General features: G+C 42.5%; 10 protein-coding genes and 1 long non-coding RNA gene across 12 annotated transcripts; 8 read left to right on the plus strand and 3 right to left on the minus strand.

The window, feature by feature from the left end:
- Positions 1-272: 272 nt before the first annotated feature.
- LOC108122884 (uncharacterized) lies at positions 273-84,504 on the minus strand. Its single transcript, XM_043213984.2, has 5 exons — positions 84,352-84,504; positions 84,197-84,283; positions 66,377-66,415; positions 51,931-52,260; positions 273-319 (listed from the first exon to the last, which is right to left on the minus strand). The coding sequence occupies exons 2-5, from the start codon at positions 84,213-84,215 to the stop codon at positions 273-275; spliced, it is 435 nt and encodes a 144-aa protein (XP_043069919.2). The 5' UTR covers positions 84,216-84,283; positions 84,352-84,504.
- Positions 20,934-22,692, plus strand: LOC122322319 (uncharacterized). Its single transcript, XR_006246523.2, has 5 exons — positions 20,934-21,800; positions 21,868-21,978; positions 22,033-22,204; positions 22,265-22,346; positions 22,448-22,692. It is a non-coding gene; the product is annotated as an uncharacterized lncRNA (long non-coding RNA).
- Trxr2 (Thioredoxin reductase 2) lies at positions 31,964-33,736 on the minus strand. The gene has a single exon (XM_017237717.3). It carries the CDS (start codon positions 33,626-33,628, stop codon positions 32,081-32,083), a length of 1,548 nt encoding a protein of 515 aa, XP_017093206.2. The 5' UTR covers positions 33,629-33,736; the 3' UTR covers positions 31,964-32,080.
- Positions 74,804-75,833, plus strand: ND-B14.5AL (NADH dehydrogenase (ubiquinone) B14.5 A subunit-like). Its single transcript, XM_017237718.3, has one exon. The coding sequence runs from the start codon at positions 74,887-74,889 to the stop codon at positions 75,262-75,264; it is 378 nt and encodes a 125-aa protein (XP_017093207.2). The 5' UTR covers positions 74,804-74,886; the 3' UTR covers positions 75,265-75,833.
- Positions 84,505-99,425: 14,921 nt separating the features above from the next.
- On the plus strand, positions 99,426-106,929 carry LOC108122883 (uncharacterized). Of its 2 annotated transcripts, XM_070280446.1 has the most exons (3): positions 106,198-106,278; positions 106,356-106,421; positions 106,474-106,929. In XM_070280446.1, exons 2-3 carry the CDS (start codon positions 106,362-106,364, stop codon positions 106,927-106,929), a joined length of 516 nt encoding a protein of 171 aa, XP_070136547.1. In that variant the 5' UTR covers positions 106,198-106,278; positions 106,356-106,361. The 2 variants fall into 2 exon arrangements, 1 of the variants encoding a protein (XP_070136547.1); XR_011442955.1 differs by lacking the exons at positions 106,198-106,278; positions 106,356-106,421 and adding an exon at positions 99,426-99,551 and having other exon boundaries at positions 106,474-106,605.
- A 163-nt stretch (positions 106,930-107,092) lies between these two features.
- Positions 107,093-107,640, plus strand: LOC108122901 (uncharacterized). Its single transcript, XM_043213986.1, has 2 exons — positions 107,093-107,110; positions 107,188-107,640. Exons 1-2 carry the CDS (start codon positions 107,093-107,095, stop codon positions 107,638-107,640), a joined length of 471 nt encoding a protein of 156 aa, XP_043069921.1.
- Positions 107,641-107,837: 197 nt separating this feature from the next.
- LOC108122882 (uncharacterized) lies at positions 107,838-108,418 on the plus strand. Its single transcript, XM_017237710.2, has 2 exons — positions 107,838-107,888; positions 107,942-108,418. The coding sequence occupies exons 1-2, from the start codon at positions 107,838-107,840 to the stop codon at positions 108,416-108,418; spliced, it is 528 nt and encodes a 175-aa protein (XP_017093199.1).
- A 178-nt stretch (positions 108,419-108,596) lies between these two features.
- LOC108122880 (uncharacterized) lies at positions 108,597-109,193 on the plus strand. Its single transcript, XM_017237709.2, has 2 exons — positions 108,597-108,668; positions 108,723-109,193. The coding sequence occupies exons 1-2, from the start codon at positions 108,597-108,599 to the stop codon at positions 109,191-109,193; spliced, it is 543 nt and encodes a 180-aa protein (XP_017093198.2).
- A 111-nt stretch (positions 109,194-109,304) lies between these two features.
- Positions 109,305-109,967, plus strand: LOC108122879 (uncharacterized). Its single transcript, XM_017237708.3, has 2 exons — positions 109,305-109,388; positions 109,445-109,967. The coding sequence occupies exons 1-2, from the start codon at positions 109,305-109,307 to the stop codon at positions 109,916-109,918; spliced, it is 558 nt and encodes a 185-aa protein (XP_017093197.2). The 3' UTR covers positions 109,919-109,967.
- A 72-nt stretch (positions 109,968-110,039) lies between these two features.
- Positions 110,040-110,632, plus strand: LOC108122878 (uncharacterized). The gene is made up of 2 exons (XM_017237707.2): positions 110,040-110,105; positions 110,159-110,632. Exons 1-2 carry the CDS (start codon positions 110,040-110,042, stop codon positions 110,630-110,632), a joined length of 540 nt encoding a protein of 179 aa, XP_017093196.2.
- A 1,572-nt stretch (positions 110,633-112,204) lies between these two features.
- LOC108122877 (uncharacterized) lies at positions 112,205-112,877 on the minus strand. Its single transcript, XM_017237706.3, has 3 exons — positions 112,806-112,877; positions 112,422-112,745; positions 112,205-112,363 (listed from the first exon to the last, which is right to left on the minus strand). Exons 1-3 carry the CDS (start codon positions 112,875-112,877, stop codon positions 112,205-112,207), a joined length of 555 nt encoding a protein of 184 aa, XP_017093195.1.
- Between the last annotated feature and the right edge of the window lie 31,012 nt (positions 112,878-143,889).

The raw sequence follows: 143,889 nt of genomic DNA on the forward strand, positions 1-143,889 counted from the left end.
ACGCCTCACAGTTGGCCTCAGTTTTGGACGGTTTCAATCGGAATAGAACTCCCCTGCACACCAAAACACGTCGAAAACTAAGGACCATTGTGGGCAATACTCTATATTACGATTCTTACAAGATTGATTTCAAAACACTTTATTTGTACACTAAGTTTATTTTGTGTTTGCTAAGGAATGGTCAAAATAATAAGGATGATGAACTCATGCAAAAATATTTATACAAACATATGAAAGGCATTTCCCTTTATAAAATAGCGAATCTTTTGAAGCTACTTTACCGTCAAACAATTTAGGCACTCGTATCGGATGAACTCACCTGCAAAGGAACAAATGTAATTGTTAACTTCAAGTATTGAATGGCATTACAGGAGTCTCGATACAGAGTAGAAAGAAAAACACACTTATATATAAATATATAAAATAATTTTTTTTTCGTCATTGGATCAATGTTGATCCTATTTTGTAACGAGGAATAAACTACAGTACGAGGAGTACACTTTTCCTCATATCCCCCACATGTTTAGTTTACCAATTTCTGATTTTTGACTTTAATTTACCTATTTAGCTAGTTGTTTAAGTGACTCATTAATTTGCTTGCATCCAGGGATAATTAAGCATACCGCAGCTGCGAGGTAATTCTAATTCCTGCCCTTCAAGCGGATTAATTAATTAAAAACAGTTTTCCCGCTTCAGATCCATCCGAGTGCGGTTTTCTGGTCGAGGCCAGCACTTTACAGTGTCGTGCCAGTGGCTCACAGCACTTAAAAAGCCGCACAGCACTTCTATCCGGACCGAAACCCCGTGACCTCTCCATCTGGCAACCCCTCTACCCAGGCATAGGACTCAATTAAAACTCGAATTGGAATAAACAAATACAAGTGCACGGCTCGGAAGCACAAAATGCGTACCTCGCCTGAAATATGCACGTGGAAAACCGCACAAGAGCCACTCTCCGGTTAAGTTGACCGTATTGAATGGGTTCGGCTGGCAGACCCTTCGATTGAGAAAAGGGCGAGTGGGTGGCTTCGTTACTGGCGCTCGGCGCACACTCATATTTTTAGGGCTTGTAATAATCACTCGAAGTGTGTGTCGTAGAGGATGTGTGCACACGCACAGGCTCTAATTAAACAAACATTTTGTAATTATCGTTTAACAGTAAAATGACGACACGTGATCTTGGGTGCAGGGGAGGCTGGTGGCTGGGGGTTTGGGGAGCCACTTAAGTGCCAAAGCAATTTAAATCCGAGCCCGAAACGCCAAAACGAACCTGGTAGGCAGGTGGAGGTCACAGGCTGGGTAAAAGAGGAGGAAAGGTCGCCCGGAATGGAAATGATGGCTCTGTACGCGGGTATGCGGCCGTGTGGGCAAATATGTGCCCAACATATTTTCCAAAAATAAACATTGCCCCGGGCTATAGACCGATGGAGTACAAACAACTCTCTCTCCCCGGAGTTCCCAGCAACCCAGAAGCATCACGCAAGCCTCACCTTTGCCTGCGACCTGAGCCCTCAATTTTTCTTTATTCGGCTCCTGGAGAACTATTGGGTCAAATATGCAATTTCCCACCACGCTTTGGGAGGAGACAGCCGTTTGTGTATTTTAAATGTGTTTGTTGATTTATTAACTGCATTTTATTTACTTTATTTGAGCCGAGGGCTACGGGTTGGTTTTCAGCTTCCGTTGGAAGACACCCCCAGCCTCATTTACCAAACGGAAGAATAATAACAAGCCTCATAATAGTAGAAAAGACGATACATTATTCATCAAATACTTATTTACATATCTATTGAACATCCACCAGGTTCAGCCTGTCTTAAAGACGGCTCCCAATATTGTTTTATTTCTCAGTAATTAATAGAAGGGACGGCCTGCGAAAAGCCTCGGACGGTGATTCAACGGTGATTCAACTGCATAACTACACATTATCCAAAATTGTAGCCGAAACTAATTAACGTCTTCTGTCCATTGCAGTCGCCAGTAACTTTGAAGTCATCAAGGAGAGTAAAAATTATTAATAAGTTCGCTGGCGCGGACCTAAAACTCGTCGCCCATTTAGTAGTTTATTGCACTTACTGTTTGGGCCCACTCCGGCTATCTGGGAACTTTGGAGCGGCACTATAACTTTACAGTTATAGCTTTTCGGGTGCAACTATTTTTCGTGTAAAACTTTTAATGGAATTCAGCGAAGCCTGACAGAGCACCGCCGACCCACACCTCGGAGTTCGATGGGAAAAAGGCGGAAGAGCCTCAAAATATAGACACCAATTTGTGATGCGAGGCGGGAGAAGGCCGGGAGTGCGGGAGCCTGAGGGAAAGTCCTAGCAAAATGAGCGGAAATGAATGGTTTTAAATAACAGCAAATTATGAGTTAAGTTTCCCGAAGTAGAAGAACAAGTAATTGGGCGAGTAGTTGGAGAAAAGTTTTTGGTTGTATTGCTTAATAAATATTTTTTGATGATGTTCCCAAATGCACTCGAAACTGGAAGGGCGGAGCAATGGCTCTGCTGTTGGATACCCGCTACTTATTTAGCGGCTAATTTATAATTTTCCTGCATTAGGGTAAGAACAGTGCACTAACCCATCTTCACCCTGTGCTTGCCAAAAACTGTGTTCACACAGCTTAGTTTAATTACTTAGGAACATTTTAGAGTCCCCTACGAATGGTTCAAGAAGTGGGCCAAGGAGAAGGTTGTAGAAACCCTGCATTGTGGCTCTGCCAAGGAAAAAATGTCATTTGTCAAACACAAACAGCTCCGAGGATAAACATCAACGGAAGTAATGCAGCCACAAAATATATAAAACAATTCGCAGGAGAAGACGTCGACTAAACTCCGTCAGGGAACACAACAAACAGTGGAGCTAATTATCATCAGCCAGGAGAGATCTGCGACTTTTTCAGGGCGGCCTCAGCTATCAGAAGGGCTAGGAGTGCCCAGTAGGAGTATTAATGAATAGCAAGCCACTTTGAAGGGTCCAAACAATTCCGAAAATCTATGTACAGTGTTTGAGCAAATGCTGAGTAATTTTCCCAAAAACTGACGATGAAGATAACGATGCTGGTTTTGCGCCGCCCATGGGGACTGCACTGGCGGGGCCGATGAAGGCGCATTTGGATCTGCAGCCAACGGCAGCGGCTATTAATCATCTTTAAACAAAGGTTAAGACTGCCAAAGCAACAACTCCGGCATCAGCAAAACATAAACATCAGGTTAACCCTTCCGAGAACGCTGAACTATTGGTAACTTGAAACGGAGTCAGCACAGTGGGTAGAGTGCGGATATAGTGGAAAGACTACCCAATTATGTGGATTATGTGGAGCTATACTAAACATAGCTTTTAATCCGCTCAGGTTTTCTTCTAGGATAGACTTTGAGCTCGATTAAAAACGCTTTAATACATTTAGGCGAAATAATCGATACCAGGACCCCACCAAGGTGCACCAGGACCCCACTTCCACAGTGCCGCACAGCCACATGGCGGGGCATGGTGGTCGCCACATGCCCGGGGCACAACAAGTGCAGTCAACAATGACAGACGAGCAAATGGCCCGAGGAACGGTGGTCTGCCGCCTTGCATGGGCCGAGTGCATCGCTGCTGATGCGGTGCTGTTGCTTCTGGGGCGATGCTCCGTTGATATATGTCGCTTGGTTGCTTGTTTGTTTGACTCTTGTTGGGCGGAGGGGGAAGGTTGCCAGGGACTGGAGGCTGGGGCTGGTTGCGTCCATGTTTCTTGTCCTTGTCGTCGTCGTCATTGTTTGTCGCATTGTCAAGAAGATGCATGTAGTTTGTCTTGCCAAAAGTGCATATCTCCCGCTGCCCCTCATACCTCAGCAGCCCAGCAACCCAACAGCCCGGCCGCCTCATTGCCTCCCAATCCGTTCGACTCCTTTGGGGCGCCGCATTAAATCAGCAATTGGAACAACATCACTCATGACACGTTTTGGTTGGGCTGATGTCTCGAGTCGAACGGCCCGGGCGGGGAAAGTGGTGATTTCCGGCCGGAGGACGCCCACTTTGTGTGTGCGCTTGGGTTGCTAAGCTTCCAGCCCCGCCCTGCCCACCCGTCCTCCTCACAACACGCAGGATAGGTGGCCCCCCAAAGTGCATTTAGTTGCAAGCATTTATTGTTTGCGGTCAAATGTGCCGTCCGGTGTCTTTCGGAGTTGCAGCCTGGTCGTTGACCCCTTTGCTGTGACTCTGGGCGCTTGTGTGCATTTGTAGGAAACATGTTGCAGTGACATAATTTCATAATTAATTTGGCTTTCTGTGGTCCAGGGGTCCGGTGATTGTCTTTGCCCGACTTTGTTGGGGTTCCAACTGGGCCCTGCAATGGAGTCACAAAGGTCGCAGTTGAGAAAACTAGGCAAGAAGCAACCAATTCTTCTGAAGCTCATAAATATCTCCTGGCATCCACGGCCAATTAAAATTTTACTTAGTTCTGAGAGTGCCTTCCGTCAGCCACCATACATACATATATGCACCTAGGATGGGGAAGATGCTATACGAGTGCACCCAGAGCTCATTAGTATCCGTGAGTTATGTCAAACTTCTTTATGCGAAATGTCAAAGACAAGGAGCGATTTATTCCGATGGGGGAACTAGCAAACTTCACATAATATTTCCCCATCCGAGGGGCAGGTTGCGGCTGACTGGCAAATAAATTTTATGCGCAACTCAAAGTGGCACTGTAATCGTTTCATTTAATGGGAATCACGTGTGAGCCTTGAGTTCTGCAGACGGAGAGATTCGGAAAGTCTAAAATTGTGCTCTTTCAGAGCCAATCGGAACCGTAAAGGCAGCTCATTAACGTCGAATGACATCTAGTCAGAGGAGCACAGCGCTCCTCTGTCCCAGCCACTCGATGCTCGCCCCAAGAAGCACGCATGCTACAGATTTACCGATTATTTAGCTGTAGCTAGACGCCGAGTAAATCATAAGCCTGGCAGGCCGTACCCCTCCTCTATAGCTGCATAATTTATGTGTTTCGCTTTAAAGTGTCACAAGTCTAGGGAGAGCTCGACTGTTTTTCAATTAGGGCGGCACAAATGCAAATTTATGCAAATCTTTTGCCAAAAACTAACCAACATCCGTATGGAACCTGGACATGGCGCGTACAGTTGCCAACAGCGGTTGCAAGAGCCAGGGCAGCGACGGAGCGGGCGGTTGGGCATGCGACGCCATTTTGTGTCATTGTTTCTTGCATAATTTGCACCACGAAGGAGCCGAGAGGCAGGAGCGGAAGCGGCAGCGGAAGCGGAAGCCAAGGAAGATGACTGGATGGCAAACTACCATTACACTTTCCACGGGCTCTAGGCAGTGGACCTCAATTGCCACCGTTAAATTAATAAAACGTGAAATTTCCCATTTTAATATTTATGAGTTTTGAGATTCGCCTGCCAACATTTTTCAGAATGAAACGGACACTTTCGTGCTGCGAAGGCAACCCGCTCCTAATTCAAAAACAAGTCGAGTTCCCCGCCTATATATAGGCTTTATTAGACAGATTTTAATCATCATGGCAGTGATGGAATAAGAATGGTAAAAACACTCACACTTTAGTACACGCACATAAGCAGGCATACCACAAGGAGAAAAGAAAGAAATTCCAAGCTCGATCCATTTGAATTCATATCGATCCACTGCTCCGGCTGTGAAAGGAAGACAAACACTATTTCCAGAAACCTAAAAAAATGTCTTGCTTGCGTACCCTTTTTGGCCACCGCTTTCCATCTTACTCCAACATCCCTACTCGTTTGGCTTTCTTTCGGCCAGGCCAAGAAGTAATGTGCAACTAAAGGATTGAAAGTAAACGTGCGAAAATAAAAAGTCACTTCCCCGTCAGTGGGCGTAGCACTGGCAATAGCCAGACTGGCTCTTCGGACAAATGCAAGGAATGCATGCAACAGGGGCGATGAGAAGCCTGCAGGGGATAGAACAAGATGCTGGTCCCGGTGCCTGGTCCCAGTGACTAGCCGTTCAGTCAAACTGATTCGTCCTCTCCAGCTCTAGCTTCAGCTCCACCGGCCTCCTCCCTCCTCCGCCGGCGTTATGTTTAATTGAATGGGATTTCATTACGTACCGCCCCATTCCACCCAGAATCGCGCAGCTCCGGCCTTTATCGTTGGACAGTCGACTCGCCTGCACTCGAGAATTCGCAGCCTCGGACCAGCGGAAATTGAGGCATTATTGTGATTCACTGATTTTGCTCTTTCCCCAGCTCAGACGCTGAAGTGGGCCACACTGGACGGGACTGGACGGGTGAATGGGTAGACGGAGAGGAGGCCACTCCATGGGAATGGTGAGTAGAGTTGGCTGCCTTGTTGATTTTGGCATTTCAATGGGTTTTTGTGTGTTGCCGATTCGATCACGTTATTAAGTGCACACACGCATACAAAGCGGAAGGCGGACGACGACGAGAACCCATGGCAGTCCACACCCCCTGGCACTGGTGGCCACCCACCACCCACGACCAGTAGCCGCCCACCTACCGCCCGAACCGAGGGCATTCAGTTTGCAATTCAATCTCTTTGTCATGTCCTTCTATGAGGTGCGAAACTAATTTGCGCTGAAATTAGTTTTCTTTCTCTCGGCACAGAATTGCGCTGCAACCCCGAAAATTGCTGCTGCACCCATGCCGGCGAATGCTGGATTCGCACATTTTTCCCGCCAGCACCGTTTTAATGAGCCGCACATGTCCGGCGAGTGCCACCGGCTTGTTAAGCATATGCGGGGGCAGTGGCTTGAGCGTGATTAGAGGATGGTGATTAGAGATATGGCTCTGGGGAGTGGGCGGGGTGAGTGCTGAAGATTAAGGAACCATCCCGATCCTCAGTCTCGTACCTGAAACCTGGACAAGTTGGGCTTGTCAATTTTCTTGTCATACACAATTTATGGTACGCCACCAGGCGAGTCCTGTCTTACCCAACACACTCTTCCTGAACAGCCTGCTCCGTGGAAATTTACACGCCCGCAGAGGAAACCCAAGAAGCCCACCACAGACTCAGAGACAAACTTAGACTGCGGGTTCCCTGGCACATCTCCTGCCGAAGACAAAGAAATCGGAGGCAACTGAGCACACTTAAGTGAAGCGCGTAATCCGAGCCACACAACAAATGCCACAGCTCGGGCATCCGGGCGGAGGAGGCACACCAGGGCAGGATAGCTCCAGAAGCTAGGAAAACGTTAAGGAGCAAAAAGGATCAACGAAGCTTTGCACGTTGGATGAAACAAATACACACAAGCTTATCCAGAACGAGAAGCATTTCCTTCCTCGAATGACCAACCAAGCGACGCATCCTGGCATGAGCCGGGTTATGTCACCCGAAGGGGAGAACTTCTTTGGCAACGCATGTGACAACGTTAAACTGAAAATCATTGCACGGTCACGTGTCAATCTTTAATGGCCAGCAGTCCCCACCCCGTCTCTTCTTGGCTCGGACTTTGGGGTTGGCAGACCCTGGAAGCCATTTGACTTGGCAGTCGTCTCTGGCTTCCTGCAGACACCAGCCTGCAGATGGACAAAACCAACAGGACTCACCAGGACTACCCCGGCGGCCATGGCGGCAGCTGGGAGGAGTACGGCGTTTACCTGTGCTTAGCTGAGCCCGGAAATATTGCAGCTGATATGTGAAAACTTTTGTGGCATCCGACGTGCGAGGAAGCGACGTCGAAACTTTAAAATGAAAGACAATAGTCGGGACTATTTTCCGAAAACAAGTGCCAGAAATCAATTTGGGATACTTTTTGGTTATTTGTGATAGTGTGTGCATATTTTTCAGTTTTTTTTCTTTATTCAAAGTACTTCTTTTGCCTAATTAAGGCAGTCAGTATAGAGGTAGGTGCTTTTATGCATCGTCCTAACCAGGGTAGACATAAACAGCTAAGTCTGTCAACTATCTGCTTAAAATATAGCGGTTATATAATACTTTAGCCGCTTTATTATACTTTAGTTATATAAGTTAAGAAAAATCAAAAATCTGAATGACCAAACCATTTTTATGTATGAATTTTTTCGTCTGCATCATAAATTCAAGTTCAAGTTGCAAAATTTAAATCCACTCGCCCGGCTGATCAGGATAGGAAAAAGCCTTAGAAAAAGTAAGATTTACTTTAAGAACCAAGAAAATATTCTGAAGAATAGCATTCCCTTACAAAAAAAAAGTTATCTTGAAAAGAAAGCAGTTGTCCTTATAAGAAGATTGTATTAATCAATGCCATTTAAAACAACTTTCCCCAGCCTGGGGCAGCCGAAAAGGAGAACAAGCAATTATCTCTCAACTAATAAAGCTCCAGAGTCCTGTCAAAGCTGTCCGAAAGGGATGAGCACTTAATTTCAATTGCTGCAATTAAGAGCAGCCCACATGAGTGGTTAGCTCCCATAAATATGCCTTAAAGAGTTCAACCCGAGCCCTGAAAAAAGGCCACCCAACCTGCAGCCCCACTCACGTGTCTAATTAAGCAGCCAAGCGGCGGGGAGGTCAAAGGTGGCACACATGTTACAGGCAAAGCTCGCCCACCAACTTTTCCGGATGACCTTTTTTTCTAAGCCACTAGCCCGACAGGCATGGCTCTCAGGGCCATGGCCGCAAGGGCCAGACTGGGAGCGGTCACAGCTAGTCGCAGACGGCCACGCCCCCTGCCCCGAACCCCTTTCCAGCGCTTGGGAGACCCTCGCCGTGGCCGGGCAGTCTGCTCCTGCTGAGCGAATCATTCAACCCTTAAATTGGTACGCAATGTCAGCGATGAATTATCTGCAACCTGCTAAACAAGCGCCGCAAAGAGCCGGCAGCCTTTGAGCCATTTACATAACGTGGCTGCCAGAGGGGACGGAAGGCGGAGGGGCAGGGAGAGAGGGAGCGGGAATGTCCGCAGGGCTTCCATCCTGCCGAGTTGTTCTCGCAGAACTCTTGTCAAATGTCGGATGGTGTCAAAGCAGCTCGCGATGTGGCCATAAATCACCAGACAGCCCTGCCAGGACGGGAAAGTTTAAAGCGCCAGGAGAAGCGCCGGAGCTTTAAGGTTCAGTTAACTTGAAAGTGGCAACTTAAAGCCTTCCAGAGATCCCATATCGATTAGATGGCGATGCACATGGCCAGATATCCTCCCGTTTTAATTCACTGATTTCGGCTACGGCCTCGCCTCATCTGGGAGAACTTTGCTGAATTTAACTTCTGGCCCCGGCCCTCGGAGCCCAGCCCGGCCTGTGTGTTTTTGGTATTGGAGCAGTTGTGGCGTCGGCCTCAACTCAAGTGTAAAATTAAAACTCGAGCAATGAAAAATCATCAACGTCAGCCCTCCAACACCCACCCGTGCCTGTCCCGGCGGGCCGTTTGCCGGGGAATATAAAAAATATATAAAGAACAGTGACAAAAATGTTTCTTAGGAAGATGCGGAGTTGAAGCTGCTGACAATGCGTCTGGGATGGGGGGCATTTTCTTTTTTTTTCTTCTTCAGTTTTTCTGTTTTTTGTTGAGAACAAGGACAGCAACGACAAAATATGAGCAGAAAAAACGACAACTGATCAAAGGCAACCCACAAGCTGCGGGCTCACCCCCCGGGCTTCCATTCTACTGTCCTGCCTTCCTGCCACGCCTTCCCACGCCTTGATGGATTACGGGGACTTGAACGGAGCGACGATGACAATGTCAATGCCGACATTGAAACCGGAAAATTGCTGCGGGTATTTTGCCAATTTTATCTATTCCCCGCATTTGCAGATCCACACGCAGCTCAGATTCCCCACGCCCCACTCCCCAGTCCAAAGTCCTCATTCCCCACTCATGACTCTAGACTCCCACTACCCATTTCCAATTTCACATTTATTGATCATTTTTTAGGTCTGGCGGGGCAGTCGCCCGAGAAATCCATACCTAATTGAGACGATTAGTGGGCCGAGTCCGCAGAAAGTGCTGGGTCAGGAAACCTTTGACAGGATAGCGTCGGGCCATTTATAACTAAATGGCGTCCTGCGGGGCGTTCCTTGGCAGGCGCAAGATATCGCTGGAAATCAAATACCAGTACACTTCAGCCTGTCATTGATGTATGGCGCGTCATCACAAAATATTAACTGTTCATTGTCAGTTGCCGGCTGCCAGTTGCTTTCTTACATGCCGCCTGTCAACGCTTCCTGCTTCCGGTGGCGCTCGGTCAGTAAAAACTTGAGAAATTGCGCTAACAAAATTGAATTCCTGTCGTCGTCTCTCCGTTTTTTATTTGCTTGGCCAGCAGACAGCCGATAAACATCGACAAGCGGCTTTTTGATCAGAGTGCAATTTAATGAAACATTAAGCCTGGCCAGCTCCCAGATATGGTGGGGATACGTGTCGGACTGGGACTGATGAGTGGGGATGTCAAGGCCCGTGCTGTGGCCAGGACCCGCTCGATGCCGACTTCCACTTGGCCAACTACTTAGCCAACTCTGTCAGGCGTGGACAAGCTCCAAATGCAAAGCATTTCCCTTGAGCCAATTCCATCCAAAACTTAAATAATTCCCTCCTCGCAGAGATTCCACTTTCTTAGCACGACCAGAATGAAAATGTCAATTACTCAAAATCCGCGACTTTCGCCGAGGCAAACGGCAGAAAAATGTGCGAAAACTAAAGCGAAGCGGAAGACTCAAAGTTTCGGGGCCGTAGCTGCTGCCGTTGCCTTTGCCTTTGCCGAGGATATTACAAAATCCATTAAAATTCTATTTCCTGCCATCAACTGCCCAAAGTTAAATAAAGGCGTCCAGAGCCGCGGAGCGAGTCGGTTGGAGGTTGGAAAGTGGAATCTGAAAGAAATGTTAAAGATGGGACTGAAAACCGAAATAACAATAATAAACGACAAACAGCCAGCCAGCGAGCAAACAAGCGGTAAAAGTTTTCCCTTTTCCCGTTTTTTGGCTATTGACAAAACGGAATCGGTCTCGGAACGAGGAGGCCTAGATGGAAGGACGGCAGGATGGCAGACTAGCAGGACGGCTGGATGGCAGGGAGGTCCTTGAGCTGCGCTTAAGCCACTTGGCGATGCAGTCGAACGAGCCCTGACTGCATCTTAAGCAATAGGGCCAAAACTAATAAGCCCATGGAGTGGTCTGCCCCGCCCTCCGCGGCGCATTAAAAAGGTATAAAGTGCAACTAATAAAGTTGCAAGTGGTCGTCGACATCATCATCCGAGTTTCACTGCAGTTGGGTTCAAAATTCGAGTTCAGGACTCGGGATCGACTAGGAGGGTCCAGCTGCATGTTAATCCTTCAAGCAAATCCCCACCCAGCCGACGGTGTTGTTGTTGTGTCATATTGCCAAGCCAAGCATCAATAAATGTTCTACAACCCAGAACAGCCGCCTCTGAGGGGTTGCGGGTTGGGCTTGGGGCTGGCTAGCAAATAACGCATAGTTTAGAATATAATGAGTGAAGCTTAACTTTGCTAAAATGAGCTGGCAAGCACGAGCTCTTAACCCTCATCCGACACATTTGCCGTTGTTTGCAGTTTACTCGACTACCCGCCCACAATTCCCATTGGCAGCATGCGTTTGCTTTTTTCATACGAGAGCCCGCTGGATTGATGTTTTAATTTTCGCGGATTTTTGAGCGTAATTAAAAAATGTTCGAGCTGGTGGGGGCAGAATTATTGCCAACCATTCCGGAGTTCACTGGATGTATGAAGCGCCTCATAATGAGGCGGCTAAATCGTTTTCCAACCCAATAACTTTGCCAGCAAGCCAGCAGCCCCCGAAATCCGCCCACAAATTCAATTTTCCACAAAATGCTAAAGCGATCGGTCTACTTCACAGCCTTTGCTATAAAAATGTAGAATGATTGGTTCCTACTCTAGATTAAGTTATTCACCAATAGTACCCTAATTGGAAATAAAGGGTTCTCCATAAGGAGAAGAGTTTTACGTCCTGCTAGCGGCTCCCATTAAGCAATTCTCAATATTCACCAGCATAAGCACACATATGTACTACTCAATATGAATGCCCGGCTTATCCCCAATCGCCCTCGTTGCTTCTGCTCTTATTGTTTTACTGCGATGGTAAAGAAAGGATGTTGAAATGAATTAAAAACATGCGCCATCTGCAATTTGTTACGACAATGAGCATCGCGGAGGAGCAGAAACGGGAGAGTCGGTTGCAAGATTGCATTTCCCATTCCAGCGAAGCCGTATTTTCTGGCTTCAGTGGCGTTTCTTCGTCTGAGCCAAGACTATAAAAACTGCAATAATGTTGGATTACGTGTGGAAATTACTTAAAAAGATTTTCAATTGTTCTCGCAGGCAGCTCTGCAACGGGTGCTGTTTATTTTCGGCTGCCCAAGACGGCAAGAATAATGAACTTTGGCTGCGACAAACTACAAATTTATGGCAGGCTGAGGGAGACTGCCCGGAGACAGACCAGACAAAGTTCTGACACCGTTGCTGGAAAATTTGGGGACAGCAAGGCAGACAGGATCCTCGCCAATCAGGTTGCTAAGTGAGTTATTCCCATCCGAAAAATTCAAAGAGTTCACACGTACATACCTCATTTTAATTTTAAACCAGTGACACGACTCCTTAATAATAAATCACACATTTGTCAGTTCAGGACTTAAACTCTAACCGCTTGTTAAGTTTGAATAGCAATTAGGAGAAAGTTCTCATAAAATTTAAACAGCTTATGTATTTAATTATAAATAAGCTTTAAGGGTTCCCAATTTAAAAAATGCATGTCACACATGTTTCGTAGAGGCAGTTTAACTAAATCATTGTTAGGTTAAATGTCAAGTGTCTTAAATCAAGTGTTGTCATGTACCAATTAAACAATTGATTGAAATTAATAAAAACACATATACTTTACTTACTTAAGGAACATACTGATTTACAACAAAGTGTTTTCCTTCCCACACTACACACCTCTATTTTCGACAGGTGACCAGGTGGGGATTTTTCAAACCAAACACATGTGGAGTACAATGAACCTCGAGACAGCCAAAAGGCACACCATTTTTCACAACAGTCGACGGGGCCCAACACCTGATCTAAGGATCTCAAGCTCCCAAGGCCCTTCACAGCCGCTTGTCAGCCTGTCGCTCTGCGTAATTTGTCGCCGAAGAAATAAGGAAGATTTAAATGGCTTCCGGTTACTCCATACCCGCTCTTCGCTTAATCCCACCACGGAGTGGTAGAAAATGCATAAAGTGCCAGTCGCATCCCACTTTCGTCTAAGCGTTTTAATTAATTATCCAAGTCGCAGCCGCTCCTGCCTCGCGCGCTGTCCGTGTTCCGAGGAGTCCCGAGGTGTCTCTAGGCCCCTAATTAGTTGTTGCTATATGGCTCTATTTCTTCAAACAAATTCGCTTTCAGCAGACAGATTTGTCAAGACTCGCGATTGCTGCTGGGGTCGGAGCTAGCAGAGACATGGCCAGTCGGGTAATGCGAGACAAATGCGGCAAATTAGCTCAAATTAGGTTTTAATTGTAAAAAATGTAATGTCTCGTACGCGCGAGACAGGTGTGGCTTCCCTCCTGTTGCAGAGTGTTTTGTGATTGCGTAACAAGTGTTTGTTTTCGAAAAGCGTTTAGTGTGGAGGTCGTGTGGCTTCCGGAAGTGGTGGAAATAAGTCTGGAGCTGACCTGGAAAACACACACGTGCCCACTCAGATAAGCAAATATAATCAAGCCGCCCTCGAAGATCTCTGTTTGCTCGGGCCTCTGGTTGCTCGGGCGAGTCTTTTCACAAACATGTTTTCAGCTGAGACGGAACTACAACCTCATCAGTCAAATTTTTAATAATTGATGCCAACAAATCGGGTTTCTTAAAATTTGAACATTCGAGCGCAGGCCTTCAATTTTGAAATCGCCTGGGACCTTTTCGCTACCTTAATGAGCTGCAAGCAGACCTTTGGAACTGCTCAGCGCCTTCAAATTAATGCGGAACAAGGCTCTGGGGAGCTCGTGTCCTTGCCAATCAGTTTTAATTGGAAGGACGCTTAATTAGTAAAACTTACTTTGCCCAATTTCCCGTTTCGGTGCTTTCAGCGCCTATTTTGTGATTTATTTTCCCAACTGCACATTTGCTTTCGTAAATGCAAAATGCAAAAAGGTCTTGGCAGAAAGAAAAATGTTTGAATTTAGGCCATCAAACTCTCACTTATCGAAGAAATCCTTTTATTTTAAGAAAGTTGAAGTTTTGTTTAGTTTGAGTGTAAAACGCTTGAAACTCATGAGTAAAATAAAAAGTACTAATGATTGAAGGTTACTAAATAATATAAATAGAGGCCAGATAAAAGGGGTACATTAAAAGTAGTGGCTCATATGCATTGTGTTCAAAAAAATTATTATGGCAAAGTACGTTCTAGGCAACTGGCAGTATTCCAGAATGTTAATGTTGTATTATTCCACATGAAAAATTTTTAAATTGAGAGTCTGAATATAAATTTTTTTAAGTTTTGAAAACTATACGAAAACCATTTCATAAAAATCATAAATCAAGACTGATTCATTAATATGTAAATCCACTATATCTAACATATCCACATATAAAATATAAAATATAAAATACATTCAATATTAAATCTTGAAAGAATCAATTCTTTAATATTAAAGATTTAGTTCGCTTTACTACGTTAATTTTGGATTGTATTTGCAACGGTTTTGAAACAGTTTTGGACATTTTATAAAGCTTTTGTGCTTTGAGCATTACAATTTCCTTGGATACCTGCCAGATTATAAAATTCCCCATTGTAAAAAGCAAATATGGACGTCGATCCCTCAACATCAATCCACTGCGCGGTCATAAAGTATTAATGGACAATTACGGAATTATTAACAAAGCGTTAGTTGGCGTCGCGATGCGACCTACTTTCACAGAATTCCCGCATTGCAGAAGCGCTGAAGGGCGAAGATGTGAAAACTGCAGGAAAAGATACAAATTGCGCATTTTCCAGGCGCCATTGCAATGTTTAAGCGCGAGCGGTGGACGTGGAGGGCAGCGGCGAAGGCCAACACCCGAGCGCAGAATGCTAGGACGTGCTAAATAGACAAAAAGAAAGTTGCAATCAGAGCAAAACTGGAAGATGCCGGCCGAGCGGGGCGGGGCAGTCGGTAAATTCGTTTATCATGCCGCCTGTCTATCATTTGGTCAATCAGTGGCAGGGCCAGCCCTCACACCGCGTCCAGCGCCCCACCAGCTCCGGGGATCTTCGCCATGTTGGATGTAGTTCCTTTAAACGGCGCGGCGAACCAGAGAAGGGGTGGACTGCAGATGATTTGGTGGCATGGCGCGTGCCCAGCAAAACGCTGTCATTTGCCAAGAGCAGATGGAAAATCGTCGGGATACGAGTCGCTCTCTGTGACTTGAACTTCTTTTGGATCTCGCCTTCCTTTTGCCTTTTGGCCATAAACTTTGCTTACGTGACAACCTTAGTTTATATTCTGGCGAGCTACAGCGTCAGGAGGCAGGATTTTTTGCTGCAACACGAAGGATGAGTTAGAAAAGCCCAGCTGCCGGAGCAGAAAGAAGTCTTAAAATTTGAGCGGGAGCCTGTGTATATAAACCTATAAATTTTGAAGGCTGTGCCAGTTGTGGGGCCTTTTACTCCTTCGAAAGTGAGGATCTACATGTGATTATTTTGAATCTTTGGTTTATATTAGTTTTTTAAACCTATTTGACCAGTTAGTTGTCTATATTTTTTTGTACATGTATACCTGATGAATCCTTCGAAAATTAAACTTCAATATATTATTTCTGGGCTATATTCGAGTCTTCCGCATCGTCGTTTTCTGATGAAGTCTTTCACTATACTTTTCTTCCCACAATCTGTCCCTGACTGTCCCAGGAACCATTTAACTTCTCCCTGCCCAGGGTGTTCAATGTCGCATTAGCATGACATGGACCACATATCCTTGCCACCCTGAGCCCCTTCTCTGACGGGACCCATCTGCCATCCTGCGGAGGAGGAAAGAACTGCTCGGAATGTAGGTGAACGGGCAGAAACGCTTATATAACCTAGATTTGTTGTGACATAAAATTATTACGAAAAATGGTTATTACCCCGTTTACGTTTGAGTGAACGCATTTGTACGTGTTGACAATTTGTTAGCTTAGATAATGTTGCAAACAGCTGCGTAGGGAGGGGCTGAGCCATCGTCTTGCTATGTGTGCCTTTAATGTTTGCCTTTGCAGTGCCTCCATCCTCTTGCCTTGCCAATTCCGGAACGTTTTATTTTCGGAAAGATTTTTGAAAGGGTTAGACTCTCCTCCCACACACCCAGACACACTCAGCGGGAGTGACACGCTCTGTGCGTGTCACCGGGCTGTCATTCTGCCAGCCCGCCCCTCATGGCAAGGCCACCTCTGGCCCACCCTCGCCGGCAGTCCGGCATGTCGGAATTTTAAAATGCCTTTGTCGCCCTGCGTTCGCATGGAAATTGTCAAAGTTTTAAAGCCGCTCGAGCCTCCTTCCCCTTCGGGCAGCTGTTTCCAGCTCCCTGCCAATCCTCCACCTCAACCCCCGATTACTGCAGCCAATCCCGATCCTCATTCGAATCCGAATCCTGCCAAATCCAACTCCTGAGCGCCAATTTTATCGTCACGCGGATTGGCACAATCAGTGGTATTTGCCTTTGACCAAAGCTGAGCTTCATTGTTTAAAATTCCTTGGGCGCAGTCTGACCTTCCATCTCCCTTTCGATATTGGCAGCATTTGACCAATATTTTCCTTGTTTCGGTGGGGAGTTTCCTTTTTTAAATAAATTTGATTATGATTTCACAGCTGGTGGGCTAGCTTTGGATTAGAGGAAGGCATTAACCGAACTGCAATATAGACAACCACGTTGTAAAGTCAAAATTTTAAAGGAATTGATTCTAAAAGACGGTCGCTTTATGATTTGAAAATTCCACTTGACTTGGTTGTATGCTATCATTAAAGTCTTAGAGATGAAAGTATAACAAGAAAGGAAAGCTAACTTCGAACGGAACTGGATATATATCGCAAACATCGTATATAGTTGGCCGATCCTTATAAGAATATCATAAAAAACAAGAAAGGAAAGCTCGGGCGCAGCTGAAGTTGATATACCCTTGCAGTTAAAACCGGATAAAACCGGATGTATATCGCAAAAATCGGATGTAGGCAGCCGATCATTATGAGGATATCATAATATAACCAATTTATTACAATACAAAATCTAAAAATAGATCCCAAGCTTCTATCTTCAAAATACCAAAATTCCGTACGTTCCGGTATATGGCAGCTATAAGATATAGTCGGCCAATCGGTATGACATTTTGGTAGGTCGGATCAACTGACTAAAAATAGAATTTGTACGAAGTTCCAACTTTACATCTTTAAAAACACGAAAGTTGGGTCATTACCGATCGTTCAGCTATTTTGCAGCTATAGGATTTAGTCGCCTGATCCTTATAAAATTTGGTGGATCGTATTATTTTGTCAAAAACAGCACTCATGCAAAATCCCAACTCTTGAACTCTAAAAACAACTACATATTTGCAACTACTACAGCGTGGCACACTATTGGACAAATTTATAATACCCTCCACAAGTGTATAAAAAGTATTTTTATAAATTAACCGAAAGCAAAGATTATACAGTACATAGATGGGACATCTCATACAAAGAAAAATTTTCTATGGCGGGTTCCAGCAGTGGAACCCGCTGGAACGAGCGGGTTCCATTGCGCGACAAGTTAAGTTTGAGAAATTTTTCGCGAGACAACGAATGAGGAATAGCCGAGTGGTAGAGTGCTTGGCTGGTGTGCAAAGTAAAATGAGTTCAAACCAGGCTCGGGACATCCATTTTTTTTTAATTTTAAATCTATTTATATTATTGTTTTATTATTTTAATGTGTTTTCCTAAATTTATAATCCAATAAAAAAAAATACAAAATTGTAAAATCACCTTAACATCGTCTCAGTTCGTAGTGGAACCCGCTGTAAAAATGTCTATAAGTGCGGGTTCTACGGCACTTTGGCAGGCCGCGTCGTGGAACCCGCTCTCAAATGTTTTCATTTTTTCCGTCGTGGAACCCGCTGTAATAATGAAAACATTTGAGAGCGGGTTCCACGACAAACGGCTGGCAGATGAGAAAGGGAGAGAGAGAATTCTATTTTTAGATCGTAACATCTTTGGAACGATGAAAGTTTGAAACGTTGTAATCGAACCAATGTAAGAGTAAAGAGATCAGAAATATCTTTTACTATCCTTACTCGTCAGCTCTGTTTTTGGTATGGATTCTAGCGCCTCCTCTAATACCAATTTTAAGTATCATAAAATCAACTTCGAGGGTAGCCTAGATGGATAGTGCGCGATCCTTTTTCATGGGGTCCTGGGTTCGACTTCATTAGCGGGCGGTTGTTTCGATTTTGATAAAGTTTTAGTTTTATGATTCTTTTTATATTTACTTTTATTTTTATATTTTTTTTTTTTTACTTTTAATTTTTACGTTATTATTATTATTTTTAATTGCATTCTAAAACAATTAAAGTAAAAATAAGTGACGGACGTGTCTGATGACAAAATGCCGGAAGGACTCCCTTGAAATTTTATTAGCCGGACATAATGAAGAATTAAACAATTTTACAATTGTAAAATTAAAGAAAAATATTACAATTAAAGAAAAAAAAATAATAATAATTATAAAAGAAAGAAAAAGTTCAAAGTCCTTACGAGGATTTGAACACAGAAAAATTACACATAGAGTAGCTACTCTTTGCATTACGCTACCATCCTGCCTCGATCTGCGGCGATCAAAAATACTATTTGTTCTACAAACTACCACATCGGCGCATCGGAAACAGAAACGAGAAATTGAAATTGAAATTTGGAAGCCAAAACATTTTTACTCCGTCGTGCGAGCAGTCACACATACACACATAGGTTCACATTTTTGTTGACGGATACATGGAAAGAGTTCTAAAAATAGAATCGTGTGCATGTGCGTTCCCCCTCACCAACAAGCTCGACGCAAAAAGTTGACCGTTTTGGGCCCTGATGTCCCATCTATGTACTTTATAATCTTTGCCGAAAGTAAGGTAAGTCCTTAACTTAGACAGAGGCTTGTGGAGCAATCTTTTGGCGGTCCAGCATTTATTATTTAGATACTTCTCGTGAGATCGATGTCGAAAATCACTTTTGATTTGATTACTACAAATTTGGTTTCCCTTATTCAAAAGTCATATTTTTTGGTGATTAACTTAATATTTGACTTTATTTCACCCAATTTTTAGCGAGCTTCTTGGCTTAGAGGAAATTTTTTCAGGGCCCAGACAGGCTGTATAAAACCTCCAATGTTCTATTAGGTTCATTTATCCCCGGACTTACTGTAAGGTTTGTGGGATGTGGGCAGGGCGAACTAGATGCTCTGCGATGGGAGCCCTGAACCGGCTGAAGAAGAGAATTGCAGTCGCAGGATTGAGAAAGGTGAATCATAGCGATGCTCCAAACGAAGACATTCAAGGAGCAGTGCCCCAGAAGCGGGGGGTTAATACTTGCCAGATGTAGTTGCATGTGGAAGAGGAGCAGTAGAAGGAGGGAGTGCCTGTCTATCCCATGTATGTGTGCGCGGTTGGAAAAGCTGCAAATGCGCTTTCAGTTGATTAAATTAAATCGCTAAAGCTGCTGCAGGCTATGAAAAATGCATCCGAGAAAACCTGCGGAGAAACGACGGCCCTTCCACATGCTCGTCGCTATCATCCCATTTGGGACGGAGTGACTGGGGCCACTGTACTCGGCGCGATGGCGACAAAAGAAGACAGGACGAATACCACAAAGTATTTACTTATTTCTCTTAGCTTCTCATTCCCGGATAAGACATTAGGGGCGGGGTAGCTCAGGCAGATCCACCTGTATCCCAATTGTCCCTCACACCCAGACACATTATTGCTACTCGCTGAACTTCCGCTCCTGCTGATGCTATGGCTTTATTTTAAGAATATTTCCTGCTCCCGAAATGAGAATCCGCAACTGCTAGGATCCGTTTGTCAGGCAAACGGAAAAAAATACGACAAAGTTCCTGGTTCTAGGATTAGACGTTTTTGCCATTGGAGGTAATTCACAGAAGATTTGTCTAGAATTTCAATTAGATTGGTGCTTTAATATAAATCTTTGTATTTGGCCACAAACTTTAGAATAAATAACAGGAAACTTTTGAAAGAGTCAACATTTTATCACAAATTAATTTAATGTACTCACATAACAACAAGAATATGACGGCTACTCATCTCTTCTATCCGTACATTAAATAAATTTGAAAGGTAATGAAATAAGTTTATACCTTGGACTCTAAGCAAAAAAATATTTGCATACTTTTGGTTCTAGGGGAAAAAATTGCTTGAGTGTCAATTCTCTAGGAAGGGAGATCAAAATTTCTATAACTCCTCTATTTATCGGCCGATTTGGCTAAATTTTGTTTTCCAGATGTAAATTAACTGTAGAAAAAGTTCAAAAAGACAACAGAAGTTTGTTAAAAATATCTTCCTGTACTGACGGTGCAGAAATATTCAATTTAAACCTAAGATCCACGCGCTCATACGGACAGACGGACATGGCTATATCGACTCGGTTGTTGATGCTGATCAAGAATATACATATATACCTTATGGTGACGGAGATGATGCCTTCTCTATGTTACATACCCACATTTACACAAAATCCAATATACGCTTGTACTCTACAAGTACAGGGTATAAAAATTTACAAATTATTACCAATAGAAACTGAAAAAATCCTCACTATACCCCTAGCTTTGTTTATTTTTTGTGATTGACCGACTATAAATAGTAAAGATCCATATATAAGAAGTTTTAAGTGCGCAGAATAACTTACGTTTTTAAAGAGAATTGAGAGATAAAGGTTCTTCAATAGGGAGATAAAAAATTAAAGATAGATGATGTCAGATTAAAAGAAGAGGCAAGCGAGACGATGCGATACAGTCCATTGTAGTTCAAACTACACTCAAAATAAAATTTACCCTTAAATTTAGAAATTCGCCATAAAACTTAATTGTTTCTAAATACAAGAAAAAATTTCTAGTTTCTAGAAAAAATTTTCTGAAAACAAGAAAAATTTCTTAAATCAAAGAAGTTTTTCTCAAATATAGAAATAGTCGCCATAAACTGAAATCGCCCTAAAATCAAGAAAACTTTTCTATAATTAAGGCAAATTATGACTTATTTTCAGGAAATATTTTCTTAATAATAGAAAGGCTCACCATAAAATTTACTAACCCTAAAAAATAGAAAACTGTTTCTACAATATAGAAATCCTTTTCTTAAAAAGATACTAACCCTAAAAAATAGAAAACTGTTTCTACAATATAGAAATTCCTTTCTAAAAAAGATACTAACCCTACAAAATAGAAAACTGTTTCTATAATATAGAAATTCCTTTCTAAAAATGCACAGTGTTACCCTTTAATTTAGGTAACCCTAGAAAATATAAATATTTTTTTTAATATATAATTTTTTTTATATTTTATCTCTGTCCGTGGTCGGCACCCAATACATTGATATGATTTTAACGCATTAGTATTAGTATAGCAGAAAGTAGGCTCTGAGCATGACGCGTCATGACGTTTCACACACTTATACTGTGTGTGTGGCAGAGCACGGGCAGATAAATGCATACTGATCTATATTATATTTTATGTATAAAGTTTTAACATGTTAAATACAAAAAATCATGTTAAGAAATAATGTAACGATATTTAAACTATCTCTAAGATGTTGACATTACAAGTTTATTAAAAAGTTTATTTAAAAAGTGCTAATTGATTCCTTGCTGAAAAAGATAAACTGAGAAGCCTTTTCTTTTTTTTCGCTGGTAAGTTACTAAAAACGTTACTAATTTCATAAGAAATTTAATTTAATTACTAATTAAATTAATCTAGAGCTAATTGTGGAAAGACATGATAGATCTTAACATCGGAAAAAAGCCAGAAGGTCTGCTGCATATGGCAAAATTTATCATTTGAAGGCTAAGGAGAAAAAGTTATCAACTGGTAAATTACGCCCCACTTCAAAGGTTAAAAATAATTTCCCAAATACATTTTCAGGTAATATGGCTGATGTTCAATAGTGAAGAGGTGAAGCTTAGCCTTGCAAACGCAAAATTTGATCTTACTTTTGAGTGGCGCAAAAGTTTCTTTTTCTAGGACGATACAAGTGTAGCTACACTTAGCTTAGGAGGAATTGCCCATTCTTAAGCAGAATTGTGAAGACAAATTGGTAATATTTTTTATACATTAATTTTGTTTTATTTAATGCATTTATTGAATTAATTCTTAGATTGTGGCAATTTTTTCTCTCATTTCGTTAAAAGGAAGTCCAGAGTTTTATCTTACTAAAACATTCCCTCAACAAAGCGAAGGTAATAATTACACTACCTTAAAAGATGTTTTAAAACATTCACGATTAAATAGTATATTAATATATTTATATCGCAATATTAATTGACGTTATTTTCCACAGATAAAAAGGACGCAAATGATTCACGCTATTCTAGTCCCCACCAAAAGGGGAAAACATGGTGATACTGGAAATTTATTAGTCAAGTATACAATTCAAGATTCGAGGGTCAAATTTATTATATACCATAAATAAAGTGTTATGTGAAAGTAAGAACTGAAGAGAGCTATCAAAGAAAACAAATGTAAATGTAAAAATAATGTAAAAATATGTAAATGTATGATGTAATATGTAATGTAAAATGTAGAAATAAAATTTCTAGAATTTAGAAAAGGTCACCTTTAATTTAAGAAATATTTGTATATATTGTAGAAAGGTATCTTAATTTTAGGGCGCCTTGCCCTGGGGCTTAGAAAAAATCGCCATGAAATCAAGACATTTTTTCCTTAGTTTTAGAAAAGTTTTTTCTAAAACCTAGAAAAACAAACCCTTAATTTAAGAAATTTTTTTCTATTTTTTAGAAATTTTTTTCTTATTTTTAGGGAAATTGGCCTTAGATTTTAGAAAGGAAACGCCATTAATTTTAGAAAAATTTACCCTAAATTTAAGAATTTTTTTCTATTTTTTAGAAATTTTTTTCTTATTTTTAGGGCAATTTTCCTTATATTTTAGAAAGGAAATGCCATTAATTTTAGAAAAATTTACCCTAAATTTTATGGTGCGGTGCCGTTGAAGACAAAAATAGGGCGAATTTCTAAATCTTAGGGTTAATTTTTTTTTGAGTGTATACATATATCTACAACTACGATGGCTAATACATAAAGGACTGGGAGAGTTAGAAAGATGGAAACTCTGCTAAGATGAACTAAGAGCAACTAAAAAGAAATTCTTTTGTACAGATTTAATGCGGTCTTAATGGTATAAGATCATGTTTATGGAGTTCCCACTATGGGTTTATATTAGGCATTGCTCTCTCTCTCCCTCTATGAAGCATTGCTCACCTCACCCCTGATACGAAATAGTTGGATTAATGATCCTCTTTACACCACATTTCCGGTATAATTGCGTATCCAGCACAGATTCAGAGGCTAGTTAAGATATGGTATGCCTTCTAAGATGCCTCTGCGACATATGACCCTTGCATTATTTGCAAAAAATTGTCCCAACCCTTAAGTGAATAAGCTAAGTTCTAAAAGCCTTATCAAAAATAAAACATCTCAACGTGAAACGGTGTCGATACTAAAAGGTAACGCCGTAGTACGATAAAATAGAATCTATAGGCTACTTTGCCACCGTCACCTACAAAAGTTTCCTGAATGGCCCACTGTGCGGCACTCTCCCTTCTCATAATGAATAATCATAAAAATTGCATAAATTATGTGCCAGCACCGTCTTACTTAACGCCTGCCTGCGGCGGCACCAGAGGACAAAAATGGCGCAGGACAGGACTACGGCTAGGAGGAGCAGGAAAGAGTGGAGGGAAGTGTGGCCAGGAGACAGGCGGCACAAATGAAATGCAGAAATGTAAATCTAAAATAATTTACGCGTCTTTGTTGACTGCAGTTGCCGTGGCCATAAAAACCTGCCACCCTGCTCGATGTCTCGCCCAGCAAAGCAAAGCCGGCACTCACCTTCCCCTTCCGGCAGAGTCCTGTTGGTCCTGCTGCTCTTTGTTGTTTCCATTTTGTAGCCATGAAACTGTTGCTACACAAAATGGCGCCACCGTTGGTAGCTTGGCTCTTCGCTGGTGGCTGTTGGCTGTTGGCTCTAACTCTGCTGGACGGCCTGGGTGGTGAGGGGACGGCTAGGCGCTCTGGCCTGCATTTGCATTTATGGCATGGAATAATCCATTATCAGGCATTTTGCAGGTTGCCTTGGCAAGTAATGCAGCAGCGTGCTAAACCGGCAAGGAAGGCGAAACGGCAAGGATTGGATCAGGTCCAGGCTTGAGGTGGAGTCGTTGAGCCTTTAAAAGTGGCTCGAGGCTGCAGATTAATTCGCCCTCAGCTCGATTCTGAGCGGGGATTAAGATGTTTAAAGTGTGCAGGAAGAAAGGATAGAATGGAACGTCGAATAAATAATCGAATAAGGCAAGCCAACTTTCATAACTTGGAAGCCATATATACTAAGATGGATGTGTAGCCATCCTTATATACTGGAAAGGAACTCCTGCTCCTTGGCTTTGACTTGGAGTATCACTATCCCTTGCATCTCCAGCATTACTAATCAGCCTTACATATTTGTGCAAAACATATTGTTAGTCCGAAACCAAAATTAGATTAAAATGGCTAAAGCTGACTTTACTTAATAAGAAAAAAATTTCAACAGAAATAAAGTTGAACTTTTGAACTGAGTCCATTAATCAAATAATCGCTTAATTAATAACTTTAATTTACATCAGAAAGCGACAAGTAAGAAAAAACTTCCAACTCGCGCTAAAAAAGGGAGTGCAGCGTGGAGCACCGGTGGGACATGCGGTCTAACGAATGGTGCGTCAATTAAAACTTTAATTAATTTGCAATTCAAACAATTCCGACACAGAAAGCGAAAACGAGGTTGCTTGGGTAAAAAGAGGCGAATACACAGCAGAATGCAGTCAGGCAAACCAAACAAATATTAGCTTACTTATTATTGGTTTACTTGTGACAACATTTCATTTCTAATAGTCAATACTAGAAAATACTTGGGCAAGACGATTCAACGACTTATCTCAAATATGTCTTGGGAATGGAGGTGGCAGTATTGCTTACTTTGGCGTATTTTTTAAATCACTTATAATCTTTTACTTTCAAATAAAGTTCCAATGCAAAATCTTTTATAAAAGTTGAAAAATACCTTTCTACGTATATTGGATACCCAAGCGAACACCGGGGGAGTGAAGCAAATCCTATGAGACGTCCTCGTAATTATTTTAATTGTTTAATGTCATGCGGTCACGCGTACAGTGGGGAGGTGTGGTGAGTGCAAGGACAATGGCAGGGCGAAAAATCTGTCATTGGACAGTGAGGGGCACTTCGCCGTGAGTTTGGTTGATTGCGTTAAATGATTAATGAATCAGGGGGTGGTCCACAATATTGCACCTAAAAGCCCCAACTCAAAGGTACGAAGACTAGTCCTAGACAGAAGCATTGCGACTTCCCCATGTGCTGAAGGAGATGCCCGCTGAATTATTTTCCAGCCTAAAAATTTCTGACCACAAACATATTGAGTTGTCATTAATTAGGCAGAATTCAGACAGAGGCAATAACTGTGAATATGGTTTTGGAACCTATGTGTTCCTTTTTTTACAAAATTTTCTTACAGCGAACAAAATTTATTTTTGCATAGAGCTTCATGCTTTTAGAATCAAATTAATTACCCAGGGTTCGGTGGATAAAAACTACAGCATTTTTAAATCCAAGGGAACCTTCCCACAAATATACGAATCCTAAATGGATGGGTGGGCCAGGAAGGTACATGCGTCGGCATGTCCTTGACTAGCTTTTGGTGGCCTCGGCGTCCTTCTTCCACTCCGCTGTCAATCATGCAAAAACTGCAACCGCCACATAACCGTGGGTTTATAATAGTTAGCCAGCGGGACGCAGTGGGGGACTGACGGGCGTAGGGGCATAGGGGAGTGGCTGTTGCCTAGTTTCGGCAAAAGCTTTTCAAACTTTTTAATTATGCAGCAAACAGAAAACTTTGCGGTAATTTCGTTGCAACAGTTGGCCAGGACTACAGGACGCCAGCCTTCGACGTCAGGGAGCGTCAACGTCAGCAGCAGCATCAGCGGCAGGCGCAGGGACTAATTGACTTAGACCAGGGCGGGGTGGGCGGAGGGCTGTGGTTGCGGGCCTGGGATAGGAAGTAGGGGTGGTACCTTCGTGCCTTTCGGTAGTAATAATTCGCCGACAATTTTAAAGTGCATCAATCACAATTACTGACCGGCCTGTCTTCATACAAGTCTCCAAGCTAAACTTGGGGCATTAGAAGGAAAGTGGAATTGTGGGCAATCGTGTCAAGCTTTGAAGTGTTTTGTAACTGCCAATTGAAAATGCCAACTTGTGCAGATGAATTTCGAATCAATACCGTTTGCTACGTTATCCGCTTTATGGGATTGCAGATGATTATCTAACATCCCAACAGTTCTTCTTTCGGGACAGACACTTTCATAGTGCTTTAAGACCCGTAAAGGAATTTAGTCTTTTCCGGCCATAGCTCTTTTCCTAGTCAGAAGAAAAGGTCTCGAAAGCAACACACTCACTCAAAGAAATACTAGGATGGCATCACACACATGCAGCATGAATCTAAGCCGATTTAATAAAAGGCATAAAGAATATCTATTTTGCCAAATGAAAAATATTAAATCGGCACAAAGTCCACATCAGCAGGAAAAAGGACAAGGAAAGGGACTCACACACAAACCCGCAAGCACACCATCAAGTTGATTGGAAAAGTTTCCGACTCTGGCCGGCAGAGGATAAAGAAGCCATAAATGACGTGGCCCAAAATGAGCGTAACCAGATTCCTCAGGAAACAGGAGGATATATCGGGGGGCTCCCATAAAATGACGAGGAAAGCCAAATCAAAGGCTAACTGGCCGCCCAAGCATGATTAAAAACCTGAACTCCAGGACCCTTTCGGAAGATAAAGGGTCTCCAGGGAAGCCCCTTTCGAGATGAGTGAATGAGCATTTGAACGTTCCAGATTATCTACTTGCATGGAAGTGATGACCAAATATTATTTAAGATTAAACTGGTTCCTCACCTACCAATTAATTTTTTTTAATTATCCTTATACATAATTCAGGATTTTGCTAAATAAAAATATTTTATTTGTGTATTGTAGATTTTATTATACCGATGGTTCCCCAAAAATATCGCAGTGATTTACAAAAAAAATCCAGATAATCAAATGAAGAAATTATATCTTAAACTTAAATGTTTTAAAATCCAAGGTTCATTCTCAAGTTTATGTAGATTTGGTTGTTTGAAAGTAAGGAACGATTTTGCATATGCGACTTACGAATTTTGAGGTACAAGAATTTAACTTTAGTTCTTGATTCGTCCCACGGATATACCATTTTGGCACATACCTTTCCACAAATTTGGCAACAAAATTGCAGCACCATGAAACATGTAAAAAGCATTTAAACTTTTCCTGCAAATGTAAGAGAACACCTGTGTGGAGAAACTCACGCTTCCGTTGTCGGTTTTTTTTATTTCGGCAGGAGAGGGAATTAAAAAGAATGAAACGAGCTTCCGACTGATCCCTCACTTTATACACGTATTCGTGAAGACTTTCCCAGCCCAGTTTACAATTCAAAAAAGATCTAACCAAGCCATTAAAAAAACCAATCCATATAAATATTCTGAAGAGATTATAAAATAATCTCTGCCAAAAGTAGTTAAAATTTTAATATGAACCAGTCCCGAAGCGACAAAATACGTTTTTCTGTAAATAAGGTCCTTTGTACTATTACATTTTTTTTAATGTGGGATATACTTAGTTTAAATACTATTATTATTACTAACTTAACCTGAAAAAAAATATATAATAACATGAAGTATCCAGCCAAGAGTTTGTTCTCCTATGGAGCTTATTTACTAGTATTCGGCAATGCCCAAGGCAACTATCCTCTTGAAAGCATATTGTGGTTTCCGTATAGTCTAGAAACCATACTAAAAAGGTGCTTAGTAGACAAAAAAATAACGTGGACATCAGAAGATCCCTTGGCTTAAAGGACTTATAAATGGGCAAAAGTGCCATTTTGGACTAAAAATATAATATTTTACCCAGTAATTGGGTGTTTTCTTCTTTCGCAGATTCTTGTAGAGAGGAAATATTTTAAAATTAGCCAGTACTTTTAAACGATTTTAGATGAGTTAATGCGGTAAAATGTATTCTTAAAGAATATAATGAAGGAGCTTTTTGAGATGGAATGGGGTAGTATTTTTTTAAATGTCTTGTAGAATGTTGCAAAACCAACTTAGAAAATATCCAAGCCATCAAATCGGTCCTTAACCGATTGAAAGTATGTTTACAGGTCCAGATCCAGACGGAGTGGAATCCCTTTTGCCATTGGGAACAAAGGAAGGAATCCCAAATTAATTAATGAAATTTGTTTTTTAAGTAAAACCAACATGGTCAGCAAACAAGAATCGGCAAACACACCCAAGCCCGGCAGGCCTGCAGGTTAAAAAAATATTCGGATTCATAAGGAATCTGGAGAAAGAAGTTGCGTGTGCCATGTGCACGTGTGTGGTCAGTCTAACCACTTCCTTTCTTGGCGAACATCACGAACTGGTCGAAGGCAACCCAAACAGCAAATACTCCAGCAAACGAAATTAAATATTTGTAAATGGAATGAAACATTTTGTTGAGTTGTTGAATAGCAGAAGGGGCCAAAGAGAAGCTGAAAAGAATTGAACACTTTGGACAATAAATTAAGTTCTTGCTGCGAAAACATTTCCAACAGAATATAGTATTCGGATAAATAAATGGAAAAAGTTATTGTTATTGTAAACTTGGCAGGATGTTTGTAAAAGACTAAGCTTGTAAATTCTAATATTGTCTTTCTTTATCAGAAAGGCGCCCAGAACCCCAGCAGTTAGCCCAAAATGCCCCTTCATTAGTCGCTAATTGTCCAATTGTAACCCAGTCGTGGGGCAGGGGCTCCTTATTTGCACATCGGGGAGCTTCGCCCCGAGCCCAAAGCCAACACCTTTTTGATGTCAGTTTCTGGGCAAAACGCGGCTATTCGCCGCTGAATCCAACTAATTAGAAGGAAATTTAATTAATATTTGATGTATTATTTGACCTTTTGTCTGATTACCATGACGCCTAAAATAAAACCCCAATCACCAAAAGACAAGTCCTCAGACTCCAGGGCTCTCGACATTTGCCTGACAACAGACAGACAGATAACTTTTTAGGATTTTTCCAAAAGGAGGCTCCATTTAGCTGAGAGGAGCCCCTTTAATAAACTTGTCGCCATGCCGGTACCACCACAAAAGAAACAGGCTTCCTGTCGGGTTTGGCATGGAACTTACACAAAATATATACACGAATAATGTGATGGTAAGGTGAGACGAGGCACAAAAGTTTATTTTTATGTTTATTGGCAAAACTTTTTCATTTTTTACAACTTTTAACAAAGTTTTTTCCGTAACTCTCAGACCCATAGTCCTCACACTCGCTTCTTACAGTTGTTGTCTAGGCCCGCTGGTCATTTTAAAGTTTAAATTATACCACGGGTAGAGGGTTCGGGCTGAGTGCCTAGAATCCAACAATTGTCAGCACATTAGGGCCACCAACAGGACACTGCCCACTGTCAGGGGCAGGGGAAGAGAGGAGGACGACGATACCTTACCGGGAATTAAACTTTTATCGCATCAATTCCTGTTGCCTTGGAAAAGTTTTATTGTTGGATATTAATTCATTTATTTAAATTGGTCCAAGAGTCCGAGATAATGCAAATAAACGCGGTAATATTCACTCGAATGGGACCCACTTACCTGTAATGAAAAGAATGTAGGAAAACCAATGAAATTATTTGGAAAACTTTTTCCATATATAACTTATCATCAATGGAACAAGAACCCCTACTTCAAAACGTGCCGAATAACAATTTCAGTGACAGTTTTACTGAAACGTTGAGATTATTTGTCAACATCTCTAATTTTTTAACTAGTCCGTCGAACTAGAACTATTCCGATATATTTTTGATTTTATAGGATGCATTTCTTTGCATTCATCAACCTTATTTTATACAACGGCCTGGCTTATCGGACATCAAGCGCGATATTGGGGGTAAACAGTGAGAACATTTATGTGAGGAGAGTTTTTAACTCCACTCAGTTTTATTAGAGATAGTTATGTGTATTAAATGTTACAGGTTCTGATATCTTATATTTTAAAATTAGGATAATTTCTCCTGCTGCTTTCCGTCGTTTTTTCTTTGCTGTTGCTGCTTCCTCGGTGCTGCCCTCTCGACGCTTTTACTTCTAAGTTGCCATACTGCTGATCTTCATACTGCTGCCATACTGCTGATTTTTAACACTGATGCCATACTGCTGATTTTATACTGCTGCTGTTACATCTTCCACTCTCTTACATTTATTACCGTCACCTAATCCAGTCCATCTATCCAGCTCCCAATAACGAGTTCAGTCTTTGGCTCCTCATTTGCAATAATTTTGTCTTTGAGCGTTTGGTACTTTCCTTCGGATACCTCTTGTGGGTCCTGTGGGCCAGCGATTTGAAGACGGTCCATAACGACACTCTGGCCTTCTTCAGTGTGTTCAGGAACGCAGTGCACTTGGTGGCGACCGGCACCATCTTAAATTGCATCTGAGCTGCCTGTGGGAGGAGTGCCTGCCGCAGAGGCAGTTGACGGCCAAGGTTCTTAAGAAATCTAAAAAGGCGGAGGTCATCAGAGTTATTTGCGATGAAGCCGTTCTTTGAACAGGAAGAAAAGTCTCGGATGGGAACGGCCCGTTTTAACTGGGTCGCCATTAGTCAAGGACTTAACCTTCCCGCAGCTTCAAATACTGGCTCGTTGGCTCAACTAATAAATATGCCAGAAAACCCCAGACACACACACTAAGCACGTAAACATGCGTCCATTGCTCCCACCCACACCTCCACAAACCCGCTCCCCAGGACATGTACAAATGAATCGCAGCTGAGGGCCACCCAAGCAACGGGGAAATAAAACCATTAAATATTTGCGGTTAAACGCACCAAAACAAACCGCAAAAGTAAATCATATCCAGAGCAGACATCGGACATGGCCAAGAATCCAAGGAAAGGAATTTTCTCGCTTTCTCTTGCTTCTCGCCTTTCACTCGCCGCGTACGGCCAAAAATATTAGATTAGAAATTAGGATAGCCATAGGCATGGACTTGGACTTTGGCTTGGAGTGGAAATGGGCCTGGGACTGGGACTAAGACTGGGAGTGGGAGTAGCATCGGACTAGAATGCCATTCACAAGGAAAAGGGATGGTTGAACAGGAAGCCAGCTACCAACGGACTGCCAAAATTCCAAATGGTCCATGGCCGAAGAGCATAAATCATTGGAGCTGACATTTTACCATTTCCTTGGATATCTACACATACACAAAGGTTCGGCCTCGGAGAGTAAAGTTTTTCAGTGGGCTAACGAAATTTGCGTAAAATATTTGTCGATTTCTTCATGGACTTGCGAGGCAAGCCTCTTGACGAGAGAGGTCCGTGTGATCTATTAGTTTCCTACAACTAGTTCCCACCGGAAGAAATATACGACACAGTCTAGTCCAGTGCAAAAACTGAGCTTCATAAATCATTTAGCAATGAATACAAAAAAGGCAGCATTGCCTGCCAAAGCTAAAGTGGGTCATCAGATCTCATTCGGTAAGCAGTTGAATTTAAAGTACCCGAAATACTGCGATTGGGTTATTATGTTTATATGTAGATTTCAATTAATCTGCAACAATTTTACTGAACTAAATTAATTTAACTATTGAGATGCTCTTCAAAGAAAACTCAATGATCTAATCGAACAATCTACAATTGGTACTCCTTACTTTCCTCCTTAGCAAAAAACAACTAATTCAACAATATCTGAGTAAGTCAGAAAAAAGATTCCAATTAGACTTTATGTAGGACAAAAATGTAAACTGGGATAAACAAAAATCACTTTGATTTATTTTACACAGCAAAATAACCTAAAAACTTCTAACTGCAACAAGAGGCAGGAGTGGGGTCACGCCCCGATCGCTTGGTGATGGAGAGGCGAGTGAACTCTTCGGCGGTGGTGGGGTGGATCCCAACGGTATTCAGTAGAGTCTTCACAGTCAGGCCGGACTTGAGGGCCGCGGCAAAACCCTGAATGACTTCGCCGGCTACAGGACCCATGTAGTGTAGTCCCAGGATCTTTTGGTCTCCGGCGATTTCGGCAACGGCCTTCAGGTAGCAGAAGCGAACACTCTTCTGAGGTATGAAAAACTCAGTGGGTTTGTAGTAGCCGTGAAAAACCTCAATGTTGTCGGCGCCGTGCTTGTTGATGGCCATCTCCTCCGACATGCCGACGCAAGCGTACTCCACTGGAGTAAAGACTGTGGTGGCCACGTCCGCGTAGTCCATGAGCTGCGTGGATCCAGCAAAGAGCCGTCGTGCCAGGAGTCGTCCGGCCAAGATGGCCACTGGAGTAAGCTCCGGCCGCCCGTGAACGATATCGCCCACAGCAAAGATGTGCGGCACATTCGTGGCCTCAGATCGGTCTACCACAATTTTGTCGTTCTGGGTCTCAACGCCAGCCGCCTCGAGGTTGAGATCTTCTATTAAGCCTCGACGTCCGATAGCCCATAGAACAGTATCAAATACGTCGCTGCCGTCTGTTTGGGTGGTGGTGTTCCGGAACCGCACCAGCAGCCGCCCGTCCGACTGCCGCTCCACGGAACTTGGGATAGTAGTCTCTAAAAACGGGATGCCACGCTCCGACATCATGGCGGCTAGTAGCTCGGACATTTGACGGTCAAAGCCGCGGAGTACGATCGAGCGCACCATTACCGTGGGGTCGTAGCCCAGCCCTTTCAGAAAACAAGCGCATTCTAGCCCCACATAGCCAGCACCCACAACCAAGGTACGGCCCGGCTCGCGGTCATAGCTGAAGATGTCGTCGCTGGTTATACCGAACTCGGTAGCCCCGGGGATGGACGGATAACGGGGACGCCCACCCACTGCCACCACCACGTTCTTGGCGGTTACTCTGCTCTTAGCCGTGCCGGACCTGGGGAAATACTCGATGGTGTGCGCGTCGATGAACGTTCCCATGGAGTTGACGTACTCCACCTTTTTGTCGCGCAGATCCACTCTGGTCACCCAGTTTACAGACTTGATATGGTTTTGCACAGAGCGCACCAACTTACGCCAGTCCGGCCTGATATCTTTGTCGTTCACGTTCCAGCCGTAGGCCACTGCTTCGTGCACCGCCTCGCCCAGCAGTGAGGCCTGGTGCATCAGCTTTTTGGGGATGCAGCCCACGTTCACGCATGTGCCTCCCAGACCCCACTTGGTCCCTACGGGCGTGGGCTTCACATAGTCGAAGCAGAGCACACGGGCACCGCAGTCGACGGCTTCCTTGGCGCAGGCCAATCCCGCCGAGCCACCGCCGAGCACCACCAGATCGTAATCGAAGGGCGACTTGGAGCTCGCCAGTCGGCATTGGTGGAACATCGAGAAGATCGCATATCTTCGGCTGGGTCCGGATTTTCGCAGCAGCATTTCGCGTCCTCACTAAGAGATCAGTTCACAGGGTTTGGTCGAAATTAGTGACAGTCAGACTTACAGTCCAGCTGTCAGGTTGTCAGAATGAGAGAAAGTTTAAAAATGAAATGTGAGCCTCATATATTAAAACAAAACTTACGAGCGTTTATGCGTCGCCGAATTTACGAGTTAACTTTAAACCTAAAATATTATAAACCTAAAACAAAAAAAAAGAACCTTGCAGTTAAGATCGGATATATTGAATATCACAAATATAGAATATATTTTGTTCAGCTTTTATATCTTTAAAAACACGAAAGTTGGGTCATTTCCGATCTTTCAGTTGTATTGCAGCCGAAAGAAGGGGTCCGTCCGGGTAGACGGACAGGCAGACGGTTGGATGGACATGCTAATATTAACACGGGAGGTGATTCTGATCAAGAATATATATACTTTAAAGGGTCGGAGATGTCTCCTTCACTGCGTTGCACACTTTTTTATAATGATTGCTAAAGACGAGATACTCGCCTATATGGTACCCAATAAACGATTTTTCTCAAGAAAACGACTCTATAAACGATAGAAACAAACTTGTTGTGCACAGGTATTAGGAGTCTAAGTGCAATATCTTAGGTCTTAACAGTCTTCGATATCCACGTGTTGATAGAGACGGATAAGGCGTGATCGACTCCGCTGTTTATAGTAGCAACTTAATACTGATCAAAAATTCTCTTAGGTCGCTGATGATAGGTCGGACTAATACAATATTCCCTTGTACTCTACGATTGCTTGAAATAAAAAAATTTATTAATGTTAGCTTCCTGTTTTTATAAATCTTACTCCAACATTCACTTGTCTTTCCCTGACTATTCTTGCACTTCTCGTCCCTTTGTAATTTTATTTTCATTGGTGCCTTTTTGGGAGCACCACTGCCATGAAACTGTTCCACTAAAAGTTATACATTTTTTTTTTTTGAGGGCCAGTGTAGGTGAGTCAGAATCGAGATAAAGGCGATGCCTTGGGAAGAGCTCCCGCTTCAAAAGTCTTGCCCATAACTTTTCGATTAGCTTTGCCAACTCATTTAACAAATGGTCTGGTTGACAGAAAGAAAATATAACAAATTTACCGGAGAAATCGCAGCTGATGGTGGAATGTTTTTATTGCAACACCTTGGAATCATAAATTATGACCTTACCACCTTGGCACCCAGTTGCAGTTGCACCAGTGGCCGGGCTGGCAAAAGTTTTGGCCATCCGAAAGTTCTTCTGTAAGTTAAAGCACCCGCGGGTAATTCGATATAGCATAAAATTTTGCACTTAAACTATTTCATCCTCTAGCTGCATCGCGGCTCCACTCTCCGCTGGCCTGGCATTCGCAACTGCAACGTTGTTATTATTGTTCTACGGTTTTTCGGATGACCTACTTGGGGGAAAGGCGGAGAAAGTCTTGATCTGCAGGAGAGCGCCGTGGCATAAAGTTTTTTCCAATGGCACGTCTCACTGTCTGGACCAGGTCGTTGCTCACTGTGGGCGTTGGGTGACATGCTGATTTTGTGCTTTCGAGTGGAATCGCCAAACGAATGGTCTTGCTGCAGCTAGGGAGTCGGAGAAAGTCAATTTGGATGGACCGGCCCTAGCCAGGACAGCACATCACTTCGGCCACAAAGGTCCACACAAATTGTTTGCGAAATTGCGCAATCAGCGCAGGCACAAAAACAAAAGCTGCTCGACTCGACTGCCGCTTGCCCTTGGCCACTCCCCACTCGATTTTCGCCGCTCCCCGTTGTCCCTGCGGACCAAAGTAAATTAAAAATCTCATTTAAATTAATCCCCATTGAGGGCTCTTGCGACTCCACGTCCTCTCCTCGCGTCCTTTCGCAGCCGCACACATCCCTCTGCCCTCCCCTGCCACTGCGCCGCTGTCGCTCTCATCAACGCATTACAAACAATTCCACTTTAGGCACGCAGCCACACCAACTTGTGGTTGCCTGGCGGGCGGGTCGGAGAGGTGGAAGGAGGCAGCCAGCTCACACACACCTGCGCAATCAGACCCACCTTCGATAACAAGAGAGAAGCTTTTGTCTTGTTTAGCAATTTAGAATTTTTAAATCCTATTAAATTTAACAATCACTGCTTGATTTGTTTGCCAGAAGGACTGCAGGAAAGGACTCGGGCGCAGAATCGATCCTGGGCACGTTCCACATACAGCCCAAGTCAAAGGGCTTTCAATGATTCAATAGTTTAATTTCAAATTTCCATGCAAATAAACAAATATCCATTAGAGACGCATTCGAAGATGGGCAGGGCAGGAGGGTCAGAACGAGCATGGCGGGAAGGACGAGCAGGATGAACAGGAATGGCTTTCTGTTTAGTTTAGTTATTAAATGTATCCATTTCCATTTACCAAATTACGTCGCAATTGTTGAGCATCTGTCTTCCGTCTGTCAGTCCTGTTTGTCGATTCCCATTGTTGAGCCCCTTTAAGTGGTCTACCCAGATCTTACTTTACCGAGTATCTGCATTTGCCACTGCATCTGCATTTGTATCTGTTTCTGTATCTGTATCTTCGGCCCCAGTTGCAGGAATCTGTACATGTGGTACTGTTTGCGTGGGCCTGAATGCGTAATTACGGAAAAGTTGATAATGTGTTGATTATTTGAGGTATTTCTGTAATTTTCAAGTTCTTCCTGCGCTTTTGTTCCTCAAGTTTAATTGCAATTATTTAATTACATTTACAACTCTAATTTGGGTATGTGCCCATTGTGCTTTGCGGTAAGCTGTCGTAAATCATCTCACGTCAAAAGAATATCAATCGGAAATCAAAAGGCTCGAAGAAATACTTTCATCATCAATGGACACAACTATTAAAATTGAGTAGTTGTGTCGTCACATTGGTCATTGAAAAATAATCTATGAAATATTTTTAGATAGCGTAAGCTATATATAAATAATAGACGTACTAATAGACAAATACTCTTGCAGTTAAATGACTGTTTCTATCGGTGTGGGCAGCATTCCACGTGGGTCAAGAGCCGCATTCCTCCTAAGGCACTCCTAACTACTTACGTATGCGCTCGAGTAGTCTACTAATTTTAGCCGATGAGTTTAAAATTTTTGTGAATAAATAATACACCTATCGAGTATTATTATCAACAAATTGGAACTAACGGAAAAATTGAGGCAATCAGGCTAACAATTTGTCAAGATTCACACTTTACTTCTAAATACGCGTTGATAAAAGCCAAAAAGAAACACATACTCGTGCCGTGTAAGAATATTTTGTATTGTATACCTACATATATTACAGTTTTTCGTAACCAAAATCGATAAGACGTCCAGATTTTTTTTTTTGATTTGATGTAGTAGAGCTTTAATAGTAGAGGTATAATATGAACATCGTAACTTCTTTATAGGCAATAAAGGCACTCGCGATCGGTCGGTTATATGGAATCTAAAAATATAGTCGACCAATCTCTGCCCGATGTGCCAAGTCTGATGTCGATAGCTTTGAAACTGAAAGACTAGTTCATGTAAAAAAAGGCCGAGGGCTATGTTTATATCGTTTAAGTTTTTTTGAATATTTGAATAAATTCAAATACATTACCATTTGGGAAAAATCAATCTATTTATAATTGATAGATTTTACGTTTATTCGGATCGCAAAATTGTACCAAACTTTCAAGATTTCAAGATGAAGACTGCATCTTGTTGTCATCTCTAGCACAATCCCGAATTTATTTTGGTTTCTTTTTTGATCCAACGGCAAGACTCACCGGCCTCCGACAGACAAGGCAAACAGACATTGGACAACGGACAGAGAACATTGGACAAAGGACAAGAGACAGATGGGAAAGTATTTTCATTGTCTTGTTTGCCAACGTTGACAGTCGGGAGTCGCATATTTGACATTGGAGTGGTGTGCGCTCCGATAGCGTGCCAGCCAAAATATCAGAAATGGCTGGCAACTCTGGCCAACCGGCCGGCGAGCCTGCCAGGACACACGCACACACGCTGACTGCGACACATAATTGCGAATGTTTACTTTGCGCTTTTGTGTATGCGTAGAGTTGCCTTGGTTTTTCCGTAGTTTTTCCTTTTTTTGCGGCAAGCAGCGTATGTGCAACGTGTGGCAAATACAATGGAAACACTTGAGCTCCTAGGGCAGACCTATCATTTATGCACAATCGTTGCCAACTTTGCTTACAACAAATGAAAGAGTCGCGACTTTCGGCTGTCTTTCCACTTGTCTGCTCAGTTTGCTTAGTTCTTGGTTGGCAGTCTGAAAAAGATTTTCCCACAACCCCTCATGCAATGCACTATGGGTAACATGTTTTAAAATTTTAAAGCTAAACACTTTTTCTTTTTTGTGAAGAAAATTCATGTAAAGTAATGTAATATTAATATTTTTCTTACTGATAGCCTATTGAACAAATTTTTGTGGAAAATAATTGAAACTAACAGTAAAACCTGATTTTATATAATAGTGTCATAAACTATAGCAAACAAAATTTAGAGGAACAATATGTGGTTTTTTGGATCTTTGAAAGATAAACCCGAAAATTTCAGGTCTAGAATTAAGTGTGGATTAGTTAAAATTAATAGGTCCAAAGTATTTTACTTTTAGCCCACAGTGCATTGCAGTGCAATGAGTTCAACAATGTATTCACAAAGCATTCCAACAGAAAGAGATAAAAGAATTTCGCCTTTTAAGCATTTTTAAATTGAATTAAAAACTCCACCAAGCAATTTAAAGTTGCTAAAAATGGGAAGTTTAAGGATAGAAAGAAATACTTTTATGGTGAAAGTCAGTCATATGCTTTGGGGTAAAATTATAAATAAGAGTTTAACCACCATATAAGTACTAATTGTGGAATGTTTCTTTTGCAATAAATGCTATTACTGAAAATTTTTGCAAACGGTGGGCTTATATAGTCATTTGTATATTCTTAAGTGTTACCTACATAAATTAGTTAAGTTAACCTAAAGAAAACGATTAGTTAACGGAAAAAAACATAAGAAACAAAGCTCCAAACTGTCAGTTATTTAAATTCAAAATTTGTTTTACCTATTGACTTATTTGCTAAGCACGCTTTTCAAATCACATATCCAAGCTATACAAACAAAGGACATGACTTAAAAGATCCCAACTATGATCTAATATATTAATCAGAAAATTAACAGAGAATATATGTAGCTCGGGTCAAAAAGTTACTTTACGTTAGCTCTGGGTACTAAAAGTTTTTTTTACTAAAAGTTACAAGTGTTCCTTAGGTGGTATTTGGTGTTGTTTTAGTTAGAAGGGTTTATCTACTCTAAATTTGATCAAATAATCCGATCTAAATATGCGACGACTACAAAAGACTTTCACTTCAATACAATAAAACATTCTGTTACAGCTCTAACATCTTTGCACCAAAAAAATCTTTCTCCGGTGTTTAAATATACCTCATATCGATAGTAATAACATGATATCGATATCGATAGCAATGATATTATATCGATGTAAGTATTGATTCAAAACACTATATTCTTAATTCAACGTATTTGCAACACTGCGTTTTAATTATCCATTTTGTGCACCATAACTGTTTCTTATTTAAATAGCTTGTGAATCAAAACGTTCAGTTTTAGGTAGCCATGTACATACGTAATACATATTATGTATATTCTAGTCAAAAAAAAACAGGCGCTCAGCCCAAAAAGGTATTTAAGTGAAGCACTCGAATGTCATTTTTGTGGTCTATTTTGTAAGGAGCCTGGCTACAATGATTATCTAACTCCGTTATCGAATTCGCTTTTTGTTTGGTTAAATGAACTGGTTGGGCGTTTTCAAGCGAAAAATTTGCTATTGTCGTTGCGTTTATTAATTAATTTGGCTGACTGTTTGTCCGTTTGTATGTGCGGGTAATGAAATATTTGCACATGAATGAAGTTGAATAGTTTCTTGCTGTTTTGGCTGCAGTTGTGAATAATTTGCGATTGCCATGGCGCCGCCCGTCCCACCATGCTGCTCGGGGTTGGGCAGGATTTGTTTTTTAGGCCGACTGCGCATTGCATTGCGGTGTGCTGGGCTCTGCATAATTAAGGAGCCAGCCCGAAGACAGAGCTAAAGTTGCTAATTGAATGTCCTGTCTGGCCCTGAACCGGGCTGGCTCGCCTATCGAACGCCAGCAGCCTATTAAGTCACATTGTTGTCATCTCCAGACAATGATCGCTGTTGTCATGTCATCAAAACTTGCACCACACACATTCCAAAAATCTTTGCTCGGCTTGCTTCATTTTTTGGCTGATGGCAGCGACCACAAAAAATAGTTTCCACAGAGTCTAAAAAGTTTTTCCTGGAATCTGTCGCCTCCTGCCTTCTGCCCCTTGATCCTGTCCCTCGCGCCTGTCCCCTTGCCCACCGCTTCCGCCTGCTGCCATGCGAACAGCAAACAAGCCTTTGTTACACGAGAAGCCCTAGACACATGGTAAACATGTCAAATTGACGGCATGTGAAGTGAAAGCGTCGGCAGCCGGTCCCGATGACAAAAGGCCCGATGGTCGGCCACGCCCCACCCCCTGCTCCGGGTTTTTGTAACCCATTTTCGCCGCTGCCGCCCCCCATTCCGGGTGTGAATTATTAAAAGTCGCAACACAAAAGCTTAAATTAGCAGCCGGGCTCGAGACTGGGGCTGCTAACTTATTTCACTTTCAGCCGGTGTCCTCGTCCGAGTCCTGGCGCTCCGCCACGGCCCCCTATCACCATCAAAATCCTCATCATCTCCGCCGTGATTATCGCTTTCGCTCGCAGCGCCCCTCGACGCCCCATGTCCTTTCACTTGTCACTCATTCGCATAAACAGTTAATTATGCATAATATGCATTTTGCTGTCATGTCGTGCAATTTTTACCCCTTTGGTCCCAGCACTTTTGTTGCCCGCCATGGCCATCCACTTTTGTTGCAGCTTGCTGTTGCTGCTTTTGCTGCTGTTTGTGCTGTCGCTCGTCGCGGTAATGTTTTTAAATGCGCTCGTTTGTGTGGGTGCTGCTGCTGCTGCTGCTGCCGAGCGTCAGGATCGGGATGTGTGCTCGCAATTACTGTGTTTGTGTGCTTTGCGGTGGGTTGGTTAATTGACAGCCGGTAATTTTATGTGCGGGGCATTGGGGCAGGACGATAGTTGAAGGAGTTGCGACTTAATTAGAAGCGAGCAGCGAACAAAGGGCTGCGGCAATGCGATTAGTAGGGCCGATAATCGAACCGCCTCCACCGTATTACCCGGAGCGGAAGATCTGGCGCACAGCTCTGTGATGCCTGTGCGTCAGAATTTCCCGCAAAAAAGACATCTGAAATTTTCGATTTCCACTGGGTGGGGCTCATCGATTGTATTAGCATAAAATTCACTTTGCCATTCCAGATACTGGCAATTTTAGCAATCGCTGCGAACAACAGCCACTACACTCTCTCGAATGGTGCTGGTCAGGTCCAGACACACGCGGAACAAGGAAGGGTGCCGGACACACCCCGTCGGGGAACTGTCGAGTGTAACGAGTAAGCTAATAAGGAAAAGGAAACGCATAAAAAACGATACGATTGAATTTAAATGCCCGGCCACTTGAGACAAAGCCCGGGTCGTCGAGACTACTGGCACAAGTCTGTTTCCTGGTCTTCCCCGTCCGAGCCATCCGGCAAATATGCATTTTGGAGGGCTCCGAGTAGGCAGGGTGGCAGGGCTGGTATTTCCATATCCAGGTTCCGGTCGGTTGGGTCCGGCGGACATTACGTGAAAGTAGGTAGTTAATATGCGTGCCACATGCCTTGACGGTTCTGCGGATAGCCCACGGTAGGATATGGACTAGGCTAGGCTGCCCGTCCAAGGAATGTCCTCCACAAAGTTTCTTCCGCTGCAACTCAATGAGTCAACCCCAATTAGAAGAACGTCAAAGTAAACATGTACTCGCATATTAAGCGGTCGCCACTTCCACTTTCAACGGGCTGGGCGGCCAATCAAGAACGGGCCCAAGCCAAGGTCCTTCCTTCCCAGCCGGCGCCTTTCGGGCTATTCATTAAGTGTCGGAAAGTTTTGCCTTTTGGACATCGCTCGGCATGTTCAGTTTCGGAGCTCTATTTTTTTTCAATTTGCATACATCGAGAGGCGAAGTTTCCGCTTCCATGAAAAGCCAATGAAAGCCAAAGAAGAGATGCTTGAATAGCTCCCACATGGAACTCAGTTCAACCTTGGCACGACAATGCCGGGGATAGAGTGCCTGGGTGTGTGCTGTGAGCTGGCTTGCTGGTGTCCATTGTAGGAATGACTGAAGAGACATTGAATTAAATTTATTTCAAAACGCCATGCAAAGTCTCCGAAACTAAACTTTTCCTGCCGTCCACACACTTTCACCGTTTCCAGCCCGATTCTCCCTTTGGCCAAAAGCAAAAGTTGGACCTTGGGTTAGAGGTTTGGTCAGGACTCATCCTTCCGCTAATCCTGCATGAATATTTGGATATTCTACGCTTCTCTTCTTTGACATTTTTTAACGACGCTTGCTTACTTTTCAGTTGTGTGAACTAAATTAAGTTGACTATTTTAATTGGATTTCGGAGACATTTTAATTTTGACGAAAGCGTGCTTGCCAAGAAACCACCAAAGCTGTTTCTCCAGCACAAACGCTGCACATACGACATAAAAAAGGGCCCTCCTTAGTTTGCCTTAATGAGCCTAGTTTTTTAGCGGAATGTCTTTCTTCCAGCAATCCGTGGGTGAAACCTATGAGATAAGGCGAACAAGCTTCAGACAAGTTAAGGACTGACTATCAAACAGCATTGAGAATTCACTGGAGGATGAACCTCAAGTACCAGGGCCAGGATTGAGCCGAAGGAGGAAATAAAATAATACATTTATATATATGTTGCATAATTTGGAGCTTTTTCCGACTTAGTACCTTTCCTCGCACTCTCACATACGCCCGCCTGCGGGCAGATCCTGGAGATCCTTTTGCGTCAACTTAACAGGGTAGAAAATATCCAAGGCAACAATAAGAACAATAGTTCCTTTGGGAGCAAAAGGCAAATGGAGCTTACCCACTCCGCCACCCAGACACACGCATGCAAATCCTTTTGCCTGGCGGCAGCTGCGCTTTTCTCCTCCTGTTGCTGGCTATTCCTTCAGTTCTACCTTTTTGTGCCTTGTGCCGTGGCGTTTTATTTTATTTCCTCGACGCCTTTTGTAAGCGTCTCCTGGCCACGCCTTAGCGCCTGCTTTTTAAATTTTTTATTCCTTCCATCGCATACGCACACACATGTGTGCCCGCCCCACAAAGGGGAAGGGATAACATTTTTACATATTTTCTCTACATTTAAAAAAATAATTTTGCGCCCCCTCCTTGTCTTTACCTCGCTTTTCCCGCCAACTTGAAACGGAATTCAAATGTATTTTTAAATGCGGAGGATGCGGCGAGCTCACTCCTGCACCCCTGCCCCGGGGTGGACGGTTCTATTAGGAGGAAGGAGGCCTTGCCAGTCAGACGACAAGGCCCAGACAAAGAACGGCAAATGGCAGAGGGAAGAAGAGACAATCACTAAAGCAACATCTCTTTCGTGGTTGTGGCCGTTTTCGCCTTTGCCTGGCGAAGGATGACTAAAGCTATAGCCGTCCTAGAGCTTTTCCTTTTCCCTATGCAAATCGTATGTGCCTGCCCAGGATCCCCCATCTCTGGCCGAGGCTTAGGCGTGCATATGAATATATCTTCATGAATGCTGTGTAAATGTAATCGCGCTCAAGCAGAGTGATATAAAAAAGGGTTACCCATGGGTTGCAATCAATTTTTGTGCTCGGACCGGTGCTTGTATCATTAAACAGGGCGGATGAGTAATATGCTTTTTCCAATGATTCTGCAGACATACATGCATACGTTAGATACATATTCTACTGGAAAATATACCCATTTAGGTGGTCAATAAGAACCTAAAATTTCAGCTTTTCTAACCCTCTATAAAACTTGGTATAGGTATTGAATGAGTTTGGTAAATGAGTTAAAAAGAAAATAACCTAAATTCAATTGTTTCTTTAGGTGCAACATGTGAAGTTAAGTTTTAAAGATTTAATAAGATTTTACATCTTGGAATAGTTTTTATTAGCTAGGAGTTATTCAGATACACATCGCTCACCTTTGGGACAGTCAATTTCATTGTACATTTATTGGGGGTTGAGTTGAAAACGTTGAGGCTCTATCGATTTTACTTTCGAAGGTTTAATTGATAATTACTTTAGTGGCGTTGATAATTAATAGCCTGCTGCCGGCGCACTTAAAAGTTGATTAGTTTTGGGTGTTTGGCGTTTATCGATTCGCTGGTTCGGTATGCATTTGCTGGCAATTATCCGGCAATGGATGCCATCCACGCATCTTTGTTTACCGCTCCGACAGGCCAGCTCCCATAAATATGCCAATCGCTCCGCAGGAAGAGAGCGGACCACTCGAATTTTGGCTGTTATTCGCGTTGCGCCGTCGGCTGTTTGGCACAACACTAGTGTTGTTTTAGTTTTCAAGTATTTGGCCGCCAAGCAGTGTCAGATTCTGCGGCTGTTTAACTGCCTACTCCTCGCTGCCAGAGGCGTAATGATGTGTTCTGGAAACTCAATTGGCTCACGGGCGCTGTGCGTCGATTTAATTTACACTGATTGTTTAGTTATATAGCTGCAAAGGGTTCTTGCCTTTTCGATGGGAGCACATTGTTCGGGTAATGGACTACCAGTCGAGGATGCGGAGCCCACTACACAACTTGTTGGCTTGCGGGGACTCCACTCATCAGCTGTGCCACTTGGCCAGACCAGCGGGCTCCTGACGCCACATGCTGGATAACTTGTTACACACACTTGCACTCTCGCACTGGCCGATTTTGGCGCCAAAAATATGATAATTGCCTTGTTTCACACTTCACGACAGCTGAGGAACTCGAGTAGGCCTGGCGAGTCAGCACAGGTCCTCAAAGTCATCGCAGTGTCCTGGCTTGAAAGGCTGGCCAAACTGGAGTTTAGTTCGACGGCCAAGCAGAAAACAAAAATTAACGCAAATTGCATACACACGACCCGACGAGCCAGCGACTACGGCGGAGCAGGTCCTGATTGTGCGGATGCGGATGCCGATTCCGGTGCAAATGCCGATGGCAATGGCGATGGCGATGGCGATGGCGATGTCGTTGTCGGCGCTGATGTCGAAGTCGATGGCTAAGGCAGTGAGCGGCAGCAACAGAAACTCATTGTTGCGCTTGCCACATTGAATGCGTTGCGTTTTACGGCGGCGTTAGCCAGATGCGACGATGCGACTACCGGCCGCATCGTCAGCTCCAGCGTTCAGTTCACGCCGCAGATACACGCACACCAGCGCATTGCACCCACACACAGTCACGAGCGAGCGGGACAATGGCGGTGTCGTCGGGAGATGAGCAACAGTCCTCGCCGAGGCAGGGAGCGCCAGGACGAACGACCTTAACTTCCGCGTTCTGTTCTCGTCGGCTTGGCGGGCTCTCGTCGGCGCTCTCCACTCGAGTTCGGCCAGCAGGCGAGTCGGCCGGATGCTTTGCCACAATAAATGTTATGCAAGCACGAAATAGCGGCGCAGCGCCTAGAAGTATGCAGCCCGAGTATAACAGCCTTCGGCCTGGCGTCTGCGTCGCAGCAGCCGCAAGGAGCGGAGTCTCTCTCAGGGGGAAGAACTCCTCTTCAAAGCTTTCGGGAAGCTCTGGAGCTCTAGGGAAGCTCTTACCCCTCTAGTTGCTTGTGGGATAGGAGAACAGCACTGTTGCCTAACAGCGACCGAAAGCTGTTGAGCTGTTGGTGAAACTTGGAAGCTTCCGGTGGAGTCGCCAATTACAACAATGTAATGAAATGCAGCTATATACTACAGCTTCTTTACAGGGAACATTTCATTACAAGATTAGTTAAACCTTAATTTTTGCTTAATATGCAAAGTTTAGTGGCTCTCGACATATATGTACAATTTTTTGTTTCAAAATATTATACTTTTATTTTACTACTACTGTTGGTACCCATAGTGAGAATGAGAGGGCACTATGTTAGGCCAGTAACGGCATTTGTAACTTAACACAAAGCTCTAAGGACCATAACATACTGCCCAGGGGCAGTTACATTATCTACTACCCCTGATGGCAAGGAGAAAAGGCAACTTGACGAAACTTTCTCCTTTGAGCGCGGGTGAAGGGGTAGTTTCAGATAACAAGAGAGTACAAAACCAGAGAACGGGGCAGGGAGAACGGAGCTGTTATCCTTCTTGGGGTAGAACTGTGAGCATTGATTTTCAAAACGAACCGCGTTATGTTGACTTTTGAAGTTAATTCAGACATAAATCATGGGGAGAGGGAGTCTGTGCTCTGACATACACTAAAATGTAACCATTTAGCCACCATAAATTACTAGTACATCTGTTAATAAACTGCAATAGCTAAGGTACAAAATGCTATCAGGCTCCCGACTTTAGGGACTCTAGCTTTTCAACAACACCAGCTCGAGCTGAGCTTTAGCCGAGGGGTCTACTAGAACTATCGCATTCCGCCCGTTTTATAACCGAAACTTGCACCATAAACTGCACTATAACGAAACGGGCTCTGAACTATGTACATTTGATTCTTTTTAGCGGAGCGTCTAGAGCAAAAGTCTGGGGAGGTGGTGATGGGGCACCGCTGCTTACCTGAGTACCACATTGGGTCAAATCCATCCTCCTTGCACACTTAGCACATTTCTTTCTTCGGAGACTTAATTTCCTAGCTTCGCCTTCGCCCAACACTTTTATGGTATTCATGACCCTTGGAGTTCCCGCTCGACTGGGCTGCGCGCCTCTCCACATTTTCGCAGGTTGCCGCCGTGTGAGCAGCTCACGTATAAATATTTTACGACGTCCTTCAGTCATTTACTTTTATTGCAATATTTGCTCACTCAACGTTTATGATGATCATTTTAAGCCATTTTTATGGCCAGATGCTGCTCTGGCTGCTCTGCATGAATCACAGCCAGGACTGAGGACTGGAGGTAAGGACATGTGAGTGCCCTGTGCCCTGAGTGCTTTGCCGGAGGGAAGACCGCCAACGCTGCTAAATATTGGCTTACCTCCGGCCCTTCCCCAGGTTGCTGGCGCCACTAGGCTACTTGGTTGCTCTTTATATAAATGGCTCATTAAATGCTGGCATCGTTTTCACCAGTCGAGGGTCAAAGCGCAAATTGGCCAGGTGTGCTTCTGTGCCCCGAGATGCGTGGAAGGGCGGGTTTCCCTTTTGTTGCATGCTTAAAGTATATCAGCCGTAAGGATTCTAATTTGGTCACAACACTATCTGGCAACTTCTCGCATCGTTTGAGCTGCTGGCCACGTAATGAGCGACAACTTTCGCACTTGCACGTGCCCTGTCGGGTCGTAACTATGTCAACTTTTTCGACGGGGCTACTGGCCAAGACCCGGCTCTAGGAAGACCCGAAAACTGAGCTCAAGTTTTCGATTACTGCCTGAGCATCTCATCCCTGCGAAGGGGCAAGGTGGGCGGCAAAAAGTGCACTTCATTTGACTTAAATCGATACGAAGTCAGCTTGAATTTCATTTGCAAAGTGAAGTGACTGAAGAGTGGATTGAAGCACAGACCCAGTTATAAGTTATAATGGCCTGACCACAACTTCCCACTTGACAATGACCAAAAGACATGCTCAAGTGCTTCAGCAGCAGCAGCAGTTAAAAGCAAAATTTTGTCGTCTCAATGGAGATTGAAAACCCACTTTGTGCAGGTGCACCTCTTCGCCCTCACTCGATCAAGGCCCGCCCCTTTGTCCCGAGCTTGGTGTACTTGAGTTCGCCAAATTACAGTTGCAGTTGCACAACATCCAAGGCATTCACTTAGGCGCACTCAAGCACTTAGGCTAAAGTCACTTTCGGGTTATCAATAACCATCTGGGGCTGGCCAGCACACCGCCACTTTCGGAGCGGCAACTTTTACATGGCCGCCCATTCGGCGGGCACTTTGGCAGCAGCGCCTACGAGGCGCCTGCAGTTTTTGTCTATTACCTTCAGTGCATCAAACTGTCATTTTGTTGGGCGGCGGCGGCATGTGCGCCACGCTCCAGCGAACTTTGCAAAAACGCCGCAGAAGTAACACACGATTGGAAATGGCTGCGGTTGAGCGGGAAAGCCCGCAAACTTTGCGAAAGTTTAGCACAAAGAAATCGGGTTTTGTTTCTAATTCAATTTTTCAAGAAACTTTGACCCGGCAGTCGTTCTCGAGGAAAGAGCGTTTCGATTGTCCACAACAACACGAAATTCCGGGGCGAATACCGACGAAACGTTTATCCAATTTTAATCAATTGAACATTTTCGAAAAATTAAGCAAAGTCTGCAGTTTGGTGTACTCCCAAATGCAAAATTCGCCCTTGCCGAGCCCCTGACGCCGCCGTTCCCTGGGCAGGACAACAAGCCAACAACAGTTGCAATTGCAGTCACAGGTCCTTCGGACCCGGACGGAAAATTGTTCTGAACACAGTCCATTGCACACATCGGCAATGACAATGACAAGTACATGGGCATAATAAAGTCTTAGAATTTATTTTTATGTGCATATAATGGAGGGCTGCAACCCCACGCACAATCACACATGGAACTCCCCCAGAGACGCGTTCCATCTGACAATACGGAACATTTTATGAGGCCTGAGGAAACACAGTCTGCAACTGAAAACAAGCACCAGGTCTAGGCCGAGATACCCGGTCTAACACATCGCCCGGACTTCACCTCGTGACCAATTCGGATTGACCATGGCATAGTCCGCATCGAATTTTCGAATTTTGCCAATATTTGCGTAGTCATTTGGAGATAATCCTAATTGAGAATCTCGGCGTTGAACTTGGGGGTTGCCGTTTGTTGACTTGGCAGTGGTGACCCTGGCTGTGCCCTCCCACTCGGATCTGTCTCGTTGATGTAGCGGAAGCGGGGGATAACTGCAAATAAAACTAGAGTACACTAAGAAAATCAGAAACTTTGACAGTCTCTGCCTGTCCGATGCTTAATTCAAGAGATGGCTCTTGAATCTTCTGTCTTCAATGGCCTCCGCCTCCGCCTCTTCTGTCAAATGAAAATCAAATAAAGACGAGGCTTGACCGCTTCCACCCCATCTTCCTGCCATCCGCCACAAATTAATAGAAGCCTTCAATACGGGGCCAAAGAAAACATAAATAAACTTTTTGTTTTGGATTTTGTAAAATGACCATTTCCATCAAGTCTCAGCCTTCAACCCCCACAGTCACGGCTCTGCATTATCGCTGGTAAGAAAATATTTACTCAGGCGAAGGGTTCGAGGGCCACGGCCCAGACTGACAAGTGTTGGCCGACCCGAACGATTCGGGAAGCCGAGTTCGGGATGTCGGATCTAAAAAGGATTACTTATCGCATATTTTGACATAAGTTAAGTTCATCAGTGAAATACGAGAGTCAATTGTTCCGTTCAGTTCTGACCGGCCGGGGCATGTGGGGCGGGGGCGTAAGCCAATGTCAGACGGGCGGACGATGGGTCGGTTGTGATAAGCCGAATGTCCATCCCGATCCACCCCGGCTGTTCCATTGTTTTAGGCCCCCTTCTGACCGGCGTTATTTGCATTTGGCTTTGTTTGTGTTTGCAGTGAAATCAAAACACTACGAACAGAAAAAGCCCGAGAGCCAGGACGAATGTAAAATTGGCAAATACCTATTGAACAATTGACAGTTTAGGGGCGGTTCCGTCCAGAGCCCGGCAATTGACGGGCAGCATTCTGGACATATGCGAAAGGGACTGTCCTTTCTTTGATTACGTGCAATTTGGGCGTTCAATAATGCCAAGATTTTGCAAGAGCCGAAAAGGATTTATTGCCGTCCTTATTATTGGATCTCCAGTCTAATTTTTATAGTCAATAAACAAAAATCCATAGATGGTGTCCAGAAGTCCCCTTTAAAGCCGGAGTTCAGAAGGCTAGGCATTCATTCTGTGCGACCATATTGTATCTTCCATCCAGACCTTTAAAGCACTTAAATTGCGCTTACTCCCTGATCTATGCTGATATCCTTGGGCGGAAACAGCCCGCCCCGAGCCCCATTCAAGTCGAGACAAAACAAAACAGAGCCGGCACCGAGCAAACAACTCCGGCCTTACTCTTGAGGCGTCTTCCCCTACGCGGAGGACACAACATGGATGGAGACTGCTCTTGCTCATCCACAGCCGCGCCTGGTTGTAAAGATATAAAATCAAACAACTGCAACAACAGATACAAGGAAGGAAGCAGCCAGGACATGAGACAGGACAGACAGTGGCTGCGTCCTGCGTCCTGCTTGCTCGTTCTCCGAGCTGTCAGCTGCAGCGGCCGCGATTTGTAGAGCCACAAGGATAATCACACTTTTAATCGTGATTTAAGTTTATGGCGGTGGGCGCTCGTTTAGTTTCCTGTTACTTGCTACTTGTTACAGCATCTCCCAGCGTCTGGCAGGATTTTTTCAATCCCCTTTGCATGGCTTTATCAGGTTCTCTCCTTTGCTGGCTTGGTCGGGTCAGGACGATGAAGCCTGTTGCCTGTTAAGGCTGCGCTTTCATTTTTATATTTTTAATGATTTTTATTGCATAACAGGCGAAGTCTGAGCGAACTGCGACCATTCAGTGGCCCGGCCAGGCAATTGCACTTTGCCACATTTTATGGCCACCCCAGCAGGAAAGCCGGCAAGGCGAAGCAGCCCAGAGTCATCACTGCATGTTAGTTCGGGGAGAGGCGGAAGAGCTGCCTGTTCAAGAACGAGCTCCAAGTCGAAGAGTCAAACCCCCGATTATTAGACACTGCTGGCCGCAGTGTGATGACTTAATTCCACCTGGATAACCGTGTACGCATGTAGCCGTGTTCTAAGTATCCCCGCCGATCTCACCTGGCGCTGGCCCAAGTCCAGCCACATAAATCTCAGGACCACTCCCGTGTTCCAAGCCCTTCTCTGCGCAATTTGTTGCTAAACAAAGTCTCATTTACCTCTGGCCTGCCCGGTCTGGCCCTCGGACCGTTTACTTTTACAAATTATAAACACTCACATAAATTTCACTCACTGCTGCCTCACAGGGTGCCGAGCTTCTAGTGCCGTGTTCTAGGACACAGACTGAAGATGGATCTGAGCTATGAGCTCCAAGCACCTTTTTGTAAGCCGTAATTAGAAGGGAAGCTCGGCTGCCGGCCAACTTCAGCAGCTGGGGGGTTGGGTTGGGAATTGGCCACTTCAAATGCAAATTGCGTGCAAATTATGGCAACCTGGCTGCCAACCGGGTGGAACTCTCCCAATTTGGCAGAGCCCTTTCTTTTTCTATCCTGCTCGGAGCTCATAGCTCATAGGCAACGGAAAGTGCAAGAGGATATAAGTCTGAGAATCGCAGAAAGTTATGATTTTAATTGCTCGGATCCTGATTTGATTGAGATTCCCTCCAGACCATTGTTTATTTACAAAAGAAATTCTTCGCCTCTATGCAATATATGCAAAGGCGAAACATTTTTATTTTAACAGGCAAATTCCTTAATTTGTATGAATAATTAAATGTTTTACGAAGTCAGCTAAGACGACCTTAGTTACAGGATATACAGTAAGGATTCTTTACAATCCTTAAGAATTCCTTAAGGACTCTTTCCTTCCTTCCTAAGGAAAACAACCGTACAGGAGATTTTAATTGTTTGTGTCATGGTAAGAAGTACGGTTGAATATCTATAAAATAACAGAGCTATCAAGTGAAAAAGGATTATCATGTGATTAATTGGTTTGCCAATATAGGTTTTGCGATTGGACTTTTCCGATTTCTGATACAGTTTAAGAATTGATGAGTCCAGGCATAAAATTATTGTGTCAAAATTACTTGAATAGTTTTCCGCGCCTATTAGTCCGTGATATTTTGAAGGTTACAAGGCATTATAATGATTTTGGAAATCGATAATTTGGAAAAGCCGATCAAGCTTCTTATGTTTTATAAAAATTTCACAATATCATTAATATAAGCATTTATGTCTCAAGGTACTAAACCCCCCAGACAATGGAGAATATATTTTTTTTGCAGGCAATAATGACTAACACTTTGCTGGATCAGATCTATTCTTCATCCGGGATTCTGATATTATTCTGGACAGCCTTACCGACCGGATTAGCCTTTTAAAGAAGTATACGGCCCTAATTTTTGAATACTTTCCATACTTTATTTTACAAATATTGTTTATATATTTTTTTACAAGGATCACCAGATCCCGCAAGGAATTCATGGTATCATAATACAAGAGGCTAGACAATAAAGTCTTTACATTTGAGTACCCACCGTTATTATGAGTTAGAAAAGCGTTGTCGGCTTCCGATGAGGATGATCCCTGGAGCTCGTTGTTGGCGTTCGAGGAGGATGACGAGTTGGAAAAGTCGTACGGATGGGTCAGACTGTTGCTTCCAGTCGCCGAGGCAGCCAGGGCCTTGAACAGGTGGGCTGTTCGCTGCTGCTGTGATTGCTGCGGTTGCTGTTGTTGTTGCTGCTGCGGCGGAATATAGGGATTGTTGTATATATTGCGAGTGTCATTCGACGGCGGCAGGTTGTACTGTTGCTGCTGAAGCGTGTTATTGGCACTTAGACCGTTCACCGTAAAATGCCGTGATTTGGCTGGAAAGAAAGCAGAAGGCAGAAGCGTTAAAAAGGTTGGCTTTCCAGCTGAGGTGGAACCAATGAAAGTTGTTTGAAAGAACGGAAACTTTTTCCGTGTCACGACAGTTGATGCTTTCTCCGCAGACCTTCGGCCGTCCACCTCTCCACCACCCTCACCCCTTCCCACGTCTAATTGCATGCATTGAAATATGCAAATCAGTGTGTGAGTGATTGTGAGTCTGGGTGCGCTTCAATTAAAGCATTTGCGTTGCCAACTTGCAGGGGTTGGGGTTTCACTTTTGCTCCGTTCATCGCGACGCCTATTGTTGCCTTTCTCATATGAATTATGCATGGCAATACCAAAAACAACAACTCGCACCCCGCACACACCTTCCCACTGGGCTGTGCGGAAATAATGTTGACGCGGAAGCTGTGATAATGAAGCGGGCAAAAAGCAAAGTGTCGCCTCGGCCTCAGCCTCAGAATTTGTTTCTCGCCCAGCCCCAGCCCCAGTCCCAGATCCACCCGCCGTCCCCGCTAGCCACAAAAAAAATTATGGTAACCCTTTCAATTTTCCACAAGCAACCCGTTCGGAAAAGTTTCTCCTTTGCCGGATGCCGCTGCGGCTGCTGTTGCTACTGCTTTTTGCATATTAATTATGCATGTTTTGGTTGGTGTGAAGGCATCAACACATTGTTTGAATTTTAAGCAACACAAACGACAAAATTAGGGTAACTGTGAACGGACGGTGCGGGGCGGGCGTTGCCTTCCGGGAGCTCCTGTCGGTTGGCTTTCGAGCTGATTTGTTCGGCGCTTGGTGCCCAACTGTGTAAATATCAAGTGCAGAAGATAACGAGCTAATAACTCTGTTAATTTGTCGCATCGCTTGTGAGTTGATAAGAAGGTTTGATTTTAAGGACATGTTATACAGCCCCCGGGTCCTTTGACTTCCACATTTTAGACCTTAGCTTGTGAAACTTGATCCCCAGAATATTACGCCACCTTATACACCTTTATCTAACACTCTTCTGTACACTTACGGCTCAATTAACTTTGTTTAGCCGAACCTTTTCCGCTCCACGGGTCAGTCCTAACCGGGCGGAGATAAGCCCCCAAGTCAATTTCCGGGCGATCAAAACTTCAGGGCCAACAAGGCCAGCAAGCGCCGTGGTTTAAAAAGCAATGGCCATAAATTTTCACTAGAACGAATTTATTGGTAAATCTCCATCGCACGCGGCTTTATGACACACAGGCTACACATATTCCGCCCACAGGCCGACTGGATTGACGCCGGGAAAACTGCGTCGCGTCTTAATGTCAATAAAAAGCACATTCGGCCACCCAGCCACTTTCGGTGGAGGACGGGGGACGTTGGAATCGTTTTGCGAGGAAATAATGACGGAAAATCGCATAATTCGATGAGGCAGAAAGGGTTCCACATCTGAATGGGGCCGGGTCGCAGACGAAGGACTACAAAGACAGAATCAGGGGAAGCAGGGCTGGAGGAACCATAGCTCAAATGGCCTGATTTAGAAGACGCTTGGGGCGACTAACTCCGCAGAGGCATCAAAATATTAGCATCAACAAAGGAATAAAGCATTTGCTCTTTATGTGGCGAAAGGAAAACTAGTGACAACAAAACAAAATAAATGTACAAAAATTGTGTGGCAATAAAATTTGCGTAAATAGTCCAATTTGCATTGAATGTTGCCCTTATTTATGTGGCTCTTGCGCAATCAGGCCATCCCGAAAATGGGGCGGGTGGCGATTGGGAATTGGAGTCTCATTGTGTGTTGCTAGTTGGGAGCTCGGGTGCCGTCGAAGCGCTGCTCCTGGCGGACGATTTGTTGCGGAAGTGTAAATTTGCCAAATTTGGTGAAAAGAAAAAAATTGACGAAGAAAATGGCTGGAAAAAGTGAAATGGCAGAACGAATATCCTATGGGGATTGCGATCCGGCAGAGGCCTTTTGGCTGTAAACCAGTATTGATTATTTTGGTGCGTCTATGCGATGTCAAACTTAGAAGTTTGTGGAGTGAATTATACCACGATATCGATAGAAGGGTCTTCTACATAATCTAAGAAACTTAGAGAATAGATTACTTAAATATATTGGGAATAAAAACTAAAGGTTTTAGAAACTTTTTCCATACAACTGGTATGAAAAAAGGTATATTTCTAGCTGTCATAAAACCGGCTCTTCGGAAACACACCCCAGAGAGGGCACATCTGAGAGCATCAAGTTTCCAAAAACGTGGAAGAGTGGCCATGGGGGATTATGTAATCTTGCGCAATTCGCGTAATTAATTCAGCCACCAATCAATCGAAGTTCTCTTTGTTTCGCTGCCAACTTTAGCCAGACGAAAGCACTCGAAACTTTTTACTTACAATGCCCCCAATCAGGTCTCCACCAACAACAACGCGAACAATTAACAATCGATGCAGCCAATTAACAATTAACAGAAAGTTTCTGGGGTAAAAGTTTCAAACAAAATAAAGCTCAGTGAGGAGGAAAAGTTTTTAAACCGATTTGCCCATAATACATTTTAAAAATACATTCCCAATTCCTCATTCATTTTATATGCGCTCCAAAATATATTCCAAGGGCAGGGCATCGATTGATCCTCATTAATAATTGATATCTGAGTAATGGATCTCTAAGACCCTCACGTGCACGCACACTTAAAGGCAACTTATAATAGTAACACGTTCATAAATTGGTTTAAATTAGACATTCAAATTGGAGCAATTACGGAAAATAAAGTGTTTTGAAGGCGCGTTTTGAAGACCCTGTCCTGTCACTTGCAATGTCCTTTCTGGAGTTCTGGACTCCTCCCCCGGCTAGACGCATTAGCACTGCTTGAAAATCTGACAATCGGGTTGATCCCCGAAGAACTTGAACAGATGTCGTGGCATTTGAAATTCACAAAACTAAAAGCAAATGTTGAGTGTGGAATCCCAAATTCTAAGTGCAAAAGCCTGTGACTCATCCAGGCCGTCCGAGGGAGGGGGCTGCACCCACAAGGTGTCCTTGTCCTGTTGTCTCTCAGCTGCCAATGACAGTTGGCTGTGTCACCCGCGAATTCTCTGTGGCGGGGAAAATCCGCACAGCTGAACAGAAGAAGGCATGGAGTTTTCTGCGTGAATAATTCCGGCGCAGACCGGTGGCTTCGGCTTCGAGGTGAATGGCGGAAGAAGGCGGCCAGGGACCACAGCCCCGTCAGCCCCTAATGCATTTACATAATTCCCATCGGGCTGGGGTGGGGCCGAGAGGGTTGAAAGCACTTGACTCGAACGACCAGGCCTTAAACCTAAGCCAAATATCAATTACAATCGCGCAATGTGAACAACTTTGGCAAAGGATCGAGGACAACACAACAAGCAAATTAATTGAAATCGATGCAAATGCCCAAAACAGGACACACAGGACCCGGCTTAAGGGATGCTGTTCTTTGCTCTGCTTCCGCATTTTTCAATTTCTATAGGCATTCGCAATTGTCGGCGGCTTAAGTCGCACCCCTGTCCCTGGTCGCTTGTCCCCTGTCCCTTGGCTCCTGTCCCTTGTATCCTGCCCCTGCTCGACTTCGCCACAATTGTTATCAAACATGTCAAAGCAACGCAAACAATCGGTCTGGTTTTCATTTATCAACGCTTGCCCAATCAGTTTCATTTTTTCACTAGTGAGCTTGATCTATGGATTCGATTTTGCGGTTTACTGAGCACCGGCACCGGGAAGATAACGCAGCTCATCCTTGTGCCAGCGGCGGCCGTCCCTTTTTTCCGCGGCCTTTGTGCATTTGCCGGAGTGTTATGTTAATGAGTTCCTCAGCTTCCTCTTGATGGGTCTGCGGGGAATCACGGTATGTCATGCTGAGGTCCCTGAGCATGTGTCACAAATAAATGTCACAACTTGCAAACATCTGTTTTAGAAAAAGTAAGCTATTTTCAGCGGTGTTTATGTACTTAATTAAAATAGCAAACTCTGTCACTTTTTTTGAGTCTTTATCTGCATATGTAGAGCGGACACAGTTGTACCAACTAGCTATGTGTTCCAGAGTAAAAATTGCACCTAAACAACCTTTCTAAAAAGGTATAAAAATTATTTTTTTAAATACAGGATGGAATTTGCGAATTTTAAGCGTTGTGCTATTAAAGGATCTATAAATTTTAGAAATAAGTTGAACATTAAACCTTTTAAACCTAGTTCTAAGGCTAAAATGACACTCTTTTAATCACTTAAAACACTTTTTGTTTTGCCACAGAATTTCATTACAAAAACTCAATCCCAAAAAAATTTTATAACAACAAGATAGGAAAAAACAACCAAGCAGAAAAATTACCCAAGACAGGGATAAACTTTCAAAGTTCTTAAAAAAAAGATTTTTTAAATTAATAAAATAAAAGTATTTAAATTTTAAAGGCCCTCTAGTCTAGAATTCCGGGAAATCGTATACAACCTTTTTCATAATTCTATAGTATAGATATTTAAGACTATTGTGAATATTTTTTTCAAAATTTTAAAAGGTATATATAATAATTATAGCTGTTTTAGTTTTGCTGAATTAAACCGGTTAAGCGGACGACTGGAAATTTAAACGGGTTTTTCTCAAAACAACTTTTTTCGTATCCTAAGTTCTTAACATCCAACTTTCATAAAATTGAACATGAATGTTTCTTGAATATCTTTTTATCGCACAAAATAACAAAAGATACAAAATTTACAATTTCTAATATTTTAAACCTAAAACCGGGAACAAAAAAATTTAGAAAATAAATCCGTAAGACCTTTTTCTATATAACGGAATTTTTCGGTTTTCAGATGACCACAAAGGCCTAAGTCGTGTCAACCAGGACACTACCTTTTCTTCTTCCCTCTATTCTAAAAATATGATGAAGAAATATGAAAAAAATAAATAAAACTAACAATATTGGTGAACAACATAAAATTCGCTTATTTTTACCCATTCGGGCCTTTAGACTAGAAGACTCCCTTAAAACTAACAAAACAGGATCTTCCCTCCAAAGCATTCAACACAATAATAAATATTTGTCAGCTTAGTATGAAAAAAATAGGGGAAAAACCTAAAAACCAAAAACTTTTCGAATCCAACTAGAATCCACTTGAAGAAAAATTGTAGTTTTAAAAACTTCCTCATTGGATCAAAAATATTAAAATTTTTAATGATTGTAAATAAGTATTTTCCCAAAACTATTTCATTAATTTTCGTGTACGTTTCCATCTCTTGTAGCTGAAAGACTATGGGTCAGTTGTCTTTATATTGTCTTTATAATATTTATATTATATTTAAATGTTTTAGATGGGTTATATAATTATAATCGATAAGGGCAATTAACATTCCAGGAAAAATAAGAAAAAAAATATATTCAAAATGGAAATATTATAAGGAAAACTCTGTAATTTTGGTTGAACGAACAATGGGCTCACAAGCAATAATACGTGTCGTTTTTCTTTCTCCATTAAATAGATGCTTAGCTGTGTTTTATTTTCCTTTTTCGAATAAAAGGCAACATTTTTAGATGCTAATGACCGTAGTCATTATTGTTGACAACTTTTGCCTCTGTCAGCCGCACAGCAGCCGACCAATGACATATTCAACTCATTAAACCAACAGCCGCCAACGTTCGACACAATGGAAGCGAATTCGACTAAATACCCTAGCCGACAGGGAAAGAAGCCTCGGCGGCGACCGGATGTATTTGCCAGGCTAATAATAAACACCCAACCGAAAAAAAACGTAAGAAAAAGTCGAGTCCGGGCAAATGATGAATGCGCGAGTGCGAGAACAATGGCCACAATGCGTAACAGGATCAAAAATCGGAAAAAGGAGAAGCCGGCAGGGGGACCGTTCATTAAAAGTGCGTCTCGTCTGACACGGGGTGCGGATTGCGGATTGCCGACTGTGGACTGCGGACTGCAAGCTACGGACTGGAAACTACCCCGGAGCGGAGATCAAAGCGAGCTGCCACTGCCACAGCCATTGCCATTAACATGGCCGGGACTCGTACACTTTTTACGGCCCCGTAGTGCCGCGTTGAAACTTATTACAAAGTTGACATTGTGTCGAACACGATGTAACGAGTGAGGTGGTGCGGCAGTGAGGGCCGCGGGGCGTGGGGCGAGTCAAGGCCACACCTTTCGGTAATTCCATTCCAATCCAAATCGCAGTCCCGAGTCCTGTGGAGCGTCGTGCGGTCCGCAGTCGCAATTATTGCGTTAGAATTGTCAACACCCCCGTGGAGTGAAGGCACTGAATCGAAATTCTCCAGGGGTTACTCCGAACCGCTCCGGCACCCGGCCCGAAATCATTTTGGTCGTGTGTGGATGTGTGTTCCCAACGCGTCGGGTGTCGATTGTTGCAATAACATGGCCCCGGGCGCAGATTTGCGCTGTAACGTCGGTGTAACGATGATGACACGTCGACCAGCTCGCCGGGCTACTGTCCAGCGACCCTGATGGGCATCGGAAATGGGCGAACTGTGTCGTTACTTTTACTTTTATCCATTTCTGTGCTTCTAAGCGGCTCTTAGCACCCTCTCGAATTTATGACCTGTTTGCTTTGATGATAATCGAGGAGTATGATGGCCATTGGTCGCATCGAATCAAAGAGTTTGAGTGCTAATTGGGCCGAGTTACAACCATCAGAGGATCTAAGGCACAAAAAATCAAGGGTAATTGGTTTAATGAGTGGCTGTATGCTTTTGAATGAAGGTAGTTAAGAAAATCCTGCAAAATATATGTAAGATGTAGTGTAAATAATTTACGCTATTTAATAGCAAATACTTACACAATAACACCATTTTAAACTTTAGGATCAACTTGGTATTGTAAAATGAGTGTCCCATAAAATGAAAGTCTTGAAAATATCACAAAAAAAATAGTACTTTACCCGAATATATTCGAATTTCGAATTATTAATTTTTGAATGAGGTTGTGTAGGCTGTGTACTGTTGTAAAATAAGTTAAAAAACTTTAACCACAATATATAAACATGTTTTATCCACAGATCTACAATTGCACCCAACACAATTAAAAACTTACTCATAATGATTTTGAACAATATTTAAAGCATCGAGAGGCGAAAAATAAACTACTTTCTTTTCAATAAACATAAATTAAAAACACGGAGCACGTTGTTACAAAATAAATAAAATTGGGGCGAATCAGGAACAGCTGGGGGACCCAGCTGAGCTGGCTCATAGCATCTATTCCAATGGTAATGTCATAAAAATATCGCAGCTGCTTCAATTCTCCAAGATTTGTTTACAGAACAGAAAAAAGGTTCACATGAATTGAAAAAGTATTTTTTAAATGAATATACCTTTTAAATGCTCGTTTAATAATGATATTTACGATATTTATTAAATGTAATAAAAATATGCTAAGTTGCCACTTTTTAAGTATTACAAGATTTTTAAGCTTCACTATTAGAGACATTTTAGATCTGAAAACCTTCAAAGCCCCAAAATATTTATTTATTTTGAGCTTTTCGAATAACGGTTTTAAAATCATCGAAAAAATATTAAGCAGAAAAGTATGCAACAGTATTTATTTCAAAGAGCTATTTGAAGCTTTAAATAACACAAAGTGAGTCATAATAAGTTCTATCTTTAAATAATTAAACAATTTAAGAATATCCTTGATTGAAACCCTTGATTGAAATTTAAAAAAAATTTTTGCGCGGTTATTCGTATAGATCGTGTAGAATAATAAAGTAAAATTTGTCAGTCGAAAGGCCGCTATGCAAAACAATATGAGAAACCGACGGACTTACCTTAAATGCTTTCATTTTTTAAAGATTTTCTATACTTTTCTATACGAACACAGCTCGTAGCTGTTCGAAAACTTCGCGTGAAATGGGTGGGTCCTCTCACGAGAGATGAAAGGACTCCGAAATTAAAGTGCAATGAATGGGCAGAAAGCTCCATGGGAAAAGGAAAAGACCCGGTCAATTAATCTGATTTATTGGTTTTCAAAACAGATTGGAGTGGCGTAGCAGGACGAAACCACAATATGAGTAAAAAGATCCGACTGTAATCGTTTTTCTGTTCCGAAAGTTGTCATGGTATTTGTGGCCATATGGCCAGAATGCCCGATGCCTCATGGCTAACTATGGCTACGAAATCCATCACAAGTGGTGGACGCATTCCTCTTCCGATGACACAAAGCGTGGAAGGATTAAGCCGCCGCAGTGACGATGCCGGGCACTTCGCCGATGGTCATCGGCCATTTGTCGCTCGTTTAGTTGAGTTGTGCGACAAAAATAGAATAAATGGCACAGATAATGGAAAAAATGGACAGCTGGATGGTGCGGGAAGAGCATAAACCGCGACCCTTGCCTGCAGCCACGTCCCGAGCCTGCTGTTCCTGGTAATCCGACGATTAATTAAAAACGTTGTCCCTTGCAAAGGGCTTAAAATTGAAATTGATTGCCGTCGCAGCTCACTTCAGTTTATGCAAAGTTTTCCACACCACTTTTGCCTTGCGTTAGGTTGTCCCGAGGTTTGCTTAGAAGCTCTGAGCTAAATAACAATAAATATAAATACAATCGCAGTTATTACTGGCAGAATACCCTGGGGAGCCGAAAGTCATCAGCGACAAAACAGACTCATTGTCATCATCACCTGAGGGGGCAGGAACACCGCTTAACAAGCTTTCGCGGAGTCCCTGGGGATAGTTGCCCAGTTTGGCTTCGGATATGAGTTTGGACTTGCAAGACAGAACCCAAGCCGAGAAGCAAAGCAACCAGGAACGCATGAGGGAAATCAGAGAAATTCATTTATAAAAGTTTACAAATTTGGCGAGCAATTGCCTCTGAGTATAATATTTTTTCTAATAAGGTAAGCTTGGGCGTCCCCGGCAGGATAAGAATGGGTACACCCAAGATTTCACATGGAAATCACTGAACTACCCCTCGCAAACTCACTCACTCCGTAGTATTTTTTATCCGAATCGGGGGCAGAGCAGCGATGCTTTCTCATATCAATTAGTAACGAGCGAGTACACTTGATTCATTAGCGTGATAATTACGACCAGACCGCGCTGCCTGGGTAGGCTGATGGGAACTTGACAGTTTCAGAGCGAACTTTCCCACGAGGAGCAGCGAAGGCCAAGCGGGAGTCAAAGCATCGCATGCTATTGTGGCGGTAGAAACGCAGAAAGCAGAATGGCCAAAAATAATGTCAACAATTTCGAGAAAGTGGAAGAATTAAAGCTCCGCGTCGAGCGCTGCCGAGGCAGAAGGGAATCGACAAAGTCAACTGCCGCGACAACAAATTGCCGCAGCATCTTCAGGTGAGGAGGACTTATGGCAGAAAAATTACGAAAGGGACTATCCCCTAAGCCTCACGCCATGCAGCAATAAAGAGAATCCTTTCAGCAGGGAACCTTTTTAATTGGACTACAAAAGAGAAATGGTGCTTAACCTGGAATTTCTTTGCAGCAAAGAATTGAAATATGGCTCAGACAGCAGCAGGGCAGCCAACTGTCAATGGAAAAAAGAAAATCATCAACGCAACGACGTGAATGCCAAGTTGCTTAAAGCATCAAAGGAACTATTTAAATATTTTAAGGTTATAAGCAGGATTTCCAGACCTCTTTAGTTTTAAGACAAACTGGAAATGGTATAATCCCGCAAGGGATAGGCTCTACCTCTGACCTCGTTTGCGTATCAGTATTCTAGTGTCAATCGATTAAAACCCAATATCCAATTATCGCACAACAATTTCCTTTTTCTCAATTCGGGCTTCCACTCAATCTTTAATTTCCTTTCAATTTTTGTTAGAAATCGAGGTCGCGTCTCTCGGATCAAGGTATCGGGTCCCGTTGTCGGCCAAATGGCCAAAGAACGACGAGGAGGCGGCACTGATGAGCTGCCAACCAGGCCTCCTCTCCTCCGGGAGTGGAGCTATGTGCTTATTACGAGTCGATGGAGCTCGGGCCAACGTGGATGAGTCGAGTGGCATATCAATGGAGGAGTTGGCTCAGCAAACAGCAGCTAGCGAGGCAAGCAAAAAATTTCGCTTCAAGTGTCAATCAGCGCCAGCACAGACAGGCACACCCCTGCATACACACATGGGTCGAGAAGGCTAAGGCACAAGCTGATAGAAGCTAATCGATTTATGTTGTAATATTCAAAATGTTTCCCATAAGGACCTGGCCTGGAGGACGACCTGATCCAGAGCGACTCCCTTTTGTGCCGACGTCGACGTGATTCCTCCCCCCAGCCACGTGCTCCAGAAGCGGGCAAGCCTCGACCCAGCTCGACCCAAAACCAGGGGCTCCGGGCCATGTGTGTCCTCGGCGCTGGCGTCTGTTTATCTGCCTGCGTTTGTCGCATTAAAATTGAATAAAAAATCAATCTCAATTCTAGCATAATTTGATTCCTGCCCTCGATTATTGGGTCTGTGGAGTCATCGATCCCATTCCAGTCCCTGAAAGGCATGTAAAGAAATCGGCTGATAAATAAGTAATAATTCAAAGGGCTTTGCTAATCGGCATCGGCAAAGTTATTTAGACGGTGAAGGGTTTCCACTTCGAGAGATTGGATTGTTCCTCCTGCCGATTCAGCTCTTACTTTCTCCAGAGTGCATTAGCAATTCACTTATCCCAGGCACCGAATACCTTATTCGAGCTTAGCACCAAATTCACTTGGCTCAAAGTTTATCCTTCGGGTGCAGCCACATGTGGGAGCCGGAGGTAGTTTTTTACACTCCTGATCCCCGGCATCTTGGGCGGCGCTTATTCCGATGCATTTAATAAAGTGTTTATTTCGGTTGCAACAAATTTGCCAGCTCAGTGCCACAAAAGTGGAAGACAATGCCAACTGAAACCTGTGCACGACACAAAGGAAAATTGCTTTTCCGCTACGCAGAAAAGGGCACAGGACACAGACACGGACGCAGCAGCATCCTCATCCGCATTCACATCCGACCATGAGGGAAAATACTTCGCACGCTTAGTGGCGGGGAAAATATGTAGTCCCTCCCACCCGCATGGAGGATAGTGGACTCGCCATCGAAATTTTTCCAGATGACGTATGACTGTGCTGCACACCCGGGCATAGAAATGTGCTCGTGAGCCAGGATACTCCTAGGAGCTCGGGACAGTCACGGTGGACCCAGGGAGGACGTCCTCACGCTGCCAACGTTGGATCGGGTTGCGGGTCTTTGGAAGGGAGAAACTTTTCCACTCTCTGCTGGCAGCATAGTTTTATTTTGTTCCAAAGTTGCCTTTTACTTTCTTGGTTTTCTATTTGTCTTTCGGTGGAATCAACTGCGAATCGCGGGATGGTGATTCGGCTTGAGTGGCACATTATTTGATGATGCTTTTCGCGATTTTTTCGCACTTGAATGCCTGATTTTTATTAGTTGAATTCTTTACGGTTTCCGCCAAAGAAAAGTTTCATTTTCATTTCTTTCTGGTCGTCTGCGAGGGAAACTTCTACGTTCAGAGAATTTGAAATATGGCTGGAAAATCATTTGGGTTCGATAATAGAAAGTTGTTTTGTCTGGGCCCTTGGCTTTTGGCTGGGCAGTTGATCATTTTGGCATAGCGGAAGCACTGGAGCGCTGGTGAATGCCAACGTCGGATATAATAATGGCCAAATCGGCTCTTATCTCTCCGTGAAAAGAGCGTCACTGGGATAGTGCAAAAATCTTGATGAAGAATGCCAAAAGTAAAACAAACGAAGCACCCGACGAGCAAACGGAAATGAAAGTCAATTTGAATACATTACCAATTCTAATTACGGTTTTCAAGTACAGCCAGCGCCAAGGACCGAGCCGAGGACAGGCGGGGAATCAGTCCAATGCGATGGCTTGAATAATATAATATTGGTTGCTAGGGACGTCGTTCCTCCAAACCACGAACCATTCAAATTGGAATTTAAAAAACCGAATAGACAACAAGGCGACAGGATTCTGGGAGGGGAGCTGCGGCTGGGGCGAGTCCTTGCTGACCAAAAGATTAGCCGGGGAATTCCGCAAAGAGGAAAAGCTGTGAATTTTCACAGTCAGTGACAGGAAAATGGCGGCCACGAATCTTATTTGAATACATCAGCCGAACATTTTCCGACCCAGGAGCAGGGAGGCAGGGAAACAGGGAGCCGGCTGAGCGGAAAACTCACGGACCGGAGAATCTGGTATCCGCCAAAGTGCTTTCCCGTACAGTGTGGTGCAGTCAGGGAAGGCGAGGGGAGTGAGTGGGGCTTCGCATTTCGTTTTATTAAAATTTCAAATACTTTGCGTTATCGCTTTAGACGCAGCTTAAGCCACCTGCAAGAATCAACATACCTCTCTGCGGCCGCTCCCAGCCACCCCGTCGCCCAATCATACCCCAACACTTGACTCGGCGTCCACAAACAAGGAAGTTTGGCTATACGACTTGCTTATTATGCTGGTTTTCCTATTTGCCCCGTCCTGCGCTGCCAATGACAAGGTCCTAGCCATTCCCCGTCCTCCCCGGCACAATTTACCTATGCTCCGGGTGGGGGCGCCCAAATTTGAAATGAAAATTAAGTAAATATAATGCGCCACCGCCTGACAGGGAGCAGCTCCGTTCCTTCCCGGCTTTCCCGCTAACAGTTCGGTTTCGGTTTCGGCTTGGCAAATAAATGATAAGCATTACATTTGATATTCATTATTTGATAACGCGCATTATGAAATAAAAATAAAAACGCCAGCGGAAATGAAAACGTATTCGCAGCATTTCATATGCCCAGGTGGGCGGAGGGAGCCAGACAAGTTGTCGGATTAAATGTTTGCCTAAGTGAAATATGTTAAGTGTTACGATATGTGCTGCTCTCTTGGATCCGGTCCCCCTATTCTAGGTTGATTTATGGGGCTGTAGTGACATAGCCTCCAAGGGGGGAGAGGCTGCGAAAAGATGCTGCAGGGACGGGTCTTTATGCCTAGCAATGACTTGCAGCTTATTCCAAGGATAATTATGAAGGGTCCGCCAGACCTTATCACATTAGCTGGCCAGACTAATTCGCTTAAAAGCATATGAATACATCGAGATGAATCCATTCAAAGGCTCCCAGGCATGCAATAAGTTTTTCTAGCTTCCTCTGCCAAAAGTCTCATTGCAACATTCATCAAATGAGATAGAATCAGCCAACACATGGACGGCCCATGTGTGGCGATGGAATCGATTTATTCCCAACTATCCTGCTCCTTAGAACAAGCCGCGTGGAACTTAAAGTTGCGATGCTTGGCTGAAGCTATTATAGGAATTTAAACACAGCAAGCCACCTTAAATTTTCTTGTGTTGGCCATCAAGTGGCCGAGCCGACTTTAAAACTACCAACAAGCCCAGCTCCCACTTGGGGGAAGAGTTCGTGGCGGAAGCGCTCATTCCAAAGCCCAGCACGATACAGGTGCGGGCCAGAAAGGACGCTTGTGAGCTCGTTTAGCGTGAAATTATGAGCGCTTTTACGGCACAAACAACATCACAGACGAATGTCAACGACAAGCTTAAGCTGCTTAAAACAAGGAATTGCGTGAAGTGGGGCAGGGGCTGCCAAGGGGCTGGCAAGGGGCCGGAAGGGGTGGGAAAAGTGAAAGTGTCAAGGATGCGGCAAGCGCTTCATAGTCAAATTAAATTGGTCCTTGCGGAGGGGGGTGGGGGAATGTGCGACGGCGCCAAAGTGAAAGGGTAATGCGAGCGTAAAAACATTTTTAATGAAATCGAGACGACGACTTCCAACGGCGGCAGCGGCGCCTTAGACAGTGGCAAGTATGTTTTAATTTAAACCTTGGTTTTACCTTGGCTTCGAGGGGAAAAATAATTTCATTCCGCCTGAGCATTAATTTCATATCCCATTTGAAAATTTTAATTAATTTTCAGCTTGATTGCATTTTAAAGAGCCGCCTGCTTTATGTTTTGGGGCGGCTGTGGGGATGTCTTGTGGTTGCTCCGGGCTGGGAATTTATAGTTATTGTGGCGAGTGCCTTAAGCGGGGCAGGGGCCTTTGGTGGGGTTTTGGTTTTAGTTTCTACTCTTTGTGCGGCGGGACTTCGGTCTGTAACTATTACAGACAATTTACGTCTTTAGTGGCTTCTTAATTAATTTTAATTTTTGATCAGAGGGAAAGTGATTACGACTCCGAAACTCACCTTTGCCGACGTGCCTGTCCAGGCTTGGGTCCTTCAGGCCTGCAACAAAAGAGAACTTCAGTTACTAACTCCATTAATCTAAGTCAGAGCGCGACTACAGACGGCTGCCCCAAGCCTGCATCTTTTCAACGCCATCTGTGATAGCCCCTATCCCCGAAAAAACTCAGTTAGGGCTCGCAAAATTTTGAATTAGCAAGTAAGTACTACATGAGAACTAAAGACCTGAAAGACAAACAAAGAATTGCTAACAAACGAGGACCGGGACCGAGTACAACCACTGATAACCCTCGCGTGCAGGAAAACTTCTAATTAATTTCTCGCCTCGGATCTGGACTCCGGAGGAAATGAACTTAAAGTTTTAATGCGGAAGTCTAAAGTTGCAATTTTTCTGTATTATTTCAGTTACTAAAAGGAAGGGCCTTGTGCCACTACTGGTATTGTGACCCTTGCCTTTGTGTTTCGGGTCTTTTGTCTAGAGACTTTCAGAGGGCTTCAAATGAAACCAAAGGAACACAGTCTTGTTAGGTCGAATTTTCCAGTTGATGAATCAGTAACTTTAATATGCCCCAATCAGAATATTGAAAGTAGTTATAAAATTACATTTTTCTACTAATAAGAGCCTGCAAACTGATTTTTTATAGTTATGCCTTCGATTTTGTAAACTTCTACGCTACGGAATTGGCTGCAGGCGAAACTGGAATCGAAATTGAAGGGCTACTTTTGTTGGTTTAATTAGAAAAGTTGCTCGTAGTCAGTGGAGGGGTTCATCGAACTGTGAGGAGCACCAGGAGAGTCACAATTAGTTGCCAGCCCTTGAACAAACTTTAAATACTCGTATACCTAGCGAGTTGTGCTTCCCGATTCCGTAATCAGCTCATCTCAATTGCAATGGCTTACCTTTCTCCGGCTCTTCGCGCCCGGAGGACCCCGGGACTTTAGCAAACATTTTCGCGACAGCGATCGCACTCCCCGCACTTGAAAAATGCACGCCATCAAAATTAATGCAACTGTCATGTTTTTCTCCCCCAGGCAGGACTCCTATCTTTCAGCCCTGTGCCATCCCCTGGGGACGCACTCGCCGTTAAATGCCAATACACTTAGAACTGTAGCCAACCGCAGTCCAGCCAGGCTATCGCCACCCCACGATAAACATGTTTCAATTTAAACAGTAAAACCTAACTCATTGCCAATAACAAGCGCAGGTTCGACAGCCAGTAGCGGGCTCAGCAGGTTGCAGGTCTAGGGCGCAGGACAATGGGTTTAAAAAGTGAAAAATGTTTAAAGTTATAATACGGCAAAATGAGAAACAGTAAGCGGAGGTAGCTACAATCAGGTAACAACAAGGAAGTAAAGAGTAAGTAAGGATGGCCGGTAAAGCCTTCGAGTTATGGAGAAAGTCGTATTTATTTCTACTTTGAATATGCCTACCCTTTCCGATCTCACTCCGGTCCTGTGCAAAGGGCCAGTGTTAAAATAACCGAAATGTCCTTTTGCGCAATTTTGTGGACACTGAAAATCGCTTTGATTGAACCGCATGCCAGGGCAGACAACAGTCACAGTCGCATGTCCGTGGGGCGCAGGACAATGGCCACACATAAAGCAAACACTCACCGCACGCCCCTCGCTGCCCTGGGCAGGCAGCAACTCCGAAATCCACTTGGCAATTGCAGCTGCAAATGCGCTTCACTGCACTTACAATGCACATTGGGTCTATGGTGGGAGAGGGTGTGGGGGTTGTGCGGGTGAAGCGGTAAACGGGTGCAGTGGCAGGGTCCACAGTCTGTAAATTGTCCAGCGAATGCGGTTTGGGAATTGGTTTTATGTCGCTTGCGCCTCAATGGAGATGCATTTTACACTGCTCTGCTAATCTCGGAGTGTGGCGAAAGCGAAAGCAGCCTGTCCCTCCCGCAGCAAGGCCCCTCGCCCATCCACTACCGCTCCCGCAGCATCAACTCCTCCTCCCGCCCAGGACTACTACGGCGTACGCAAGTTGACTTTGAAAATCAATTAACAACATCAAACACAAGCCGGATGCTGACGTGGACAGCTGTCGGCCAGGGCACCAGGACTACCCGCCTCCAGCTCCATCTCTAGATCCTGCTCCAGGGCGTCCTCCTCCTGCGCCTCCTCCTTCGCAAAGTGCGTAAATTGCAACTGTAAATCAAATATGACAACGCGAGCGGCGGCAAAATCTGCATGTGTGTCAGTCAAATTAATTGTCCACGCCCCCGAGGGGTGGTGCTGCGTTTGTATTTTATTGTTGTGTTAATGAGTGTGCATAGGCAGCTCCGACGGACGTGCGACGTGCAACATTCAATGTGCCCGTTCAATGGGCGATGTGCGGCGGCCTGCAATTTGCTGATGTGACATAAAAATGTGTTACCCGGACAGGCAGGGCGGACATTTAATTAATTGTATAGAAAAGTTGCACAAAATATCGAATTTTAATTGGATATTAATTACGTAAATAATAAATGTCTGATGCAGGACTTTCGACGCGACACGCCTGAAGAGGCGACTCCGCCGAAAGACACTGTCGCTTCAGTCCGACCCCCAATAAAGCAGAATATCCACCAGCAGTCGAGACGCGGAGGCAAACAAAACGCGAAAGGCAAATAGCTGGAAAGGAAAGCAGGAAAAAGCTTTTAAATCTTATGGCATGTATGGCTGACGCTTGTTAACTTTGGCCCGAAATTGATGCAATGTCAATCGGGCGATCAATAAGCAAGCCAGCTCAAACACAGCTCGTCGCTCCAGTTCCAATCCGCATTCACATTCCCATTTCCATCAAATTCAAATTGATGACGCAATTGAGACATAAACCCCGCTGGAGCATAGGGGGTATCCGGGGGCAAGCTTTTATTGCCTCAGTTTTGTTTTAATATCTACCGGGCCTGGCTGACGGCAGCGGCATCCCCCGACCCTGGTTTCCCCGCGTATATTTATTAAATATGTATGGTGCGACATTTATTGAACATTTATACACAATAGAAAGTCAACTCCGGTCTGTATTAGTCCGGATTTATGGACGTTTGATGTCGACTGGGGCAGGTTGACCTTGTTGCAGCGCCCCCTTCCTTCCCATGGCGGCTCCTCAGTATGCAAAGTCATGTAGCGCCGTCACATCTTGAACTTTTGGCCCCTTAGTCCGGTCTGTATGTTACTGCGTCTTGTTTTGCATATTGTTTATTGTCCTCTGTTTCCTGGCTGTATAAATGTATGCAAGATGCTGTTTTTATTTCTGCTCCTGCCTGGCATATGCAGGAGGCTTCTGAAAGATATTCCGTCCGCATGGGCTTCGTATTCGGTATTCTGTGCAGCGATATGCAATTTACATGTATTTATCAATATTTAATTTGCTCTTGAGCCAATTGTTTCCTTGTATGCATTTTCCTATGCAAATTATCTATTACTTGAGCTTTACGCCTGAGGAGGACACTACAGTTTCCTCGAATATTTCGAATCCTGTTAGCTTAAGATTCGAAATCATTTTTATCAGACACGTAGCCATAACCATCTGCTAGAGCTTCATTGATTGCTGCCACAAAAAAAACTTTGGGTACTCATCGGAGAAAGTACTTCAGCGATATATTGATTAACAACTCAACTTTCCACATTTCCAACATGTTTCGAACAAGGCCATGTTTTCCGCTTACTAGGAATTTTGTTAGGAATTTTTTTTTTTAAATCCTCTAAAAAGTTTCATTTATCGTCTATACGCAGCCCCGACCGACAGATCGTCTAGTATGTTTGGTGTCGACTTAATTTCCCTAACAGGAGCGAGGACAACATCGAGTTCGGGAATGAAGGAGCCGGAAACAGCGATCAATTGTCGGATTGTTCCTGCGAGCAGGAAACAGTTGGTTGCGCTTTCAACTTTCCGAAGGAGTCGTGTGGGGCGGAAGAAGAGGGCCAGGAGCACCAGACACCCAGCATATGCGCAGGTGGAAATTTATAATTTGCGAAATTGCCATATTCACACCCACACGCACGCTGCCAGCATGTTAAATGGGCAGTCACTGAACAGCCCTGCCCCCACCGCTAGCCGCCTTAAATTATGTTAACCTCAAACGAGACGATCCGACCTCGGACCTCCGACCTAGGAGCCAGCACAACACGTAAACAAAGTTCGATTTAAGGCCTCGTTTATTCTGCCATGCATGGAAAGGTGGCGGCCGAGTGGGGAGGAAGCCGTCTGGTTGCATGTAGCAGAAGTTGTTGCCGTTGCACAACCGCATGCCACAACATGCAGCCTGGCTGGACGACCTGTGGGCCAAGAGTGGGACTGGGGGTCACGTCTGAAATGGCCCACTTGGCAATTGCCAAAACTATTTGTTTACATATTTGGAGCAGCAAGAAGGAAGCCGACAAGCCATGAGCCAACTCGTGTTAACTGTGAAATATGTGCATTTAAATGGGAGAGACCGGAAGGGGCAACAACAAGGACACCGATCCCACTTTCCACCGACTCAGGTGATGGGCGAATCAGGTGCACTGAGAATAAATAGTCATATCAAGATTTTAAATCTTTTAAATAAAAATATATAGTTTTATATAACTAGCAGAACATAAATTTTATTATAAGCCACTTTAACCTTAAGGTAAAAATATACTTTTTTAAAGTATCTTTCCCTGACAATGACAATGATCTTGTTTTTATTAGTTACTTATTATTTTATCTTGTATTTTTTAAATTAAGCTGATTATAAATATTCCATAAATAAACCCTTAAGGTGTACAAACGAAAATTTACAAAACATGGTTTATCTACATCAGCAAGAAGAGCTATATGCGATAATCTATAGTATAGATATAGTTATCTAAGATATACTTACTTATTTCAAGCCTGAATAATATTAACCCATGTACGAAATGTCTGATCATAATTTTTCCATTTATTGCCCCAAGAATTTTGTTATTTCCCCAAAATCTACCCAAATCGGTCGGCATCAAAGTTCGGCTATTCAAGAGTAATTACTCTCTTGGATGCACGTTTCGCCAATTCAAATGTGTGTTCTTGGATCTTCATCTACCCTTGGTCTTGGGTATCCACTTCTTATCGCCGCCTGCCGCCAACGAGATGCGGCAAGAACAGGACGAATTTGAATCTTCGAGCTAGGGGGATTTAAGAAACGCTCTATACAACAAGTCACAGTATCATCCCCCTCGAAAGGACGGGTGCCCGCTGGGCATAAAATTTGTAGAAAAATCACGCGCGCTTATCTGGCGCCGTAAACTTAACCGAACCCATGCAATTAACGCCCATTGGGCTGTCAGTATGAAAAATGAGCGATAGAGCTGAGTGCTGGCCGTGAGGGGGAGGGGACTGTGGTGCGGGGAGTACCCACAGGGGAATCGACTGCCAAATGATTTGAAAACGACGAGGTAAAGCTATCGAATGCCCCGCCCTGCCAATAGCTAAAAATTTAATTGCTTTGGTACTTTCAGGCAAGAGGCTGCAGCCAGCCGCATTGATAAGAGAGTCACGTTCCGACAGGGGGAGGCAAGACAACGTTGTTGCTGTCTTCATTATCAATAAGAGGAGGCTGGAGCGGAAGACAATGGTTACTCTTTTGTGCGTGCCCCGTGCCTGGTGGCCAAATTGATAAGACGCTGGGAATGACTTCGAAAACAATAAACGGGGCATGAAATGAATGAAGCGCCGCGTTCACTTCCCTCCGAACCGATTCCGTGGCTGGATGCTGGGAGAAGGTGTTCGAGGAAGGGTGGCCCTCTGCCGGGACGGGCACGGTGCTCCCGATACATAAACAGGACGTTTTCCAAATTTTAATGAGCAGCAGGAGACGTCCTTAATAGAAAGCCTGCGTACGGGTGGCCTGAAGGTGAGAAATACTTCGCTCGCACGAAAGATAAAAAGTTTTCTTTGAAATCTGTAAGAAGTTGGCACGAATCTGGTACTAAAATATGAGCTGCATCATCGTGCTTCCACCCAGCCCTTTTTAAGTCCAGTCAACACTTTGGGACCTCACTTGGTGCTCTCACTTGGGCTGACCCATTTGCTTAGTCAGCCAAATCTTAGAAACCCCCACCGCCCACTCTGCTAATTTCAGAACCAAGTTGGAAGCCCAGAACTTGACAGTCATTTAATAAAATTTCATTTTCACCCATCCCCGCATCCTTAGAATCCAGAGACAGGGGCCAAGTCCGATTCGAGCCAGAGTTGTCCGCAAGTCGCACAATTTTGATGTGCAACAAAATTTTATGAAATACTTTCAGGAATAGGAGAGGAGTTTTATGTGTGCTGGCAGCCGTAAAATTTTAGCGCCAGCAAAAGTCCCGGAAGGGCATCTAGCGGTTGGCCCCGCAGCTCCTCGGCCCTCCACGTTCGGTGGTGTCCTTGGGCTCGCTCCTGGCTAATAATACCGGAGCATTTACACCTTTATGGGGCGTACTTAGAAGCGTTTATTTATGCTAATGGCTGGGCGGATGAGGGAAGGGAGTTACTTGCCACTAATTCTACCCCGAAGCCTTGTAAAGCTTGAAAGCCAAACAACGGGGAGGCGAACTCAAGATTTGAGCAGGTAACTTCGGCGCCAGAAGGAATTTCGGTGTGGGTGCGTTTCATCAGTTAAGATCCCACCCCAAACTTCTGACCTCCGTGTCAGGCCCCGTGTTCTTACCACCCTCCTCCCCGACAATGTCGATCCAGCATGCTGCTCCTGCCCTTCGGCCGTCGTCCTACGTTTTTCGTACTTCAGAATCTTGTCTCGAATGTGTTTGTAATTTCCCTAGAGTGTGTTTGACTTTGACGACTTAAGTTGTAAAACTTTAACATTATCATTTTCACTACGATGCGACCAGGACCGGGCGTGCTCCACGCAGGACACTGCCAGGTCCTGGTGCATGTGTGCTAAAAGCCGGTCTGCTTCTCCAGAAGACTTCCCTGGGAAGAGGCAGACGCCCTGATGCTGGTGACCTTCGCTACTTTTACTTTTACCCCACAACTTATGCTTGTCTTCTTTTAAAGTTTTCTGGATCCTTGGAAAATGTTTGCCATATCGCATTACAACCGCCAGACGGAGAAGGGCAGACCGGGCAAAAGTGACCGCCCGGCAGTTCAGGGAGCTTGCCATGTCTTGTCTAACCTTGGCTTGAATTACGTATTCCCAAAACGATATTTTTTTGAATTTCCTCCCACATGTGTCAATTAGTTCAATCAAGAGGCGGCCGTTGACCGGATTTCCCGCCCCTTTCGGCACGAGGTCGAGAAAAATCGCCAGAGCATCCACTTTCTTGTGAGTCCGCATTTTTAGAGACATCTTAATTGGTTATATTTTGACAAATTGGTTTGATGTGGAAAGATTCACGATGTTCGTCCGACTCATCCATCTGCCTGAACTATCCAAGTTGACAAATAAATAATAGCGCCTTCGCCACTTAAATTGACTCCAAAGTTACCCTTATGCATTAGAGAGCTTTATAAATATTATTTATTCTTCTTACCTATTACATGTTTACATCGGCAGAATGAATAGATATAACATGATTTTCCTGTATTTTTTTCTCACACTAATTATTTCAATATTTTTCCATCCCGTATAAATACGTATTTAGCTTGTGGATTTCCATCCCCATCCCTTATCTGGGGCACTTTCACCGTGCGCCGTAAATTGTAATCAAATTGAGCGTCAAGGCAATCTGATTTATGCCTTTCCCAGATCCCATAGTTCTCTGTGACGGCCAGAATGATCCCCGACCCTGCGAGTCGATGCTATTCCGGGAAAGCCAAAAGGTAAATAAACACATCAGCTCACCGGGCCACCCTTTGACACGCGGCCATGGCCCTCTGGGCCTTGGAAGGCATAATCAGCTCGATTTCGTAAATCTCGACAAGCTGCTTATCTGATGAAATGTGAGCGGAGTGCCAAGTCTGTATTGCCGTATTCTCGTTTTCCCGATTAACATCTCATCTCCAGCTCTTGTTCGGAGGGCAGATATCCGGCGTGGGCTGCTCCAACTGTCACTGTGACAGGACTACGTGCATGGTCGGCTCTAAGTACAGTAAAGCCCGACGCGTGCCCCTGTCACACTCGACTCGTGTGCAGTGACTGAAATCCGCGTCCTGATTGGCATCGGAAATTGAAGTGTTTTTATTAATTCCAAAGTCGCATTTTTCGACATCATTGACGAGAGTGAAATGATATTGCGAACGCGAGTGCCTTGTTCGGTCAAGTAGACGGGGTTTCATCTAAAAGCAGTGGATTTCCGCCGCTTTGTTTCTTTTCTGTGGCCATAATTGAAATTTATCGCTGGCAGATTTCATTGCCACACTGATTGACAGCTGTTCGCTCCGAGAGATTGACGCTTATTGAATTGACTCATCCAACGCGACACCCACGCGGGGCCTTGGCACCCCTAAAGTGTAACGCAGCAACTGTTGCACGAAATCGCGTGGAACCGGGGTGAGGGTAGGCGGCGTTGCCACTGTAATCACTGGGCCACTGTCTAAATTTTTTAACGTCAAAACCGGTCAACATCTCAAATCCGAAATGCCGCCCACACCCAAGCACCGCGACGTAGCCCCGTTTCTGAGCCGGGTCCGGGACTTCTTCCTGGGCCGCTCTCACAAGACGGCCCACCGGTTCGCGGACACCATGTCCCGTCGGACCCAGGCGCAGCCCGACATTCCTCGAGGTCAACTGGACACTTTGACCCAGAGCTACTTCGCCAGGGATCCCCGCCAGGCCGTCCGGCAGCCCATAGACTTGGTGGAGGAAAACAAACGGCTCCTGGCAGCCAAGGAGGCCGCAGAGAAAAATGCGGAGCCGAAGAAGACGTGCGACGGAAAGGAACCCGTGAAGCCCATGGCCAGGAAGAAGCCACTACCAACCCCCGGAAGCTTCCACTCCTGGGAAGGTCCAGATTAGCTCACCAAAATTATTCGACCAGTTTTTTGTTTCATGCTGCTTTGCATCGTGATTTTATATATTTATTACCTAAGCCCGGTCAATTGCGAGACGCGCTGATGCAGTGGCTCATAAAATGCAAATCTAATTAGTCGTCAGGGCGAAAATCTTTTATGGCACCTGCATGAAAATTTAATTAAGCTCCCGCAATTATCGCGTGGGAATGAGAGTGCTCGTCAAGGGCCGAGAGGCTCCTCTTCGACCACGGCAATAAATTTGCGGGCTTAATAACATTTAATGCCATCAAAATTTATATTTACAATTTAAAACGAGGCAATCGCCGGACGCTGAGTGGATTATGGGGCATTGTTAATGATGATTGCAGGTCGATTGTTAATTGTCTGGGCTGCCAATTTATGCTGATGACTTTCGCCCATCGATTTATTGATTGGAGTTTGATTTGCCGCATATTACCCACCCTCTTTCACCTAAGCTGCCATCTTCCAAAGAAATACAAAAATGTAATCTAGTTTCGTGTGTTACGCAAAAAGAAATATAGTGTGCTTCCCGAAGGTTGGGGTCTACCCGGATTTATTGAAATTACCCTTATGAAGCAGGAGACCCACATTGGGCCCGAGGGTGGCTATGTGTGCTGCAAAAGGGTGTCAATTGCCTGGTAACTCTAGACTGTCAAGTCAACATGCTGCCAAGTTCTTCCGGACGGCAGTTGGCGAAATATGATATACTATGCAGTGCGAGCGGTACAGTGTCGAATACAATTTGTGCGATTTTTATTCAATGTTCTTTCTTACGAGACTGTTTATTGCCTCATATGAATGCCAAATTTCGCACATTATGTTGTAGCAACTGTGCACTGGGGAGCGCAAAGTGCTTTTCAGGTTAGGACTAGAAATCGCAATGCTGATTCGCTCCAACAATTACATCCTCCCAGCGCCGACATCTGTGCATCTCTGTGCACAAAAAAAAACGAGGCTTTGCCCACAAAGCAAACACGTCCGCACCCTTTGACCCGCATTCACCCAGTCTCAACTGCTTCACCCGAAATGGTGCTTCTCGGGTGACGACAGCTGGAGGGCGGCGCGCACTCCCCACAAGGATGTCAAATACTTCCCAATCAGAGACGCGTAATTAAAATATGTACAAACAGACCGGGAAAAGTCTCGTGTAAGAAAACAGTGGCTCAGCGAACTTTGTTTGCTCAGCGTGTTTTCCTATAAAACCAAAGGCAACACGAAGGCTCCAAACATCAACAAGGCAACGAGACAAAGCGGCGGCGGGAATCGCGGCCAGGCAATAATAACAAGACAACATTTGCATAAAGCGACAAGCGGCGAATAGAATGGGGAAGTTAATGAGAGCTGGCCCAGAGACGGGAGCGTGTCACTGCCCAGGGGTTTTCCAGACTGCCGCAGCCCACTCCGTAAATGATCGTGTCACGCTCTCATCTCAGCACCCAGCTCCCTCGTCCACGACTATACTCCTTACTTCCTGATGGAAACTCGAATGCTGCCGAATGACAATTCATTAACGTATCATTTGTAAGGGAGCCCTACAGACTTGGCAGGACCATGCCTCGCACAATACACCATACACCATGTGCAGGGCAGGTCCTGCGGCAATCCGGAAGTTGTCTCCACGCCGGCTCTGGAACTTTGCAACCAACTTGCCGTCGAGCCAGGGTGGCGTGTGACATTCGTGTAAAAGTTGATTATTTTTTAGCGGCGCTACCGAGCTTGCCGCTAGTACAGTGAATAATGACTTCTGCCACCGCGCCCGGAACGAGCATCCTCCGGGCCATATTTGGGCTTTTTTATCTGTTTCGCCCTCGGTTTCGGGAGACAACTCCGCGTTGTCGCAAAGTTATGCTGGCTCATTAAGTTGTTGTGCTGTTTAGACAGAGGACATTTACAGCTCGCTTAATTTGCCCGCGTCCTGGCGAAGTACGGAACTCAAGTATAAACAAAAGACTTCCTGACAGTGCTCCTTTGTCCCAGCCCTGGGTGGGTTAGTAGCTCATGGCGAATGTTTAATGAACATAATTTAAGGCGAGATTATTATTTTGCCATAAAACGAAATGGAAAGTGCAAGCCACCCGTCAGCGGGCCTGATTTCTCATTCAACGACTCCAGTATAATAAAGGAGGCTATTTAGTGTTGTCATTTTCCAAAATGTAAATTCAACTCGCTTGTAAAAGCTAAAACTGTGGACCTATAGTAGTCCTTTGAACAACTTAAGCAAAGCACTTTTCTTAACAAGTGTACAATTGACTTTTGGGAACTATCATAAAAATTCATTAGCTATTCAATTGGAAAACATTTTTTATAAGCTTGATGCATGTTTTGGAGCAATGACTTCAAGGAATCTGAAACTCAAACCGCCTTTACGCTTGTACAAAACTCCCTTATTCGAAACTTTTTATAGTATAGTACCAACCCATGGGAATATGAAAACACAGTAAGTTTTTGTAATTCTTGGGGATATTGAGTGACGGGTGAGAAGTGAGCTCTTTAATTCGGTCTAAGCTGATAAATTGGCATCATTTCCGCACTATTCCGAATTAAGTAACCAAACCACCCCCAGGATAAGGAATATAATTTTTCATTCGACGACTTCGTGCGAAAACCGTACCCAGAACGGTTGACCACATCAACTTTTGCTATCTGTTCTGACACAATTTCACCTTCAATTAAACTTCAGGTAATTGACTGCGATGCCGGAGAAAGAAGTCCGTGGGTCGGGGAAAAAGTAATACAGGCAATCCCCAATTTTACCCGGCCCTTTCTAGTCATTGGGATATCTGTATGGATTAAATATTGGTGGAATTGGCAGAGACGCCGTCAATTCCCCCAGCCTCTCCCAAACAGGTCGAGCCAAGAAGCATCGAAACTTATTTTTGATAAGCGCAATTATAATTGGATTTGGAGGAAGTTGTCGGAGGAGCGCCCAGGTAGCCAGGAGCCAAGAGCCAGAGTATTTAAAAGCCAGAACAGAAAAACGGCTAAAAGGAAAATTGGAAACTGCGTTGTTCGGCTGCGATAGAGACGTGTTTGACCCCCACCTTCCCCATCAGTCCTCGGTGTTTTCTTTTTGTAAATGTTTGCTGTCAAGATAAGCACAACACAGCATGTGGTTTGGTCTGATTCGGCCCGACGCCACACTTCCACCCTCACCGAACAGGGTTGCTTCGCGGAAGGAAAGGAGTTTGTCAGGAGTTTGGGCAGCTAAGCCAAGACGGGACTTAACGGAGACAAATGAAGTTATTATCGGGGAGCTGGGATGTAGCTGCTTTTAAGACAACTACCGAGGGGACTAAAGACTGCTGACTGGCGAGATGCGATTGGAAGTCGGTGCATTTCCCTATTGTCTTTGATGTATTCTCGCCGTCCAGTTCACTGGGTATCTGGCAATTAATTGAGTTTAATTATTGGGGTGTTAACGGGAGATGAGGGCGCTTCGCAATGAGCCGAGGGTGTATACGGCCTCCATCAGCGTGTGGAGTGGTGCTGATCGATAGGCGTGGGCGGAAAAAACGCCGACCTCGTTAAAGCCATATTAACTCCAGCAGGTTTTGAAGCCAATCACTAAGTCGTGATTAGTTGTTCTGCTGGGAAGTCTTTGTGGGGGGTCTGGTTACCGAATAGCCCCCAGCAGCCACAGACGCCGAGCCCCTAAGCGATGGAAATACCTCTCGGGGAAGACGGGGAGGAAGTCCTTGGACCACACAGCCCAATATGGCAGACATTTATTTGCGCCCATAATTAAACGCAGACAATGCCATCGAATAATGTTGGGGTCTGGGCCACGCCTGACTTGTCAAATATTTCGGGCCTGCGATGGCAACAGTTTACAAAATGCAAATGGTCGACGCCTCCCCTTCCCAGGTCTTTAATGAGCCGTTGCCAAGTCAAGGCATAAATTTGGGAAATTACCGATGGCGTTCTCGGCGCTTCGGGCGCGCTTGAAATCCTTGCCACATGTGGCTGAAGTGGGTGGGACTCCTTCCACAGCTTCCACTCCGATTCGCAGCATTGTTTATTTTCCATTTGGAAAACCAACAGTGGAAACGGACAGGTTTTCCCCAGAATACATCCGAATTGAAGGCAATTAAAAATCGCCAAATTATTCCCCGCCCAGCCAGGACAATGAATCAGGCGGAGCTGGTAGATGACCGACCCTTGTCACGACCAAAAAGGGACAACTCCAGTTAGCTCATTTCGTTGCATGCAAATTAATGAAGGCAATGATTTGTGAAGTTCTCTCGGGGGTGTTTAGATTGTGTTGCTCTTCAAATGCTTTTGTGTAAGGTTTTAATTGTCCTTGTTAGCCAGGAAACCGGAAGGACAGGAATGTGGGAATCAAGGAGTCCGAGAAGCAGGTGTAGGTGAATTCTTGGAGATGGCTGAAGGCAGTTAATTGATTTATCAAAATAATTGGATGCGCTGCCATTGACTGGAATATTTATTCCACATAACAGTTTGCCTCAATCTTTAATCTTCTGGCTCTCCCGAATATCTCGTTCGAAATTAAATTCACAGCAGAGGCAGCAAAGTTTTTCCGAGCCCACACTCATCAATCCCCATCACGACAGACATCCCCGTCAAAGTTGCACTCTGCGCTTTTATGCAGATAAATTGTCGGTTATGCCCACCTCGTCCCGCCCCAGGACTCCAGGACACCAGAACAGTCCCCGCTCCGGTTGGCAGCCTTTGCTGCCGCGTCAGTTGTTTCTGGCTGGGGCTTAGGACAGGATCTGGGAGCTGGGTTTTGGGTCCTGGGTCCTGGGACACGAGCCCAACGGACCAAAGCAGGCTGAGGGTGTCGGAAGAACTGCTTCGCCTGATTGTTTCATAAAACTTTCTGCTGCAAGCCCAGCCATTATTGTTGTTTGTTGCTGTTGTTGTGATTTGTGCAAATTAATTTGCTTATAATTTTTACGCTTAGTTAAACACAATTTTGAGTGATTTTCACACAGAGCCCAAAGCCTGGGAGCCAAAAAGTTTTCCCTTTCTGGGCGCCCGCACAGTGGGCCGAATTGGGATTCGTCGAATCGGTTTTAAAACTTTGCATGCTTGGCAGGCAAGCCTGGAGTGGACAAAATCAAAGTTCAGTTGCGGACCCGGCGGCTATGCAAATTGGGGAGAATGCGGAGGTGTGGCGCTACAAAAAAAGCACGTTTAAATTTTATTCGAGGCTGACCCCACTGCCACAGAGTTTTCCACCCATTTAAGCGTTTTTCATATTTTTATAAATTGCTATAAATTGAGATATTAATACGATACGCGGCAGAAGTCACGGCATCCGGCGGGACCTCCAAGGCCCACCCCACATCGAAACCCTCTGATGTCACAATGCGACAAAAAACACGAGACATTAAAAAATGGCGCGCAACTGTGGCGCAAACAAAATGTTCAGTTATTTGTATTAAATGCGACGCCACTTTTCGGCGGCAACATTTGGCTGCAAAGAGTTGGACCCGCCGTAATGATGAAGTTGCGCCCGACCGAAAAAGGCCAACATACTGGCTAGGAGTGGCTTTAAGTCGGAATTTAAACAGGCCCGAACTGCAGATGTCTTTGGGCGCCCTTTGCGGCAGCTTAAATATTCCGTGCACACACATTCCCCACACATCTCGGCAGCCCTTCAATTGGACTGATTTAATTGAATCAGTTTGGTAGACAGTAGTCCACCGCCCTCTCCATCCAGCGGCTCCGAGTCTTCGGCCTCCGAATTTACTTCCCTTTACTGTCATTGTTGTTTTTGTGTATTTTTAGGTCTACGTCCGACTATTCACTGCAGCCCCCTAGGCTCCATCTTTTCACTTTTTTGCACACGTTTGCGTGCCATGCTCGGCATAAAAATTGTGACACAAAAGCCGCTGCATGTAATTGGACGCAGAGCAGCGCTGCACGCCTTCGGCCCATCTTTTGTGTGTCCTCGGGCCTGGCCTGGGTGCAGCCTCGGGAGGAGTCCTGCCAACGACGTTCAGACGTGTTAGTGTCCACGGGACGCACTGATTTCGTATGCAACAGCGACCAAAATCTTTCCGAATTTCTATTCTATCGATTTTCTCGAAAGGTCTTCTTTCCGACCTTCTTCTAAGGTGCCTTTTGCATTTCCTTATATACATATTAATTATGGAATATGTTCCAAAACAAGAAAGGAAAGCGGAGTTAAATTCGGCGGAGCGGAGACCTTCGGGCGGAGTTAAATTGGATAAGTTAAAACCGGATATATATCGCAAACATCGGATATAGTTGGCCGATCCTTTTGAGAATATCATAATATAACCAGTTACCATATATAACCAATCATAACCAATCATAATATAACCAAAAAAATAATCCCACGCTTCTAGCTTAAAATATACCAAAGTTTGCATATTTACCAAGTACCAAATAGCATTTCCGATTGTTTAGTTATATGGCAGATATAAGATATAGTCGGCCGATCGCTATTAAATTTGGTAGGTCGGATCAACTGACTGTCGGACTGTCGGAACAATAGAATCTGTTCGAAGTTGCACTTTCTGTCTTCAAAAACACGAAAGTTAAGTCATGTCGGCAGATCCATATAAAATTTGGTAGGTTGATTATTTTGCCAAAAATAGCATTCGTACGAAAAAGGAATTAATATAAAATAATACGAGATACCAAATTTCATAACAATCGTCCGATTATGTATATCTTTTAGCTGCCATATAACTGATCGCTCGGATATGGCATTTGGTAGAAATAATATTGGTAGATATGAGCATGGCCGTCTGTCCGTTTCTACGCAAACTAGTCTCTCAGTTTTAAAGCTATCGACTTGAAACACACCCTTCTTTCCTTTGCTCGCAGTATATAAGTCGGAACGGCCGGGAGTTGCCGACTATATCCTATAGCTGCCATATAACTGATTGATTGTAAATAATCATATAATTTCTTTATAGTGAGTTTTTTGACTTTGAATACAATCGTCACCTTTTAAGTAAAAATGAAATTCATTCCACTCTTTTCATTATTTTTCTCATAGTGTCGTCATTGATGAGATTGGAGGCTCCTACGTGCCCCCAAGCATTCTCAGGCTTGTTGCAAATAAAGCAAAATAAATTACCATGTTCAGAAAAACAATCATTACATTTGGAAGACCGTGGCCAATTTCGATTAGTGGGTCAAGTCCCGTTCTGGACCGAAACTAAATTTTGGACCAAAGTCGCCCAGAATAAGCGAGGGGGTTTGGACCCATACTGTGTCTTGGATGAGGCCTACGCACGTATGATATTTCTTATTTACGATAAGGAGACACAGGATAAATAGAAAAATATAAAGGACCAATAAAGAAGAAACGGCTTGCCTAGCCAATCCCCCAACACCCTTCCTCGAGCAAGTCAGGCAGAAAAAAGGCAGACAACGCAGAGACAAAGAAAAAAAAGCAGTAAAAAGGCCAAATATTGAATTGTGCGTAATTTACGATAAAAAGGGGAAAATTGGAAAAGTTTTTCCCAGTCTCCAGCCCACACTCATGCGGGAGGTCCTTTGTCGTCCTAGCTTGCTTATTTATGTAGCTCGTGTCGGGCGGATGGAACGCACGTCCTGGGGGAGTGTGTCCTGCCGGTGGATTCCTTGCAGCTATAAAAATACGTACTCTCTGATTCGTCGAATTCAATGGGGGGACTAATCAGAAGGCATAATCGGAGAATAAAACAATAGCGCCAAATCTTTCCTTAATTCATTGAATTGGTTAAGTTTCTTATCGTATGAGTAGCATGCGTCCAATCAATTACGATTTTTTGTCCATTTCGGATTCCGAATCAAACGTTGCTCAAGACTGATTTCCCTATACAGAAGTTTAACATATCAGAGGCTATTTTGAAGAAGAATTGGTTGTTAGCTGTGTGAAAAACATTAGGAAACATGTTTAAATAAAAAGAAAATAACTATTACCATAAAAAATGTAGTAGTATATTACCAATTCCAAAGGAATTATTATTTATCCGACTGTTGATGCTTTTGGATTTTGGCAACCTTTTATTTTTACAGGTGCTTTGATTAAAATTTCATTAATTTTGTTGAAGCAAAAGCAGAAACAAGGAAAATGAAATTAAATTTTGTGCATTTTTATAAGCACTGATTTACTATAATTAAAAAAAAAAACACTCCCAAAGCTTTATACATCAATTTGTTGAATACAATTCGAAGGTATTAAATACAATACTCTTGTATTTTTAGACTCAAGTTCAAAAAGTTCATTACAACACATAGAATACGATCCTTTACTATTTTCACGTACCCTTAAAAGTGTTTTAGAAACGTTCGCGATTAACCATAATTTCATCTAGGCTTCATTCTTTAATTTTTAGTGCATTTTGGGCGACCATCACCCACGCGATTGGCATACAACATTTTTGTAATTGCTGTTATCGACAGCGGCTGGCTCTGCGAAATGGCCACTGGCTGCCACATCCCGGATAGGGAATGACAATGCCTCGTAAACGGCCTTTAATACACTTTTGATTGGATTGTCGCACAAGTTAATTGAACGGCGCAGCATCGTCGAACTAACCGGGAGGGTCCTCCCAGCCACACTGACTGGCCGCCTAAGCCATTCAGCCCGTCCGCGCTTGGGCGGCAACACAAAAACTGGTGGCAATTAATTTTGAAACTGGCAGGAAGGGCGGCCAACGGCTCTATGGCTCAATGGAACGTCCCATTTATGCCGACTCATGGAAGCTCATTAGTTGGCAGCCAACAGTTGAAAGTATGCAGCCGGTCCTTTGTCCATGTTTTTAGATAGGCAACTACAAATTTTGGCTTCTGGTCCTTTTATTGCTGAATCGGATTTTTATCTCCGGTGGTGTGAACTGTAACGACCCGGAGCTTTCCCTAAGCTGATTTACTACCGATTGTAATGGTAGTAACTTAAATGCCTTAGAGTTCACTAAGTCACTTACCTTTTTGGTAACTCATCATTTCAGATTAGCGGCACATAGATGGGATAATGAGATAGGCTTTCAGCAGTGCAAGGCCAACATCAATTTCTGAAAAGAGATAAATATTATTGAGGTTTCAAAAGTCTATATTTCACTCGGAGTTTTTAGGCAATCACCATAATAAAGAGCAAACTTCAACCTTCCCAATGGCAAACACAGCATCTTATCATCATCGTCTGCCACTGTAGCACATTTTTACTTATGCGTCTACTGGAGGCGGTAAAAACCGTTTGCATTCGGTTGTTTGACTTCTCCACCCCGGAAAAAGATGACTGTGTTCTCGATGTGAACTTAGAACGGAGCCCGCATTTCAAAGTATCTGCCAAGACGTTCGCGACGGAAAGGGACCCAGCTCTTCTCGAGTAAACAATCTCAAGTTTTGTTGGCGTTAGTTTTGTAAATTGCAGGTTGCAACATTTTCATTAAATTAAGTCAAATAGCAAACAAGGGTATAGGAGCTCAGCACAGCGCAGACAAACAATCAGGACTTTTAGGTCCTGCAGAGAGTTCTGTAAACAATATCCGTTAACTGCCGGCTGGGTAAGCAGTTGAGCATTACCGAAATTACCAAAAGGAGGGGCCCGAAGTTGTCATATCATAAGAGGATCCGCAAAAGAAGTTACGCCGTTGCCAGGCGATACGCTTTGACGATTCCAAAAACAACATTTGCAAATGCCCAAGATTCCTTGAAAGGAGTAGGGTAGTGACTAGGGTAGTAACTTCTAAGTGCCATTTTATCACATAAAACATTGTTTAAAACATTGTTGTGCTCCCAATCAATAGAAAGGCCTCCTAAAGCCATTTGATTCCCTTAAAGTATGACTCCTCTCCCACACGGCTTGCTGGCCGAGACATGAAACATCAGCTGAAACTGACAGCGTGTCCTCAAAGCCGTCGGCAGCCGACCCCGAACTGGTTTACACTTCTGCCGGGCTTGGCAAAAGTCAAGAGCTTCGGGCCAAGCGGGGCGACCAGGAAGTCCCCTCCTCGGCATAACATTAATTAAGTTTGTAACGACAAATGCCAACACGACACGAGGCGCAAACACTGCACTGACACACACTCTGCCACAGATCAGACTAACTCCATACAAATGCAAAGCAGCCACGGCAGCTCAAAGGATATTTGCAGTCCTGGACGGAGATGCGAATGCAGTGTCGGGGTCTGCTTGAATGCCATGACGATGTTAATTTTATAAACTCTTAAATTTTGAAGTAACCCTTCCACTACCTCAAAACCGTTCCTATGGCCTTGCACGGAGGGAAACATTTTTTTAAATCTAAAAGTTTGTATTTTAGAATGGATAATATTGTTTCTTTCATGAAGATTTTATAAACCTTCAGATTCTAGTCTATTTATTATGTCAATAAATGTCTATTATTTCAATTCACAAGCATAATTTTTACAAGTTGTTTCCTGTGTATAGGCCCTGTGTATTTGTGTCCGCACTAGTCGCTCCTCGCATGGGTTGGTGTCCGGAGTGCAACGGATGTGTTTGTCTATGTCTCCTACCTGGCTAACAGGCTTTCAGGAGCCACTGCAGCTGTAGGTTGCGGTTTCTGTCCAGCTCGAGCAGCTTTAAAAAGAACGCCCACCACTTTAAGTCGGAGTGGATGTAAACACTTTCTTGCCTGCAACCCCAAAAGCCTTTCTTGGCAACTTTTAAAGCCCGCTGCCGCTTCGGCTCTGATTTATTTAAATCTTCCCAGCCACGTGCAACATTTTTCTATTTGTTTGACGCGCCGCATTTTGCAGCTCGCATTTCGCAGTCTCCGGCATGAATGCCAGAGGAGCCAGTGAAACATAGCCCAGCAATTGAGCCTTGGCAGAAGGTGGAAGCATGGGCGCATGATGCCCGAGCATGGGGCGGGAAACGCCGACTTTGCTTTGTGCAACAGCGCGTGAATCGGCATAGGAGGTAAAAATGCAATGTCTGGTAAATGCGGAGAAAGCTCGTGAAGGAGGGAAATAAAATATATTGTATGGGTACGGGGGTGGCAGGTGGTGGTGGGGGGAGAGTTTTATTTGTTTATAGCACAGAATGCGGCACACAAAAGTGCAACGCAGCTGCCGGCAAACAGACGCAGGGAACTGTCGGGGCTTTTAGGAGCCGGCAGGTGCAAAAGACGCACATAACGCCCACTGTCAATATGGGGCGTGGAAAGTTTATTCCTCCATGTCCTGCACAAGGGTCTATTGTCTGGTTGCACCATATGGGTATGGAGAAATTAAGGGACTTTCGAGTCGGAGGCCTCGGCGAAAAGTGGGTAAAAAATTCAAGCTAGCTCTAGCTTTGCCATCTAGTTTCCATTCACTGTCCTAGAATCTTATCCTGATGGCATTCTTCATAATATTTGTTGGCTTATCTCTTCATAGCACACAGCCATTAACTACAATTGTTATTCGCCATGATCCGCAATTATATTTACGTAACGATTTGCAAACATTTGCCCTACCCTCGGAGTCCTGCGGAGCTGAGCCAGCTCGAAAAGTGCAACATCCGACAACAGAGTACATAACTTAAATGGCAACTTTAAAATGTTTGCCAAACGCTTCATCGCAGTTGTAACTTGAATTTACGGGCCAGCAGCTAGCCAAACACATCTGCCCCGCACTGCCACCCACACTTGCGCCCCACCGCTTCTATTTGCGCTTTACCCACCGAGAGGACTGCGCTGAAAAGCAGGCTACCTTTTTATTCCGCGCTCTGCAGGCGCGAAAGATATGCGATGGCAGACGCGGGCCGAGGCACGTGAGTCCGGGCGGGGGACGCAAGTTCACCATTCGACACCCAGTCAGTCGGATAGACGGACTTTTGTGCTCATTACTGTGGCAAATTTTTTGTTCACGCTTCCGTTGGATTTTAATTAAAATTAATTACATTAAGTGCAGCGAGCAAACAACAAACATCAGCGTAGAAATCCGCAATCGCCACCGAGAAACAGAGAACGCGTAATGAAAAAGCCTTGCAAAAAGTAGGATCCCTGGAAGACACAAGGAGAAAGGATTCTATGGAGTGAACTCGCTAGTTGAAGCACTAATGCACTTTAATCAACTGTCTGCCCGGAAACCCAAAAAGTCTATATCTTTCTTAACTTGGCACATATTCTCTACTCTGGTTTTGAGTAATTTCTCCGGGGCTAAAGAAAAAACTAGACTAGAAGCGTTGTAAGTTTGCTTTTCTCCATTCGGTTAATCTTGTAAGTCTGTGGATCGGTTGTGCTGACCAAAATGATATATTGTAATATATATATTTGTTCAATTTTATAGCAGCATCCGCCTTTTCCAAGATTAAATTACTATGGTTTGTGCAATCCGTTTAATTCAGTGGATATATTTTTTACATTTAAACTAAATTGTTAAGCTAATACCTTATAAATAAATTATAAAGCTAATAATAACTAAATTATTATTAGCCCTGAAACAGTGATGTTAGCTTTTAAATTAAATTGTCCAAAAGGAATATTTACTCACAAGTCGTAAGCAAATTATCGTCGTTTTAAAGGTCAAAGCTACCCGTCCCTCGGCACATCATCACTCCTGAAAGTTTACAACTAAACTTCAGCTGACAACGTTAAATAAAATACAACAAATCGTTTGGGCCCTGAGACCGAAATTCCTCCCACGTTGCAGCGTAGTTGGTAACTTTTGAGCAACATCATAAAATACAACAATTGGCAACATTTTTATTGTTTGGTCTCCGTCGAGTTTGATTTTTTGTGAAATATTTTTTTGAGCAATTAAATGTTGCCACTTGGCTGCTAAAGTTGGGCGTAGGAAACTTGTCCGTCCGCCGAAAGTTGCAGGGCAGGAAACGGGTCTGCAGGAGGACAGAATTGAGGCAAGAAACGGGACGACATCCCCCAGCAGAGCAAAGCCACTGACAATAAAAATAAGCCAAACGTTCGGTAATACCAGCGTAGAAAATCATAAATAAATCGCATGTAATCCAGAGTTGAGTGCCGGGCTGGAAGCGGAGCCAGTCCGCTGCCAATGGAGGGGATGAATCAGGTTGCGCAGCGATAAGGACGAGCAGAAAGTATTTACATTTGTGGCTGATGCGGTTGCCATATTGAAAAGTCATCAATCAATTGACTTCTCACAGTCAGCGGAGCAAAAAATTTGTCAGCTTCGCAGAATCCTGGAAAGGAGATTGTGTACTTGAGCTGAGCGCTGAAGGATTCATCGTTCGGCGTGCGACGACTCAATTTGACGGCAACTTTAAAGGCCTTTAAGTGGGGCCGGCCCGGCCTTCGTCAGGACCTCAAAAAACGGGCAACAAAACATTTGAAAACGGCAAATGAATGGCTGAATAGATAGTCGAAACGAGTGCGGCAGGACAAGGAAAGTAGCCAAGGAGCAAAAGTTTACATAACATTAAACAAAGCGCACAATGGCACGAAAGCAGACTTGAGAGTCCTGCTGATGAGTGCGAACGGGCGGACAGTCAATGGGGTGTTCGGGGCTGGGGCTCATACCTAGTGCAGGCAAGAAAACAAAATTTGTTTAGACTTTCTGGCCCTGCCAAGTCAAACAAAAACGAGTTGCGCATAATGAAGCACAAATGCACAAAGGACTTAAGAACTTGGGGCTAGACCTGGGATACATTTTATAAATGTAGCCATTCCCGGAGCTATGGCGCTGCTCTTTTCTACTCCAACTGTGGTAGTGGAAGTGGTAGTCGAAGTGGGGGCAGGCTAAGAAAGGTGGAGAGGCCAGGAGAAGAATCTATGCCAAATTATCGGCCAGGCAACCGCAAAACTTAAGCGCTGAGTTTCGCTTTCCCAACCAGCTAGTGAAACTTTTCCACCCGTTATAAGAAATTATTTCATTAACAACATCAATTGGCAGTCGTTAGGTGGAAGTTTGCGGCCTTCCCACTTCTACGCTTCTACGCCCTGTGTGGAGGTGCCTCCTTAGTGAAAGTTTTTGGAAAAGTTGCAAGTTTTATTTGCAGCAAATGCTTTAATCGTGTTAGTAGCCTAACTTGCGGATAACTGTTTGCCAATGAGTGAGCTGCAGCGCTCTAATTGTGGCAAAGTTCGCCAATCCAAGGGCTTACAATGGCCCGGGAACATACCTCGCAGAGCAAGCGGCCTCCCCACGATTTGCATACTGGGCTGCGACCCTAATCCTTTTTTATGGCCGAATGAGCCATAAACTGCGCGCACTTAATATAAAGCACGTTTAAATGCGACTCCCTCCGTGGCGCCCATAAATAAATTATGAAAAACGGTTAACTACTTTCGACAGCTTATAAAATGGGACGCTCCCACACTATCCGCCCCACTGTCTGCGGCGCTTGTGTGCGTCGGGTGTTGATTTACACTTGCATATCCTCGCAGTCCTTGCGGAGCTACTGCGGTTGCTCGTTAAGCAATTCATTTCCCTTATGCATTTTGTATGTGCAAGTCAGTCGGCAAGGCGACTTAGGGCCAAGAAGGCACGCCAAGGAGGCCGAGGAGGTGGAGCGCCAGGTGCCCGCCATCCGAAACGTCTGCAAATGGCGCAACGGAAGCGCTTTTCAATGAAATTTATGATGCATGGAAACATTAGGCGATCGCTGACGTTTACAAGTCCTTCCTAGCCCACCTTGGAGCAGTCGGTCCCCCGTCTTGAGGTCCTTGGGCTCTGGGCTTTGGGCTTAGTGCTGACGCTCTGACACCCGAGCGATTTATGAGTGCGAGCAAGTTGCTGTCTGCCTCGACCTCTGCCTAATTTCCCGCTGCCGCTCGCGAAAGAATTTCAATTAAATATAATTTATGTGGCCCAAAAAGATGTCAACTTGATGCGAGGTACCAGAATATTAAATGAAGCGCCACCTTTAAGGCTTGGCACCCCAAACTCTTTGTGGAGCAAAGTCGTTCGTTGCTCGTTAGTAGTTTCTAGCAGAGTTACGCCGAACAAACCGTTTCCCTTTTTTTGCTATCTCACTCGAGAGCGAAAGGCTTTGTTTTTGCAGCTTTTTACACGAGCAGTTACCCGTCAGCCTGCCCCAACTGAGGCGGAGCGGAAATGGCAAGGAGCAGGGGTCTGGACTCGCCGGTCGTGTAAGCAGCCAAGCAGCGGAAATGATTCGTCGTAATTTTCCTTTGTGTAATCAACTCCTTTGTAGCGATATTTTGTATGTTCATATGCCTTGCCGACGTCGCTCTTGACTCCCGATTCGGAGGAGTCGCAATAGTCGAGGGGGCGGCGAGTAGGAGAGGACGAGGGCTACTCCCTCCCACTTGGCCACCTCCCAAAGCTCCGTTTAGGCGTTTCCTTTATAGTTCTGAGTTTTCCCTCTGGAAACTTTTTCTTTTTGCCTCTGGATTTCACGCCATTTGCATTTTCCAGACTTTAGAGGATCAAGTCCGCGCTAAGCTTCTGTGCCATTTAATGAGATTTCCCTTCGAAAACACGGTTAATAATTATGCAAATATTTCAATTATAGAACGCCAGCAAGTTTCTTTCCCTTAAAGCGCTTTGTCGCTACTTTCAGCGGACTTCACTGCGCATCAATCTTAGAAAGGTGATTTTCCCATCCCCGACAGCGACGCGCCAGCTTATTATGCTGCTTTCCATTTGATTATTATGAAATCCGGCTGTCGGCGGGTCCAAGGAGCCCACTTAATTTTCTCTCCAGTGTGTCCCTCCCACCTGTCAATAGATCATTACTCAAATTGTCGTCAGGTGCATGGATTATTGGGTGCTGGCACAAAAGTAGCACCCGTTACAAGCCAGACTACGCATATGTTCCGAATCCTTTGGATTCATTACGGCCCGCCCTTTATGTGTCTTGGAATGAAAGGAAAGGCGGGAATGAAAAACGAAGCTCGTGACAGAAGGTCACTATATGGACATCAAAGCGTTGTACAAATATTTAAAGATCAAAAAGCCAAAAGTCCATTTAACCCGCCCGCAGGAGACGCACATAAGCACCCCCGAGGCAGCGGCAGCTGCTTGGGGCGGATAGATTCTGTGGGTGGCGGAGGGCCGGCTGACCCGCTTGGCCACCCGGATACCGTCGCCCACTCATATGCATTAATAAAAATTGCTCACCATATTGGTAAAACCATTATGGATATTACCAGCCAGCAAAGGGCAGGCAGCCTACCCTAGCCGGAGCGAGTTGGGAGGGGAACTGTGCTGGCCAGGATGGCCAAAGGCTGCCCCGGGCAGTGTTGCACTGGGTGCGGCATGAAAAGATTTAAAATGAAATTTGCGTGCTGCTGCATTGGAGATCCGCTGGCCTTTTTCGCTTGCCACCGTAAATGCACCCTCCCTGCGGTGGAGCCCCTCACCACGCCCCTGTCTCTGCCCCGCCCCTATCCCCTAACCGCCGTCTGCTCACAGCTTCTCTTCGTAATTGTGTGCGAAAAGCAAAGCAAATGTTTACGTAATAAATTTACGTGATTGAAATATGTCGAGTTGGCAACAAAAATGGCAGCCCGGCTGACGGCTGCTGGTGGCCGGCTGCCTCCACGGTGGCTAACGAATCCTTTGGCCCGCCACCTCCCATCACTTCCCCGACCGGTGGTGTAAATTTTTACACATGTATGGAGTCGAGAGCAAAGCCAGAGGGACAGCCGGGGGAAACTGAACATTTTTATTAGTTGCCAAAGCGATTGGCGGTTGTCGCTGTTGTTGCCAGTTTTGCTGGCAGTTCGTTGCCTGGAAAACCGCAATTTGTGCAAAATTATGAAACGAGACTTTGGGCAAACACAATCAGCTTTCGAAAGTTTTTGTGCATTTAAATTAGCGTGCTCCTTGTGCGAGAAGCGCATTAGCATTACGGCGTACGGCCTGACTCCGTAGGTCTACGCTTAAGCAGATAAAGGCGACTTGGGGAAAACTACCCTAGAATTGCGGGAGGAGGACAAGATCCAAAATCGACTTCGCCAACTAGTAGCTCTCCTCACCTTGCCACGCCGAACTCCATACACATGTCAAGCTAGAAAGGATAGAGGACAGGCCACGAAAGAAAAATCTAACCACGCGCAATTTGTCGTATGTGTCTGTGGAAATTGATCCAAGTGATTTCGCAACCCACTCCACCGCTGTCTGAAAAGTATTTACTACGTCGTCAGTCATTCAATTTATCGCATTTCTTTAGCCCACGCCAAACCGACCCAAACAGAGGAATCTGTCAGAGAGCTCGCCGTCAACTTCTCCGACTTTTCCCGGCTTTTGGCTTTCGTTGGCTTTGGCTCCGTCTCCGGCACCGGCTCCGGCTTCCTTTGGCTGGCAATGGCGACAAGTTCATACGTCTTATGACTTCCCGTCGACGGTAGCGAGCTCCACACATGGGGGTGAGACGTCCGTGAGTGCAGTTCGGAGTCCGGAGTATAGTCTGCTCTGGGGTCTTGGGTGCAGCTTACAGAAAAATCACTTTTATAATTGGCACGCAGCCAAAGAAAACGCCGAAAAAATATAGAAAGGACGTGCTGAAAACGTCTGCGACCAGATCCCCTCCAATGATGTCTGCAGATAGTATTTCTCAGATATGACATTAGATTAATTGAAATTATTTAGCGGCGTGAATGGCAGACCACCGTTCGAAGTAAATTCTTTTCGGCCATCCTAATTGAATTGGTAAATATTTAAATAAATATAACCGCAAATAATTAAAACAACAAAAGCCAGCAAACAACACCACCGATAGATGGACACGTCTAAATTAAGAGCTGTAATAAAAAAGTGTCTCGTTGTTGGGGAAATGGAGTTACCGAACCGAGGAGTTTACAGGTAAAAGGGCGCTTATGTCACATTCCGACCACAAAAGCAATTAAATTTCCAATTAAATTTCATTCACTTTGCAACATTTTGGTCCGATGGAAACGATTTATTTGAATTGTTAATTAGGAAAGCCAATCGCAATGACAAATTGATCAGGATGCGTCCACGGGGAATATTGTGGCCGAATTTTTCGTAAAACACTCGAATCCTTTAAATCTCTTCACAAAAAGAAAGTGTATTTGAGTTCCATTTCATATAGAATATTGTCGTTAAGTTCTTTAATAAGACTGCAGCAATTATAGCCTAACGATGGGTATGGAACAAAAACGTGTTAAGGAACAGTGCCAAGAAAATTATTATTTTGGTAAAATATTTTAATAGTGATGTCGTTTACAATTAATTGGAGCTCATTACGCCTTGAAAGGATGCAGACAAATACATAAATACATTTTTTACTTGGCAGGGTGTTGTAGAGGACCTTAGAGCTTTAGAGGAAAAATGGACTCTTATTCGAACTCGAATTTATAATGAAATGAGAAATGACTCATTTGTAGTAATTTAATTAGTTGTTTTTGTTAAGGTATAATATATTTTAACTAAAGTAAATAATTTTTTTAATTCAAGAAAGAACTTTGATACGATACGAAAACGAACAAGAAAGGAAAGCTAACTTTGGGTGGGGAAGAAATTTATATTTTCTTTCAGTTAAAAGTTTGTTCCTATTAAAATTTATACATCAAATCGGCTGTACATATATCAGTTCGTCGTAGTACATATGTACATGTACATGTACATGTACATGTACATATATGTAGTTCGTCGATTCTTATGGAACTATTATTAACTTTTAAAATAATGACTTTCAATATGAATGTATGTAGGTCCCCTGCAGAATGTGTTTAAGTTTTGGTCAAAAATGTGTGCAAAACACTGAAGGAGATAAATCCGACTCTTTATATAATTTACAAAAAAATGTGTACTTAAATAAAATAAAGTACCAAAAAATTAAAAATTATAATACAAAAAAATAAATTATAATAAAAATTAAAATATGTATAACTCTTATTATTGCTTTTTATACCCTTGTTGTAATTTTGTCCAAAAGTGTGCAACGCAGTGAAGGAGACATCTCCGACCCTAAAAAGTATATATATTCTTGATCAGGATCACCTCCAGAGTTGATATGAACATGTCCGTCTGTCTGTTTCTACGCAAACTAGTTTTAAAGCAATCGACTTGAAACTTTGCACACACGCTTCTTTCCTTTGCACGCAGTATATAAGTCGGAACGACCGGAATCGGCCGACTATATCCTATAGCTGCCATATAACTGATTGATCGGAAATGGTATAACTTTTTAGAGTTAGAGAATTCAAATTTTACATGAGAGCTTTTCTTGGCAAAATAATACAACATGCAAAATTTTGTAAGAATCGGCCGACTATATCTTATAGGTGCCATATAACTGAACGACCGGAAATGACCCAACTTTCGTGTTTGGAGATAGAATGTTGAAACTTAGTACAGATTCTATTTTTGGTCAGTTGATCCAACCTACCAAATTTCATTAGGATCGGCCGACTATATCCTATAGCTGCCATAAAACTGAACGATCGGAAATGGTATTTGGTAGATATATCAACTTTCGTATTTTTGAAGATAGAAGCTTGGGACTTTTTTATAGATTTTTTATTGTAATTAAAGGGTTTTATTATGATGTAATCATAAGGATCGGCCAACTATATCCGATGTTTGCGATATATATCCGGTTTTAACTGCAAGGGTAGATCAACTTCAGCTCCGCCTGAAGTTAGCTTTGCTTTCTTGTTATACCGTTGCAGAGGGTATTATAATTTTGTCCAAAAGTGTGCAACGCAGTGAAGGAGGCATCTCCGACCCTATAAAGTATATATATTCTTGATCAGGATCACCTCCTGAGTTGATATGAGCATGTTCGTCTGTCCGTCTGTCTGTCCGTCTGTCTGTCCGTTTCTACGCGAACTAGTCTCTCAGTTTTGAAGCTATCGTCTTGAAACTTTGCACACACCCTTCTTTCCTTTGCACGCAGTATATAAGTCGGAACGGCCGGGATCGGCCGACTATATCCTATAGCTGCCATATAACTGATTGATCTGAAATGGTATAACTTCGGTGTTTTTAGAGTTAGAGAGTTCAAATTTGACACGAGAGCTATTTTTGGCAACACATTACGACATGCCAAATTTCATAAGGATTTGCCGACTATATCTTATAGGTGCCATATAACTGAACGACCGGAAATGACCCAACTTTCGTGTTTGGAGATAGAATGCTGAAACTTAGTACAGATTCTATTTTTGGTCAGTTGATCCAACCTACCAAATTTCATTAGGATCGGCCGATTATATCTTATAGCTGCCATATAACTGAACGATCGGAAATGGTACTTGGTAGAAACATCAACTTTCTTATTTTTGAAGATAGAAGTTTGGGACCTTTTTTGGATTTTTCATTTTAGTTAATTGGTTTTATTATGATGTATTCATAAGGATCGGTCAACTATATCCGATGTTTGCGATATATACCCGGTTTTAACTGCAAGGGTATATAAACTTCGGCTCCGCCCGAAGTTAGCTTTCCTTTCTTGTTTTTAGATATTTTATTGTAATTAATTGGCTTTATCATGATATTCTCATAAGAATCGTTCAACTATATCCGATTTTTGCGATATATATCCGGTTTTAACTGGAAGGATATATCAACTTCGGCTCCGCCCGAAGTTAGCTTTCCTTTCTTGTTTAAATAAAATTTAAAAATTAGTCTTAGCTTGTAATTTATATAATTATTATTACTAGTATAAAGAATATATTTTCTTTATCAGGATCATCTCCTTTGTTGCTATAAGCATGTGCGTCCATCCGTCTTTCTGTCTCTAAGAAACGAACTACGAACTATATCCTACAGTTTAATAACAGTTAATAAAATAACAGTTTGGCGAGTTCTTAACAACTCAGAAAATATAGTAAGAGCTTTAATGAACAAGAAAGGAAAGTCGAAGTTGACATTTCTTGCAGTTAAGATCGGATGCATCTTGACAATATCGTATAAAGTTTGCTGATCCTTATGAGAATTTTATTATAAACAATAAAGGAAAGCTAACTTCGGGCGGACCCTAAGTTGATATACACTTGCAGTTAAGATGGGATAAATGAACATTCGTTATGAGATTGTTATTATCTGTATAAATAATATCTATATCTTTATTAAAAATATAAATTGTAAAAAGTTCAAACCTTGAAACCAATAGTATATAGTCGGCCAACCCTTATGCAATTTGGTTGGTCGGATGAATTGGACAGAAATACCAATTGTGTTGCTTTAAAAGATCCAAAGTTATGGCATTTCCGATCAATCAGTTTTATAGTATAAAACAGACAGACGGAAAGACAAAGGGACGAAAAAACAGACAGACGGTCAGGCGTACATTCTTATATCGACTTGGGTGGTGGTCCCGATCACTAATCTTTAAGCAGTAAAGTTTTGAGCAGTCCAGCAGGGAAGCGGAACATAAAGTCTAAAACTCCTCCTAAATTGGGGTGAATGGTAAGGATTAGCCATTGAAACAGTTTGGCATCAAAACATGGACCGTTACGCATGAGTAGGCGTGGCAAAATTTTCACACAAGGAGTATAATAGGAGTCTATGTTCGAAATCGAATAGTTCTATCTTAAATGGTATCCGATATTGACGCGTTATAAATTATAGCGCGCCAATATGAACACCGGAATTTAAATGTCTGTAATAGCCACACTATAGCCACACAAAAAAAATATTTTTTCGGGTCTGGAGGTCAGACCATGTTTACTATATGTTTTCGGGGTCGCTGAATCTAAATCCGAGGTCCAAAAACCCCTTGCACGTCAGGGTTCTGACATAACCTCAAAAATTCGAAACCCCCGGACTCGAATATAATTTTTTATGGGGTTTTTTGAGAGTATATCGTAACCCTGACATTCTGGAGTTTTTAAGACCTCGGATTCGAATTCAGCGACCCCGAAAACATGAAGTAAACATGGTCTGACCTCGGACTGGAATATAATTTTGTATGAGGTTTTTCTATAAAAATAGTTCGGCATCAAAACTTTTTCAAAATACCTTCCTGTACTTCGTGTGCGCACTTGGGGGATGGGTGGAGTCTTTCTGGAGTATCTCTTGTAGTCTCAGAGACATACGCATTCCAACGGACAGACGGACATGGTTATATCGACTCGGCTGTTAATGCTGATCAAGAATTTTTACATATGTATGTACCTTATGGTATAACTTATGGGTTCGGAGATGATTTCTTCTCTATGCCTAATACATTTACACGAAGACAGTATACACTTTTACTCTTCGAGTACTGGTTTACTGGTATAATAAGTTTGTGAAATTTGTTGTTAAAGGTTGTTAAAGTTTGAAACTCGACTTCTGCCCCTACTTCTTGTTTTTGTTTTCTGCCTATTGGGCTGCAACATAACCTCAAAACTTAATAGCACCTATAAGACAAAAAGACAGGCAAATCTGGATAATTACATTGGCGTAAGACTTGTCAAAAACAAGACAATACTCGTGTGCGGATTTTTCAAAACTTAAATAAAATTCAAATAATATTTAACGTATCAAAATTATTGCAATAGACGAAACCGATATAATCTTGTCGATCCAAGAGAATACATTGCCCTTCAATAAATACCTTACCCCAATATACTCCAATACCTTTTAATGCACTGTTCATGTGTAAAAGTAAAAATGAACTTTTAATAAAGACCTCAGTGAAATCTGATGACTCCTCATGAACTCAGTCATAAAATGCAAACTAACATGCCGCCCATGAAGGTAACAAAACAATAGTCAGAAATTACTTGAAAAAGTTTCAAATGACTGGACAGCGTTGTAATTGCTGTGCCGATTGCTGCACTTATTTATTTGCAACGATCCTTGTGGCCAAATGCGACTGATGATGCTGTCGAGCATTCAAAAGAAATGGCCGAAACGCATTCAGACAGCGTTTTCGGAATGTTTTCAAATCAAATATCGGTAGTTGTCAAGGGGAAGGGATATGCCTTGCTAGCGGACGTTGATTGCCTTTGACTGCGTATTTATTTGTATGGTTTGGTCTGTCTGTCAGAGTGTTTTTTAGTCCACTGGTCAGTTTGGAAAACATTTTTTTGCGCTGCTCCTCTTTTTGTTTTGTTTCTGCTCTTTGCATGTTGTGTCATTTTCATTTTGTGCACTATTGAGTTGTGTGTTTTACGCTTTTTGTCAACATTTTGTTTCCAGCTGCTGTTGTGTATTTTTTTACTGTGCTTGCTACTGCCTTTAATGAAATGTTTTGACTCAATCCCTTTCCACTTACTTCCCCAATAGAATGCTGAAAAATCATAGAGATTCTCCTTTAAAGTATTTTAAAGCAATTTAATTTAAACATTTTTTATAGACCCAATAATACACTGTCCCGTCAAAAAGTACTTCGGACATTTAAAACTTTATTAATTAAATGATAAAATAAAATTATATTTAATTTTTGATATTTTAAAACTTATTTTAGTTAAAAGTAAATAAATTTTAATTTAATTAAATTTTTCCCAATATTAAAGCCTTACTCGTTTTAACTTAAGTTAATTAAAGATAGGCAGTTATTATTATTATTATAATATACCATATATTAGATAGGCAGCTATGTCAATTTATTATAGTTTAGAAAATAATATTTTTGTTGTCAAATAGTACTTTTTATCATATTTAAAAAAAAAGTCAAGTTAAATTTATACTTTTTACAGCTTTCAAAATAAATATTTTTGAGAGCTTAGTAAGGTTTTAAATATAGTATATTCTATATATAGTAATTATTCGACTTCTTACTCTTTCTATACTGGCATTCTTCTTATATAAATTTCGAATGCTGTTAAATAATTTTCAATAAGTTTTTGTATTTGACCTTTTATAGAAAAACAGTGTTTTTCCTGCCCCATATTTCCATATTGCCAATTCTACGCAAGAATGGGGAAACTGATAAGATAGTTTGATAACATCCCAAAGTATTATTTAAACCCACAAGCCTTACGAAAAATTGCCGCTAATTTTATAACGACGGCCCCGACCTGCATGGTTAATTACGAATAATAATGATAAATTAAATAGAATTTGAAATACAAAAATTAATCTCTGATACTCAAACCACAATTATTAAAAATTAAGTCCTTTATCGTTCATCCTCATTTTTGGTTCCTTATGTGGAAAAAATGCAAGTAAAAGTTTATTTTTGTTTATTTTTTTAGATAAATTTTTTTTTATAGGTTCACATAAATTCGCTTGCATTTTCATGATTTTTTCATCACATATTAATCGTACGCATGTTTTTTTAATTTAAATACATGTCCTTCCAAAATTTGAACTCAACACGATTAATATTTTCGAAGCTGTACACTAATTTGTATGCTCATTTCAGAGTGCAACAAAGAAAGCCGGATAACTTTGGAAGCGTGTTTCTGAAGTCGGTGATTTGGATTTCTTGAAAATAAATAAACGGTTCGGTCTCAAATATTAACACAATATTTTTGTTAATTTTTCCCAGGTAATGAATGAAAGAATTTATTTTCTTAAATATATAACCTATATATATATTCATAAATTTTATAAATAATATAATATATAAATATATATTTATACCCTTGCAGAGGGTATTATAATTTTGTCCAAAAGTGTGCAACGCAGTGAAGGAGACATCTCCGACCCTATAAAGTATATATATTCTTGATCAGGATCACCTCCTGAGTTGATATGAGCATGTCCGTCTGTCCGTCTGTCTGTCCGTCTGTCTGTCTGTCCGTTTCTACGCGAACTAGTCTCTCAGTTTAAAAGCTATCGTCTTGAAACTTTGCACACACCCTTCTTTCCTTTACACGCAGTATATAAGTCGGAACGGCCCGGATCGGTCGACTATATCCTATAGCTGCCATATAACTGATTGATCAGAAATGGTATAACTTTGGTGTTTTTAGAGTTAGAGAGTTCAAATTTGACACGAGAGCTATCTTTGGCAAAACATTACGACATGCCATAGAACTGAACGATCGGAAATGGTTTTTGGTAGAAATACCAACTTTGGTACTTTTGAAGATAGAAGTTTGGGACTTTTTTTTTAGATTTTTTATTTTAGTTTATTGGTTTTATTATGATTTAATCATAAGAATCGGTTTGCGATTTATATCCGGTTTTAACTGCAAGGGTATATCAACATCGGCTCCGCCCGAAGTTAGCTTTCCTTTCTTGTTTTTTGATAACTTAAGAAAAAATTTCCTGCGAAAGATTTTTTTAAAGCTAACCATTTTTTCAGAAAGGCGAATTTTTTAAAATCCTTCCTTTCTGCATTTATGCTTAAGAATAAATATAGAGCCTACTGTTTTTCTAAGGATTTATTGGGCTACCACTTTAAAATTTAAATTTTATTTAGATTATTTATTGAGTATGCAATGATTTTTAATGAACCCCGAAAAGCTTTCCTAATAGAATGGTACTACAATAAATTTGGGAATTATGCTTTCCATCTTAAATGTTATTTGATGCCCGTGTGGGATGGGACTAATTTATTTCATTGTAAAGATTCCTTAAAACTAAAAAACTTTTAAAAAGGCTTTTCTTTATGTATTAACTGTTCCCTTCTCAGTTTCCACTTCAATATAACTAGCTTCATTCTGAGCTTTCAATTGTAACAATATTTATAAACATTTTTTGCAAATAAAGAGGCCGTTCCTGAGGAACCCAAAATTTCTTATTCAAAATCCTAAACTTAAAACTCTTGCACAGATTGCACATTAATTCGATTCACTTCACTCAAATGCATCAGGATTTGTTCTTGGACTGAAAGCGTTTATGCAGCTACTTCCCACCTAAGATGGCTCTTTCCCGATTTCACCCACTCTCAAAGTGTAAATGACCTCTGAAATTTTAATAGTAGCTCAAATTTAAAAGTCTGATAAAAGTATTGCATTCTAGCAAGTCGTTACTCTTATCATAATAGCGTTCCCATCTTTTCACATTATACTTATTATTAAAAGATTTTAAGCTCTTATTGTAAAGGCTTAAACTGTTCACAGATATTTAACTTCAAAATCAAATACTGAATAATAAAAATACATCAACAATTACAAATTAAAAATTTTTTCATTTTCCTAACTAATCCTAACATTTTCCTAACTTCCTAAGAAACTAACTAATCTAAATGATACTTTAATAATTTTAATTTAAGACCAGGTTGTCCTGAGACTGGATCGAAAAGCTTAAGCAGCAAAGATAGCTTGCAGTTTAGGTGATTTCTATTGAAAGATTTATGGAAATCATCCGGTATTGTTGGCCGATCCTTAAAGAAATATGTGTATCAGATTCATTTATAGTTTTTCCATTTATTTTCAGAATTGATTTATAATTGTACAGTTTAATGGCTGCAAAACAGTCAAAAAATACTGTTCCAAAATTTTTTAAAAAGGGCCAGTTTTACATAAAATGGTTTCTAAAAAAAAATCTGATAGATTCTTTTATATGCAACATAAATTGCTAAAAGTCAAAGACTTTTTTTGCACACAAGCTTATGTATGTATATTTTTTTGTCAATTCAAATATCAAAACCATAACCAAACGCCTACAAATAGAGGTGCTAATGGATTATTGGTTTAGAATTCCAAGCTCAGTGAGAAGTTTTATTATTTCCGAGAAGAAAAAATATTTTTCCGAAAACTGATAGTTATCTATGCGTATTTTTTTATAAAAATTAATCCCAATATGTATTTCTTTCTAAAAAATTTCATTTTTCCTAAGAACTGTCAGCTTACCTTGTCTCCAGTTTGGAATATTACTTAATTATGCTTGAAGTTTTTTGTTATTAAATTTTTTTGATAATTTTCTGAACCGTTTAGGACTTATTAAGTATGGTTCGACGATTCACTTATAATATAATCATTTTGGAAAATACACCTTTCACTGCACCATTAATGAACAAGTGAGTACTGAGACTTTGACCCTTAACTTTTAATTTGAATAGATCTATGGTGTAAGGTGTCTAGTGCACCACTCTTACAATATGCAATACGGCTAAATATAAATAATTCTACTGATACTGCAATTACTTTACAACAGTTCACAACCATTTCAGATTTAAGCGAGCGATCTTGGGAAAGGTTCGCGACTTCTTAATTTTCCTGTTTCAAAGCTTTTAAAAAATTTCTAGGACATTTGGTTAGCCTGGGGATATGGTTTTCAAACGGAAGATTTCTGGCCTACAATCTATTATTTTAAGCACTAGGTTAAAGAATCTGTTATTACATCTATTGAACACGACGATATAAAAACTGGGCAATAGTATATTCGGTCTTCAAAAGGACCTAGTTCTTCGCTTAGGTGAGTCGCGTTGGAGAGTTTCTTGGCATAGGTCAGTGTCCATAGAGGTATTTTCAAATTTCGACTAAATCCCGGGGAAAATACACACGCACACACCTAGTCCTTGGAATTTCAACAAGCGAAACAACAGAAAATTTCTTCTGCCCGATGCCGGCTCTGTGTCGTCAGCAACCTCTCGTTACCGTAATTCGCGCAAAACTGATCCTTAACGCATTCCGAAAAAATTTGAAGCTCGCCTTGGCTGGCGAATTGTGCAACGAAACACGAACCTATCCAAATGCACGAGACATTGTGCCAGCCGAGAGCACCTGCAAACGACGACAGGACGAAACGAAGCTGCGTATGCCGATGGGGCCCGAGGACCCAGACCAGCCGGCAAATAAGGAGACAACCGAGCGGTCATTGGCGCTATCACAAGGCATCCCTACTCTGTAGGTCTCTAAGCAATCGCCCAGTCGCCCATCGCTCTATAAATGACTCCCAGTAAACAGAGATAAATAATTTTTTTAAAAGACAAAGTAAAAATATTGTCGATTAAATCTTTTCCGGCCACTCTACCTTGGCGAATTTATTTCTAAGCTTGATTCTATCCTTTCTGTGCTTAAATGTGCTCTTGGATTCGCAACAAGTAAAAGCCTCCCCTCCAAACTCTCCACTCTGGGAGCTTTTTTCTAAATACAAAATTCAGCTAAATACAAAATTCAATGTAAAAACATTGATATATGCATAACTACGTCTAATTAAGCTTCAATTGTAGAAATAACTTAAGTTAAATTAAAAAGGATTAATAAAGGAATTTGAAGAAAAGCCAAAAATATTTTTCAATGCAGAAAAGCTCACGGCGAATTCAATGTAAATTATTGTTGGCTTTTGCAAAGAGTAACTTCGTAGATAAAAAGAGACAGAACCAACTATGAGAGAGACAACTCCCAAAGTCTACACGAAAGCTGTTCCAAAGGATGTTTGGTTGTGACAGGCATGTTTCAATTTATTATATAGGGAAGTAATAGTAATTTATATTCAAAATAATGTTTAACAGTCAGTCATAGTACAGTCTATAGAAAATAAGTGTATAAACATAGATATTTTTAATGTGGGGCTATGGGGCTAAGAAAACACTGAATGAAAACACTTCCTGTTGGCCTACTAACGAAAATGCAATCAAGAAGACATACTATACTCGAAAGCGAATGCAAACACAGACAGCCAGTAACAATAATAACCACAGCGGCGAGACAGAAACATTCCAATGCAATTAGTGCGCACATAAACCTGAATGAGCGGAAAAACCACCACCACTCGAGAGCGATATCCTGTCCGATTTCACCACGCGCAGAGCTTTAGCCGCTCACAAACACACTCATACACATGGGTAGTCATGGAAAAGCAAAAAGCAAAACACGTTGCATACCGGGGGGCGCTCCTTCTATTTGCTGAGAAGAAGGTACGCTCTGCGCGCAGGCGCACAGCCAGCTGCCCTTATCGCGGCCGCTGACCAATCCGAAGGCCCTCTGTAATTTTTATGAGTATGTCTGGCGACGGCCAATGGCGGCGTTGCACATTTCCAGGCCTTCAGGACGGCGGTGCACAAGTGCCCCTACAATCGGAGGCCGGTAGGCGTAAACGCGGCTCGAAGGAGCAGCTCCAAGCTCTGACTTACCTCTCGCCATAGTGTCGATTACTGAGGATACTTTGGCATGGTGGCCTATCTGTAGGCTCAATTACAGAGGCATACACTCGGGCACCCACACCCGGGGCTGGTGCATCCGGAGGTGTTTGCTCTACTAGGTGACAAATGCCGACGCCCGTGAATATGTAGGCGTTGTCTTTCTTTGGCTGATTTTCCCATTCTGACTGCAAGTTGAGGGTAATTGGGGTCGTTCGCATCTTCCTTGCTGCATTTATCCTTGTTGATTTTTCGTATTTCGTATTGCATATTTTCAGGCGCCTCTGATTGCCTCTGCCCCTGCCCCTGCCTCTGGCACCATCGAAGCCCTTTTCGGCATTTATGATGACATTTTCCCAGAGCCTGCACGAGTGCTCCGCACTGTTTGCCAGGAGAGGTCAGGTCAGCATATTTGTCAAGCAAAATATATTTCTTTCGTGCCAAGTGTGAAATTGTCTTTCCCTGTTGCACTTTTGATTGCCGTCTCAAATCAAAGTGGCAGGGGCACTCCCAGAAAGGAATCCGGGTATGTGCTGTAGAAATATTTTCAGGCTAAATCAGAGCAACGTGGCTAAAGTTGTTGTCGAGGCAATTTCAAGGGTTTGTCGGATGGCTGAAAAAATAAAAAACCACCAAGTCATTTAAAGCCCTTACCGATCAGAAAAAAAGGGAAGGTCAATATTGGAGTTTCACTCGCTTATCCCAAATCACAGCCACACTGAGCCATATTAAAGAACAAAATTGAGTTTTAAAGCTCTCTTTTGTACCGGTGACACCAGATCACGCAAATGCATCTATAAACCCACACAGGTATAAGTCATCCCAAAGTAGCAGTCGCCCACACGGGCAGGGACACATCCACCATGGATGCCATGACAGCTGCAAGGACTAAAGCCCCGACCGAGAATTCAGTTAGACCGGCCAAAGAGCTTAAAATCAAAAGTCAAGCCCGGCCTATGTAAATAAATGCAATATGCAGGCTGGCCCCGAAACGGGCACGCCAGTTAGTCACGGAGTGAAAGCAGGAAGAGAGACAAATAAACAACAAAGGGGAGAATAGGAGCAAGATATTTATTTAGCCAACACCAGGATCTAGGAAGTAGGCGCCGCCCGGAGATTCGGATGGCGATTGAGGATTGTGGGGGGGCGCCGTAGATTCGACAGACCCGATTCTGATTAAGCGCCCAGGTCAACTGGCCAGGCTGACAACTCCGGCCCCTTCGGTTGGCCTGCCCATCCATTTGTCCGACTGTCACTATGCCTGGCCATCAGACTGTCGCAACCGCAGGAAGGGGCAATGGAAAAACCTAGAAACGAAAAAATCCTATCCAACGGCTAGGCTGACAACGCTTTCGTCTGTTTTTTTTTTTTTTTTTTGCCGTGCATTGTAGCAATGTAACAGCGTAAGCAGAATTACGTGCAATTGTTTTCTGCAGTGGTTCGTGCACATAAACGCGGCATTGTAGAGCCGGCTGGGCACTACGCTGGGTAAACATAGACACGTTGCCTGCATTCAGGATGAGCTCCACGAGTGCCTGACTCTCTTTTAGAAGGGTTGCAGGGGCAGTGGGCTGTGGAGGCACCTTAATCCTTGTGCAATTCAAGGCTTCAATGGCGGATACTTCAAGAAAGTAGTGAAACAAAACTTATCGCATAAGCTGCACATCCAAATAAGAAAGGAATACTGATAAAATCCGAAAGCCTTGGATCTTCTCTATATCGATTTGTATAATATACATATCTCTGCAGAGGGTTTATAATTGCACAAAAGTCTTCGAACTAAATGGAAGAATTATTTTTGATCAGTTTTACCTTCTGAGTCCGCCTCACCTTCTAGTCTTTTAGTTTTTAAATTGTCGAAGTTTTCTTTCCTTTCTTGTTTTTATATCTAGGATGCCTCCTATGAAGCCATTAATCATTCATAATTTGACACATATTTCCATACCAGTGTAATGTTTAAGTTATAATGCATAATAAAATAATATTTTTTATCAAACTGTGTTTCATAATGGTTGGTCTATAAACAACTGTCATTATTAAAAATTATATTCCGTAATCGCGCCACAAATACAAACATCCAACGCTTGTTATGTGACTCTACCACCTGTGGTCGCTCCAATAGCTTCATTCAAGAAGATAATGATCAACTTGTTTATAGAAACTGTTTCCCAATGCATCAATTAAATATAAACGGTACCAAATGGCCGTTTAAAACAAACAGCCTTTAATTTTGGATCACCAGGTAAATAGCTAACATTTAAGCAGAGAAATGGACAGAGTCAAGCTTAGTAAAAATCTGAATTTCCTTCCAAATTTCAGAGCTCAATGAAGGTTTTAAGTTTTTTAATTTTAGTTATAGGCCTATCCGTTTTTCCAACTCCCTTGGTAAATATGCCGTGAAATGTTTTGTATTTTTCATTAAACAACGTGATCGCAGATAGGAACAATAATAATGCAGAATAGCGAGTGTGGGAACTATAATCGGAGTTACCTTTCCAACGTGACGATGCTGGTGAAAAATGCTAGAATGTTCCTGGAGTTTTACCTAATCAAAGACCTGGTTCCGGGGGTTATGATGGAAATGGAGTTTCTCATAAAAATGCAGAACTCCATGAAGTATCAGAAGATTTTCCAGTACTCCCTGGACATGTGCAATATGTTGGCTCTAAAAAGGAACAACATGTTCAAGAGATGGTTCGCCACGTTTTTCAATTCTGGAAATTTTAAGAAGAAATGTCCTGTAGAGCCGAACTGCTATTACTTGAGGAACTATAACTACAACACACTTTATATTCCAAAATTTCTGTATGCGGGAAAATACCGAGTGAAGTTTACCATGAACCAGTTTAAGGATTACGTGCTGGACTGCTCTTTTGAAGTAGAAATAAAGTAAACCATGTGTGACCCGAGTCCCCTTTTCGCTCTGCAGATTTCATTTTTAAACAATTAGTCTGATCCACTGGCTGAAAATGTAATTTGACTCTCAGTTTTCAACTGGCGTTAGTGGAAAAATGTTTAAGTTAGGCGTTATTATTTCCCTATTTTGTTTTCAGCATATGGTGACCACGCATGCAGTAAGTAAACTTTACTCAACTTTACTTAGACTGGAATTTTATAGCCTTTTTGTTTGAAGTCCTTCTTCGCATTTCAGACGGGACAGTCCCGATTTAGCAGAAAGCACTTCGACAACTTTACGTTGGACATTATAAACAACACCTTGTACATGGACATGGTAACGACCAGGACCATTCACCGGGGCTTTAAGGTCCTCCTCGACTTTCAAATGAGGTTCGAGAAGGGCACAAGCTACCAGCGCCTATTTGCTCACATCCTAGACCCGTGCGCAGTCGTTTCTTCGGTGAGAACCAACATCTTTAAGAGCTGGTTCGACAGCATGCTGCGCCATGGAAACTTCATGTACAACTGTCCTGTGCCCAAGGGGCATTACTTCCTGCAGGGCTGGAAGATGGACTCAACGCAGGTGCCGCACTACATGCTCCCTGGAAACTACTGCGTGTCGGCACACTTCTTCTATGGGAAGCTCAAGACGAAGCAGGAGGACTTTGTTTTAGACTTGAATGTCTATGCCGCTTTAAAAGCCTAGGCCGTAAAAGCTACAAAAGGTCAATGTCACTTAACCTTAAATAAAAATTTAAACACGCATCTATAAATAGCCTCTGTACCACTGCGCCATTCTAAGGCAATTTAAAACCAATTAGCCGATGAAACTCGTGTGCATCAATCAAAGCGGCTATTGGTAGCAAAGCCTCATTGCATTCGGAGGTGAAATCGGAAGTACAGATGTCAAGGAAAAGCCTGATCCTAGTTCTTGCACTTATCAGTCTGTCAGAGGTAAATAGGAACTGGAAGTAAGTAACAAACGTACTAACAACGCACTCTGCTAGCCCAACTCGATTAGACTGGATCGCGTAAAGTGCGACAGAAACCCTCGATACTTTAGGGTCCTTAATGTCTCGCTTGTCAATGACACCGTCTCAGCTGATGTGGAATTGCTACAGACCTTGAAGGCGGGGTTTCGGGGCCACGTAGATGTGCAGCTGCGCCTGAGTAACGCCAAGAAGTTCCAAAGCCTGGTTCAGACCGACACCGACTACTGCGATTTGCTCTCGACCCTGAAGGACTCCCTCTTCCGGCGATGGATCAAGAGCGTGTCGAAGCACAGCAACTTCATGGAAAACTGCCCGGTGCCACCCAGTCACTACGTCCTCAAGAACTGGCACATCGACATGGGTCTGGTGCCCTCGTATCTCCTCAGCGGCGACTACCGCCTGAAGGCTCTGGTCTACTACGGAAAGTACCGCACCAAAAAGCAATTGGTCCTCGTTGAGTGCATTGTCGAGGCCACAATGCTCAATAAGTAAATTTGCATGGGTTCATCTTGATGCGGAGCAAGTACATTGGAAATTAAACAGTATCGGACCCGGCAATCAATCAATCCACCACGCAACTTGAACCGCATAATAAACCCATTAAATGGCTTTAATGTTATTGTTTACAAATCGGTGGGCACGGTGAAAAGCTCGTTGACTTTGACTCGTGATGTTTGTGCCAAAAACGGTAATGATGGTTCGGGATTCCCTAATCGTAGCTATTATCATTGAAAGTTGTGTGGTAAGTCGCTATACTTCCCTGAATGACTCTTTTAAAAACCCACACGTTGCGCAGGCGCCCAAAATGACATTTCGTACCGGAGATTGCAGATACGACAAGAAGATCTTTTCTAACTTCTCCATTCAAATCGTCAACACCAAACTAATGATGGACATGATTCTGGTATCGGCACTCCCGCCGGGCTTAAAGGCGCATTTGAGCTTCGAGTTTCGCCTTTCCAAGGGCAAGCCCTACCAAAGTGTCTATCAGCACGACATGAACTACTGTGCCCTCATCAAGGGGGCCCAGGAGTCAATCTACCGGCGCTGGTTCACGTCAATGCTGAAGGTGGGAAACTTCGCCACGAGCTGTCCCATCAAGCAAGGCTACTACTACATGCACGGGTGGACCCTTGACGCCAGCTATGTCCCCTCGTTTTTCTACGTAGGGGACTACCGAATCTGCGGAAGCTTCTTTTATGGCAGGTTCAAGAAGAATGTGATAAATCCAATGCTGGAGTGCTCTGTCGAAGCTGTGCTGAATTGAGGCTAACGAACACCTATGGTGTTGGTGTCATGGTCTAATGCATAAAACAATTAATATATTTTGTACGCCAAGCTTCGAGTATTTACAGTCTCGTTTTGTTTCTGAGTAGCTATGAGTCGGCTGATGTGGATTCTACAGCTTTTGAGACCGGAGATACAGCTGGGCGTGGTCGCGTTTCTGCTCTCCGCCGATGCGGTGAGTCATGGCATCAGTGATCATCAGTTTTAAATATAAAAAATTTGACTTCCTAGGACCGCAATATAAGATTCATCGCCGGTGAAAGCCGGTTCAACCACGATTACTTTGAGAACTTTACGTTCACCATTCGAAACGATCAGGTCTTCCTGGACATGTATCTGCGAAAACCTCTTCTTCGAGGCTGGCGGGCCAGGCTGGACTTTCAGTTGCGGGTAGGAAACTCTAAGAGCTTCCAGAGCCTCTTCTCCACCAACGTCGACGTGTGCAGCATTGTGAATGCCGGCAAGATCACCCTGTTCAAGAAGTGGTACCGAAACCTCCTCAAGTATGGCAACTTTCTTCGGCAGTGTCCCCTGAATGCGAGCCATTACTACCTGAGGGGGTGGCAGTTCGGGGAGGGGCTGGTGCCGCCGTTCATCACCAGCGGGTCTTACCGACTAGAGACCTACAATTTCTACGGCAAGTACAAGGGGAAAAACGAGGACTTCATTATGAGTTGTACGGCCGATGCAGTCATTAATATCTAATTACTGATACTCGAAACTAATGACATGCAAATATACATTCTGAGCCCGTGCCCACCTCCTCAATGATTATGTTTTTCGGCCCTTCGATCTCATTTTGGTTTTGTAGTTAGTGGAAATAGAAATGTGGAAATATTTTCTTTTCCCTGCGATTTTTCTACTTTATAATCAGATTTATTGTGTGGAAGGGGTAAGTTTATATACGAACTAAATTAAGGACGCCTACAGTTAACACTTTTTCAGGAACGTGTTGTAAAGTTTCTCTCCAGCAACTGCACCTTTAATGAAAAATATTTCAAGAATTTCTCAATTACAATAGTCGAGAACCTTATGAACATGGATATGTACCTTAACCGTCCCATTCAACGGGGATTCAAGTGCAAGATGGACATCCAGCTGCGTCTGGCGAACGCCAAGCACTTCCAATCGGTGTTCAACCAGAAAAGTGACGTGTGTGCCTTGACGTCCAGTGTAAAGAATAGTATGATCAAGTCTTGGTTTAAAGACATGACCAAGCACAGCAACTTCATGTATAATTGTCCAGTAGAAGTAGGCCACTACTACCTGCACAACTGGAAAATGGGCAGCTCGATGATCCACAAGTTCCTCATTCCTGGGTCATATCGTGGCGACATCCACTTCTTCTATGGAAAATATGGGACCAAGTCCCACGAAGAAACTTTATCAGTCACAATTGATGCCCTTCTCTCCAACTAGACCTCACAAGGCATATAAAATAGCTAATATGTAAAGGAAAGTGTAATATGCAGCTATAATCAAATCAATATCAGTAATAGTAGTGCCGTATCCGCAATAAAGCAGTGAGAATGAAATCATTACCGCCTCTTTCCACAGATGCATTAACAGCGTCTGCATCGGGTGACATTAGCAATTGGAAAGCATAAAAAAATAATATCCTGTACAAAGATGCTACATGTTGCACGACATGAATGAATGAAACATTCAATTTCGCGCGAATGTCCTGTTTTTTCTAGGTGTCTGGCAGGAATCGCAGCTGTCGCACACAGAAAAGACAAGAAAGCTTGCAGACTTTTATCTCGAATGCGACTTTTATGCGGGCTCGAGGATGCTGTTAATATTATCGCTTCCTAATTGTTTCTGTGATTCCTTCAGGATATCTGCGTTCGCACACTCAGCGTTCTCGCCAAATGCACAAACATGAAAGGCTGCCCTACGATTCGTAGTAGGCCTTTTGGCCTGGCTGTTTCTTTTGATTCCCGCTGGTATAATTATAGATTGTCTGACTCAAGGTTCCCATCGAGAATCGAAAGTAATTCGACTTCTGGCTCCGGAAACGCCTTTTGACATGTGCGACTGCTAATGAGAGTCGGTCAGAGAATGAGGGTTAATCAGGTAAGCTCTGCTTAATTGGTTCAAATACCCATCCAGCCGTGTAATTGGAGGCCTTTGAAATAATGACAAATTCGTGTTTGCACTAACTACTTTATTGAAAACCATCCAGGTAAGAGGGAGATGGAAGGGAGTGTGGACTTCGTCCGATCGGGCAGTTTGAAGAATCCGTTTGTAAATCAATTTCACGCCAAACAAACATTAAACTTTATTGAACACAAAGAACAGCAACTGCGACAAGCATAATGATGGCAATTTCCTTGAGTACACGACGCCACTCCTGCATCCTGCCCCAAGTCCTTCGGCCCTCCGGTTCCCTCCGCGTTTATTTCAAAGATGATCAAAATGGTTAGGTCGCAACTACGGCAGCTGGGGGCAGCTCCAGCCTCTTCCAAGGCGCCAACAAAGTACAAGAAATTGCTATCTGCTCCATCACGCCGCCATCGGAAGTGCAATTGATGGCAATGCAAAGAAAAGAAATTCGTGGCATCCTTTGAAGCGCGTGCAAACGTGTCGAGAGAAGCCGGACGAAGGCGCCCAGCTCGAGAACAGCTAGCAAGGAGGAAAACTTTTCGACGGAGAAATACTTTGTCCACAAACAATTATTGACAGTGTTTAAATTATTTCGCACTAGTTTGCGCTCTCGCATAAATCGCAGCTTGCAGCTCGCCCCAATCAGGTTCCGGACTTCAAGCCCTGCTGGTGTCCGTGTCACAGGACGAAGCCGCGCCCTGGTCCTCGTCCTCTCGATGGGGTCATTAATTTATTTATGCGAATTGCACGTGCAACGATTTGCGCAATTGGAAGTGAGAAGTTGTGTTAGTCAGGGGAGATTTGAGCCCCTCAATAATTCATTGATTTTTAAAGTGACATTTGGTGTGAATTTGAGGTGAACCCTTTCCGGAAACTGCTTCCCAGTCACTTCATTTTTATGTCGATATAGAAGACCGTGTTCGTCAGGTTGTCGTTGTTCCACTGTCTGACGTAAATATTCGAGTCTATCCGAAAGCTGCCCGAGCGGATGAATCGGGGAATCGTCTCTTTCTCTGATCGAATGTTGCGCATGTAGTAGTTCCCCTGAAGCATACAAAATTCAAACATGTGGCTATTGATTAGAATCTGGATGTGACAGTACCTCCGGCATAGGACAGCTCCGTGGCATATTGGACTGCCGTAGAATATTGTTCATCCAGTAGTTGATGAGGCTGTTGCCCTTGCCCCTGCCCATCACCTGGCACAGGTTGACGTTGTACGAAAAAACATCTCGGTAGGTGTCCTCCCTTTTAGATACCTGCTGTCCAATCGCAGCCCTCAGCCAGAGGTCCACAGTAATATTTCGCGAAAAGTTCAATGTGAAGTTTATCGTAGAGCGGTCCTGGCTGATTTCCGCCTCGTACAGGGATATGTATTTTCTGTTGAACCCGGTGACAATTTTTCGAAACAGCAATGAGTTCAGCGACTGCAGGTGGAGAAGATCAGATAACATCGGCTCGGATCAGATCATCCCATTTATTCCTACCTTGTAACCCTCATGACGTGGCCAAGCCGAGCAAATTACTAACCCGCAGAGGATGGCTCTATGGATCTCCATCGCGGCAGCCCCGTTTACTCGATTAGTTGAATAGGATTGTTTGGGCTCCCCCATCCGGGCTAAGCAGATTCACTCATTATAACACCATCAATTTTCCATTTTCACTAAATTCATCATTATCAGTAGCAAGGAATCAGTGCCTCTATTATTGCAACTTCAAACTCGAATCTGCGTCAAGCTCCACTCCACCCCACCTAGGTGCTTCTGGGATGTAGCCTCTCGGCGTAATTAAATTGCTCTGTTCCAAAGTTTACCCAAGCGACAAATCTCGCTCTTCTTGGCTCTCCGAGCTCCCTCGTATAATTTGTTAGAGGCTGACGCTAAAAATATGATAAATTATCACATAACGGGCAGCTGCAGTTGCCCGTCCGACGAGGACGGCTTAACTCGACGCGGGGACCAGCTTCCCGACAAGACCGCACACTTTGTACCCTGGCAGCAACCCTTTCAATGGGTTAACAAGTAAAAAATACTGGATACTGAGGTAAATAATAAACTTATGTTTAAAAAATATATTAAAGATTTCAAAAATTCAATCTATTGTTAAGTAAATATTGGTTTACTCAATAGGTGTATTATTATAGTAGGTATTTTTAGTATCTACGTTTTGGTATATTATTTACAGAAGATTTTAATTTTTTCGCGTTTATATCTTATAAAGTTGGCAAAATCATTATAAAAACTGGATGCATGCTAAAAAGTTAATATATCAAATTAAAAGCTATCACAGAGAAAATGTGTGGATTTTTTAGATAAGAAACTTAACATTTTTAATGTTCCTTTCCTCTCAAATGAGAGATTCATTTATTAATGCTACTTCAATTCTGGGAAATTCAGTGAAAAACCTTAAACGCAGAAAATATTTTCATTTTAAAAATGTTAAAATTTTAAAAGCTTTAAAAACTACTTGTCTACATATATTAAGATGTGCATGATCTTTGAAAATTTTCACTCAATCCAAATTGTTTGGAGGTTTACATTAATTTTAATGTCCAGTCTATTTAAAAAAAATTAAAAAAAAAACCTTTTCAAGAAAAAAAAATCATTAATATATGTAAATAAAATATTATTTTTAAAGGAAACTTAGAAAAAACTTCGTAAAAATAGCGTAAAAAAGGGAAAAATATTTTAACAAAATTATTTAAACATGCACATTGTATATTTTTTTAAAAAGCAAGGGCCATTCCTTTCTTTAACTTTAAGTATGTTCTAAATAAACTGAATGCGGAAAATTCATTGCAGGATTTCATAATTGTAATTGATTTAATAAAAATCCTCAAAATTCCCTTTTTGCAAGGGTATAAATGATCCGATGTTTTCTACGGGCCAAATCTTAATTATAAATCTAAAGGAAGCACTTGCAACCAAAAAAATGGGAAAAAATTACCGCAAACGCAGTGCGCCGAAGGAAGCACGGCGGAGGCCGGGGTCCGAATGAAATGATGATTTAATAGAATGGTCTGCGGGCACCGCCAGCTGGCTGGCACCGCCCGACAGAGCCGAATGAATGGATTTCAAGCAGCAGAGCGAGGGATGGCGGAAATGACTTCATAAGCTGCTGCAACCATAAACCGGAAGTTAACAGACTTTCGCTGATGTGGCACTTTTCATGGGGTTGCAGCTGTTACAGCTGCAGGACTCCGCCAGGATGGCAAGACAAACGGACACAGGGCCGTTCCCGGCCGGACAGCCGACACGCTCGGCGGGCAGTCTGAAAAATTGTGACAGTGCATGGCCGCAGGATAATCAAATAATTTTTTCTCTTCCTTTTCTTGTAGAGCTTCACCGTTTTTTTGTGATATTTTCTGCTGCTGTCCTGCTGGTTCGTATACTTTTTTGATTGTAGCATTACAACAAAATGCTAATTGCCTCGCCAGATACGATCGCAGCTACTTCGTTTCCGTCTCCTCCGGTTCGAGACTTTGCAACTTTTTCAAATTGCAACTGTCATTGATTTTCTCTCATTTGACAGATTTTCCCTTCTGCTGGCGGCCTGGTATTGACTTCAACGTTAATAAATCAAGCCAAATATGTTCAAGTAAAGTTAGCTTCGTGCCCCAGGTGAACTTGGGTGCCCCACTCCTACAGATTGTGTACAAGCCGTATAAATGCCGCCCAGCTTGGAGTATAGCACTCGGCCAGAGTATTTTAAAATATTACCGGCTACGAGTCTGACGGTCAGACTTCTTGGCACCCACGACTACAGGAATTGAACAAACTTGGCAAATGCACTTATAATCCTTTAAATATAATACCATATAAAAATAATAATATAATACCATATGTATTTTTTGTTTAAGCTATGGGAATTGTTTATTGGAGAAAGAGAATTGTTTATTGGATATTTAAAATATAAATTTTATTGGAGAAAGTTTTTATACCCTTGCAGAGGGTATTATAAGTTTGGTCAAAAGTGTGCAACGCAGTGAAGGAGACATATCCGCAAAAAAATGGAATCTGTGTATAGAGCCTTGATCTGCATAAGTATTACCCTCTCCGAATACACGTCTTACAAAATGTAAATGTAAATGTAGCCTCAGACGCTCTACTCTTGGAAAGTTCTATATAGACTAGAGACTGAAGACTAGACTAAAGTGTTTCGACATAAATAAAGTACCTTGCTCTAAAATCGGTATTATTCTTTCGTACAAGTCCGAGAATTTAGGAATTAGTACTGAAAACTACTCCTTTAAGAATGTGTGTATATGCCCAAGTGCGTTCGCGGCTTTCAAGTTAAGAACATTCTTCCACTCGTATATGCAGAAGACGCCACAAGCTGATTGCGACAGAGAGAGAATTTCGCAGACGAATTGAAGCGCCTGCTGCTCAGAATAATGACGATGATTCCGTTGATTTGAATTGTGATTAAAATGCAGCGTATAATTTCAGCACACCAGCCCGAACTCCTCACCCGTCCCAGCTCCGGCCACGATTGCCTGCCACGGGTTGTGGAGTGTCTGTGCGGCTGTCTCCGAGTTGGCACCATGTGCGCCGGGCGGGAGTCCCGGAAGAAGTTTTGTACCACGCTTCGCACTTTGTCTGACTGGGCAGAAATTCCTTGAAGAAGAATGCGGCGGCATTGTGGGGGAAGTCGAAGAAAAATTGCAAAAACCGCAACTCGTGTCGACTTGATGTTAGAATAATGAAGAGGCAAAACTTTTGCGCAAGGCATGTAATTTTTCGCTGTGACAGCCGGCCGTAGACCCGACTCCTCCCTCCCAAGTTCCCCACCGGAACCGGAAGTTGTCATTCGTTTTGTGCATTTGTTAAAATGTTTCAGCTAAAAACAGAGAAAAGAAACGAAAACAAAACCGCAACACTGCGAAATATAAACTGCATGACAACTTCTGTTGCAGGATCTCATTTACGACAGTTTTCTTTTGCTTCTTCCATTCTCCATTACGCCCAGTCCTTGGGCAGATGTCCAAGCCTAGGCTTGCCCACAACCTTCCCATAAATAACAGGCACAGGCACGGGCACAGGACCAGGACCGAGCCCAATGACCGGCCCAGACAGATTCCGAACCGGAATCAGAGTCGGAGTCAGAGTTCGAGCGGCCGCGTAATAAATGCGAACAATGACACAATTGATTGGCCAATTACGTGCGCTTCGGGGTGATTATGACGTTACGTACCGTTAGCCGACGCACAGCAGGCCCAATTTGGTCAGAGGTCATCGTATGGCGGAGTGGGTGGGTGGAGAGAGTGGGTCGGTGGACGGTGGACGGTGGGCAGGCGAGGGGCGTGTTTCTGTCATGCCTGGCTAAATTTATACAATTAAATGCGTGAAATTCGTTTGAATAATTGAGCAATTTTTCGAGCTCTGCTTGGCATTGGGCAGGGAGTATGGTCGAGAATGCATGTGAGGCTGCGGGCCGTTGGGCTTTAAAAGCTCCCGTGGGCCTGCATTTCCATGCAATCTTTAAACATGACAAGGTAGGCCCGAAACTTAACTAACCACGTTATAAAGTTACAATTCGAGTAGCCGCAAAGGCCCGTAAAGCAACGAAAAGCGTCAACTTTATGGTCAGTGGTCGAGGGCGGAAAGGAAGCCGCAACAAATTTATTTTCAGGCCCGACCACTTATGCGACACGGTATCGACCAAGGACGAGAGCATCACCCGGACCTGGCCCACAGCCAGCGCCAGTACCAAACACTTCATTGTGCAGCGGGTCGTTTAAAAAGCTGATTCAGTTTCATCATTAACTAGATTAATACGGCTTGGCGTAGCCTCTGACAGCCTCCAATCTGAGAAACCCGAAGCCCACTCTCACCCATCGCCTCTATATCGGTGTGGACGAGGACGTGCAAGTGGATGAGGATGAGGCCCATGGCCCGGGCAAACAATGGCCATGTGGTCTGCCATTGCAGGGCACTTGAAGTTTATCGCTTTGAAACTGCAGCGCTGCACCACGCGGCGAATGGGCAATGTCCGAGGACATAAATTTTTATGTGCCTCCTTCGAAGGGGGCTTTTTGGCTAATTTGTCCGACACATTGCCATCGCTAATTGTGCGTGGAAATGGGCGAGGCTACGCTGTGGTCTGGATGAGTCCAAAGCAGCGAGGATTAGAGCTCGCGGCGGAACCATTGGCATCATCAAATCGAATGTCGTAATGTCCCCTGCCGTGTACGCGGCCATTTAAAGTGACGATTATTCCAAGGTGCAGGATTATGAGGCGCCATCAACAGGCGGCACTACTGTTTGGCATCAATGGATATTTCTTACCACTTTCTCCGCCGCTTCGCTCTTCAACGCGGCCAACAGTTTGTTCAGTATCTCTGGCGGCAGCCGCGTGGAATTGTGATAATATTTGCCAGGGAGGTGTTTACATTTGACTCAAAGTTGGAAACTCGAGCCGTTTACGCCGGGCAAAGGGGTGTGGCCGCCAGTCAAGCGGAGCTACCCTACCAAAAAGGCGTAGTACGGAGAAAGGGTAGTGGACGCCCCACCTCTTGCTATGGAATCACAGCTTTCGACACTTTGCAAAATTGTATCGGCGTCGAAGTTTTCTTTGCTGCATATTTGTTTGTAGTTGCACCCACATCCCGGTCCTCTCGCGCGAGGCTTTGCGCGAAATAAGAAAAGTTTTTCTTTTATTTAAACAAATTTTTGGAGCAGACATGCCAGGCAGTTCTTTCAACTTTTTGTATCTGACGAAGTCTTAGAAAAGACCAGGGGGAGGCGTTCTCGACCGTTTAACTATTTTCAATCTTGAAACAAGCCTTGAAGAAGATGTGTCTGTGAGTTTCATTTCCAAATAATATTGCCTCTCTAGAACTCATAGAACTTATTTAAAAAATCCTTTTCATTAGAAATCCTTATAGGCAGTCTTAAAACTAGCCAGTCAAAAACGGCTAGCAATTAAATTTCACCTGCTTCAATAATCTTGAAAGCAAACATTTTCAGAAATCGCAACAACTATGAAGAAAATTTTAACATTCTTTTTTACCCTTACTCAAACAGTATAGCTTCTATAACAAAACCCCTGAAAAGTAACTTAAACTATAAAGAAAACAGTTTATAAAAGTATGTATTGCACGTGGAACTCCTCCCATATCCCATAAATTGATTCATTGAATTTTTTAGACTATATTTTTGTAATTAAACTCACATGAAGTAACGATGTTAAAGCTGTTTCCACTAAACTTAAGCCCAGTTGCGAAAAATTTCAGTTAGTCAGGAAGTTGGAGGTAGGGAGGGGCGACTGTACAGGGCCCGCCCAAACAAAACCAAAGGCATCAGCGGGGGGTTCAGCCTGCTGCTAGGAAGACTTGAAGTCGACAAGCGTGTAAATGATATAAATTCAATTTAATAAAATTGTTAAAATCGCAACGAGGAACGAAACGAGCTGTGGAAATACTTAGCGCGCAGGTGAGCTGAAAATTGCTCAGAAATTTTTAGTGCTCAGGCGGAAGAAGTCGACTCCAGAACTGCCTTCAACTTGGCGGAAGGTAAAGGCGGAAATACGCGTGAAAATTCCTTGCAATTATTTAACACAATGTACGGAGTCGGTGTCGGAAGGTTGTAGCGTGTCCTGTAGCCTCTCCTGTAGTCTGGCTCAGAGACTTCTCCGTCGTCATTGAGCTCTACGTTGTCAGTTGGGCAAATTAAATGGCAGGATACAGGCGCGGAGCAATAGGAGAAGGTGGACCCAGACGGAAGCCCTCGACCAGGATGGCATTGATAGCATTTTAAGCGGCTTGCGTGGGTTTTATTCTCTCGACTTAATGTCACGATAATCGTATAATTTTCAAACCCCTTGGACCTGCGAGAGGGTTGACTTTCCTAGAGTTGCTTTCATCCTGACTAATAAGGCTGCTGACGGCCAGTTCCGCTCCTTCTGCCTTATTGAATATTTTCCCCCAAATTATGATATTAAATTGTTTTTGAAATGGCGCACGTGACTTTCAGTTTAATTTCCGCAGAGGGAATATTGTGTTCACGCGGTTTTATTTTATTAATATGAAAGAAGAAAGCATTAGCAATAAACAGAATAAACATTAGCCCTGTTTATTTAAATACAAATCTACTTTTGGCCATAATAATGTATAATTTTGTAATGGAGTATGGATTAGACTTGATCTTTTCATGGTTTCATGGCCGGTACTTTTAGATCACACCAAATATTTTATTATGCCAATGTATGTAAAAAGCACAGAGAGTAATTTCGAAGCCCATTAAAGATATATATTCTTGGGTAGAATTGACGTCCGAGTCGACGTCCTGTCTTTGAACGCGGGTATAATTTAATTTCGATAATAATTTAGATAATTTCGATTAAAAAACTCATAAAGTTCAGGGGTGTTTGAAGTTTGGTCACTAGTCTACCTAGTCAAGGACAAAAGCCAAGCCTAAAACTGGATTTAACTGTGGCCTGATGCGTTTTACCAATGTGCGCCCCTAAACCTAAATCCCACACGCTTATCTTCGTTCGCTTCCCCAGACCTCAATTAGTTGGCCACTCCACGCCAAATACAGTCCGCTCGAACAATTCCGACCCCTCATTTCCGCAGACTCTGTTTGGCCCACTCCTGCTCCTACGGCTGCTCCAGCTGCGGTGCCCTTCATGTCTAATTTAGCGACATTTTATTGTACTTTTCACCACAATCGCTTTCCATTGTTGTAATACAATTTTCTTGTCGCATTTCGGCCAAGTTATTCTATTCCATTCTGTTTTAGTTCATTTCATTTCTGTTCATTGTCAGCGCTCTTCCGGCCGACCACTCCTTTTGCGGCCAACAAAATGTTGTTTTTCTTGCCCGGGCCCGAGTACTGAGCCGCCTAAGAGCCTTCCACATATTTCGAGATGTTTTGTGTCGCTTGCACATTTCCCCAGTGAGATGCGGCTGGGCTAGGACCCGACCCCGCCATCCTTCCATAACCTAACCGCAATAGCGAACTCTGACTGTGGCTTTGTCTGCTCTTTTTCAACCGGCGATGAGGTCGCTTACTGGAAATGTCGTTCGTCCTCCTCAAGATAGTGCAAGAGTTATAGGCATGCGAGGTTCTTTATGGCGCTCATGGTTGGGGCACCGCATATGTTTTATTAATATGCACTCGCATTTCGCTTTCAATTGGCACACAACTTAAATAACGTATTGCATGTCAACGTGCTGATAGAAATCGGGCCGCAGTTGTTTCATTATTATTTGCGATACTCCAAAGCCAATTGATATGATATAAACTATATATTATATATAATATTATATCATATAAAACATATGATTTTAAAAAAAATAAGTACACATGTATGAATCAATCTTGTCGCACGCGCAGTAAAAAAAATGTTTAAAGGAGCCGAAGTTAATATACCCTTGCTGTAAAAACCGGATATATATCGCAAACATCGGATATAGTTGGCCGATCCTTATGAGAACATCATAACATAACCAATTCATTACAATGCAAAATTTAAAAAATGTGTAAAACTTTTATCTTTAAGAACACCAAAGTTGGTATTTTTACCAAATACCATTTCCGATCGTTCAGTTATATGGCAGCTATAAGATATAGTCGCTATGAAACCGACCGATCGTTATGAAATTTGGTAGGTGGGATCAACTGAGCCAAAATAGAATCTGTACAAAGTTTCTGTCTTAAAAAAAAAACAGGAAAGGAAAGCTAACTTCGGGCGGAGCCGAAGTTTATATACCCTTGCAGTTAAAACCGGATATACATCGCAAACATCGGATATAGTTGGCCGATCCTTATGGGAATAGGAATATATAATCCAATTTATTACAATACAAAATCTAAAAAAAGTCCCAAACTTCTATCTTCAAAAATACGAAAGTTGATATTTCTACCAAATACCATTTCCGATCGTTCAGTTACATGGCAGCTATGGGATATAGTCGGCCGATCCTAATGAAATTTGGTAGGTTGGATCAACTGACTAAAAATAGAATCTGTATTAAATTTCAGCTTTCTATCTTCAAAAACACGAAAGTTGGGTCATTTCCGATCGTTCAGTTATATGGCAGCTATAAGATATAGTCGGCCGATCCTAATGAAATTTGGTAGGTTGGATCAACTGACTAAAAATAGAATCTGTATTAAATTCCAGCTTTCTATCTTCAAAAACACGAAAGTTGGGTCATTTCCGATCGTTTAATTATATGGCAGCTATAGGATATAGTCGGCCGATTCTTATGAAATTTGGCATGTCGTAATGTTTTGCCAAAAATAGCACTCATGTCAAATTTGAACTCTCTAACTCTAAAAACACCAAAGTTATACCATTTCCGATCAATCAGTTATATGGCAGCTATAGGATATAGTCGGTCGTTCCGACTTATATACTGCGTGCAAAGGAAAGAAGGGTGTGTGCAAAGTTTCAAGACGATAGCTTTAAAACTGAGATACTAGTTCGCGTAGTAACAGACAGACAGACAGACGGACAGACAGACAGACGGACAGACGGACAGACGGACATGCTCATATCAACTCAGGAGGTGATCCTGATCAAGAATATATATACTTTATAGGGTCGGAGATGTCTCCTTCACTGCGTTGCACACTTTTGGACAAAATTATAATACCCTCTGCAAGGGTATAACAAAAGTTGGGTCGACTTCTTGGCCGATGCTTGTGAAATTTGATATTTTGTATTATTATTTAGCCAAAAATAGCATTCCGGGATCAGCCGACTATATCTTATAGCTGCCATATATAAGTGAACTTTGGTTTTTTGAAGATAGATGTTTGAAACTTTTTTTAATTTTTGTATTGTAATAAATTAATAAATATAATTTATAATAAATATTCTCATAATGATCGGCCAACTATATCTGATTTTTGCGATATATATCCGGTTTTAACTGCAAGGGTACTATATATCAACTTTGGCTTCGCCCGAAGTTAGCTTTCCATTCTTGTTTTTAAACTACATTGAAAAGAATAAAGAGAAATGGCCAAGAAGGTCGGAAGTGAAGTGGCACAAAGCAATCCTAATTGCCGAAGCAATTCTCTGGAGCCTTACTTTCCCCATCCAACGCGACTTTCAAGTAAACGATGAATTTCGGTGGTTCTGTTCTGTTCCATCCTTATTCTGTTGAAAACCCGCATTAAAATGGCTATTAGAGTTAAGGCGGTGTTGAGAAAATGGGCTCTCTGGTCAAGGCTAAATTAATGAATTAAGGTGGTCAAATGAGTTCGGACAACAGTACAAATGGAAAGACAGGACAACTTGCTTTATGAGCAAAGTTCATCGACAACAAAGTTTTGCAATAAAAATGCAAAGATATCCCAACGTGTTCAGCATGGCGAGTGCCAATTAAGAAGAAGGGCTTAGAAAAAGACCGTGATTTTTTAAAGTGTGTAAAGTGGCATGTCGCAGACCATTTATTTTATGGAATCATACTTTGTCTTACTTCTAATTTACTTCTAAATTTAAACTAAACAAGAAAGGAAAGCCAACTTTGGGCGGATATGATATAAATTATATATTATATGTATATAATATTATATCATATAATACTTATGGTTTAAAAAAAATAATTACACATGTATGAATCAATCTCGTCGCACCCGCAGTAAAAAAAATGTTTAAAGGAGCCGAAGTTGATATACCCTTGCAGTAAAAAACGGATTTATTCGCAAACATCGGATATTGTTTGCCGATTCTTCTTCTTATAATTATAATATATTATAATAAAACCAATTTAGTACAATAAAAATTTAAAAAAAAGTCCCAAGCTTCTAACATTAAAAATACCAAAGATGATATTTTTACCAAATACCATTTCCGATCGTTCAGTTATATGGCAGCTGTAAGATATAGTCGGCCGATAAAATATATGTATGTCGGATCAATTGACCAAAATAAGAATCTGTACGAAGTTCCAACTTTCTATCGACCCAACACGAAAGTTGGGTCATTTCCCATTTTTCAGTTATATGGTTTCTATAGGATATAGTCGGCCGATCCTGGCCGTTCCGACTAATATACTGCGGCAAAGGAAAGAAGGATGTGTGCAAAATTTCAGTCGATAGCTTTAAAACTGAGAGACTAGTTCGCTTAGAAACATATGGACAGACGGCCATGCTCATATTAACTCAGGAGCTGATCCTGATCAAGAATATAAATACATACTTCATCGGGTCGGAGGTATCTACTTCACTGCGTTGCACACTTCTGACCAAAAGTATACTACTTTTTGGAAGGGAATAAAAAAATGTCTAGTTTTTCGTGACCGGCTAGAATCAAGCCAAGCAAGGAACAATGCCACTCGGAATGGTCTCTTGTTCAGTGTCAGTCAGGCAAGTCAGAAAGTCTGGATATTTGTTTACGAGAGATATTAATTATAAATAAAAAAAAAAACTTATTTAAGGTATTTAGGTAAAAACAAAAAACTTATTTAATTGTTTTGCATTTTTTATTAGACAAGAGTAATAAACAAGTAATAAACAAATGCCAAGTAAGCCCTGAAAGCATTTCATTGCTCTGACAAACAAATACACATCCGGTTTGCTATTAAAATTCTGGATCCCTGTTTCATAAAGGGCTCCCGAATTCATAAATTTCTTGACTCCGGTTTCCAGAAACAGTCCAAAATAGTTTTGTTATCTAAAGGTATTGCTTTTCAGCCTTAATTACTTATAGAAATATTACCAGAATCGTTCTTGGACGTGTAGTAGTAATAATTTTTCCCATTCTCCTAAGCGATGTACCTCACTTGGGAATGTGCCTTACATTGCCTTTGATGAAATTTACACTTGTGTTTTAAGTTTTTTTTGGAGGGTGTACAATTTTTAAATAATTCCCACTCTTTAAAGTTTAAACATAACGCAGAAAATATTGATGCTAAGTCAAGCGATAGAATCCCCATCACCTACTTCGTTTTAATGCAGCTTGGGAACAATCCCACTTCAACTTGCGCATGATGCCGATTTGTTTCTATATCATTTAACGCTTTTTAAGAACGCATTGATAACCCAAAAGACAGCCCATTTCTTTCTGTTTGTAGCTCCTTTGAAGTTTTCAATTTGCAAGTTGCTCCAAAAGTAAAGAAAAGTTGAAAAAATGTTCAGCAAATACGGCACTCTCAACGGCACGCTTTTAAATTTCATTTGCATTTAAAATGAAACGAAAATCAGACCGGCATAAAATATATACAATCTGATCAAATGAATTTGGACATCATTAAAAATGCCACATTTGAAGGAATATGGGCGAGGACGCTGTCAGAGTCGAGTCATCGTTTTGCTTGATATGCGTAAATGTCAAAGTGATTACAATGGGAGACCGCAGTGTGTTTATCGTTTTGTCACATGCTTCGCTGCTCCACTTCCCCTGCCGACTGCAGTAGAAGGAAGACAGGTCCCGCCCTCCCAGCTATTCATTTATTCGCTCACTCGTTGCTTACACGCTCATCGAGCACGACGACGACAGGACACAGTGGGCGGCACACCGCAACTGAGCAGTCAGGGACCGCAGTACTGTGCCTTGCTTGGAGCGAAGGTCCTTACGTACGCAGGTGCGCTTATCGCCGCTCGACTGAGTTTCGTTTGAGGACAAGCCGAAAATCTGAGGCATCCAGATCAAAGCCAAAGGACACTTCCAAAACTTATTTGCCCTTTTGCGTAGCTGGCAACGAAAGGCAACGTTTTAATAATTTCGGGCTCTCAAAAATCCTCACTGGCGCAAGTCTTGGCTGGCTCGGTCACAGTTGTGTGGAAGCATCGACCCTTAGGTCTTAGTTCGCCCCGTCCTTATTCTTCGGTGATTTGCATGTTTTACGGTGTACTGAGGCGATAACTGTAAACGAATTGGATGTGGATTGTGATTCAATGACTACTCCAGAAACAGGAGACCAGTCAAGGATGCGCCGGTAGCTCCACCAAGAAATGTGGTCAGGAGCAGGCACTGGGGACTGCAGTCCCTGGTTGGGGACACCTTTTTCCCCAGTGCACAGATTCACATCGTCTGCAAAACACTTTGAGCTCGTTCCATTTTTAATGAATCAAAATGTTTTCACACTTTTCCGGAGTCTTCCTGCGCGTCACCTATGGCAGTGTAATGTCTGGAAAAAAATATTTGAATGCGGGGACTCATTTCCATTTTCAGCCGTAAAGAAGACTCTGAAAAAACTACTACAGTTCACCGCCGAGCATGAGCCTCAACCTGTTTTTGATCAATCTTTTCACTGTAATTGAACTTAGTTCGGATTAAAGTGCAAAGCTTTTGGCAGCTGTTACAAGTCTCAAGGGCTACGCTTTCCCTGATTCAAGGGTTGGGAACATTCAATTAACCATGATCTTGTCGAACCTCGCACGGTGCTTTAAGTGGCTTAAAAAAGTAAAAATAAGAGCCATTTAAAGAGATTTTATTTACCGTCTAATAGAAAAGTGAAGTCCATTTTAGAAAACAAACCTAAATACTCATAGGGCAGACTATGGAGCCGACATAGTACAGCATACGATTTTGTCTTCAATAAACAGAGTCCCTTTCTTATTGCCAACATTTTTTTGGACAACTACTTCATTTCGCGAGCTGCTATGCGACATCATTGTTACAGGGCCAGCTTGGTCAAGGGTCCTATTCAAGCCACTGCGATGGAGGTCGATTTTACCGAATATGTTGCTTCAAGTGAGTACTCAAGTGCACCAGCTTGACCGCTGTACAACAACTGTGCAACAAAACGGGCCACTATAATTTGAAATTTTTTTATAAAAGAAGGAGCACTTGGCAAATAAAAAGGCAAAATGAAATCAGCTCGAAAATCCCAAGAGTCCTGGCTAGCTAGAAGGAAGCTGGGAAGGAACAAGTCCATTTTTCAGCTACTCGACCACACAATTTCCTTGCATGAACTAAGTGCCCAGTTTCTGAAATAAATAATGATATATTTTTCCTCCGCTTCAGATAATAAGTAATTTGATTCAATATACTTAATTTCGCTTTCCCAAAGCATATGTGAATGTTGATAACATGAATATGAGCCATTCCAGTCTTCACAGATGAAACTCAATCAACGGCCATGATAAGAACTAAGTCGTGGGTCTGGATTCTAAATGTAAGCACGAAAAAAATTTTAATCTAGATGAATAACTTTGCATCCATAATTTTTAATTCTTCTGAAACTTTTTTAATATTCCATGGCTTTGCTAGAGGCCTGCCGGGATAAAGATAATGAGCTTCAGCAGAATTAAAAACTTTTTGCTTAGCGATGCGATTTATTATTCACTCTGTCCCCCTAACAATTACAAGAAATTTTTTATACTCAAAAACTAAAACCCAATCCCAATTAATTTACTTGAAATAAATTCTCTTATAACAGAAACCAAAATGTTACTGAAATTGTTTATTTCACTGTGCCGTAGGCCATCATTTTTTGAATGAGTCGTAGAGGCATTAACTCTATAGATATATATTAAGTTATATTTCGATATTTTATTAATATTACTAAGCTAAATAGTAATACTAAATATATAAATGTAAAACTGCGCCCATTCATTTCAAATGCTATTTTAATATTGGAGATAAAAAATCAATTGATTACTCAAATTTTTTCTGTGGAGTCTTTTTTAAAGATTTTTTAAATGGTTGTTCCATAGCCAGCTATTGGAAAGACTAATAGAAATTGATTACTACTCACCATTAGGACGTTTTTCCTCCATCGGAAACAATCGCCTTCAAGCGCCTCGAGAAAACCCAATTACACAACGGCAGCTATTAGCACGGAGGTCGCCAACAGTGATTAGTTGACTCTTGCCCCGATGCTTTCAGAATGATTAAAATCGCACAATGGAAGGCCACAAGATGACCAGCGAGCTCTGATGACTGCCGAGTGCAGAGAACGCCTTCCGGCAAAAGTAAAACCACACAATGCCTCGCATTTGCATACCACTTTGAACCATTCAACCGGTCAGCTCATATCAGGACGAAGCAACTCGGCGCAAAGGGTGGGACAGCGGGGAGGGGCTTTTGCTTTTCTGGACGGGGTTAACCCGTTGACTCGACAATTTTGCAGAATTAACCTCAAACTCCGCAACTGCCTCAGGTCACGTTGCAACGTCCACGTAAGTCACCGGGGATGCCCTGCCCCCAGTAGTCCGCCCGCCCCTTCAGGGCTGCGGCTTTGGCATAAATTTAAAGAGCAGATAAAAGGCAATGTGGCTGCAGCCTCGTCAGGGAACTAATGGTGCCCTAAATTGAATCTAATCATCATTAACAATTACACAACGTAGCTGTCTCGGGTGATTAGACCGTGCGTGGGGGGCGTCTCTAACTCGACCATTAGGTTCGTCCATATGCAAATAATTAAGCTCAGTTTGACACGGAAGCGGGGCTCCAAGGAGACGGGACAGGCCCTGCCAGGGCCGAGTCCTGTTCGGCAGTGAAATATTTCCCCCAGGTCCCCAACGTGCCATTGCTGCCTATACTTTCTGCAGCGCAGCCGACCAAGCCGGCGAGATAGGGTACAGTACCAGGACAGTCTGCGGTCCGATCCCGTACCACCCAGCAAGTGCCGGCTGATAATGCACACACTTGGTTCATAGGTGGCTAATAAATTTGAATATTAATTGTCAGTGTCTGCGGCCCTATGGTTCCATATTTCCTACGTTCGCTCAATTGCGATTCTGAGATTAAAACACTGCAGTCGAGGGCCCGCACCATATTGGTAATTACACTCGAAATGGGTAAGGCTTTCGGTTGGGAAGGATTGTTGGAAATGGATTGTTGAAATACACAGCCTCTTTATACCCTTGCAGAGGGTATTATAATTTTGTCCAAAAGAGTGCAACGCAGTGAAGACATCTCCAACCCTATTAAAAATATATATATATTCTAGATCAGCTTCAGCTACGGCCTGGATCGGCCGACATTATCCCATAGTTGCCGTATAAATAATTGATCGGAAATGCTGTACCTTCGGTGTTTTTAGAGTTCGAGAGTTCGGATTTTTTACGAATGCTATTTTTAACAAACAATTAATTTTATAACGATCGGCCGACTATATCTTATAGCTGCCTTATATCGAAATCTTATATCGAAATGGTATTTGGTAAAAATACCAACTTTGGTGTTCTTGAAGATAGAAGTTTGGGGACTTTTTATACCCTTGCAGAGGGTATTTTAATTTTGTCCAAAAGAGTGCAAGGCACTGAAGATATCTCCAACCCTATTAAAAATATATATATATTCTAGATCAGCAACAGCTACAGCCGGGATCGGCCGACTATATCCTATAGTTGCAATATAACTGATTGATCGGAAATGGTATAACTTGTGATTTTAAAGTTTGAGAGTTCAAATTTTAGGTGAGAGCTTTTTTTGGCAAAATAATACGACATGCCAAATTTCGTAAGGATCGGCCGACTATATCTCATTGCTGCCATATAACTGAACGATCGGAAATGACCCAACTTTCGTGTTTTTGAAGATAGAAAGCTGGAACTTGGTACAGATTATTTATATTTTTGGTCAGTTGATTCGACCTACCAAATTTTATTAGGATCGGCCGACTATATCCTATAGCTGCCATATAACTGAACGATAGGAAATGGTATTTGGTAGAAATATCAACTTTCGTATTTTTGAAAATAGAAGTTTGGGATTTTTTTTAGATTTTGTATTGTAATAAATTGGATTATATTTTCCTTTTCCCATAAGGATCGACCAACTATATCCGATGTTTGCGATGTATATCCAGTTTTATCTGCAAGGGTATATCAACTTCCGCTCCGCCCGAAGTTAGCTTTCCTTTCTTGTTTTTAATTCTTATAGGTGGAAAAAGTATCAAAAGTATTCAAAGTATCCAGAACAAATCGAAGTCCATCATCCAGCCACAATTAATATTTGTTTAATTTCTTAGATCATATTCGTAAAGAAATGAAAAAATCAGATATCAAATCGACACTACATTCAAATATCTAATCAAAAAAAAAACGATTCAAGCAAGTAAAATTTTCAATGAGCCCACCTTTGGGCTTAACTTTAGTGCAACAACAACTTTACCAACAAAAATATTTATTTTCGGAACAGAACAGAAAAACCACGATGATATTGTAACTAAAAAGTTTAGTCTTACTTTCAGTGAAAATCGTGAGACTAAAACTGCTATAAAAGGTCAGCTTATCCCACCTATGCCCCTTCACCTCTGGTGCCGCCACGATTAATTTCACGCTCCGTTGTATCAAGCTGTTCTTGGTTTAGGATCCATCGCTGATGTCCTACAGAGAAAAGAATATACATATGACTTTTAATAAAAGCAATTTTAAATTACTAAATGAAATAGTTCCATCAAATTGTTAAGATCATAGACATTGCTAAGATCCGCTACTTTAAAAATCTCGAAATGAGATAAATTGTCCTTATCCTGTGTTATTTTTGTCTATGTAAGCTTTCAGAGTTCTTGAATTGAAAACCGCTGGCAGATTTTCGGATGGGACTCTGGGTTCGGGGAGCTGGATTTCAGATTGTGTGCACATGTGGGCTAACCAATAGAACATTTCCCGTTTCCGATGCGTTGGCAGAAATGTTTCCCCAAAATCTCGCCTCCTCGTCCAAGTTTCGTTCCCAGGGATTTTAATTGCGGTGACCTCCTACCAGAGCCCGGGCACCTCTCGTCTGCCACAAATAAAAATACGATTTAATAGCTAAATTACCATAGAGGATGGGAGACGCAGGATGCAATTCATCACCGTTTGTTTGGTATCCTGCTGCGTTAGGCATTATTTTGCACTCAAGTCCTCTCCTCTTTTTTGGATGGATTACTGCCATCAAAGTGCAATCATTTGGGGTTAAATTAAGAAAAACCATTTATTTTTTTAATCAATAAACAAATTGATCCTGACTAGTCGTACTCCTATTATATATTCCAATTTTTAATAAATATAACTTTCGAAAAAATAATACCCTAATAGCGGAAAGACATACAAGCTAGTTAAAATTCTAATAACTTAATATAACAATAACATAAATTAGGAACAGTATATTAAATTAGGAATGTAAAATAATTCCAGGATCAGTTTTTAGGGTTGTTAATGCCAAATTTTTAAATGTATTAAAGAATATTATCGTAAATTATTATTGAGAAATATTAAAATTTGACCATCATAGAAGGCACCTGGGGAAAAATGAACTACCGATTCGAAAGTGAAAAATCAAAATGTATTTGTTAAACAAAAAGTTGTTCCAATGTTTCACCTAAAAATCCCCTTAAATAGGGTGTACTATCTCCGGGTGTACCGGAGTCTGGTTTCATGCAATATGAAACCATGCATTAAATTTATCATATACTGTTTCCCAACTATTACTTTTAACTAAAGGTTCACATCAAACTTTTAATACATGAAGTCATGGTATCCATACATGGTATGGATACGATTTTCTTTATTTCTTCGAATTTTTTTTTAATCGTTTTTGTCTTTAAATACTTTTTAAAATATCTTCTTTAAATATTTCATATTCCAAGAGAATTCGGGTATGAGCGTTTCGACGCCCAAGCCTATTTGCGTATGTCATAATACTTGATTGGATGTCTGAAAAAATATTTGGAGAAATTAAAGGAACACGACGCAGAGTTTTAGAAGAATTATGAAGACCTATTTTCCTCTCCAGCCAACCATCAGCTCCTGCCTGCAACTTGTCTCTTCCGTGTTTCATTACATCCCCCATTCACCCACTAAATTGCATTCGCTGCATGCCACCGTTATCGTAGCTATACATTTTTCTATCGCTGCTGGCGCTCTAACCGAAAATGTCCCTGAAAAAAGTAAAAAAAAACAATCTGCAAAAACACTTATAAAAGTTGACAGGCGTGCAGCGGACAAATTTTACGACGAACAGAATCGTTGGACGCTTCGCCTCGCCAATTCGCAAGGGGCGTTGGGGGTAGCGCTGCGATGGAATGGGCTTGACGCCCTAACCCCTGTTCCCCAGTAGCCCCAGCGCCCGGATCACAAACGTTTACAATTTATTGCACATTTGCCTACAAAATATCACCCAATTTCTGGCCGAAGAGCAACCCTGAGGGGAGCCTTGCCGAGCTCGTTGCACGGGACTGTGGGCGTGACATTACAGCATGTTCCATTGCACATTTGATGAATTTATTGCAGTTTAGAATTTTTTGCACATTTTACAGCAGTCGCCTATCGTCCCTTTAGCCCGTTCCTGTACCTTAGAACCCACACACCCATCGTCCCATAAATGGGGAAAGAAAACAAAAAACTTTGGCTGCGATGGCCCGAGGTGGGTGAGGGCAGATGAAGCTGTCAAAACTAATGTTTAGAAGCTTATTTATAGTTCGGGTCGTGATAAGCGTACCATGAAATGAAGTTTGGCTCACGGTGCAAGTCGGGCGTCGGAGGCGCCTCCGCCACTTGCAAGCAGCTCAGCGCAGTCATTAAATCAGGTTGCACAAATTAAGCAATTTCAAGGTACCCTGCTCACTTTTCGTTCGTCCGCTTAATTACCCACTGATTACAGGAAGGTGCCCGGGTAAGTGCTATTTACGTTTTAATTTAACGCTTCTGCTCCATCTCAGATTTTTCTTTTCCTTCTATTTGCAGCTCCGTGACCGGCCAGGCCAGTAAGCTTTCTGGTTCAGCCCAAAAGTGCAACCCAAGGGGCAACAAAAAACCGAGCCAAATGGGAGTCCAATTCGAGGCACGGAAAACCGGAAGACAATACTAAACGACTTTAAGACAAATCCGAGGCTCTGCCAGACCCACAAGTTGTGGACCGGTCTAATTGCTGCGGCTAGGCCAGACTTCGGTCTCCGGACTCCCCATCGACCGGACACCCGACGGCCGGACGGCTTCTAACGCTCGCTTCCGCATCGTCGCCATTCAAGTGCTTTTTGATGACTAAATGTAAGGTAATTTCAGCTAAATTCTTGTCTGATTTTTCTCTCGCCAGAACCAGTGTCAGTGGCAGCTCCTGTGCCAGAGGCAGGATTCGCAATAAAATTGGTCTGGGACACTGGAGGGGTTGCTCGAGTAGGCCTTTGTCTCGGTGGGCGACTGAGTATGCCCAAATTGGCTGCGGCTAAGATGCTCGCCAAAAAGGAGAAAATTGTTGCAAAAATGTATTTCGCATAACAGGAAATTGTGGCAAAATTAGAGATAAATGAAATCAAAGGAAGAAAAAAATGGCCACTGGATTGGGCGCCAGAAATTTTACCGTTTTGCCATTTTTGATCGACCCTGAACCGGCTTTGCGAGATTTGATTCTGAAACATAGCTCGATTCCGATGCACTTCCTTCCTCAACCCTTCCGCAAAATTTATCCGGTGCAACTTTCCATCTCGGCTTTAATCAGCACGCCTGCGGCCGACTGGAGTGCTTCCATTGAAAGAACGGACAAAAGTCAGAGGGCGGGATGGAGCGGGCGGAGCTGAAGCACTCGCATCTGTATCTCAAACTGTCTAACTGCCAGGGGTGAGCGCGGGTCCATGGCGGTAAATCTTTATAAGCGCGAATAATTGGTTTCCTCATTTAATGCGAATGGCTGGCGCTATCCGAGACTGGGCTGGGAAGAGGGTGGTGCAATCGCCATAGAAAATGCTTCACAATAAACATTTCTTTCCAGCTCCCTCTTTCCAGCCCAGTCGGCCGTCGTAACAAACAGCAGGAGTCATAATATTGCACCAGCATCGCTGGGGCAGACCAGAAGTGGCAGAGGGCTGGGTAGTGGGCGGAAGAGAAGTGGCGGGCGATGGAGTCGAGCTCAGACGAGGCGTCAGCTTTGACTTCGCCGGCCATAGAGCTGGCATAGGGCTGCCACGAGGATTGGAACAGGCAGAAAGAAATTGCTGGAAAAAATTAATTGCATTTTCATTATGTTGACTGGCAAAGTCAAAGGGGAGCACAGCAGTGGAAAAGCAGACAGACAAATGACATGGATATAGGCGCTTATTTTTTATCCAACACGAGGGTGGAGTAAGCCGTCGTTAAGTTCAATTTGGCTTATGCCCCTGGCTAAACGAATGTGGACTTGGGGAATGGAATTCATCCACGATTAGATGAAAAGGCTATTATGAAACGAGAGTTCAGGTTAAACGCGCATAATATCTGGCATAAACACTTATATAAGCCTCCTGAACACTGAAGTGGGACTCGAACACCACCTTGCTGTCGGTATATTCGGTCAAATTATCCGACAAAGCTGTCGAAGAAATCCCTCTTCTTATCTCTATATGGACAGCGATAGTGCCAACCTGCTGCCCGATTTCACCACCACCCGGTCCGAAGCCATAAATAAATCAACCATAAGCTATCTCGGTATCACATGGTTCCTAAAAGAGGTTATGCCATTTGGCCAAAAGGTCAGCACAGAACCCACCAGATCTCTGCGGTTTGACATCGGCTGGGTGTTATGAACTCCGACCGCACCCCTGAAAAGAATGCGATGATTCAGAGGTTTGCTTTGACTGAGAATGGAAATGCGGCCCCGCAATTCTTCGGGTGATAAAATACTTACAATTCGACGGCCTGTATGTGACTCATTCAAATTTTGTGGAAGCATTTATTCCCAGTAGAACGGTGTTAGCGGGTGTTTCTCGAAAGTAGAATAGAAGAATCTCACAGTGGGCTAAAGAAACCTGTGATAAGCCTGCTATTCTACTTGCTAAAAGCACTCCGGTCGTTGAAATATCCTTGGGGCATATAACTCGACTCAACTGCAGCACATTCAACTCGAATCGATCCGAGGCTTAACCGACGTGTATCGTATAGAACGCACTACACACCTTGGAGTTCAATAACGAAATAATGACATATTTTCATAGATATTGCTTTTTATACGATACGTCTTATCTGGCGAATGTTTTTTATTTGCTTTACCTTTGGGTGAGATAGTGCGAGTTCGGGCAGATAACTGGATTTGGATTGGGAACTCTTGTCGATATCGCGCCGAGTGAGTGAGTAGAGCGGATGGCATATGACGGACTCTGGCGACTCGCCGGAGAATAAACACGTCTAATGCGCTCGACCTACATAGCAAGCAGGTTAAGCTGAGCCCAACCCCAAGCAGTGGTATGCTGCAAGGGTTACGACGCCTCCAGAATGGGCGTCGATATTTGCCCGGGAACCGACTGATAAGAAAGGTCCGAAACAGAACGCTCCATCTAGATATGGATTTGTGGTCGGCAGCTAGCAAACAAAGCACTGCGGTGGTAGGAGGAAAGTAACCCTAAGGCGATAGAAACTGTTTAAAGAGGTTGTTGATAACAGTACCCCAGACCTCGGGAAAGAAACACATTGTCGACATGTAGCTGACGATGTTTTGTGGATCGATGGTGTACATGCTTCTACTGGAACACTTTTTAGTCACCTACCTGGCATAAATTCGAGATAAGATATATGGAGGCACCTTCGATGATTGCAGATAGCCAAATATAATACAAAGTAGACGCGTTCAGGGACTAAAATTTTGATTTCATGGGATAATCAAATATTAAGACATTTGATAGTTCGATATTTGATAAGATATGTACCAGCAGTGAGAGGCCAGAGGTCGCTAAAGTTTCCCTTAGCTTCGAAGATATTAACACTCCTTTCTTGTCTTATCGATAGACGGCTTGGTCATTTCCGCCCCGACCAACATAGAATGTGACTATGTCGTTATATAAACCATCTTTGGCCACATGGCCATAAATATAAAGTATTGGTAAGCAACCGATGAAACTTCTCCATTTACGATTGCGTTGCGCTCTGATTGTACTATAAGCATGCGGCCTTATCTTATCTCGATTCAAAGTAAAAATATATACTCACACTAAAATGTCCCCTTGGGCTTCCCGCCAAACTTCCACGACTCGATAAGCGTCAAGTAAACTTCATGACTAGGTGCAACCTGTCCGGATCATAAGCCCCAAAATCGAGGTATTCTTTGAAAGGGAGGGGCCAAAGCGACTGCTTATGTGCACCGTCAGTCTTCCTTGCTCAAGTATATTTAGCGCTTTTTCACGCTATTATAGAACCTACTTAACTTATATGGTTGCTTTATTTTCGGCGACATTTTTATTTTATGACGGTTGCGACAGAGCTCTGTAATTTTATAAGTACTTCCTCATTGATAGCCCGCCAACTACCCTACGCACTTAGCCTTTTTCTCCCTGTGCACTTAAATGTTCCCTCGATTGCTTACGCAAGAATTCTCGAGACTAGGAAACTAAAAAGTAATTTTACAAAGTCAATTAAATTGCTTCGAAGCTAGGGCTACCGCAATGACAATTAGTGCAATTTTATATAATAAGGTCTCTATGATATAAACTTACGAAGAGATTTCCACTATTCCACTAAATCATTATTAAGCCAAAGCCAAGGCACTATTTTATGTATGTTCTTACATCAATTATAATATTATATATTTATTATATTTTATAAAAAAAATATATATTTTAAGACTTAACCCATACCCTTTATTTATTGTTTGGTTTTTATGCAAAATAGTGTTTAGGGTTCCAAGTTTTAAGCCATATCGACATAAAAAAAATTCCTTAAAAAAATTATGTAAAATTAATTATAATCTGAAATTTAAGGCATTTCATTTTTAGAAATAGTACGAACCCAAAAGACTTACATACTTATATGCCTATCAACGTACTTTTAGCAATATTAGCACGTAAAAATTATTAAGGACTTTGTGCCTTGATTGTATAAGGATTGCATAAATTTTGACTTGCAGGCAAAAACAGAGTTACCCGACAAGAACACCAAACAATGAAGAATAAGCTGCCAGAAAGAGGCGTGGTTTGAGCGATTGGAATGGAGAGCTCGTCAATAAAGAAATGATAATTTCCGCTCCTGGTGAGCTGATTTTCAATTTCCGGGCAGGTAGAGGCGTCCCAGAACCTTCCACATCTGCAGCATGACACGCTATTCACCAGATTAAAGTTCAAAAGTCGTGGACTACTAAAAAGTCACACACAGATCGAGTCCCATTCACCTGCGGCAGCTTGCAATGAAAAATCGTTTAATGGCCACATTCGCACAGTCAGTTTGGCTCTGCCCTGGGACATTCGAAGGCCGGTCTGAGGGGGGACTGAAGGGGGATAAGGCCACCAACACCTTTTGACTGGTCTGGCACGGCAACAGACATAAAATGGCTGCAGGCAACTATTGCAACAGGGAACGCTATTAACGTTGGGGTGTGTAGAGCAAGCAGCTGAAGCTGCCACAAAGGGAGGCAGTCACCGGGAGTCACTATCATTTGTCAGACTCAGTCGCGGCAATTAGATCTAGTGCGCAATTATGCCTATTCCTAGTACAGTTTCAATCCGACGTCAGAAAAAATCTCAGTACACACGAAAATCTTTTTAAGATTTTTACTGTCAACTTTAGGTAAATAAAAAGTAAATTAAAAAAATTTGACCTTATTTTTGTCAATTTGGTAATTATTTTTCTATTCCTTATACAACCTACAAATTCTATGTAATGAAATTTACCTAAAACTTTGCACACCCTTATTTTCTTTGGGTTCTATGGCTAGTGGCAAGTGTCATATAGAAAACCAAATTGGAAATTTCATAACCTTAAAGCTTTGGACTTTCTATAAATTCCATTTCATTCGTTCAAAAATTAAAAGAATTTCTTTTGTGTGCAGATACAAGCTTGGAATTTTTTAAAATTTAATATTCGTTTTACTAGACAGTTGTATAGTTGTTTTATTCTATAACTATTCTATTCTTGTCTCTTTCTTAGCCTGAAAAATAAAATAAAAATAAAGTTCTGTACAAAAAATGTGTTTCAACTATAAAAAAAACCGATGAACAATTTTCATTTATTTAGTTTCATTAAGTTAAATATTTGAATTTTTAAGTTTGAATGGTACTTGGTATTTTATACATATAAATAGACTTTTACTCTTGAACTGATAAGGTATAGGTATACCGAGAAATCGGAGTAGCCAAGAGGTGATATAGAAAGTAAAATCATGCGTGCAGATTTTTGCTGTTGGGCTGTGTAATATACAATACACTCAACTATACACACGAACACAACATCTAAGAACATTCTAAAACCTTAATCTTAGATCCTATAGTTTGGAAGTACCCATAATCAATATTCAATTCGTGTGCTTTTACCATATTTGTATTTATTATTTATGTACTAAATATTATATATTATAATAAACCTGTAACATATAGTTTTTTACCCATTCTAACCATTGATGGAGCTAAAAATCTGCTTAAACCAATTTACAAAGTTCTCATTGGAAACTCTGCATATTTTCGATAAAAAAAAATATTTTATTTATGGAAAATAAGTAGGTTTTTCGAAGATTGGCTAAGGTGAGAAACTTGTGGGACTGTACTCTCCCGAGACAGTTGCTTATTTACCGCCCAAAAATGTGTTATGTGCGATCAGAGTGTTGTTTTAATTTACAGCCGTCCGCAGCTCGCGATTAGATATCAGCGCACAAATACCAATACTTTAAAATACTGTTGTGTCCTACTTTCAAGCGAGTGATTTTTATTTTTGATTACGCATATAAGCAAGGAAAAACAACTTATGTGCTCAAGAGCAAGCTGGTGCCTATACTGTGGGCCGGGGCAAAAGTAACAATGAACAATCGCTTCAATTAATTCCTGGCAAAACATGCGAGCAGGATATCAAAGTCCGACCCACTCCCAGAGTCGGCTAATTATCCATGCAGCTCATGTGTCAATTCCGCATTTGACAGTTTTATTCAATAAACAAAAACCGCACAAGAGTCAACCAGTCCACTCTGAAGCTTTTGGGAGTGACCGCCCAGCCCTCCTCATCTATGTCCTGCCGCTGCCCAGAAGCTCGGAGGCATGGTGGCAAGAGCACACACCCTTTCAAATGCCGCAGCACGTAGAGCTCGTTAGACATTTTCTTAAGCTAATATTTCCACAGCAAGCACGGACATCGGCAAATGCCGATCGGGGAGTGGAAGGTGGCAAGTCCACCGGTTGGAGATTATTCAAATGATTGGAAATTATCATGTGCTTGCATCCATTTTCGGAGCTGCCTTTTGCAGGGCTCTGGGCTCCACGGACCAGGTTTGGTGAGCAAACAACAAATTGCATTTGTCATCTGCTGCATAAATAACGAGATAATACCGTAACATAATAACTGTCAGTGCCACGGATGGGGCCGTGAATGCAGAACCCTGCAGCACGAAGTGTTGCAGAATTGGGTATTTTAATAACCCTGCATCACAGAACTTTCCCAAAATATGAGAGCTTTGCCAATTAATTTATACTCTTTCAAGAAGTAAGAGAATCTCTTACTAAAAGGGATCTAGGGATACAAAAATATATATATATACAAATTCTGACTGAAGTGTGGTATTTAAGAATTTGAGGTAGTGATAAATGAAAATAAATGACTAGTTTATTATAATTCTGACTCAAGTTGTGGGATTTAAGAATTTAAGGTTGTGATAAATTTAAACAAAAGATTATTATATTACACTAAACACCCATTTAATTTTATTGATTTATTAAATATTAAATATCAACATTTCTTTCATTCATTTCATGTTCAATTTAATCTTTCCCTTAAATTTTTAAGCCAAGAAAATTTAAATAATATACATAAATTAATCTCTTAGAGGATAAATTCATTTTTATCATATATTCATAAAAATAAAAAATGTACAAGAAGTAGTCTCCAAAAAATTTTAAAATAATTCTTAGAATTAACTTAAAAGTTTAAAAACTAATAAAATTAATGGTAGAAAAAGTTGCAAATAAAATAATATTCTTTTTTTTCATTTTTATTCAGAAGGTCCAGCAAATAGAACCGATTCAAGGGCCGGCATCCACTGAGGGCTGAGCGGCCCTCAATCAAGTTAATCCGGACTAACCTGAGCCCCACTCCCCTTGGCTTGGGCGACAAACGAGAATTTGTAACGTCGATTTGCATATTTAATCAAAATTAACATGACCGATAAAATCAATTACACTCACCGACGCACACACACTCGCAAGACATGCAGTCTGCATGTGCCTGATACAGATACTCATGCAGGGGCAGGTTCAGATGCAGATAGAGAGACAGGGATAGGAACAGGATCACAAACAGAAGTTGAACTACACGCACTCGCTCACACGAGCAACAATTGCATTAGAAAACTTCATACCCCACCGCTCATCTGCCGCACGTCGTGTCCGCTTTCCGCTTCGTTTGGCTCCGCAAATCCTTTTTGCAGGAATATCTACGACAATGTCTCGCTGCAAACTGTGTGTAAACTGCATTGCACCAGGCCCATCACAAGGAGTACAGCAGTGTCACAGGCACCTTGCCCGCCCCTCCGAAGGCTTATCCTGTCCAACATGGTTAAATTGTTTCTTCCTGTCACACTGATTTTACTTGATTTATATCATTCCGACCTGGCGGCCGCCACTAGTACCTACTCCCTGCTCCCTGGGCTCCGGATTCTGAATTTATTCTTAAGCCCTGAACTTTGTGACTCCACAATCTGAATAAATACTCCTTTCAATGGTCCTTGAAGAAGGTAGGGTTGATGTTTAAATGTATTTACTTGCCCTTTACATGCAATGTCTCAGAGTGTGCTATTCTATTCCGCCAATAGACTCTCTAAGGCGATTTGAAGTACTTTATTATGCACAATTTTTCGACTGGATTGCCGGAATGCCAAAGCTTTCTAACGACGACCCAACCCCTTGCTTTTAATTATCCTTTGTTCTCCTCCCTTGAAAAGTTGATAGTTCAATTGAAACTCGAGGGCCGAGCTCTATTTTTCCATTTCATATTTTCCTTCAAATAAATTAACGACCATGGCCAAAGACATTTAGAACTTTTGGAGTCGAATGCCTTCAGGTGGACCGGTTTGACGGGTTCGTTTTCGGAGGCAGGGCTCTGGGCTTTCATAAATTCGCATTGATTATGTTCAATTAAAATTCAGTTATGCTCCGACGGCGCTTGGCAGATACAGGAGAATATTTTAATTAAATTTCCCGCGCTCAGCACAAATCGTTTGTTGGCCAACGAAAATTTCACGCGACTGCGGTCTTGTTCAAAATTTAATTTTGGTATTTTGTGCGCATTTGAACTGCAGACTAAACGAATTTGAATGTCATTTTTTAAATATTTTCCGATGTCAGCATAATTTTATTTGTATACCCTTGCAGAGAGTATTATAATTTTGGTAAAAAGTGTGCAAAGCAGTGAAGGAGACATCTCGGACCCTAGAAAGTATATATATTCTTGATCAGGAGCACCTACTCAGTTGATATAAATATTCCCGTCTGTCGATTTGTTTCTACGCAAACTAGTCTCTTAGTTTTAGAGCTTTCGACTTCAAACTATGCACACCAACTTCTTTCCATTGAACGTAGTTCATAAGTCGGAAATGACCCAACTTTCGTGTTTTTGAAGACAGAATTTTGGAAATTCCTAAAGATTTCATTTTTTTCTAATTGAAATACCAAATTTCAAAAGGACCGAAATTTGGTTATGTTTTATAGCTGCCAATTAACTGAACGATCGGAAGTGATCCAACTTCCAACTTCTCTTAGAGTACATACATGTATGTACATATATTGTAGTCGTGTGAATGTATGTACCATAGAGAAGAAATCATTATTAGCATCACCAGCCGAGTTGATAAAGCCTTGCCGTATCGGAGGTCAATCCCCAGATAAATCTCCTTTTACTCCACGTATAGTTTCATTTTCTCTATAACCTTTAGGCATCCCTAAGCCAAAGACCAAAACAAATATACAAATATTGGTTCATATTTACCACACATTTTACCATATTTTAAATGACTTTTTTAAATGACTAAATGACACCGTTTTTTTAGGGCATTTCATTTATGAAATTTTTATGTTCCAAGGACAAATATCAAAAAATGCCATCTGACAGCTCTCGCATATTAGAATTACTCCTTCAAAGTTATGATCAGTTATACACTTGCAGTTAAGACCTAATATAAGTTGCAAATGTCGGATATAGTTGGTGAATCCTTAAGTGAATTGTATTATAAAATCAATGAATAAGAATATAAAATTTAAAAACATATAAAATTTAAACACAGTCCCAAGCTTCTATCTTTAAAAATACCAAAATTGGTATGTCGTATAAATACCATTTCCGACAGTTCAGTTATATAGCTATAGACGGCCGATTCTACTAAAATTTGGTAGGTCGCATCAATTGACCAAAAATAAAATGTGTCGGAAGTTCCAAAATTCTATTTTTAAAAACGCGAAAGGTCTTTTTCTATTGTTCAGTTATATGGCAGCTATATCGGCCGATCCTTATGAAAGTTGGTATGCTGTATAATTTTTTCAAAAATATAATCCGTTGAAAATTCCAATCCTACACTCTCTCCCAATCCTCTCTAACTTAAAAAAAATCAAAGAGAGACTAAATTGGATAGAAACAGACAGACGGACATGCTTATATTAACTCAGGAGGTGATCCTGATCAAGAATATATATAGTTTATAGGGTCGGAGATGTCTTCTTCACTGCGTTGCACACTTTTGACCAAAATTATAATATTTTCTGCAAGGGTATAAAAATATAAGTGCTGGATATTCAGATCATAAATTAATAAATTTCTCTTTCTTTGGGCATTATAAAGTTTTTTAGCCAATGTTCAGTACCATAATGAATAAAATATTTAAAATCTGTACAATCTATGCATATGTATTTCAAATATGCATAGAAAAACCTTTAAGGGTTTTTTTATGCATAGCTTCCTTTTTGGATTATTGTGTCGACTCTTAAAAAGCGCATCAAGATGCTCTTAAAGACACAATTCAACGCCCCCCCATTTATACGTCTATCTGTGGGAGTCATAGACATCATCATCATCAACCCAGGCCAAGCCCTAACACAGATACTTTGTCTAGCATTTCAATTGGCAAACACACTTGAGCTTGCGGAGCTACACAGGTTCGGAGCAAAATAAGAGAAAAATACACCGCCCAGACCACAGGCTTCCAAAACAAACAAGGGCCCTGAATCGCGTTAAAGTCTACGAGCTGGCAGAAGCCAAAAGCCTTTCATCTACTTCAGGGCTCAAGTAGCAACAACCGCCTGATACACAAACAAGGGAAGCCACTGCAAGTAGTGTGATTTTCGAAAATGGCTAAAATATGTTTTCTAAAGCTGACTCTTCAAGGGCGATTGCAACAACAACCGCAACCCACGGCGTGAGCTGGGTTTCGCACAACAAACTTTAGAGCAATTTTCGTCTGATTTGGATTCAAAATGTCGCCCTGCCCCGGCTAAATTCTGCTGTTGGTTTTCCAAATTACTTGACAGGGCCTGCCGAAAATGATGATGCATGGCCCGCGCCCTAACGATCTTAAGATGGCGTTGATGGCTTCGGTGAAACATTTCCCCACGAGTTCCGTGCTCTGAAGTCTAGACAAACGCACTGACTGACTATATAGAACTCAAGCTATATAGACCAGACACAGATACATAGCTGTCCTGCCGGCAGCCTGAGCTGTTGTTGGTGTTTGCTCCAAACTTTGCCTAACCGAGATTGCTGTGGCCCCGTCCGCCTCCACGACTTTGGCCTGAAATTCCTAGTTTGGCAGCTTCCCCGACAGCCGACAGCTGACGGACGTCGGTTTCATATAACACACAACTAATATGTTTTCTTTGGGCTCAGACAAACCTATTTGTAAATTTACTTTGATTTCAAGTTGTGCTTCCATTCGAAGTCGTGGGCTCATATTGTTCTTTTGCTTAGACTATTTAAATGTGTTTACAAGCTGGCGAGTGAAACTTCATCAACTCGAGCAAAATGCCAAGATTCCTGCATAATTTTTATTTATTGAAGAAAAAGGTTTGCAGCCATAGAAAATCCATTCCAAATTTAAAATAGAGAAACACAAGCCCGAAGAAATGCAAATAATGGATAGGGATTTAAGTTCCCCTAAAATGTATACTAAGCAGCAACTTTGGTTTAGGTTTTTTCACCAATAATACAAAATAAATTAATACTAAAATTTTTTATTTATGACATTTATATACTATGAGCAATACTTTATGAATTATAATAAAATTGAGCACTCTAAAAATTAAAAAAAGAGCCTAACGGAAAAAATAAATGAACGGCAATAGTCTATTTTCTGGACCATATGTTAACGAGTCTTTTTTTGAAATTATTTATGTATATGTTCTCAAATCGTAATTGATGACCTCAATTTTTGCATACATTCTAAAAAAATATAAAAATTTTGAAACTATAAGATTATGGAAATACACTCGTGTATACATAAAGACGGACGGTATCAAGAACATGTTCGAAAGAGTCAATACTTTCTGCAGATTGTGAAATGCCGTTCTGAAGAATGTTGTGGAGAATTTAGAAGTGGATTACTTCAAATTCTTCCTGGTAGATTATTTCCTCCTCCTACTCCTCCAATACGTGTTGTTCAGGGTGTCTGTGAAATAGTTGGTCATAGCTATGTAAGTCTGATGAAGAATATTTGTATAATCTTTATGGGGTCGGAGGGAGGGTTGGGATCACTTCTCGCTGTTTTGGTGGCTCACAGCTTATTTCAGCCTAAATGCTTATAACTTAAAAAAAACTGTGAAACTAT

Source organism: Drosophila bipectinata, chromosome 3L, assembly GCF_030179905.1.
Source record: "Drosophila bipectinata strain 14024-0381.07 chromosome 3L, DbipHiC1v2, whole genome shotgun sequence".
Classification (NCBI taxonomy): domain Eukaryota; kingdom Metazoa; phylum Arthropoda; class Insecta; order Diptera; family Drosophilidae; genus Drosophila; species Drosophila bipectinata.

Coding starts and splice junctions, on each gene's coding strand:
- LOC108122882 (XM_017237710.2), top strand. CDS start 107,838: ATGTCAAGGAAAAGCCTGATCCTAGTTCTTGCACTTATCAGTCTGTCA. Junction 107,889..107,941: donor CACTTATCAGTCTGTCAGAG/GTAAATAGGAAC, acceptor GCACTCTGCTAG/CCCAACTCGATTAGACTGGA.
- LOC108122879 (XM_017237708.3), top strand. CDS start 109,305: ATGAGTCGGCTGATGTGGATTCTACAGCTTTTGAGACCGGAGATACAG. Junction 109,389..109,444: donor TTCTGCTCTCCGCCGATGCG/GTGAGTCATGGC, acceptor TTGACTTCCTAG/GACCGCAATATAAGATTCAT.
- LOC108122884 (XM_043213984.2), bottom strand. Junction 52,261..66,376: donor GGACAGGCACGTCGGCAAAG/GTGAGTTTCGGA, acceptor CTTTCTTTCCAG/CCAAATCACGGCATTTTACG. Junction 320..51,930: donor TTTTCTAACTCATAATAACG/GTGGGTACTCAA, acceptor GTTCCTTTGCAG/GTGAGTTCATCCGATACGAG.
- ND-B14.5AL (XM_017237718.3), top strand. CDS start 74,887: ATGCCGCCCACACCCAAGCACCGCGACGTAGCCCCGTTTCTGAGCCGG.
- LOC108122877 (XM_017237706.3), bottom strand. CDS start 112,877: ATGGAGATCCATAGAGCCATCCTCTGCGGGTTAGTAATTTGCTCGGCT. Junction 112,746..112,805: donor CACGTCATGAGGGTTACAAG/GTAGGAATAAAT, acceptor CTCCACCTGCAG/TCGCTGAACTCATTGCTGTT. Junction 112,364..112,421: donor GGAGCTGTCCTATGCCGGAG/GTACTGTCACAT, acceptor TGTATGCTTCAG/GGGAACTACTACATGCGCAA.
- LOC108122878 (XM_017237707.2), top strand. CDS start 110,040: ATGTGGAAATATTTTCTTTTCCCTGCGATTTTTCTACTTTATAATCAG. Junction 110,106..110,158: donor AGATTTATTGTGTGGAAGGG/GTAAGTTTATAT, acceptor ACACTTTTTCAG/GAACGTGTTGTAAAGTTTCT.
- LOC108122883 (XM_070280446.1), top strand. CDS start 106,362: ATGAAGGTTTTAAGTTTTTTAATTTTAGTTATAGGCCTATCCGTTTTT. Junction 106,422..106,473: donor CCGTTTTTCCAACTCCCTTG/GTAAATATGCCG, acceptor ACGTGATCGCAG/ATAGGAACAATAATAATGCA.
- Trxr2 (XM_017237717.3), bottom strand. CDS start 33,628: ATGCTGCTGCGAAAATCCGGACCCAGCCGAAGATATGCGATCTTCTCG.
- LOC108122880 (XM_017237709.2), top strand. CDS start 108,597: ATGTTTGTGCCAAAAACGGTAATGATGGTTCGGGATTCCCTAATCGTA. Junction 108,669..108,722: donor TTATCATTGAAAGTTGTGTG/GTAAGTCGCTAT, acceptor CACGTTGCGCAG/GCGCCCAAAATGACATTTCG.